We start from the raw sequence: 137,438 nt of genomic DNA on the forward strand, positions 1-137,438 counted from the left end.
TATAGTTAGTTGCGCAACTGAAGCCACAATTAATCAATCTTACCCAGCCTCCTGATGTTAACTTACATTTCTCCTCAGTCCTCATCATGCATTCACATCCAAGAGGACACAATGACTAATATGATAACTTATCCTGTCCGATCCGAAAGCTAAGCACGTCCTACTTACTGTCCCTTCAGTAACAAATAAGTAGTGTTTGGGACATCGGGGCGTCATCAATACACTACTTCGGTCATAAATTTATAGTATAAAATGTATGTGTAAAATATAGCAAAGTTACAATAGGATAACTACTTTTCAAGATAAATCTTTTTATACCAATTATAAGTGTTTAATCCTGATATTAAAAAGATATTGGTGCTCAAAGTTTAAACATCACTTGCTACGACTGATGGAAATATTTCACCCGTCTGCATGTTCACTATACTTGAGTTCTTTCAGCCTATCATGAAAGCTATAAACTGAAGTGAATTATTTCTGGACCTGGATTTATTCCTACTAAGTAGGAGTGACAAGGCCCCTCAAACTCTTCTTGTCGGCCCTCGTGTTATCTATCTGAGTGACCCAGGGTGACTCCTTCACCCGCCGTACCCCACCTCATCGGTCTGCTCGATGCATCCACTGCCACCAGCGATGGCGGTGGCGGTGGCGGCGCCAAACGACAGCCGTCGCGAGTCCCTCCTCCCTCTTCCTCCTACCCTCCCCCTCCTTTTCTTTTGCAGCTTGGGATCCTGAGGTCGCCGGGTGTCGTCGTGCCTCTACCGATCGGATCCGGCCGCTCTTGGCCCGGATCTGGCCTCGTCCGGCGGTCTTAGCAGCCTTCGAGGCCGGTTTCGTGATGGGCGCCGCGCTGCACAGAACCAGGTGCCGGCATTGGGGCGCACATAAGATGGCCTCTTCTCTGCGTCGGTTCCCATCGATGCTGGTGTAGTGCGCGTGGTTTGTGCCCGGCGGTCAGTCTACACTTCTGGCTTGTGTTGCTTGGTTACAGACCTATGTGATTGCGCTCAGCATGGGTTTTTGTTGTCGTTGTGCCTGCTACAATAGGCCCTACTATTGAAGCCCGTCGCCGCCATGTTCCAATCGTGTTGTGTTGTTGCTGCTGCTGTCGTGTGAAGCCGGCTGATGATGTGCTCTCGCCATCGGTCTGTTGCTATCGTGTTCACCTTCGGCCACCCCTCTGTTGCGTTAGTTGCTTGCTAAACGATCGACGGCGAATCTGCTATGGTTATTGGGCCTCTCCACCCTTGTTGTCGCCTCCTAGCCCCCCATCATTTTATGTGCTCCTTCCCTTATCGGATCTATCTACTCTCCCCCCAGATCTAGCCCGCGGGAAGCTCGATGGCATGATGGTGGCCCGGGGTGGCGTGCATGTAAAGGGGGTGGCTGCTTTTGTTGATCTGTCGCGGTGTCTGCCTGCGGCTTGTCGGTTGGGGTGTGCAGGACATGGGCAAAATCCCTGCTCGGCTTCTTGCCGATGTCAACAATGGTGACGCTTAAGGCGCCACTACCCTTCTTGAAGGCGTTGTCGTGTTGCTCCCCACCTCCAGGATGGGGACTCTTTGGATGCAAACTGAGCTCCGTGTGTTCAGACAGGCGATGGCAGCGTCTACGGACGTCGTTCCCTCCTTGGAGGCATCGCAATAGAGGTCCCTTCCTGGGTCCGTGTGGCTGCAGGCTTAGGTGCGGGCGTGGATCTTTCGGCGACAACTTCGACCACTCTGAACCTTTTGTTCTTTGGACATTTTCTTTTTTATTTGCCTTAGTGGATAGAGGCAGTAATTGCGGATCGCTTTAGAAAGTTGGAGCTGTAGTCGTGCTTGGCAACGATAACCTACCGCGGATTTCATAAGTTGTAGTGTCCAAATGATCGTCGGTGCGCTATGTGTAGTTGTTTGATTTTCGAACCAAATTTTTCTCGTAAACTAAATCAACTTTTTTTTCTAATAAAAAATCGACAGAGGTCTTACTGTCGGTTCGGAAAAAAAATAGGAGTGACAAGCTGGCTCTGTGTCTATCCATTTATGAATCTGACATATAACATATACGGATTTGAGTAGCAGTTTAATTTCACTAAATAACCATCCTAGCTAGCTAGCATGGCTTTTGACATGTATAAGCGTGTCGCGTTAAGGAGCAAACCTTAGTCTAAGAGATTCCCCTGCCCAAGTTAAACAAGTAAGCCGGGCCGGGCAGGGCAGGGCCGGGTAGTTGGGTAAAGTTCACTCAAAAAAAATACTCCAGTTAGGTTAAGACTAAGTGAGAGAGACGTGATTAGAGTAGTAGTACTACTTTGCAACTTGTGGCTAAGCAGCCTAGGCAGCTAGGGTACTATACGTAGCTAGGACCACCATTATATTAGCCAAATGCATGGAATCTCATCACTAGCTTTTGTATTAAGCGGAAAGTAAAGTTAGCTACTTGAGAGTAGCTAATTGCTCCGTCGCGTCGTGTCGTGTGAGACATGAGCTCTCTCTCCTCCACCTCATGCGGATGGGTCACCTGTCTAGTCGATGTCTATGATCTCGAGTTTTGTGCACTCATGTTTGCTTCCTTCAAACACCCCCGCCTCCTCTGTTAATTATATCATGGTACCAAATCTAGCCCAAAAATAGATGTTGCTTTACCTGTACACGTTACTGATTCATTGCTTAATTAGCATGAACGTCCACAACCGGCACACAACTTTATTTCACAAATAAACGTCCAAGTGGCTAAATTACTGGATAATTGAAAGTTCACGTGGTTAGTCAGCTGAAAGTTTTTCTTGTGTTTGTACTAGATATACTACTTATGGTAATATCTACATATGAACAAGTTATACAATGTGTCATTTAGAACTTTCCATTACAAAGAAGCTTATGTCATATCAAATAAGAAAATCTTTCTACAACTTTCAACAACATTGCACATCAGAATTTACATGTATATAGTCTCCAGATTTACTACTGAATAAGTCAGTACCCTTACATTTCTGTTAATTGCATGCCCGTCGTGCTAATAATTATATAAAGAGCCAATAAGCACTTAATGAAAAATGTTGCCTAAAATAAATTTGCAAACCAGAAAACTCGCTAAATGATTTCTATTTTGGACGGAAGTGTAATTATACTCATCAATATCTACACTTGAAAAAAGTTCTAGCATCCATATAGTAGATTCAATGTTACACCAAGCAAAAGAGGATGTTTTTTTTTAGTTCAGTGTACACATACAAATTTGGTATGGAACAGGTACAACCACAATGTACCCATCAGTAACCTCACCCTCCTAATTAATATATCCATCCTAGCTAGCTTGTAACTCTCCTCTTCTCTAGTTCTCTTCTAGCTCTCCCTCGATCCCCCAACATGCATACATATCACACGCGCACGGTCTACTCTCAGCAAGCAAAGAGGAGCAAAAAAGGTCACCAAGCTAGCTAGGAGACCAAGAGGATCGGAGGAGCTAGTCTTCGTTGCTTCATCACCTCTCTCGATCTCGCGCGCGCGGTTGATTGGATCACCCCTTGGGCTACCTACCTGAAAGTCAAATCGATCTGCAGTATCACACCGCTGAGCTCATATATAGGTATGAATTCTCCTAGCTTTTTCCAGATCGAATTTATGCCCGGCCTCCCCTTTCTTCCGTTCAATTTTCCATTAGAATCAAGCACTAATACCATGCTGGATCCATCTGCCTTACAATTTTTCTTGGCATGAAACTTGCTTTTGTTTCTGTGCACGGACTATATACGAAGGTGTAGGGCAAGAAGCAACTAAGATCCAGATCGATAGGGTAGAGTAACACGGAGGAGGGGCTAGACACTGTGATCTGCGGCTACCCGGGCACTAGCCAGCGGCAAAGAACAAGTTATTTGGAGGAGGAAGAAGAAGCAGCAAGCAAGAATTAAACAGTAGGTTCTAGCTACAAGGGAAGGTTAAGCTGGCGAACCGGTGGTGGCACGAGGGGCGGCTGGGCCTCCCGGTGACCACGGAGGCGCCGCCACTAGGCTCCTCGGGCCTCAACAATAAGAACTCGCCGGGAAGCCAAGACATGGTGGCGCCCTGCAAGGACTGGGAGCACAGCCAGAGCGGCGCAAGTGACCCCGACGATGACCGCGAGAACGGCAACGGCGAGCCCAACAAGGGCGCGGTGGTGGCCGCCAATCGGCGTCCGCGCGGCCGGCCCCCGGGGTCCAAGAACAAGCCCAAGCCGCCCATTTTCGTCACACGGGACAGCCCCAACGCGCTGCGCAGCCACGTCATGGAGGTCGCTAGCGGCGCCGACATCGCGGAATCCATCGCCCACTTCGCACGCCGCAGGCAGCGCGGCGTCTGCGTGCTCAGCGGCGCGGGGACCGTGGCCGACGTCGCCCTGCGCCAGCCAGCCACGCCCGGCGCTGTCGTGGCTCTCCGCGGCCGCTTCGAGATACTGTCCCTGACCGGCACATTCCTCCCGGGCCCCGCCCCACCGGGCACCACAGGCCTAACCGTTTACCTAGCCGGCGGGCAGGGGCAAGTGGTCGGAGGCATCGTGGTCGGCGCGCTCACAGCGGCGGGGCCTGTCATGGTGATCGCGTCCACATTTTCGAACGCGACGTACGAGAGGCTGCCGCTCGACGAGGCTGAGGAGGACACGGAAGCCTGGCCCGGTGGCGTCCCTCCGATGGTGGGCAGGCTGCCCGATCCGTCGGCGATGGCAATGTATGGCGGCGTGCCACCCAACCTCATTCCCGGAGGCCGGCAGCTTGGCCATGGCCGCCGTACTAGCACAAGCAATCGAGATCCATGTATGATCGATGCATGGCAACCTTCAAGTTAGTGATACATGCATGTCCTTGCTCCCAAGCATCGTCGACATAAGCTAACTGCTAGGATCTGATCGAGTTCATATCGCAATAAGGCCGGCCACGCATCATGCATGTTTCAATTAATGCATCATATATTTTCCAAAGGGTTATTAAGATCTTGCACGGTGTGTTTGTGTGTTGCGGTTTCAGGAGAGTACGTTTGCTTATACTCATGTTTGAAGAATTGCCTAGCTAATTGTATTGTACGTATGTAAACACCTCCATCCTCTAGATATATTTGTGACTCTTTTATCTCTTGCTGATTGAATGCGTCCTTTTTCACAAAGTTCAACTTTCGTTGGTATTCAGCTTTGTGAGGAGTGGCTAATAATAATAATCTTGATTCAATGATAGATGATGTTTCTAATTATCCCTCCATCTATATAAGATAAATAGTATATTACTCGGTGTAAAAATAAATTGGTGGTGCTTTTAGTTTTGCCGGTTCGTCCCCATCGATTTGTGAATGCCTGCTTAGTTTTTCAATTAATGTTCTTTCTGGTTCGAAATAAAAGTTATTAGTAGTACTTTTGTTAATATTAACTAATTAATTAGACCGTTTATCTGGTTTTCTGGCTGGAAAAAAGTGCATCAAATATATTATAATGTTATGAAGTTTTACACACAGTTAATAATTTTTTTTGGTAAGTTTGACACAAACGGACAGCATGTGTATTGGCACAGTGCTCGTCTTGTCTAGATCGAGTAAGCTTTGTCCTCAGGAGATCTGCATGCCAAGGTCATATACTCATATAGTATAATGGAACTAAACACGCTTATATGTATTATTCAGCCTGTGGATTGTATGCGTGTTGTTTATTTCTCTAAGTAAGGGATCAGAACACATGAAATATTCAAATGGAAAACAGCGCATCGTCTAACTGTATGCATGAAGTAATTTAAGTCCTCTTCCCAAGAATTGAACAGCACCATGCATATTTGTGCATGTCATCAGTCATATATGCAACTTCTAGCAAATCAGTAGCCAACTGACTTCCAAATGAATTGAGATCAGTACGAAGAATATAATATACATATTTATGCATCAATCCTCTACAGATTTGTCTCGATTTTTCACTGAGATTTTTATAGATTTAACATGTGGCATGTGTTGTGAGCTTTAAGATGATTGCATACGACCGAATTTCTTCGTTAGATCTATGTACACATGTCCGCAGCGTAGAAGAATTAATTAATACAATATTGCTTAGAATCAATAACATCAACCAGTACATAAAATTGTTTTTCAGTAATAACTGAACTGTACAAACCTCTTCGTATATGAATTTAATTTTGGAGGAGGCAAAAGACGATGGCTTCCACTAAATATTTCTTTTCGAAAAACTACAGATGCTTCGAGTAGTCCTACCCAGTGTTATATATCGAAACTCCTTTTCACATATCGCAAAGAAAGAGAGACACATCTCTAGTTAAGTAGGAGTGCATTCACTATAAATATATATAGAGAGAGCATCTATCTCACTATATATATCCAAGATGCTTCATGCATGCAATGGGTCAAGATATATAATTACAAGGTATATTTTATTATGGTTTGGTTTTCAAAATTAAACTTTGATCATTGTTTACTCACAAAATCAATATACACTACTACATAAATATTTATTAGTGCCGACTAAAAAACGCTTTCAATGATGATTTTTAACCGACATTAATAATGAGTATCAGTATCCATGGTTACCAGCCGGCTCTAAAAAGTACCCAAAAGCAAAAAATTAAACGAGCTGCCACGGCTACCGCCACTATTCCAATCCGATGATCAGACAATAGAAGGTGGCATCATCTTGCAAAGGTGCATGTTTTCTTGGATGTTTCTCCTAAGTAATTTTTACGCTGCAGTGGGAAAACGGTTTTTCGACGAACACATCCTCCAGCTGGAACAACATGAGATGATTTCCACAAAAACAGCATGAGATGATTTCCACAAAAATAGCATGAGACGATTACTCGAGACAAAGTAACAAATGACAGATCCTAGAGGCACAGCTTAAGACAAAGCACGACATTAAAAAATCAATACCATCCAAATCCAAACGCCCATGGCTGCATCCAAGATTTGCCGAGCGGACGAACACCGTATCTTGAGCCAAATCAACGAACCAGTCACAAATCTTAACTCGGAATGACGAAAGGAACTTGCTCAGAGAAGGGCAGGAGAAAAAGGTCTAACCTTGGAGGACTTGCCTCTGGACTTCGACCTCCGTAACGCACCGGAGTCAGCAGTGGCCGTCGCCGTCGGCGTGTTCGGCGCCAACGCGAGAGCTGCCGACTCATCCAGGGAGAGCACATCCAAGCCACAGCGCTCGGTGGCACCGTCCTCCCGGTCGTCGGCGATGGCGGCGAGGTGCGCGCACAGGTCGACGCCCAGTGTCTTCTTGGCCTTCCTCTACACCCCCTCCATTGCTTGCTTCTCACACACACTCCCGCCGCAGATTCGTCTCTTTGGGTAGTAAATCAATGGGATACGCCCCTTCCTTCGCTTGCGAACTGCAACTACTACTAGAGGACTTTTGGGAGGGGGAGGGAAAGGAGGCGGTTTTGAATGGGAGGGAAAAAGGGAAAGGGAGACGCTATTGAACTGCGCTCGCTAAAGAGATGGAGGGAGTAACTGAAGAGATAAGGGAGAGAGAGGAATCGTACGGAAGAGATAAGGGAGAAAGATCGATAGAGTCGGACCTCAATACATGAGTCAAAATCAGAGTGAATTTAAATTTTGGTCTGATCTAATATTTAATGCCGACTTGTAACATGAATCGATACTAATAAAAAATATCAGTACCGGTTCGTGGTTACCGACTGTCACTAAACTATCAGTATCAATTCATGTCAAAAGCCGGCACTAATACTGAGTATTAGTGTCGGTTCACCCTAGCTCAATCATTGATCGAGCGCGGGATGTTACGAATCGATACTGATACTTCATCAATTTTGATCCTGGCTGTCAAGACTGGTTTAAGAAACAAATCAATCTCTTCTATGTGCTTAGCCTAGGAATTAATATCAACACATAGTGACTTCATTGATGATAATCATTATAATATTCATACCTTAATCGACAAAAAATCTTACAAAAGACCTTCAAGGGTCAAAGAAACATTAACTCTGCAGCGGATCCTAAGCGTAGTCTTCATCTTTACCGATAACCCCACATGAAAATTCGACGGAGAACACATCCCAAGATTTCACCTTTTTGAAGTCTTCTAATTCTTTAATAAGAAAATAGCCCTCGACGTGTATATATATATATGTGTGTATATGTGTGTATATATATATGTATATATATATATATATGTATACGTATATATATATATACACATATATATAACACACATACTCACATATATGTCTATATGGATAAAGGTACACATACACACTTAGGGTTTTATTTGGTTTTTAAAAAATTCTTTTTATTTTCTTTACAAAAGTTTTTAATTTTCTTGGTTTTAAGAATTTGGGCTGTTACAAAAACTACCCCCTTAAAGGAATCTTGTCCCCGAGATTCAGGCTCATCTCCAAACTGGTGAGGATACTCTGCCTTTAGCTCTTCTTCTGGTTCCCATGTTGCTTTATCTTCGGTATGGTGACTCCATACGCATGACCTTTGTCGAGACTGGTTTATGAAACAAATCAATCTCTTCTATGTGCTGAGCCCAGAAATTAATCTCAACACATAGTGATTTCATTGATGATAATCATTGCAATATCCATACCTTAATCGATAAAACATCTTACAAAAGACCTTCAAGGGTCAAAGAACCATTAACTCTGCAGCGGATCTGAAGTGCCCCGGGTTATCCTCAATGCTTAGAATCATTATTATACCAGTCCCTGTATCAGTCGCCGGTAAATAAAAGTCTTACAACAGGTAATATCAATACCATACAACTCGAGGGGCGGTGAGCATAATCCACCATCCTAATAAAACATACAGCACCAAGCTCAAATGCATTATTATAAGGGTCCACGACAACAGAGTACACAACAGAGGCAACATGAAGAACACGCCACCCCACAGGCAACTCAGGTGCGGATGCGACCCAGCCTACTCGTCTGCCTCGATGAAGTCCAGGTCGTCCTCTGAAAGTACAAGCAAGGGTGAGTACAAGAGTACTCAACAAGTCTCAACCTTTGCCCTACGACAAGGGTACAAATACATGCATAAGTGGATGATAAGGATAAGCTGTAAGATTAAATTTTGCAGAAAGCTAAGTTTTACACATGCATAGTTCGTTTTACAAAAAACAGTTTATGAAAACGACATCAGTAATAAAAAGGGGTTGTCCAGGTTTTATTGTTACTGGACACCCCGTCCACGGCAACCCACGGCACCTGGCTGGACCTATATTCCAAAATAGGGCATACCTTGCCCACTCACTCACAAGGAGAATACACGCAACCCATGCTAGTTGCTGCGATAGAACCATAGTTCGTTGATAACCGTGGACACGGCTATTCGAATAGTTTTACCTCTGCAGAGTTGTACACTTTACCCACAAGCTGAGTTCGACAACATTCCACCGCCATGGAAGCGCGACTCAACATAGCCATTACCCACCGCAGCATCATTACACTAACCGCCTACGGGAGCTAACCAGGGGTCATGATCTTTAGCTAGGCCTCCAACCGGGTCGCCAACCCTGCACTGCCTGCACCTGCTCCATGGTTCCCCGCTGCACACCTGCCTCCAGACGATAGTATACTAACTTGGGAGATTTAGGCTAAGCCTTGCCCGTACAGGGTCAAGTGGTTGTACTATATAGACTAGGTAGGATGTCACATCAACTTGGTCATTAAACGAGTCAAGAAAAATATCTCCATATGGAGCCTGCCACACGGGCAGCACTCCTCCCGAAGCTTGTCTCACCGACAGCGCTCCAACTCCCTAGGCATTCACGAAGGAACCCTGTTTTTGCCCGAGCTCTAACCCCATCTCAGAAATTAACCTTATCATCCAACAAGGTTTTACTCGACCATAACCCCCACAACACCAACACCAAGTTTTACACCTTTGAAAAGCTAGATATGATTAAGATTATCATTCCTAAGCATACTAGTACACGGTAATCGCCTAGGCATAAGTAAATTAGCTACGGCGAGATCCTAGGTTTACCAAGATTAAGCATACAGGATAACACAAATGGCTGGCTAAGACTACATTAGGTTATAACTAGATCAATAGTTTAAAATATGCCAACCAGTAATATCGTATGCATTATATCGAAATAAAACGACTGCTATGGGATGTGTTGTTAAAACTGTGTTCAATATGGTCAAAGGAAAATGGATTGAGACTTGCCTTCATTGAAGTGCTCGAGGGGTCATGTTCAAACTCCTGGATTCCTGGCACCTCCTCCTGCTCCTCAACAAATTCTTCGGTGTCTAGTCGCAACAAACAACAAGACAACACACAAATAAATACAAATAAATTTTAAATAGTTATGAAAATGGTATGAATAGATAGAGCACGAATTTAGAAGAATATCTGTGGAAGAATCGTCGAAATCGGAGTTGAAACGGAGGAATTATAGGCTTTTGAAGTTTGTCGGTAGATTAATTGAGAAAAAGGGAAGGGGGAATATTCATGGAATATTCCTTGGAAATCCTGTTTTCAGGGGAAAAGGAAAAATATACTATTCATGCGGGCCGGCCGGTCGGTCGTGGGCTGAGTTATCGGGCTGCTCCTAGGCCGAGATGGCCCGTTTGGCCCAAGGTGGGGATAACGGCGTTGGGTGACGGCATCAAACGGCCGGGCCCACACGTCAGATTAAGGCAAGGAGAGAGGTAATAGAGGGGAGACGACGGGGAAACGTTGGCTCGGAGGGGTGGCGCAGGATGGCGGCTGTTGGTGACATAGAAACCAGGGGTCCTCGAGTCCCGAGGCCAGGATAACAGAATGCCACGTGACGTCTTCCCTCGGGGACTATCTCCCCGAGGGCCGAGAAGAGCCAGTTCCGGGAGGGATGCTCGGGGCCATGAATAGTGGTCTCCGAGTACACAGAGTTCCCCGACGACCCGAGAAGAAGCAGTTCCGGGAGGGATGCTCTGGGCCATGAACAGTGGTCCCCGAGGACCCGAGAAGAGCCAGTTCCGGGAGGGGTGCTCAGGGCCATGAACAGTGGTCCCCGAGTACCCGGAGTTCCCCGAGGACCCGAGAAGAGACATCTCTGGGAGAGGGCACTTGGGGCTATGAACAGTAGTCCCCGAGCACCCAGAGTTCCCCGAGAACCTGAGAAGCCCCTTACCGGTGGACCCCACAAGGGTTCAACGGTGAGGTGTCAATTGGTGAGAGGCCCGATGCTGCATTTAAGAGGGAGTGTGGCCTATCACTTCCAACCACTCCCCCCACGCCTGTCGTACTGAGTACGTCAGTCCCTACCATCGCCTGGTAGGAAGGCATGGAGACATTTAATACGATGGATCTCATCGCGCGTCACTCTGCGGGGCCCATAAAGGAAACGGCTTGGAGATATCATCGCTAGGCTCGAGGCATATCGCCTGCCCCCTTGCTGTGTCAAACCTGCTCTGACCGAGAGGGCATACGGGGCAGTTCGGTGGCTGCCTGTGGGGACCCTTGCACCTACTAAAGTTGGGCGTAATGGGCAACAAGATCGGCCGAAGGCGCATTTTCAACCCCCTGTAACATCAAACTGCAGCCCCATGATAGTTGCTTTCCATTTATGGCTTGGGAACTCATGCCCCCCTTTTCTGGGCACGCCAAGCCTCCTCTAACAGGATAAAAGGGGGGTGCACTTCGCAGAGGACAAGGTCTAAAGCTCGAGGGACTTAAGTCTTAGAAGTCTGAGAAGCTTTCCGAGAAGTCAAGCCGGAAGCAAGGAACAAAACCGAAGCTCTAGACTTAGACAAAAAAACCTTGTAACAAGAGATCCAGAGAGATGCATTTCAATAGCATTAATAGCATACACACAGGAGTAGCGTGTTACGCTCTGTGCGGCCTGAATCTGTCTAAAATCCCTTGAACATTTACTCTCACTAGCCGAATATCATCCGTCCCGCCTAGATCTCACATATTCGCATTAAATCCACGTACGAGGTTGTCGGAGGATTAACTCCAGTCGCAGGGATCTCGAGAGACCCCCTTTTAGAGATTCGGCCGGAGGGATGATCCTGAGTATGTTCGTCGGAGAAATAAATGGAAATGAATGCAACTGCCGGTGGTGGTGGAATGACCTAGTGCAAGGAGATGTAAATGCACCGGAATTTAGACAGGTTCGGGCCGCAAGGGGGCGTAACACCCTACCCCTGTATGGATACTATAAATGCCCTGGGGAAGTCCCTCAAGGATATTGCTAGTTACAAGAATGTTGGTCTATCTTAGAGCCTGGGACTCTAAGTTCTTCGGTCTGTCTCGTACTGCTCACTTCTCAGCCGTTGTTTCTCTTGTGCTGTGTTCTTGGCTATGCTTGTGTGTCCTCTCTTTTTTCTATACCTATTCCGGGATTTCTTTTCTTCGATCTCGGATTTCCCCATCTTTCCTTCTGTCCCGCCGGCTGCTTTAAATACCCGCCGGCAATAACATGCCCCGAACGGAAGGGGGGCACGAGTTCCGAGACACCATGAATGGAAAGGGCGTTATCATTTCCTCTGGGTGAAGTGACCGGGGGTGGAAAATGCGTCGCACGCCTGGTCATCCGTCACAATAAATATCCTGGCAACGGGCGCCGTGGAGAGGGCCCACCGGGCAGCCGCAGAGCGGCCCGGCGTGCCCGCCCTGTCTTGTTCCCCTACCACAGCAGCGCGGCAGACGGAACGCCTCGGCCCTTACGACACTATCCTGAGACGGGCCGGATGGCACGGGACGGGACCTGTGCAATTAATAACCCCACGCCTCTCTGCCAGAACGTGGCAAGAACTGACCCTGAGCGCGGCGGGAGCAGTTGGAGGGGACAGGCCACGCATGCTCTTTAAATGCGGCCTCGGGCCTTTGACTGGCTGACACCTCACCGGTGGGCCCCTCGGGGGCCTCTCTGGGTCGTCGGGGTACCGAGTGCTCGGGGATACTGTTCACCTCCCCGAGCACTCTCTCCCGAGAATGCCCCTTCTCGTCCTTGAAAGTGCATCTAGCTCATATGTGTGGTTTTGGTAATTAATGACAATACCTATGGACTAACAATGGTGTTGAGTTTGTTAGTAGGTTGTTCCATAGGTGATGCATGGATAAGAAATATGCATGAGCTTTAAGTGAATGGGGAGAATGAAAATGCATCAAGATGAATGAGCTCTAGGTGATGCTCGGGTAAGTGATGACAATGCTTATGGACTAACAATCATATTGAGAATTGCTATTAGGTTATTCCATAGGAGATGCATAAATGATGAAGTATGGATTCTTTAAGAAATATCATGCGTTCAAAGAATTGCATCAAAAGTCATTAAGACTTTAGTGATGCTCATAAGAAGAAGAAGAAGTTCAATAAGATTAGCAATAAGCTTGAAGGCTAAGTTACTTGTGGAGATCAAGTAACTAAAGGTATGACTTGTCAATAGAGTTTTATGGACTAACCCGTGTGCTATATGTTTAAGAATGAGTGGGGTTAAGTTCTATATGAAGATTGACAATATGCATGAAGGCTAATAAGTTACTTGTGGAGATCAAGTAACTTAAGGTATAAATGTTGTCATTTATGTTTTATGGACTAACCCATGTGCTTTGTGCTTAAGAGTGAGTTGGGGTTAGGATCTATAAGAAGGCATAAGTTGAATCGAAATCACATATGCTAAGAGTGAATAACAAGAGTGGACTCCATATATGAAAAAATGAATTCCTTGAAGATGTCGAATACAAAATAGTTTTCTATGGTAAGACGGTGAAGGGCAAGCAAGACTCGGCTGCGATGGACCATCCGTGGTGAAGGGCAAGCAAATGGCTTGACGCCGAAGGACCAAGGCGGTGGTGAAGAGCGAGTGAAGGCTTTGCGTCGGTGGACCATGCGAGGCCACGGGAAGCTATGGATGATTCACATCAATCATATGAAGAATCAAGAAGAGATGGAGTGAAGAATATATTAAAGTTGGCAACCCTCAAGGTTTGAAAGAAAGAAGCGGTATTTGAAAGTTTTCAAATGCTCAAAGTGGTTCAAACGAGTTTTATCTTTGAATTTGAGTATAGGTATGCCGCACTATTAAGAGGGATGCAACGTTAGCTAATTGTCGCGTCTCAGTGCTCAAGAGTTCCCAACCAAACCTAAAGTGAGAGTTTGTTGTTAAGAGTCCGGAGCGAAAAGTGGGAAAGTGTCCAAAATAGGTTTTAGAGTGTTTCTAATTTGATCCTATGTGTTTTAGGTCATGAATTCAGTTGGGATGTGTAACCCTCTGAATAAGCTTTCCATAGAGTCCAAAATCGTCAAAATCGGACTCCGGGATCAAAAGTTATCGCCGTTTTTCGGAGGTCAGCTGTGCTGTGGCCGGAGACTCCGGTGAAGTCCGGATACTCCGGTACCTGGAAAGGCTGGAGACTCCGGTGAAGTCCAGATACTCAGGTACCTGGAGTGGCCGGAGACTCCGGGAAGTCTCCGGGGCTGTTTTCTGGGTTAAGTGCCGACCGGAGACTCCGGTGTAGGCCGGATACTCCAATAAAAGTCCAGAAAAGAGCCTAACGGCTAGTTCTGACACATTCTGTGACCGTTCTGACGCCGTATTTGGATTTAGGGCCGGATACTCCGGTGTTCACCGGATACTCCGGTCAGTTCTGACAAAAACAGTAACGGCTAGTTCTTTGGAGTGGGCTATTTATACCCCACTCACCCCATTCTTTGGGGCTGCTGAAAGGGCACGAAAAGAACACATTTCTAGAGCCAAAGAAACCTCTCCCACTCCATTCTAGTGTGTGATTTGAGAAGAAAAGTGAATTAGGTTGAGAGATTGGAAGATTGAGTGCAAGTGAGCTAAAATCCAATCTTGAGCACTTGAGTTCTTGACAAGAAGTTCTCGAAGCGTTTGTTACTCTTGGAGGTGAAGCCTCCTAGACGGCTAGGTGTCGCCAGTGAGCTCCCGTGCTTGTGGTGAGCCGCGGAAAGTTTGTGAAGGTCGATCTCGCCTCCGGAAGGAAAGAGATTAAGTTAGTGGAAACTGAGCTCAAGTGTGACCGAGCTTGGAGAGGAAAGCGGTTGAAAGAGACCCGGCTCGTTGGAGCTTCCTCAACGGAGACGTAGGATTCACGGTGGTGAATCCGAACTTCGGGAAACAAATTTTTGCGTCTCCTCTCTTGTTTCCTTACTTTTAAGTTCTTGCTCAAATCTTTGTGCATATTGCTCGACATACTTGTTTGTGTGTATTTGAGTGTAGGTTCTCCGTGGATCTACTTGGAATCATCTCCAGGAACACACGATATCACTTGGTTTGAGCTAGAACTCTCTACTCATCCTTTATATTCAGTTTCGGGCTCAGTTCTGTACAGAACCCGGAGAATCTGGCCTTTACCGGAGTTTCCGGACCTGTACACACCGGAGTATCCGGACTACACCGGATACTCCGGACGAACAGTGTTTTAATGCATATGAACAGTATTTTCGGCCTTTTTCAATTTAAGTTTTATTGCATATCTCTTGCTAGAATTGAATAATTTTAGTCACCTTAGGATTGTAATTTCCACACTTATTTAGGGTGATTGTGCACTAGTTGAGCCTAGCATATTTAGGTTTTTCGTTTGTGAAAAACCCGTTAGTTTATATTCCGCTGCAAGTTTAGACCAACGGTAAAAGGGGACGAATTTTTGTAAAAATGCCTATTCACCCCCCTCTAGGCGACATCATTGTCCTTTCAGTCCTCGGGGAACCGAATGCTCGGGGGTACTGTTCACCTCCCCGAGCACTCTCTCCCGGGCACTCTTGTACGGATCCTCGGGGAACCGAGTGCTCGGGGGCTGCTGCCCGCAGTCCCGAGCACTCTCTCCCGGAACTTCCTTCGGTGGGTCCTCGGGATACTTGGGTGCCCAGGGGCCGCCGCTAGCGGCCCCGGGCACGTTTCTCCTGACACTTAGCTCTCCTGGTCGTCGGGGGACTAGTGTGCTCGGGGATCGCCGTACACCTTCCCTAGCACTTTTCTTCTCGGTACTTAGATTTCATGGATCATCGGGGAACTGGGGTACTCGGGGGGCCACCGACTGTGGCCCCGAGCGCCTCCTCCCGGGACTCGATCTTTCTCACCTTGCGGGAGAGACTCCGCAGGATGGCGCCATATGGCGGATGGCTGGCATGGCCTCGGGATTCGGGGACCCTCGGTTCCTGATACACCGACAGAGGTAGATCCAGAATTAGCCCCCCGGCCGAATCTCAAAGGGGGTCCCTCAAGATCCCCGCTTGCGGTGTTCACCCACCGATAGCAGCGGGGAGGCTTCCGCGGTGGAGCATCGCCGGAAAGCTCGCTGGACGACCCTTTCGGCCGCCGTTCTCGACGGTGAATGTACCGGAAGAGAGAGGGAGGTGTGGGGAATCCATTTTTGTGATGAACCGAGCGAGGGGAGGGATAGGATGGGCTGGCTTCTTGTGGCTACAGCGGCGGCTCAGGGAACTCGGTGTGGAGCTCGGTGAGGGCTAGGGAAAGGGAAATGAGTGCGGGAGAGGGTGAAGGTGCTTGGTGCGGTGCTGTGTGGCCGGAAATGGTGGCGATTGAAGCTCAGTCAGGGGAGATCGACGGTGGGGGTGAGCTCAGAGGAGAGAGGGAATTAGGGAGCAGTGAGAGAGAGAGAGAGAGAGAGAGAGAGAGTAGGAGGGAGATGAGGCTTGCCTTAATGTATTCGGGTGTTCGCGGTGAATAGGAAGGTGCTCGGTGGGTTATTTATGGGCGGGGAGGAGAGGCAGAGCTTAGGTGGCTAGGACGGCAGCGAGAGCGCACTCGCCGAGCTTGGTACAAGCGGTGTAAATGCGGCCGTAGCCGAGCTACTTGGCTCTGGTTACTCCGTACACGTGTGTGCGGATGTGTTGGCGTGGAGGGAAAATGGGTCGGGGCGAGCAGACGACATGACGATGTCCGGCAGCCGGGTTTCCCGAACGTGGTCATCGTTGGTTGGCGTATTTGTAAATCTAGCACTCGTATTCGGTAACTCAAAATCCAAAATTTGGATTTCGGTAACTAAAATTCCGAAAATAACCCGGGCCCACTGTATTCGGCAACTGAGGTGCCGAATATAGCCCACAGTGCCGTATTCGGCACCTCAGTTGCCGAATACACCCGGCCACCCATCGCATCAATAAAATTTTGCCGAAATCAGTGCATTGTCACGTCACATCGTGTCGATGCTTTCGGTGTGTGCGTGCTAGCGGGGGTTGAAGCTGCTTTTGCGCTTAATAAAATGCCCTGGCTCGCAGAAGAGAGAAGGAAGAAGGGAGAAGAGAGCAGCAGAGAAGAGAAGGGAGAAGAGAGAAGAGAGCAGCAGAGAAGAGAAGGGAGAAGAGAAGAGAGCAGCAGAGAAGAGAAGGGAGAAGAGAAGAGAGCAGCAGTGGAGAGAAGAGAGCAGCAGCGAAGCAACGCTAGGAGAAGCAGCTCGAGCAGAGGGGGCAGCCGGAGAGGATCAACGCGAGCAGCAGCCGCGCTCAATTTCCTTAAGGTAAGTTCTTAGATTACGTAGTTAATTAGTAATTGTAATTAGATTTTTCTTAGTCCGTTCAGAAGTATATTAGTCATTTCGTCAGTATATTGTTAAATTCATTCAAGTACATTTGATTAATTATATTATTTTGATAAATTAGAGTATTTAAATTATTTATTTAGTTGGATTATATGAATTTTATTAGTAAGTGTGATTAGATTCTTTACTTAATATAGTAACATGAATTTACGTGATTTAATCTAGGTAATTAGTTTTATTCAAGTAATATAATTAATCAATTAACTTGATTAATTAGTTTAATCACTTAGGTTTGGTACAACCGTAGAAGATAGTGTCCGGTAGCAACAAAGATGCATGTTAGTTGTATATTGCACTATTTCATTAGTATTATTTTTGTACTTATTATTTATTACATGTACATTTATTTAGGAGATACGGTATGATTTTCCATATTTATTATGGAGAACGTCCCACAGTTTTGCACGGAAGACTCGTAACAATTCAGAACTGCCAGCACATAGAGAGTTCGGTTGAGGTACCTATTGATCTAGATGGCCTGAAATCACATGTTATGCCCCTTTTGCGTGTGAACCAGCAGTCCCATACTGTTGTCCTAGAGGGTGTACGGCCGTGGCTTGTTCCAAATAGCTCGGTCGTTGTCCATACGTTGTTCGAGATGAGTAGAAACAACACATGGGCTTTGTACTCACGCAAGGCATTAGAGGAGAACTTTGATATGGCGGTGTATGTAAACATAGTGTCACGACTGGTGCAAGGTGATGCAGTGACCACTGTGGAAGGCTCAGGCCAACAGGTGATGCATGAAGAGGATGGAGGGCATGTCGGGGAGGGCAGTTCCAGTAGAGAGTGAGCTAGAGTGGACCCTTGTGAGGTCGATGCAGAATGCATGGATAATGAAGCCGGTGGTAGCGGGGATGAAGAAGCTGCTGACAATGATGACCCGGTCCCGGCGATCCAGTACTTCGTGGAACTGGGCTCCTGGATTGTGTCGTCGTTGAGTATAACACCTTATCTAACTGGGGATACCAGAATAGCGACATTCAGGTCGGGCAACAGTTTCGTAACAGAGGGGAGGTCATCCACTTTATTAGCAACTATGCTGTAATAACAAGAAGGGACCACAAGTGTGCCCGGTCTAACCCTACGGAGTATGAGGTAAGGTGTACCAAGCACCCGAATTGCCCTTACTTCGTACGAGCACATCAGCCAAAATATGAGAACTATTTTGTGATCAGTAGACACACCCCACATACATGCAGCGAAGAGGCTATTAGGAATGTGAGTCACGCCGTTGATGCGAGGTTCGTAGCCCAACTCCTCATCACGCTTATTGGCACGGAAATTTGTTTGTCGCCAAAATCGATTATGGGGGAGGTGCACACTAAGACTGGCATGCTTATCAATTACCACACCGCGTGGCGAGCGAAGCAGAAGGCGTTGAAGATGCTGTTTGGAAGCTTCGAAGAGTCATACAACAATGCTCCGAGGCTGCTGCAGAAGATTGCCATGACGAATCCAGGGACTCAGTGGGCCATGGCGGATGAGCCGATTAGGCTAGATGATGGGTCATATAGCACCACTGACCGATATCTCATTAGGTTATTCTGGTCCTTAGGACAATGCATCAAAGCATTCAGGCATTGCAGGCCGGTTGTATGCGTGGATGCCACATTTCTGAGCGGCAAGTTCCATGGTACCCTTATGACAGCAATGGCGGCGGATGCAAATAATCAGATCATTCCTCTCGTCTTTGCAATGGTTGAGAGTGAAAACAATGATAGTTGGCTGTGGTTCCTCACCTTGGTGAGGACACGTGTCGTGGGAAATAGGGAACGAGTTTGCGTCATCTCAGACCGCAACAAGGGCCTTCTGCATGCGTTGGACGTGCTGCATGATAGCACAAACTGCTCCATTGCATGACCTGATGTGGAGAGAAGATGGTGCATGCGACACTTGGACGTGAACCTGTACACAAGGTACCACAGCAAGTCGCTTGTAAAGAGATTCAAAGGGCTATGTCTTCAGAACCAGCAGGCGAAGTTCAACGAGATATGGAGAGAGTTAAATGAGACCACTCACAAGAGGATGGCAGACCAGCAAGCACGGGAGGATCAACTGCGGGCGCAAATGGTTGGGGGCCAAACTATCATTAGTCGTTCACGTGGTACATTTAGCCAGTGGATAGCAGGGAAGCCGGCGGAGCGTTGGGCCCTTATCCATGACACTCATGGTGCCAGGTTAGCGCATAGAATTGTAATGATCATATTGTACCGATTCTTATGCAAATAGCCATTCTAAAATTACTGTATCCCATGTTAGGTACACCATCATGACAACGAACATAGCGGAGGCGTTCAACAATGTCCTAAAGGGAGTACGGGGCCTCCCGTTGTGTGCCATTATTGAGCTCACATTCTACAAAATGGCGGACTACTTTCGAGACCGTGGTAATGCTGCTATGAAGTGCAGCACACGGTTTGCACCTAAGGTGGAGCAAATCATATCAAGAAGGAGGAGCAAGGCACATTTTCATCGGTCGAGGATCTACAACCTGGCCAACAATGACTTTGAGGTCATGTGCCACCATAGGTATGCTTCAGGGTATAGCGCCGGGGACACCGTGCAGCAATGTCAACTTGGGCCTAACGAGGTGAAGTGCACATGCAATAAGCCAAAACTGCACCATATCCCGTGCTCGCATGTCTTAGCCGCTTGCAGGGACATAGGTGGCAATGACGGATCACAGTACGTATCACCGTACTTCATGATCGATGCATTGAGGAGCACATGGCTTCCAAAGATGCGGTCCTTTAACATCGGAACCAACTACAAATCGATCGAGGGGCCTAAGTGGGTACCTTATCCACGAGCACGACGCACAGATCCTGGAAGGCCTAGATCTACGAGGCTGCAAGGTGACATGGATGAAGCAGATGCTGTTGATGGCCTACGCAGGTGCAAACTTTGCAAACAACCTGGCCATGATAGGAGGACTTGCCCGACCCGTCAGTAAACTATCAGCCCACTATCGAACTGAACTGTCTTAGAGACTTTGCATTTTATTTTGTTCTTAGAAGCTATTCGCAGAAATGGTTTGTATTGTAAAATGTTATTCACCTGTTAGTTGTACTACTTATTTTGCATTATGTGGTTTGCACTGTACCCCTTTAGACAAGAAGTGACCACACGGCTCTGCTTGAACTATGAAATGACAACACCTCTAGCAACAACCATTGTATTGTAAATGTAATTTTATTTATTTATTTCCTGTTTCTTAAATATTCATGGATCCGTGTTTTGATACAGAGACAGAGCGTTATAGTCAGTGAGCAATAAATCTATGGCGGGATCCTCTAGTACAGGCTTTCCATGGACACCGTCAACGATCGCTATAGCACTTAATGCCTCCTTATAGGTTGTGCGTGAAGGAAATGATGATCCCTTAAAGGAGAACAACATAATCCAAGCCGTGGCAAAATTGCATGCAAGACCCATATGTTCTAGGTTAACCGCGCCACTCCAATGTGTAACTACCGAGGACCTTAGGGCCCTCTTGTATCATTGGCGTCAAATGTATCTGAGGGTCCGCGAATTGGTTGACCATCCTTCTGTGATAGGTTTCTCTAGGAAGCACAGAACGATAGTAATGTCGTCGGACCAGTATGCATCCCATATTCAGGTATGTCATATAAACATTTGGTCACCTTACTTATCTTATTTCCATTGATTCGAGCCTCTTCTGTGTCAGGCTTTCCCGGAAGATGAACAGTTGATCAACAAAGAAATCTCACACTTCTTGACGATGTATATGCTCTTCGACGGGGGTGTGATGCCTGGTTCGCGTAGAAGACGATGACAGCCAGCGAACCAAAGGGGTACAGAGGCGACCTCTAAGAATCATCCAGATAATGACGAGGACGAAGACGATGATGATTTCATGCCCCCCATGCCTAGACGTTCCAACAGAAATACAGGAGAAGGTTCTAGGAACACTGCAAGAGGACGTTCACGCACAACATCGAGATGCCATACAACCGATAGGAAAATAGGACGTGGTACCACCTCAGAGAAACCTCAAGATGATGACGACGACGACGATTTCATGCCACAACGACCCCGCCCTCCGAGGCTTCCATCTCCGGAGGACACCGATGACCCTAAAAATGATGATAGATTTTCTCGTACTCATTTTTACAACTTCCCAGAACCACCTCGGAGACGACAACCATCTTACCCGGATAGCTTTGACCATCACACCTGGTATTCTTACGCTAATTTGCGTCGCCACTTTCCTTCCCCCTAAGCATCTATTGTAACCCTGTATATTATATTTCCTTAAGGCATGTTATTATGTTCTTTAGGCGTATCGTACATGCTAATGTTTGTTGTTGTCCGCTCTTTATGTGTAACCTCTGTACCGGGTTCCATACTACTTATGCTTTACAACTACTATTGTTTCCTCTGTACTGAGAATTTCTTACATTAACAATACAGTGAAAAATACATAATAGGGATGACCTCGACATTAAAATCAATAATACATGTGTCATGACAAATTGCACTGGCTACTCAACGACGACGATGCCTCACACAATCCCCAGGAGTGTAAGCGTCTCGCGGGTGCGTGGCTCTCATCCCAGCAGCCTGCGCAAGCCCCTGCCTTGCGTGCCCTTGGTCGTCTTCATCATCATCTGCCTGCCCTGTGGGAACCCCACCGAACGTGTATCCCGCCCCGCTAACTCGGCCCTGCATGTACCATGCCGAAGGATCCTCGTGCGGAAGTGTGGACGGCCCTAGAACGTGCTCAGATGGAGTCCAGTGTGCCGAAGGCTCGCTATGCTGGCACCAATGTGACCTTCCAGGTTCATCGCCATCTTGGGAGAACTGTCCGCCGAGTAGATCAGTGAAGGTGGCGGACGCTTGCATTGCAGCATCCTAGTCAAAAGCATTAGTGTCGCTCCAGCAAGGGGTCTGCTGCGTGCAGTCAACGACGTCCTCCTGATGAGTAGATGCAGCAGCCGAAGGTGTCATCGTAGCTAGAGGTGCTAGTGAACCCAGTGTAAACTGCTCAGGCGCAGGAGGCTGCGTGCACTCCTCGGCCTCATCACCGGAACATGACACATGACGCGCCGAAGCTGAAGATCTATGTCGTGAATGTGACCGGACAGGTTCATCACGGGCACTAGATGAGCGCCTGCTGTGGGAGGCACGGGACGGGTCCATGGCAGGTTGGTCGTACCCCCTCCATTGCGGGGCACACCCACCTAGACCACGTATAGCGTTTAGGAGGCGGGATCCTCTAGTCCTCATGTACTCTCGGAGAGGGTTACGATCCCTCTGCGATGATGACCCGGTTGGTTCCCCACAGGCTTGATCCGCTTGCGTATGCATCACATACGCCTCTTTAGTCTGTATAAGATGACAGACATGTCAGTAATACAGAGATTTTCCAAATAAAATCATTATAAGTAACGTATCACTTACCACGACATGAAGTAGGCGGGCACGATCCTCGGGGAAGGGTCTGGGGCCTGGCTGTACAGGTCCGCTTAGTAAAGTGGCACGCGTGCGGGGACGGTACCAAGCAAGGTAGTCCCAGTACGTGGCCTCGTCGTATTGTCCAGTGGTAACGATGACATCAACCGCAGCTGACTCCGTCCACCTCCGTATGTACTCAGCATTCTTGGATGCCCAGTCTTGCGTGCTGCCGCCCCCCTGTGAGCTCCTCCTGTACGTGACATAAACAGTTATAATTTGTTAACATGGATAACCAATTTACTAAGGCAACATAAAATAACACACTTACTCGTGCGCCCGTCCGGCTTCTCGTGGTGCTGGAACTAGCACCACCTGTCGGTACCCGAACTGCCTCTGTACATGTTCTGGAGAATATACTTCCACGCAGTTCATGTACAACAAGAAGCATGTGGTCAACCATAAGTCTGCGTCACGGCTACAAGAGGATGCCAGGAGTCCACCATCTGCAATTTCTTTTACTCGTGCCATACGCCATGGATCCCAATCCACTAGATCAGCGCTGAGGACGTCCAGGTCACTTATCACCCTGGAGTAGTTACCATGGTCTTGCTGCTGACTCCATCTTAGTCTGGCATGAATCCACCGATACCCCATCGTTGGCCTTATGTCATCTGCAATACCATCAGAGATGTGGACTGGGTAGTAGCACATGAGCACCCAAGGTCTGGAAACCGGGAGGTACTCCCAACTCCATAGCTGTAAGAGATGTAAGCACCCTGTAATAGTTGCCTTCCTCTTTGTTCGCTGGGTTGCATCACACAATCCTCTGTAGGTTGCAGCCAACACTGCTGATCCCCAACTGTAAGATGTAGGCTCATAAGGATGTGACGTGAGGTGAGCTGCTAACCATACAATATGTGAGACGACATAATCGCCTGCCGTGTTGTAGAACATGATGCCTCCAAGCAGGACGTATAAGTACACCTCATAGTGTTGCATAAGTGTAGTCTCATCCGCATCCAGTGGGCATGGACCGAACTGTATGAGCCCATGAACCCAGGACATGGAGAGGCCAGCATCTTTCCCGTCGTATTGCACACCAAACCTATAAGATGCAGATGGTCAATGACGCTTTAATAGCACTGTAATATTTGAAGTACATTACATAACAAATACTTACCTATCCGCAACATAACCATTCCACTGCTCCCTTGCAGGTCGCGAAACTATTAACGGGGCACCTCTGATTGGCAGCCCGGTCAGCATGGCCACGTCCCTCAGTGTTACTGCCATCTCACCAAAAGGAAAGTGGAAAGTATGCGTCTCCGGATGCCAGCGGTCGACGAGACCTGTGAGCAGTGCCTCATCAATTGCCGGCAGAGGTGTCCTACCACCGCCCTCCATGGGAGCTCCGACCATCATGAGAGCAAAAGGTAGTAGTCCCGCCCGTGCAAGTGGCTCGTGAAATCGAGGGTCCAACTCCTTAATCTTGTGCACACTCCGAGCTCACAACGGACCCAACTGCAGGAGTTATTCAATACATGTACAGCGTCAGTTCAAATTTATCGTAGCAATGAAATAGCACATATAAATGTGGTACCTACTGTCCCGTGAATATCATCCTTCCCCTATAGTTCTCGTCGTACCGCTGCTGAAGCAGCTCGGGAAGACCACCATGAGCCATGATAATGATTTAAGGTTTCATGGTTTAACAAATAGGTGAACAACAGATTAGAATAATCTAATAATCTAATATAATTAAATAAATGTAATTGAACGGATTAAACAATCTACTTCCGAAAGAACTAATCTACTTCAAAACGGACTAACCAAATAAGCTAATTATTCTAAATACTATTACTAACCTAAGTATTAAATAGGTAATCTAATAACTAACCGGTACGAAAGTGAGTGCTCTCGAAGTATTAAACTGCCGCTGCTGCTGCTCGCGTTGCTCCTCTTCTGCTGCTTTCTATACTCGAGCTGCTGCTCCTCTGCCGCTCCTCGCATTCCTCCTCTGCTGCTCCCTTCTCTGCTCTGCTGCTACTCTCTTCTCCTCTAGCGACCTCCATTTATTGATCTCTCCGCGGGCCGTGCCAAAATATGCATGCATCAATAATTCACCGGCCAAACGTATCACGGGATGGAAAAAAGAATGACGTGATGTGAAAATAATTGATGTGACGTGAAAATGAATGATATGACGCGGCAAAAAGGAGGATGCGATGGGTGGCCGGGTGTATTCGGCAACTGAGGTGCCGAATACGGCACTGTGGGCCGTATTCGGCACCTCACAGTGCCGTATTTGGCACCTCAATTGCCGAATACAGTGGGCCCGGGTTGTTTTCGGAATTTTAGTTACCGAAATCCAAATTTCGGATTTTGAGTTACCGAATACGAGTGCTAGATTTACAAATACGCCAACATGTTGTCTAATTTCACAAATATGATCGCGTATATTATCTAAATTCCCAAATTTGCCTAAACCAATCACCTTGTACATAAGACAGAGAGGGATCTTCAGTCTACGTTGGGCTAGCTAGTAATTAACAAGGTTGACGTGGCGGTCCGATAAAACATAAGTACCTGCCAGCTATGATGAATATCTATCTGGTCCCTGTATATGAAGCTGACGAGCAACAGGCCGGCCCACCCTCCTCCTTCTTCTTCTTAAGTTGGTCTTCTTCTTAGTTCACGGGTCGCTGGCAGAGATTATTATTTTAATTTAGGTTCAATATATAGATGGCGAATAAAAATGTTAGAGCAAGCAAGAAGGAATTGAAGATGAAAACGTCCTGGATCGGTGGTCGAGTTTGATTATTAATTGGTTGCTTCTTCGATTCCACACATACCATCCATCTCTTGCTTAATTTTGTGACGGACCGGATGCTATATATGCTACTACTAGTGACTGCATTTTCTTTTCTTTGTGACTATATATATACAATTCAGTTGAGCAGGCTAGCTGGTGTGTGTAAACATCATATAGTATATATATTTGGAACTAGATAGCCGCCGTGCAGGCCTGGTCACAGATACTATACTAGGAGCACATGGATGTTCAACGCTCCAGGTTGCTACTTCCTCCAACCTAAAATACTATATTATACTAATTATACAGTTAACTGTTTCAAATTTTAGTTAAAATTATTTTTATATATTAAGTTTAGATGCTTAAAAACAATATAAATAGATTTATCTAAAAAATACTTTTATAATAATATTTTTATGGTTTGTCAATATATTATAAAAATAATAACTAAAGATCGTGTTGATATTTAAAATAATATTTATTTTAAGCAGGAGAGAGTACATGCTACTGTCTGTTGTAGTCTCGCTGCATGGTGCATGCCCAGCTCTACCTACCCCAGTTCTCGGTTCCTTCTTCCTTAATAGCTAAGCCAATAAGAACGAAAACGTAGACCAAATTAAGTTGTAATGCAATCCATGGATCGGAGCTGGGGAAGAAGAAGAAGAGTCGTCGTCGTCGTCGTCCTAGTAGAAATCCATCAGTCCAATCCATGGAGCCAGTCAGTCAAACATGCCAACCTCACCGCGTGGGCCCCAACCCCACCCACTCCCCTTCTTCCTTGCTTCCTTCGCCAGCTCCCCTTCTTCCTTGCTTCCTTCGCCAGCTCCCCTTCGTCCTTGCTTCCTTCGCCAGCAACTGACTCGAGGCAACTGCGGAATTCAGGCCTTCAAGGCGTCACCCTCCCCTCCCCTCTCCTCCCCTCCCGTGCTAGCTATTTATACATGCCACCTTCCTCCCCGTGTTAACGCCTCGCCTCACCCACCAAGCTCTCTCTCTCTCTCTCTCTCTCTCTCTCTCTCTCTCTCTCTCTCTCTCCCCAGATTACAAGCACAAGCTTCTTCCTTTCCTATCCTCTGATCCTCTCCGGCCTGCCTTTTGTCTGTCCATCCCATCCCATCCCATTCCATGGGTTCCCGCTACGAGGTGGAGGTCACGGTGGCCTCCGCTCGCGACCTCAAGAACGTCAACTGGCGCTACGGCGACCTCAAGCCCTACGCCGTTGTCTGGGTCGACTCCGGCGCCAAGAGCTCCACCCGCGTCGATCTTGACAACGGCGAGACCCCCAACTGGGACGAGAAGCTCGTCGTCCCGCTCCCTCCCGCCTCCCGCATCGATGACGCCGTCCTCTACATCGACGTCGTCCACGCCAACGCCGCCGAGGGGGTCAAGCCGCTCGTCGGCTCCGCGCGCCTCCCTCTCCGCGACGTCCTCGACGACGCAGGACTCGGGGGACGAGCATCGCGCAACCTCCGCCTCAAACGCCCCTCCGGCCGCCCCCACGGACGCCTCGACGTCCGCGTCGCCGTCAAGGAGCCATCGCGCTACTACGACCCAAGCCCCTACCCGGCCCCGGCCTACTCCTCCTCCCAGTCCCGTGACCCCTACGGCTCAGGCGGCGGCTACGGCTCAGGTGGCGGCTACGGCTCAGGCGGCGGCTACGGCTCTGCCGGCGGCTACGGTGCCGGCGGTGGGTACGGCTACGGCGCCGCTCAGCCGTACACCGCCGCGCCTCCGGCGGGGTACCCGTCCACCTACGGCTCCGCGCCACCGCCTCCTCAGCCGGCGTACGGCGCTCCTCCAGCACCTGCGTACGGCGCTGCTCCTGCTCAGCAGGCGGCGTACGGTGCTGCACCTGCGGTTCAGGACCCGAATAAGAAGAACAGCAAGATGGGGATGGGGACGGGGCTGGCTGTTGGCGCGGCGGCGGGCGTGCTGGGAGGGCTGGCGCTGGCGGGCGGGGCGAGCTTCCTGGAGAACAAGATGGAGGAGCACGTGGCGGATAGGGTGGAGGACAACCTCGAGCGGGAGAACTCCTACGGCGGCGGTTACGGCGGCGGATACGACGACGACGACGGCGACTATTGATTGACGCCGGTCGGCCATTTGTACGTTTGGATCGAGAATTTGAGAGCCTCCATCTGTCGCGATTAAATTAAGCTAGCTTCTCGGTGGATCTGTTTTAATTTCCTCGATCTGCTTGTTGGTGTTGTTCTTAAGTTAATTGTGACTTGATTATGAGACTACATGAGGCACTACTTAAATTTATCGTCATCAAGATGCATGATTATTGGAGATGGAATAAGCGAAGCGTCCAAGTCGTCGTCTTGTTCTTAGCTTGCTGCAGATTAAATACAGTAGTATCGATTGTTGACTGCTCGTCTCTTGTTTCTTTCTTTGCTCGTCAATGAGATGAGAGTGACCAAAGCATTATATTGGATCTCGATCCATCACCATATGAGTAGGAGTATTTGCTTCTCCACCCTCCATATCCAAACTGCAACTTGCATCTGAAAAGAAGGGAAATTGCAACTTGCGCTTCCTGCCTTCCTTTCGTTTCGTTTCGTCCAACCAGACAGAGACTTGACGATCCACAAGGAGATTTTACAGATTCACAATGAGATGACAGCTGACAGCTCGTCTTTTCACGATGACATCCATTCGCAATTCCTATATAGTCGTTTTAGTTTTTCCAACTATTTTTTAAATATAAATTATTTTCGAATTTCTATATATTTATTTTTCTTTTTTTACCATCTTATCTTTTTTAATAAATACTATCACTCTCATAAATAGATGAGTTATATTTTCAATACAAAATAAATAAAGAGCAACAACATCATTTGATCTACTTTCTTAATCCTTATGCACAAGTCTAAAACGATCTACTTTTACAATCGGAAGAAGTACTCCATATCTTCTCTCGATGATGATAATACAAGGGGTCAAAATTACTGAGGTCGAAAAAATTCCCCTCTTCCTCCTCCCTGACTCCATTTCTCTTCTCTTGATGACAGCGGTGGCACTCAGGTGATCCCTCCCACATCTCACTTCCTTCCTAATAATACTAATCTCTTCCTCCCCCTACTTCATCCTAACCCACCTTTTTATCTTCTTCCATTGGATTGGATTGCGCTGGGAGAAATAATATTGGATGGCAAATAGTCAATTATATATCTCATAATACTGCGTGTAAATTGCTCACTCCCATCTTACACGGGACCCAATCTACACTCTCGACACACTCCAGGAGAAGGGGAAAAAAGACATTTTTTCAGTGGGTTTTGATCTGTTCATTAGTGGGAGTTCGTCTTACTGCATCAACCTATGCTGCTGCTCCTGGTCCAATTCTACCACTGCCTGACACCGACAAGAGGGAGGTTCCATACTTTGACCAGATATCGGACTCGCTTGCCACAACGTTCATGTCTCGGCACTTGAGTTTCCCAACCAAAGGAGACGTCCATGCTCTCTTTTTCTGAAAGAAATGGGTGAATGAAGGACAAGCTGTAAATAAAGTAGCATGTGACTAAAGAAGAAGAAATAGCTTCTGCCGATGTTCCACGCATGCCATCATTGTATTGTAGCGATGAGAAAACTGTATTAATCTAATAGTCCAATAGTCTAGTTTTGAGATGATTTTATACTAAAGTTGTCTGTAATTATAGAATAATATAGATAGCTTTAATATAAATCTATCTGTAAAAATAATTTGTGTAGACAGTTTATAAACCATCCGTAAAAATAATTTATGTAGACAGTTCATAAAACATCCGTACAAAATTGATTCTGTAGCAGTGATTGTTGGTGGTGCTGGTCCTCCTCTTCCGCGGGAACAAGCGTCTGGTGATGCCCGTCGTCGTTGTTGGCAGCAGGGGGTGCGACCGAGTGGAGAGAAGCAGGAAGGTATAATAATCTGGCCGATGCCCATAACACCAACGGCTTGGCAGTAGCACTAGCAGCAGCGTCGGCGATGGCTCGTTTGGGGTACAAGAAAGGAATGCATTACTCTTGAAGAAGAGCTAGCAAATGGGATCGATGCTTTGCTGCGTTGCGTGGTCATGATGAAAATGTGACTGCAAAGCAAAGCGATTTTGAGTGCACTAGCTAGCTTGTTCAGATCGATCGATAGAGGATGTCGAGGCCGTTCAGTTCGGCATTGCAATCATCGGCAACGTACCATAAGATTGTCTACTATCTCCATTCTTTCACGGTCTCCAAGTCCAATACAGATGTTTTAACATTAGTTTCTATAATTATTTCTTAGTAAAATTTGTAAGCATATAATCATATGAAAGTATTCTTCATGATGAATCCACATATACTATTTGCATGTGTCGAATCCTAGTAATTTTATGTATATTAATGGTCAAATTTTTTAAAATTTGACTACATATATTCTTAAACGATATCTATTTAAGAATAGAGGTAATAGAAGATTAATTATATAGCACACTTGCTCGCTCAAGTTGAGTCACAAATAATGCAAGATTGGTACTGCAGTAGGCATCCAAGAGAGATACATACTTTCATTTCAGAACAGGAGAAGACAGTTTAAAAAGAAGAGGAAGTTCGCATACTCTGTTTTGCTGTGGTTAGTAAAAATAAGTATATGTCTTGTTTGATATATATATTAGGTGCATGCCCTTCGTTTCCCTCGCAGGCACACCACACCTGCCTCTAATTCCAATCTGTGTAATCTGTAATGCAATCTGTATCGTGCATTGACGCACGGCACAATATGGAGTATAATGTATGTAGCAGTAGCACCTTAGCACTACTGCTCCCCTGGAAGCATTGTATCCTCTGGAACATCGCAGAATTCATCACCCTGCATGCATTCAGCCAGCCACACAACACAACACGAAGCAAATCAAATTAAACTTCTTCTATGAATAATTAATTGAAGACAACAAAATCAGGTCTCTATATTCTGACTGTCATCGAGTCTTTCCTATATATCACCTTTTTCATTTTCCCTACTAGCTACAACACGTTGGAGGAGTGCACGTCTTCTTTTTTTTTCCTCTTTTGTTAAGGTAGGCACAAATAATTAATAAAATCGATACGTGCAGCATTATTTAGTTTTCTACTGCAGTCTTACCTCTCCTGTAAGATGGGCAACACATCTCTTTTCAGCTAGCAATTCATCTTCACTCTGCAAACAAAAATAGGGCATGCAGTTCAAGTTTCGTAATTGAAATCCACAGTCCATTGTCAAATGTGATTTCTAACAAATTTAAGCCAACCTTTTTTATCCGTTCCCAGAGGAATTCGTCTATCTTGACATCCTTAACTAGTTCGTAGTCGCCGTCGCCCTGAATGAACAATGCTAGCTACTTGTTAAATACAATGGCATCATGTTCTTAGGACGAAGAGAGTTAATAAAGTTGCCTTTTTCTAAAAGAAAAATCATGTTCATAGGACACAGTAATATGCCTTTAACAGTAGTTCAATTTTGACATGATAATACCTTTGATCTACATGGCATACTGAACACAATGTCCTCTGCTATGCCATAAGGATTCCCATTCGTGTAAACCTGACAGTTTTTCAGAGCAGCACATACATTTTTAAAAAGGTAAAACTTCTTACAACGACTAAATGTTCAGATAAACATTTTGCAGGAGAACCATGTAAACCAAAATATTACCCCTGAGGAGAACCAATCGCCTTCCGGGGTTGGGGTTACGAGTGACCTAATGGCATCGACTATAGAAACAGCTGTAGATGCAGCTGAAGACCTGCCCCACTTTTGGATGAGCACACCTCCACGCTGTTTATCCACAGGAATTTTGTCAGCGTTAGCTTACATTTTACTCATTATACTCCGTAGATGCACTCTCGAATTGTCGCACCTTCTGAATTGTTTTCGTGAATTCTTCTTCCAACCATTTAGTGTCCCTAATAACTTCTTTTGCTGGCTTGCCGTCAATTCTTGCGTTCAAGAAATCTGGAACCTAATCAATGAATACAGTCAAATAATCGGCAACGACTTGCGAGAATGATTAGCTGCAAGGGAAGAGATGCCTAAACTAGAGCAATATAGAAACCAATACATCTGAATTGTATTTCACCTGAGTTGTTGAATGGTTCCCCCAAATAGTCATGTTTGATATTTTGTCGTAAAATACACCAGCTTTTAGTGCTAGCTACAGAAGGAAAATAATACATGAAGCTCATTCGGTTAGTTGGCTAAAGTAGAAGAACATAATAACAGAAATTAAGATTCTAGCAACACTAAAAATACACTGCAAAGCACCTGGCACTTGGCCCTATTTTCATCCAACCTTGTCAGCGCATGGAAATTTTCCGCTGGTATGTCAGGGGCATTCTTCAAACAAATCAAAGCGCTGCAAGTAGCAAAGCATCATGCTCGACACAATAGCAATGCGAATGGATATAATTCAGCAAACAGAAGAGATTCATACTTGGTGTTGCATGGGTTGCCCACCACAAGAACTTTCACATTCCTAGATGCTACAGCATTAAGTGCCTTTCCCTTTTCAGAGTATAAGCAAGAAGTGAAAAAACACCTTAGTGTAAGATAACTGAGAAATAAATATAGGTCGATGTACAAAGTACAGTTTTAGCATGGGCTATGTATGATGAAGAATATCACTAACATATGTCTAAGAAGGGGAGTTTCATGATTCATGATAACAGCATGCACACAATGAGTAAGGAATTCCCGATGAGCGACCGTAGATACCTGTTGAGCAAAAATTTGGCCATTGATATCGAGTAAGTCAGCTCGCTCCATTCCAGGGCCTCGGGGCTTCGCGCCAATTAGAAGAGCCCATTCTACATCTTGAAATACCTCGTAAGGATCTATGCCAATGCTAACTTCCCTTAGGAGGGGATACAGGGAATCCTCCAGTTCCATAGCGACACCTGCACTTGGAATTTTCAGAGGTATATACGTTCAGAAAAAAGAAAAAAAAAGAGCACATGAAAAACCATCTTCATCAGTAGTTTCTCTCTACATGGGAGTATAAACTTGCAAAAGGATCAAGTGGCATGCTTGTACCTTCCAACGCTTGGAATGATCTTTCGGATCCCAGTAATTTAAGGGCTATTGGTTGGTCTGGCCCGAACACCTCGCCGGATGCAAGCTGCAGATCATTGCAAAGACACATACGTAAATTCTAGGCCCACCTGAATTGCCATTGCTGCAATAGACGAAATGAAAGTCCTACATACAGGCAATACCCCGAATAAAGCTGATGTTACTTGCAACAGAACTGAAATGTATGGTACTCTAGCTATAAAGGAGGGATTTCTTTCAGCTTTATAACTTACTTTGAAAAGGAGATGATTCGATATCATTCCGGCTGCACCTGACACAGCAACGTTTACTAGTTTCTTCCATGATTTGGTCTCTTCATCCTACATTCCATTTGGCGAGAAGATGAATAGATTTAAGAGGGGGCATTATTTGATATAAAATTTGAGCATACTCAGCTTGCTAAAAAATCTACTGATCATGAATGCAGCAATGAAGGTTACTAGTCTACTATTGATGTGGAATTTGCTGCTAGTTGTTGAGAGTATTAGACACAGCATCGATATGTGAAGCATTTTCTGCACTACTGGGCATACATACTCTCCCTCAACTGGACGTTTAAAAAGAAGTATGTATATTTTAAAAAGTAGTATACATATACATATATATATATATATTCACACACACATGAGGACGTTATTCTACACTTGGTCCCCTCTATGTATCATCAGTGGCAAACCCAAGAAATTACTAGGTTGATTTTATTCGGCTGCCCAAAGAATTAATTCTTAATTGCGATGGGATTGGGAGGCCACTGACCGCCCTGAGATCGTAGGTGGTGCAGAAGACTCCGAAGCAGTCCGTGCGGCCCGCCGCGGCATCCACCGCCGGCAATTCCTGCACCGCCTGCCTGCGGCACAGCGGGACTAGGTTGTGGCGCGGGCGCGGGCGGAGGAGCAGCGCTGACGATGAGCGGCGGGCGAGGGGGCTTGTTTGGGGTTTCTGCAGGAAGGTGGAGGCGGCTGAAGAAGAAGAAGGGGCCATGAATGCCGTTGAACTGAACTAGCTAGTACTCGTATTCAACGAGCGAGAGGAGGAGGAGGAGGAGGATAGATGCACAGGCAGGCAGCTCAGCTCAGCTCAGCTCAGCTTGGCAAGTGGAAGGAGACGGCAAGCGAGTGAAGCAGAGCAGAGCAGAGTTGCTATGGGTCTAGAGGCTGCCGCTGAAGCACGACAGCGAGCTCCAAGCCACCTGGATTCTTTCCCTCCCTCCCATCCCATGATTCGTCTTGCGTTTGGATTCTGATGCACAATTTTTATTTTTATTTTGGTGGTTGTAGCACACTGAGCATTTCAGCCCACCGTGCATTTCTCTAGCAGAAACATGGCAATCACACAAGAAAAAATATCTTATGCTCTAGATGCGTTCTAACATGATCCTATTTTTATGTGCATGTTTGCAACCTTACATATTTTTATGTGCATGATCCTATTTCTTTGAGAGGTATATTCAGGATGTACCTTACACGTACGCACATTTTACATACATTAGAGGGAGATTTGGACCCTAAACCTTAGTACGTGTAATATGTAACTGCAAACTGTCCAAAATCTAATTCTAAATAAAAAATTGTGAAAATAAATTACAAAAGATGAGGACCTGTATGGAGTAAAATATTTAATTTTTTATCACTCTATCAGAGTCTCACTTTCTTATCGAGAATAATAAATGGGTTCTTCTGAATATATGACCATCTTATATTTACTAATTGGAGGCTCCTTTTCTACGAAAATTATAAAAATTCTTATAAAAAAGCAAAACATCCAACCATCGAATTGATTGATTGAGTAACTGTAACCGTGGATCAACAACCAGACGAAACAACATAGAAGATTAAAAACAAATCATAGAGTCCAACTCTAAAACTACTTCTTACTTTGCCTTTCTTTTTCTATTTTTATAGATACCCTTTATCCAAAAAGGTTACGTTAGCAAATTTCAACTTAGTTACGTTAGCAATCAACATATTTTTCCAAATTAATTAAAATATATCAATTAAATATGCATGTAATCAAACATTACAAAATTAACAACAGAACATAAACATATTACGGATTATCATAGAAAAATAATATCAAAAAAATTATAATGTATTTAAAAAATAATACGAGATATGGTGATATTATTATTATTATTATTATTATTATTATTATTATTATTTAAAAAATCAAGAAACAAATAAAAATCAATTTGCATAGCACATAAAAATGAAAATTATAAATTAGATCTATTCACAAATAATAAACATGATTCCAATATTATGAAAAAAATTATATTTATATTTTACATTCTAATATTTAAATATAAATAGCTAATATATATTAACGTACCATCATTATTAACACAAATATCTACAATTTAACTGTAAACTAAATTTCTAATATGTTCAGTTGCACGAGTTGATGCGCTAGTTAATCAATAACAAACTTATTACTGACCAGATCGTAGGTCAATGGTCAATGGAGCTATCCAGCCCATCCGCGTGGTGAGTGATGAACGGGCGGGGGCCGAGCCCGACCTCAACCTAACCAACCAGACCGGACCAGACCTCCTCCTCGTCCCCGTCGCCGGCGCCGCGCATGGACCCGAGCCGCCCGCTGCTAGGGCGCGGCGCCCTCCTTTCCTCCTCCTTCCACGCCGCCGCGGGGTTCCTCGTTGTCGTCCTCCTCCTCCTCACGCTGCTCCGCTTCCCCCTCTCCATCTCCCCACACGCCGTCTCCACCGTCAGCGACCAGAAGCTGTCTCAGCGTATCTGCGATCCCACCTCCCCCCTGGACTGCGCCGATCCGCAGCTATTCCACCTCATGATGCGCAGCGCCATCGACACCTTCCACGCCGTCCACTTCTCCCGCTTTGGCCGCCCCGTCCCCGGCGACCCCCCCTCCGCCTCCTGCGACATGGCCTGGCGCGCCCGCTCTGATTCCGACTCCCCCTCCAAGGCCACCACCAAGGACTACCGCCGCTTCGCCATCGCCCGCCACCCCGTCACCTGCGCCTACTCCGTCCTCTCCATCGGCGACTACCACTCCGGCCCCAACGCCCGCAAGCCCCGCCGCGTCGCCACCAACGCCACCATCGCCCCTCCGCCCCCGCCCGCCCTCTCCCGCTCTCAGTTTGCCCAGGGCGCCTACCTCGCCTACCTCGGCGGCGGCGACCGATGCAAGCCCATGCCGCACTACCTGCGCAGCCTCCTCTGCGCCCTCACCGAAGCACGCTACCTCAACCGCACCCTAGTCCTCGATCTCACACTCTGCCTCGCCGCCTCCTACGCCGCGCCGGGGACAGGGGGGATGCCAGAGGAGGGCAAGCGCCTCGCCTTCTACGTCGACGTCGACCACCTCCACTCTCAGTTCGCCATCATCGAGGGGACCAAGTTCTGGGCGGATTGGGATAAGTGGGGAGTGCAGGGCCAGCTCGGGGCCCGCCTCATCGAGGATACCAGGCTCGCGCCTATCAAGTTCTCCAAGGCCAGGGATACCCTCATCGTCAGGAAATTTGGGGACGTCGAGCCAGGGAACTATTGGTACAATGTCTGCGAGGGTGAAGCGAAGCGTGTGCTCCGCCCGCTGCGCCCGGCAATACGCTGGGCGCCGAGCTTGATGCACATTGTCAATAATATCATCTCAAGGATGCAAGCAGACTTTGATTCGGTCCATACCGGTGGCAACGTTGATGACCTCAGTCAGAGGATCCAGGAAGGTGTTGATGGAGGGCGGCAGGTGTATGTCGCAGGGATAGGGGTCAACAGTGCATTGGTGGAGGCGCTTAAGGCGAAGTATCGCGTGCATTACCTGGATGAGTTTGAGGACCTGTGGGGGACAGACAGCAAGTGGTTCTTGGAGATGAGGAGGCTCAATGGTGGGGTTCCTGTAGAGTTTGATGGGTACATGCGCGAGGTCGTCGATAGGGAGGTCTTCCTCAAAGGGAAGAAGAAGGTGGAGGTGCTCCAGTGATTCCCCCCCCCCCCCCCCCTCCCTCCCTCTCCCAGATAAGATGTTCAACAAGGCATGCCTTTTTGCCTAGCGAGTCTTGTAAAGATCATCATGTTTGAATTTCGTTGACTCCTCTGTAGATGATTTAGCTAGCCACTTCCAAGGAATTACTTAGCTACCCAATATCACTTCCAAGGAAATTTTGGTAACCATCAATGTATATATAGCTCGGTGCTCCTGGCAGCATCGGTTCCGTTCAGTTGATCAGTTTCTTAGTGCTACTCACTCCTCGTTTCTGTAAGAAGGATTTGTGCTACTTTTCATTATCATGTCCATTCTACTATTTAGTTCATTTCACCATCTCTATCCTTTGTGTTTTTCCAGTACGCTTGAACATATGGTTATCATGATTGGTTCATTTGCATGCATGTTCTGGGCATCTATTCTTTGAATGATGCACAGGCAGAAGTACAATTACGAGACCTGTTTGTGGCAACAAATTTCATGCTATATATGTGGAATTGGTATCTCCTTCGGAGCATTTGCTTGCTAGCTAAAGTGATATATGCTGACTTCCTTGCATTACATAAGGGCTGTGGAAATTGAAACATATCATTGGGACAAGCTGGAGTTGATCTGCCTGTGAAAGTATTTTAGTTCCTGCAGGCATGCTGCTGTCTGCTTTACCTGCAGTCGTGAATGCTGATAAGTCTTTTGCAATAGCTCAAGGCCATCTCTTTTGTTGTTTCTTTTTGGGCTACAAATATGGGCAGGCCACAGATTCTGTGGAACATTCTCTGCTCAAGATTTATTTTCCAATTGTCTTTACATGTACGAGGTATGTCACACTATAACTATCTTATTTTATTTTTATTCTACTATCAGTTATTTATCTGATAGAGTAAATAAGGTAGGGAGGAGGGGATTCCAGCAGAGCATATATTCAGAGGCTATACTTGTTTGTTTTGATATAGACTTATAGACAATGGTTCTTCAAAATTGATTGGCCATCTTTGCTGCCAGACTAATTATCTCCCTTCTTTTTATTGACCATCTTTTTGCTTGAAAACTGAGCTTAACTGAATGATACACTGAACTTACTGGTGTACTATTCATTTTTTTAAGTTTATGATTAATCCTTCCTAGTTTGATCACAACACATTTATAGGTTGTGCTATTGCATTGCTTTTGACAGGAGCTTGTTTCTCTGTATCAGAATTCATTCATCAAGGCGCTGTGATTAATCTGTTTTATGCTGTTGCAACTTGCACGGCCCTGAAGAAAAGAAAAGGACCTTCTCCTAAAACCAGACGAGCTTTGTATATCTAGAGGATGCTCTTGTATTGCTCCTTCAGACTTTAGTCGGGACACATCTTGTTCGTCTGATACTGACAGGGAGTTGGAGTAACGAAGCGGCAAACATGCAACAACCCCTGTGGCGGGAGGCTCCATCCTCTGCTACAGTAAGGTAGTTAAGATGAATTCAGTGAGATGGAGGAGTGCAGACAAGATTGATCGATCAAGACGCACACGAATGGAGCAGTTAATCATGCTGGTACTCCATTTACTACTCGAGACTTGAGGGCATGCAGATCTGAAAACAAGCATGCACGTACCAGCAGAGAGCAGGTATGAGTAAAGCACACACGGCTGCAGATTGAAAGCACCCACAAGTATCAGTACCATAATACGAGAGGAATTGAATTGCAGCACAGTAGCACACGCAAACCATTAATCAGTCTGTAACACACCAGACTGTAGTCTGTATGATAGTAGGTTCTCCATCAAACCTAGAGCCACTGCCAAGGATCCAATTTCTGCCCCGTACAGTAAGCAGCCTTGAAAAGGAGGGACAGTAATGTCAAGGGCAGGCAATGCAAATCGTCAGTGCTGTACCGTTTGTTTCCCTTCTTTTGCTGTCCCAACTCTTTCCTTCCTATTAAGCGCCTGATGAATAAAAAAGCCTTGCCTTCATCCTAAGAAGAGATCATATATGATATGGTTTCCATCTCCATTCCGCCACCCCCAAGACCTTGTTCATCGGGGCGTGATCAGTTTCAGCTCAGTTGGACAATGTGGTTTAAGGTTTGAAACCTTTTCAGCCCGCGGCAAGTTGAGGGTGTTCAGCATGCGTGGAAACTAGCAATGCTAGCTTTTCCTTTGCTCAAGGCTACAATTAAGGCTTACACAAAGCGAGCAGACAATTCCTACAGAAACAGGATGAAGAAAGGGAAACTGAAACACTGCTGGTAAGTACTGGTGCTGCGTAAATAGTAAAACTCATCTGAGATTACAATGTAATGGTGACAATATACATTGATCACAGTGATAATCCTTCTGAAAGGCACTTAGGGACAGACACTCGAACAGCTAATTATTACATCGGGGAGACAAATTCAATACAACTGCAGCTAATTATTTCAACTGCTGGCCACGATTACTGAATTCTGAGGGAAGAAAAGAAAATGAAAGGAGAGGAAATATGGGGGCAGTCGCCCCAGTTACATTGCTGTGGCACTGATGTAACTGTCTTTGAGTAAGGGTGCACACTGGATTATGACACGAGCTCCAGAAGCAAGCCTGCCATGGTTAAAACAAGGTTCACTCCACCTCGCATGCATCAAAGAAAATAAACTAGAAATAGCGAGACAGACTATTACTCACCTTTCTTCAATCTTGACCACTTTCTCCTTTTCATCATGGAATGATACTACTCTTGGAGAAGGTATTTTCCCTGACGTTGGATGGGTCATCCTTTTGCTCGTACCTGTTGATAAGGTCTTGAGCGAAGGCCCACTGCTAGAGTCATGTTCACCACTGAGATCTGTGGTTATCGATATCAGTGTCGTGCGGCTCCTGGATTGCTCACATGATGACATCTTGATTGTTTGTGGGGTACATTTGCTTGAGCTCTCCAAACTAACTAATTCCCTTACGGTGCCTTCTTTTTCAGAAACTCTGCAAAATATTCTTCCTGCAGTTATAAGCTCCGCAAATGCTGTGTAGGTGCAGAAAATCAATTTGTGGAGATAAATAATAGCCCGGGACCGAGAAGGGAAGAAATCGAAGTGTCGTGGTGGGCATGAAGGAAATTTGTTGATCTGTAAGTAGAGTAAAATTGAGCTAGACACCAGGCCTGAATATCAGCTAGTACAGAAGAAGTTGTGCATAGGTTCACACTGTGATCAGATATGCCAGCACATCCTAGGTAGTGTTCTATCAGGCGCCACAAGGAGTCGGGAGCATACCCGTCGTGTTTGCAAGACGAAGAGGTGGGCATCCCTTTGGCTGACTCATCCCCATTGCCTGCAGCTGCAGCAGTTTGACGGAAGCTCCCTCTGCAATGGCCGCAGCAATCTCCTCCTGATTCTGAGACTCTGTCTCCAACAGTTTGAGGAGGACGCATGATGAGTGCGCCGAGGGGAGACAAGACTGGAGATGACGGCGGCAGATCAACATGAACATGGTGGGGCTTGTGCATGAGGCCACAGGCAGGGTGGTGCCTCGCGGACATGGTCCACCCACAAGCCACCAGCCGCATCAGCAGGTTGGCTGGCTTCAGCTTCGCGCCCAGCGACTGCACTGCTTCCTTGTCCTCCTCCTCCTCCTCCTCTAGTAGGATCCTCTTTGTAGCTGCACCTCTCCTGCCAAGAGCCTCGGCCCTTATCAGGGTCTCCAAGGTCCCGCTCCTACCGCCGGTGCCGGAGGAGGAAGATCCTCCTCGATGGCCGTCTTCGGTAGGCGCGGCCGCCATGCCCGACATGCTACTAGTGTCCTTCTGAACCTCCCTCCTAGCTGGTGGTATTCCATCGGTTTGCGTCGCTGCATCATGCCCTGCAACGGAGTTGTGCCCGGGCTTGTGCTTGTTGTAAGGCGTGAGTCTAGGTGGAGAACCAGGAGAGCTTGCGCCACCTGAGGAGCAAGGCGTGCTTCCACTTGAGCCTCTGGTTGGATTATCAGGAGACGATGAGTTGCCTGAAGAGCTTGAATGAGCTGCCTCCTCGTCCCCGTCCCCGGTGATGGAAGAAAATGATGACCGCACTGGCTGTGGCTGTGGCTGTGGCTGTTGCTGTTGCTGCAGGAGCGCAGGTGGCGCCTCGACCATGGGAGCGGGAGCGGGAGCAGGAGCAGGAGGAGATGGCGGCCACGATGAAGTAGTAGTCCAGCAGCCTTCCTGTGAGAGTGGCGACTCTTGTTCAGGAGTAGGAGAAGTTGGCTTGACACACTGGACCTTTGGAGTAATGGTTGTGTCGACATTCTTCTTCTGCTGCTGCTGCTCTGAAACATCCAATAACAAGAGTATTGAGACATGCATAAGTGGTTCATGCGAGGGCAGCGATGGGCGAATGAGTACCTGGTGGTGGCGGCGGAGGTGCAAGTGCAGGTGGTGGCGAGTGGTGGAGGAGGGAGCCCTTGAGGACGTACTCGCTGCCCTGCGCAGGCAGCAGCACATCATCCTCCGACACATCGTGCCAGACGAATCCGGTCTTGTACCTCCTGCATTGCATTGCATCAGTTGAGTTTTTTTAGCACAAGGAAGCAGGCAAGCAGATGATATACTACTTGTATGTAGATGAGTCGATGGGTAATTGGCTTGGGTACCTTTTGCAGGACCAGGAGTAGATGGCGGCCATGCCCTTCCCTCTCACCGCGTCCAGCCGGCTCAACACATCTGCATGGATAATATACACAGCATTGGTTTGGTTGAGGCGGCAGCTGGTAGCTAGCTAGGATTCAGAATGACCGACCTCGGAGGTAGAGGCGGGGGGAGGCGAGGAGCAGCTCCATCAAGTGCGGGTGCTCCAGGTGGCGGCCGTTGCGACACAGGTAGTACACCACCGTCACCCTCGTCCCTGATGAGCCTGGGCTGCCACGGCCCGTCGGCCTCCCCTCCATTGTTGCCTGAACCCTTGTTGCTTCCTCCGACGAGGACGACATGGCAAGATACAGGGCACAGCAGCAGCAGCGAATGTCGACTAGGCTTACAACAACAACCAAGTATCAAAAGGTGAAGGCATCACCACCTATAAGCTGCCCGATGAGCAAAAGGAGAAGAAGGTGGCAGTGGTGTTGGTGTGCCGGATGAGCAAACATGGCGGAGGGGGAAGATATATAAACACCCGGACCGGACCACCACTTGGGCATCTTGTCTTGGATTCCTATTTGTTGGGCAAATGCAAATCTAAATCCTTTTGCCTTGGCTTCTATTTTTCCCATGGTGTAAGTGTATTGTTATCTTGGTTCGTTTTCTCGGCCTAGCTAGCTGCATATCGCCCGGACCGACCGACTGGTACAGCACGTGCTTGAGGAGGTACTCGAAGATCATTTCATCTCATTTCATTTGGCAAAGCAGCGCAGCAGAGCCGAGCAAACATGTGTTGCTGTTGTGTTGCTACCCACACTCACATGCCTCCCCCCTGTGTGTGTCACAACAAACAAGAGGAGCACAGTAGAGTACCGTACATACGGTTAGGAGCCAGGCTAGCTGCACTGAGATTTGGTAAGTTGCAGGTTTAATGTACTCCCTTTAATTTTAGACAATTTACCCCATCCGGTCCAGTACAGGGAGCTTTTCCATCTCCTGCTTACTTTGCCTTTGCATCACCTCTCCGGCCTTTTTTTTCACATGCAGACATGCAGCCTAGGCCCTTTTTGTGTGAAGTGGAGGCCATCTGCTTTTGACTTATTCTCCAGTCCTCCTGCATGCAATTGTAACTGACACGATCGAGTAACTAAATTCCATCGCAGGAATGATAGATTTACAGCGGGGGGATGGAGACATGGAGTGCAGTTCAGTACAGTGATTAGGTCATCTCATATATTTTAAAAATTAATCCTCTATAATAATATTACAACATCTTCTATTTTTTTATCTTCAACATCTATTACATTTCTTACCTTTTATTACTCTCGTCCTTTCAAATCCACATATCACTCTCTGTAAACAATGATAAGAGGATGAGAGAGTGCTCAAATTTAAGTACGTCTCTCCTCCCTGTCACTGTAGTAGTAGGAAACAGCACCTATTAGAGACGTTTACCGGCTACATTGATCGGCAAAAGTAGCGACATAGTGATGGGGTTCTTTTTACGTAGCTACTGGAGTCGCCCTTACTAAGGCTATGTTTGGCAGTGATTTAGATTTTAGATTTTTTGAAGCTGCTCATATCCAGCTCTAAGAAATTCAGATCTGAAACTGTGGATCGATTGAGAATATTTGGTTAAGTTATTTATATTTATTTTAAATAAAAAATAAATATTTAAATCACTTTATTTTATTATATAAACTTCATATTTAACATGAATTTCGGATCTAAAATTGTATCAAACAGACCCTAAGCCAGGGAAAGGTGGTGCTGAAGGTAGGAAGAGAAGAAACAAGCAAGCGTTGTCTGTTGCGCTGGTGCGACCCACCCCGATCGAGATCAATTTTTTTATCGGATCGAGACCAATTTTTGTGTAGGAATGACCATGAGTTATTTCTTTTGAGCAGGTTAGTTAAAAAATTATTTTGACCAGCCCCTGATCTTGTTCAGGACCTCACTTGCTGGCTGCAGATGGGGAAGGTCACATGGCCGTGATGAGCAGATCATGAATTATCGAGGTCACATGCATGAGTAGTGTCTATCATGCCGTGCAAGGCGAGACACTGCATCACCAACCGTCACCGTGTGCATCATGTCCACCTCTACTTGACTCGTACGCTTCTACTCCTTTCCCTCAATATCTATTATATTATTATCTGATGAGAAAAAGAAATCATCATGTTTACTCTAAAAGTAAAAAAAAAAAATGATCTAGATCATTTATTATTATAAACATCTAACAGTCTAGATTAAAAAAGAATTTATATCAAATACGATTAATAAATAGCTAAATTCGGAAACCAAATAGTCCATATTAAATATGATTAAAAATATCTAAATTCGAAATTAAAAATTATAGAAAAATAGCAGTCTGACTTCCATAAAATTTGGGAAGCAAAATATATAAATAAAAAAATCCAAATAAAATAAAATAAATAATAATTAAAATGGGGTACAATCTTTTCAAGTTGACATCAAGAGCAAGCATTGTCATCGTCTATCAGTAGCATGCGTCGCTCTTCTTCTATGTAGCAATCCAATCGTTAGTCGATACGTGAGGTTAGATCATAGTACTCGAGAACCTTGTTTTCTGCCCGGCGGCGGCCAGCGTTCCATGGCTGTGTTTTTCTGTTGACGTGGTGTAGTGATTTTTGGAAACCCCTTTTGGCGAGGATATGAAGCAGCAAGGAAAGAATGAGCAAGGAAAGGAACAGTTGTATCACAGTACAGTGCATACCTGTTACCTGTAGAAAGAGGCATCAGAGCACGCACACGTATGACCTGTCTTTTTGTGCTGTGTTTGTGATTGGAAAGCGTGGTCCAACTCACGAGGCGCTTTATCGAAACTGCAGGATTAGGCGACGGTCGCATGCGGGTTTAGTGGTTCAATAAACGTGAGATCTGGCTCAACCAATGGTCCATCATCTTTGAGAATACCCACACGGCCAGACACTGAACCTAGTCTCATGGAAATGCAAGTGTTAAGTTACATAGACCTAGCAGCGAGTATTATTGCTCATGATCAGTTGTTGATGGTAATTACAGAGAGACAAAATAGAGCAACAAGAGACAGAGAGAGGAGAGATGTTGACGACACAAGGGGCAGGCACAAACCCCAAATATGAAATATCCAAGTGACAAAACGAAGAGACTCGTTTCATTTCAAGGCTTCTGAAGTCTAGCATGGCGGTCCTGAGCCCCAGGAAGTTGCAGTCCGCGCTCTTGGGGAGCCCCAGGCTGCAGCTGAAGCAGAGGCCGGCCTCCCTCTTCACCGGCTTCCCCTGGCCCCAGTCGGCGGGGTTCTGCAGGTTGCAGCTGATCGCCATGGCCTTCGGCTCCTCTAGCCGGAACAACGATGCCCTCCTCCTCCCGCGCCGCCGCCGCCTCCAACGATATGCTGATGTTGGAGGCGTGCAGATAATATGTTACATAATATCATACAGCAGCTCATGTATTGTTCTTTTTCTTTATGGTTCAAAAATTGCGACGATATGGACAAGACAGTCTCTAATATACTCCACTATAGCTGTCGGCAACAATCTAAAACTGCATAATTCTGGAGAGATGGACTAGTAGTACTTGGTAGGTACTTGGTGTTTAATTAGTGTGAGCTGTGCGTGCTGCTGGACCTTTAGAAGATGCATGGCATATATGTGAGCTGCAGCTGCATGGTACTGCAAATGTAAGACCTTTTCCTTTATTCCCCGTGAAGACGATGTGACGAGGAGAGCTAGCCGCTGATGGATCTGGATCCATTGCACGGCCGGCCGGACGGGACGGGACGGCTAGCTACCTAAGCAGACTGTCCTCCTCCTCCTCCTCCTTGTCCTTGTTGCTTGCTCCGGTGTCTCATGATCCCATTAATTTAATTATCCAGTTTTTTATCTCCTCATTCTCTCCGGACGCAACGAGATTTTTTCGCTTTAATTTTGACAACAACAATGGAGTTATGTTAATTAGGTTGATCGTAGGTACGTACAAATGTCGTTCATCTTAATTGTTACTCTTCCTATTTCACAATATTTATCCATGATCTCGGAAGTATCTGTTTCAAATTGTTTGTCTATTATTGTAACCAAGAATGTTTTATGTCCATTTTACTGCTATACCCTTGAGTGCATGCATATATTTACTCCAACACTGGTGAGTTACTTACTCTCATTCTTACATTGATTAGGGGTAGTATAGTCATCTCAGTGCATTTTTTCACTCGATTTCAGTATTTCTTGGTTTGTACGTAATGGTGGACGTGGACAAATATTGTGAAATGGAGGGAGTTGTTTGTACAATGATTTTTACAATGAGAAATAGAAAATACAAATTTTAAGGTGTATAAGTAATTATTTGAGTTGAAATTTTTTTAGAGAGCTAAGATGATAGCATCTTCTATATCACATAATTTTTTCAGAATTTTTATGACTATTTTGATAGTGTTTTGAATTTTAAAGTATTGGAATGTAATATTTTTTATTTTTAAACCTATCATCGGTTGTGAGGGTGCGTTACTACTGTAATTTTTCACAACAGACATATATATTTATAATTTTTTATTTGAAATAAAATAATAAAAAGTTCCTCCTTATCCATCAACTTGCCACTGAATGCTTACTCCTTGTCCAAGATTTTATTGCTTTCGACCATATCATTTATGGAATACATACAGATACAGGCTTAAGAGTGAGTACTATTCCAATGGGAAGGGAACATAAATTACTCAACATTAATCCGGTTTGAGTAAAGGAACAGACAGGGCGTACCCCTCGGCATCACCTCCATGGGCAACACAAGGGGTGACATAGCCTTCGGCTCAACCACCCTGTCGCGTGTCCACGGCCCCCTCCCTCCCCTTGTTTCCTCCCTTCTTTCTCCTTCCTCTACCTAGATCTATGACGACAGTCTTTGACGTTGGTGGGCAGCGAGCTCGCATGATGTGGCCTTGAGTTGACGCCGCTAGGCTTCCTCGGTCGAATTCGGCCTTCCACGGCCTGAATCTGGCCCGTGGTACATAGCGGGCGTCGCTGTGACTTCGTGATGCTATTGGCTGCCGATTGTGATGCACAACTTGGGGTGAGCCGAGACACGACGCGGGCAGGACGAGATCTGGTTCTCCCACCGTTGGAGGCCGTTGGTGGCGCTGGTCGCCGCTAGTGGTGCTCGGTAGCTCCAGCGTTGGTTGGTGTGGTGGCTCGTGCCACGGTTGGGATGTATAGCCATGCATGAATGTCGACAGCCCCTGCCTTGGTGGATCCAACCTTCGTTGACTTAGATCTATCCATGAAGGAACAACCCAGGGGATGTGGCTCTCAGGAGCACCTTGGTGGCTGTGGTGGTGATAATTGGCGTGCTTCAATGGTCATGGTGGTGCTATTCGCCATGGGTGTCAGCTAGTGAGCCCCCAATAGGGTTCAACCCTCATGTTGTGCTCACTAGTCTCCTTCTCATGGCATTCCCCCTCGTCCTTGCCTCTCTGCTGCTGCACACGCTCCTCCTCTTTAAAGATATGTCTCTTTCCCCATATCTAGACCACGAGGAGCCCTGCAACTCAGTGGTGGCTATGTGGGTGGCGTTGTGCCCAATGAGTCGGTGACCGTGTCGCAATGCGTGTATGGTTTGGCCTTGTTGGGCTCTCTTCTGCATGGGTGGGTGCGGGAGCACCAGGAGAAAGCCTTGTCTGGCTTTATGCCAGTGCCGACAATGGCGAAGCCCTAGGACACCGCTTCCCTCCTTTTGAGGCATTGTCATGGTGCTTCGTGTCTATCCTAGGAGGTTCTCTGAGTGAAAATCTAATTCTGGCTTGCCGGATGGGCGACGATGGCGTCTTTCTCACCATGTTCTCCTTGGAGGTCCTTTCCACGCGGCTAGGTGGTTGTCGGTTTAGAACTGGCGTCAGTCAGATCAGTGATGGACCATAGTAGACCTAGTTTAGCTAGGTAGTTGGTCAGGTGTCGCGGTGTTTCGGGCCTAGTTTAGCTATGTAGTTTGCCTGTTTTGTTTGTGGGTTTAGCCTGCTTTTTTCTTATTAATCAAGCATTGCTGGGTGTGGCCTCGTTTCCCTTAATACAAGGCATCTTCTTTTTATATGAAATGTGCAGTGCTCCTATCTTTATTTAGAAAAATCCGGTCCGAGTAGAAATTAGATTAGGTTAGGCATGTTAGGTTAAAAACGTGGAGGAGGTTAAGTTAGCAAACATAGCGGAGCAAAGTGGAAAAGAAAGCAAGCAAGTTGCATGGCTCATTGGTAAATGGCTTTTAAGCTCTTGAATGAGGACATGTGTGGCAAACACTACTCATGAATAAATATTTAGGAAGTAAATCACTCACACAGGTAGAAGGAAACAAGAAGATTCTCATTTCTGATTAGGACTCATGAAAGTAAAAAGTGAATCCCTTAAGTAGGAAATATTCGAGATACATGATGGCTCCCATATAAAATTTTAGAATGACACTGGTTGAATAATACCACACTTAGTGAGTAATACCCGATACTTTATAATGTGGTGAGGAGACAAAATGCCACTATTGTGGAAGTAATTATATCACTACCTCTAAATATCTCCTTCTGTAGACTAATCATTGGAGATAAACTAACAGTTTGACAAAATCTAGTGTCTAAGTTAGTTGATATCAATATATCTCAAGAAAGAGATACATTTGTATGGAAGATTGCATGGTAATGGACAAATCACAATTCATTCCATGTATTGATAAATGATGAATTACTCTGTTACATTTCCGAACAAGTGGTTATGGTGACTTAAGCTTCCTCTTAAAATATCTATTTTGTATGGTATCTAGAATGAGGAGTTATTCAACTAAAGATAACTTGGTCAAAAGAAATTGGAATGGAAGTCTAAATGCAGTTTTTACAACCTCAATAAAAAAATATGCTAGTAGAATGGTCCAAACACTTAGGAGGCTAGTGTAGAGAGAATGGAATAGGCTAACAACTTGGGAAGAGTCTCATATGCATAATCGACCTAACCATGTACAATATCACATTTTATAATTTTGATATCCCACCAATAGTAAGAGGGGATTAACCCCTCTCCTCACTACTATATATATGAGACCTCAAGGGGATAAGCACTAGAGCTCACTCGTTTACTCCACTTTCTCTCTCTTTCTTAAGTCCACCAACATTACTATACATCTTTTTTTATTGTCACTTTGCCAAATCAATACGGAAAATTGTTCCAAATCACTTTAGATATAAACAAACCTCACCAGCCATATGATGTGTGGATGACTAGGTAACATAGGGGTAAGCAAAAAATAAAATAATTTTAGTGGGTTTAGCAGCTATATGTTGGGCTATTTGATTTTTCTATTATCTTTGACAAAAAAAAACAATAATATCATTCATGCAAACACTTGTTAAGATATATATTGGCTAAAATTTTAGAGATGGTTACAGAAGGAGGAATAAATAGAGAAGTGGTGGCTATGAACTTTTTCACTAAAAATATGTGATGGTTTAGTAATAAGTTACATAGTCTATGAATTTATTTTTATTTATTCCACCTTTCAGCTATAGGCTAAAATAATATAATAAATAATAATATGTATGTATATCACAATGTAAAAAGTGGGAACAAATTTCTTTTCCAAAAAAGTTGCATGTCTCATGCACAAAACCGACCAACCAATCCTAACATGCTATAGTAGCAATTAACATACTCTCTCGTACGAAACTAGCTCCTCTAACTTTAACGAGAGAAGTCACGGAGCTATAATATCTATAACTTTCTCCCTCCCTCAGCCCTTGAATCTAAACAGATGGGCAGGATTCATCGCCACATCATGCTACAATATTACTACAATAAGCTCGCTACAGTAAAATTAGTACAGTGCCTTGTGAACAGTATTGTGCTGCAGTAAAATATTGCAGACAACTGCTCATTCTCTCACATAATACTGTTCATCTTATTGTACATTTGTAACTTTCGTCTCCAAAGTCAAGAGGAGCCGGTTCCCACTCACACGTCACTTTATACTTGTTTCTATAATAGTTTCTTCCCCCAAATTTGTCTGTGTTTTTTCCCTCTCCCCAGAGGAAGGGCTCCGATTTCTCTTCTCTGTGCTCGGCTCTGGTAAGGGAATCTATTCGCCAAGATTCCTCATCTCGTTTCCTTCCGGACTGTCCCCGCGGCAGCCCAACAACCGGAGGTCAGGAGAGGAGGGATCCTTTCGTCCCATCTTCCCTTTCGAAGCAGCATCAAGCTTTACTTTCTGCTTCCTCTCGATAATCTACACATCCACGCGGGGAGCAATTCCAATTTGTTCTTGCTACTGACCAGAAATTAAAGAATCTCTTCTCTGCTCCTAGGGCGGGAGTGAGGCGCCCCCCACAAAGATTGCTGCCATCTCTTTTTCGGCTATTCAGGACTGCAAGCAGCGCAAGAGGTTACACAGACAAGATCGATGGGGATACCGAGCGACGAGGTGGTGCAAATCCGGCACGCCGACGTCGCCGGCGAGCCCACCGTCGTCACGGTTAGCTGCCCCGACAAGACGGGCCTCGGCTGCGACCTCTGCCGGGTCGTCCTCCTCTTCGGCCTCAACATCGTCAAGGGAGGTCCGTCCGCCCCCTTACTATTTAATTTTGACCACCTCATCGTACTCGTACATACACTCCCCTCCCCTCCTCTCCTTGATTGCGTTAGTGCTCTATTTTTTGTCGAACTCAAGGGTTAGTGCTCAATCATTATCCAAATGTTCAAAATTCCAATTTTTAAAACCCTAATTTCGTTGCTGTTCATTTCTTCATCACAATTTTTTTTTCTTTATGTTCGTTTCTACCTCAATGGCAGAACTTTGATATGCTCGCTTCCAGTTCCATGCTACATACTGTTTCGGTGAAAAAGAATCGTTCTTTAGTCGTATTTGCATAAAAAAATCGACCTCGGTTGCGTTTGTTACTCTTTTTCCAGAACTGGAGCTATAATTCCCTGAAGCTGTAGTCTATCTTGTCTCGCAGACATGAGCACGGATGGGAAGTGGTGCTACATCGTGTTGTGGGTGGTGCCAAGGCGGGGCCGACCCATGGCATGGCACCTTCTCAAGAACAGGTTATCTGAGCTCTGCCCCGTCACGGCGCCATTTTGCTTCGACACCGCCTACCTCGCAGCTGCTTGCCTCCAGGATGATGTTGTGCCTCGCGTCTTCTTGCTCAAGCTTTATTGCTACGACCGGATGGGCCTCTTGCATGGTATTGACATCCTTCCTCAATAGCCTAATTCAGTATCCTACCCGATTGTTCTTGTGATGATGAGGTTTCACCAAAAGTGATGTCCTGCATTACTGGAGTGGGGAAAATGTTCCCCTTTCAATAGTGTTTATGTTTTTTGCCATTTGATTATTGAATAAACAGTTCAGAGTCACAACGGTCGGGATGCACATGTATTTGTAGGAACTCTTTTTTCTTCAGTTTTAATTTTGCAATAATATCTAGTGATTTTGATATTGAATGTTACCAAGGACAGATAGTCCTGAAAAGGAGTTTTCATTGCAGATACATGTAGAAAAGGCCTAATTTGGACCTTCTTTCTGGGAATTCTGTGTTTCACAGATGTGACACGCGTGTTGTGCGAGCTAGAGCTCACGATCCGGAGGGTGAAGGTCTCCACCACGCCTGATGGAAGTGTGCTGGACCTTTTCTTCATCACAGATGTTAGGTGTGTTCCTCATCTCTTAACACATCCTTTTCGGTGCCTTATAATGATTTTTTATTTTCTTTAGTTGAGAAATTATTACTCTGGGATAATATGACGAAAGTGTACACAGATTAAGAGTTGTCGATTCATTCTTTTTCTATCATAGCTTATACCACTAGCACCCATTTTGTGATTTATATTGGAAGGGAAATGAACAAATTCATGGTGCAAGTGATAACTTGAGGCATCTGGAATGATTTCAGGGAGCTTCTGCACACAAAGAGCAGAAGGGAAGAAGCTTATGACAAACTTGAGAGTGTCTTAGGCGACTCCTTGACAAGTTGCAAAATAGATCCTGCCAGTGATGACATGTGTTCTTGCCTCCAACCTTCTGCTTCGTTGACGCCTGCTGTCATGGAACAGATGTTTAGCACAGATGTTATAGAGGAGCAAGCCAGCGGCGCAAGGTGTAATGGTAGTACCATATCTGTGACAATGGACAACTCTCTTAGCTCTGTCCACACTCTTATTCAGATTCAGTGTGGTGACCATAAGGGCCTCCTATATGACATCATGAGGACACTCAAGGACTGCAACATTCAGGTATTAACAATTAGTAGAAGCCTAAATCTAGCCTACCATATAATTTTCTTTTCGAATATGAAGCAGTGGAATTTCTTTCCTGCCAGATTTCGTATGGGCGATTCTATGCCAGACAAAATGGTAGCTGCGAGGTAGATTTATTCGTGGTGCAATCAGATGGGAAGAAGATCCTTGATCAGCAAAAGCAAAGAGCGCTGTGTTCGCTCCTGAGGATGGAGCTATATCGACCACTGCGAGTGGCATGGGTGAACCGGGGTCCTGACACGGAGCTGCTGGTCGCAAACCCTGTTGAGGTGTCTGGCAAGGGCAGGCCTCTGGTGTTCTACGATATCACCCTTGCTCTCAAGAATCTTCATAAGCGAATATTCTTGGTATGTTACTGTTCATACTTGGGCATGTTTAGGAATAACAAGCACATATGAATATTTGCTGAAGCATCTGCAGTTAGCAACTGATGGATCATTGTGATGTTTGTAGGCAGAGATTGGGAGGCATGTCGTGGAAGATAGGGAGTGGGAAGTCTACAGAGTGCACTTTGGTGAGGAGCATGAGCTCTCTTCTTCACTGCGGAGGCAGATTGTGGATGGAGTCACCAACATGCTGATGGGGTGGGACTGATTTTCTTTTCTTTTTTTGCCTCTGACAAAGGCACAAAGGTCAAAACAGCATTGTCCTGGCTGCAAAACCCAACTAATTTCATGTAATTAGAGATTTACGGTTAGTCTTTGTGTAAGTAAAATGCCGTAGTTGAGCAAATGCAAGCTATAGTAATCAAATCATTGCTATCGTTCTCGGCCTCAATTCTGTGGCTACCTAAGGTGTTAGCTTTGCCCCCATACATCGAAGCATAATTAACAATGTTAATACGGTCATGCTACCTAAGGTGTTAGCTTTGCTCTTATCTATCTACAGAAGTAACTTGCTGCATTTCTTAAAAAATATATGTTAGGGAACGCATGCAATTTGTTTCTGGGCCAGGAACTGACAAGTGTTTCCTGCATCTGATGTTATATAATAATCACATGGAGTACCAAAATCGTAACCAAATAGAGCTGTGAATGTGTCCCCTTATTTTAATTCTGCAGCACACGATATACCAGTAAAGCTAGTGGTGTATACTCTGCTCCTTCGTACTCATCCAGTACTTAGAAATTGTCGCTTTTGACTTTCTTATTGTAACTTTGAGCACTAACTTTTAGCAAATGCATATAAAAACAACTGTAAGTGTCTAACATGTTCAAAGTACACTAAATCTATTGATGTTGGTTGCACTTTACTTAACTAGATATTTTAAGAAATATGGTTAGCCAAAATTTAAACAGTAAAATCAAAAGTGCATTGACCAAGAGAAGCAGCAGGAGTTAAAGTAGATTTGAAGTGCATTGCAGCTAGCAGGCGAGATAGATTTGAAGGCTGCTCTGCTCTGCTCTTATCCTGTCGTCCACGACACGACACGACACGACCGTGCAATTGCGTCTTCTCACGGACTGTCCCGCGAGCTGGGGAAGATGGCGACAAGGCCGTCTCCAACTACATGTCCGCCTAGCGCCCAGCTAGTGTTGTAGCCTGCTGCCTGTACTCTACTACTTCTTCCATCCGATTTTAGATTTAGTATTTAAAATTAGATTTTAACTAAATTTTTCTCACAAATATATCATTTATAGCTACAAAATCTATATAGTATAAAATTATTTTAAATTATGAATCTAATTGTATAATTTTTAGACACTAGATATTCGTATAATTTAATTAAATATTAGTTAAAGTATATGAAATTTAACTTTTACAATAAAATACGTCTACTATTTCTGAACTAACGGAGTCCTTGTATTTGTAGCAACTAATTGAGGCTTCCTTAGCTTTTTAAAGCTTGTTCTATATGTGTACTGGACGTAGGGTATACGTACCACACATGTATGGGTCTGTTATCTATAGGCCGCTTGCACGCACGGCACAACGAGCAGAGTCATCAAAAAACATGGATGCACTTGCATGCATTAATTGCAGTATAAGAATCTCTAACTAGACTTGTTTTATTGGTTTTAGCTTTGACACAACACGAATGCATAGATAAAATATTTCTCTGAATTCATAATTTTGAGCTTTCAACATACATGTATAGCTTAGCTTCAATGAGCTACATACAATTAGGGTGAGTTTGATTATCTATATATGGTCTAGTTTGATTTGGTTTGTGAGATACATGGAGAAACTGTTTGGTTACTTATATGCACTTCTAGTCTTAGCTCACGGGATTAAAAATGGCTTCTCAGCCTGACAATGTGGAAACACAGAAAGAGTCAGACTCACGGTATGGAGATATGCGATTAACTAATGATGGTATTAGCATATGATTAGTGAGTATTAAATTATATTAGTATATTTCAAATTAGATTAAGATATAATACGATAAATTAAGTACTACAGAGTGTATTTATGCAAAATAAACTTTATATTAACACTTACTTTTTCATTTCAATATATACTTATACGGACAGCTAAATATAATCTCCTCTCAACCAGACGCCTAAGCAAGTGCAACCGACGAAACAAAATGAAGCTGCGCTAGACTCAAATAAACCTGACTCACTAATATGAGCCAGATTACTGCGATGCTGACAACCAAACGGACTCATATGCAAATGATCGATGCAAGCACCAACCCACGGTTGGGGTTCCATCCAACGGCTGCCCGTTTGACCAGTGAGCTCGATCAACCGTACGTGTTGACTTTTCCCTCCCTAGCAATATATAGAGAGAGAGAGAGAGATTGCCGAGAGTGAACGCGTGGATGGACGGATGGGATCGATCTGCAGCTGCTAGCTAGGTTGATAGACGTTGAGGATGATGGATCCTCCTGGACTGGAGGAAGGACTTGTGCTTGCCCTCGGCGGAGGCCAGGAAGTCGAGGAAGGTGGCGAAGTCCGTGTCCATGTACCTCCGTGGGTTCTTCTCCTCGTTCACCAGCTCCGCCGCCGGCCCGATCACCCTCTCCGGCGGCAGGCTGTGCAGCGACGCCACCGAGATGCGCGACCGAGCCGAGTTCACGCGCACCCGGTGAAGCACGCTCTTGTAACGACCGTTGCTGTAGATCTGCACACAAGGCATGCATGAGATCATCATCAGATACATAGATCTGCACACAAGGCAGGCAGGTATATATATATGAAAGAATAGAAATTGGTATTCCTGGAACTGAAACTTGCAATAATATTGTCTACATACCTCCAAGTGGTCTCCGATGTTGACGACGAGGCATCCGGGCAGGGGGTCGACGAGGACCCACCTGTCGGCGTGCCTGACCTCGAGGCCGTTCACCTGATCCTGGAGGAGGATGGTGAGGAAGCCGTAGTCGGAGTGGGGCGGCATCCCCAGCGTCAGATCCGGCTCCGGGCACGCAGGGAAGCAGTTGACGATCAGCATCTGCGACCCGGCGTCGCAATCGTTCAAGATGGCCTCGCCTCCTTCATGGCGGATGCCCAGCGCCCGGAGCACCGCCTCCATGAGCTCCTTGAACAGCCGCTGGCTCGCCCGCGCGTACGACGACACCACCTCCCTGAATGCATGCATCAATGTATGTACGTATTCAGTCTTCAGGTGGTTCATGCATGCATGAATCTCGCTCATACTCCTAGGTTTAATCTTGTACGCATGCATGCATCTTGAATTAAACGATCGATCTGATGACTCAACTGTCGAGGGGCCCCCATGCATTGTCTGGGATGCTGCCCAGCCCACAACTATTCTACGAGATATGATGAGAGCTGCTGAAAGCGAAATATAATTGGAAATACCTGTCCGTCTGATATTTTTCTTCTCCTATGCGTGTTCCCACCGTCGAGTGACTGAAGGATTCTGATTTTTTTTCAGGCGTCTAAAACACTAGGAGGAGGTGTGCATAAGTAATGGTCGACGTACGTGTATATATTGGAGACTAGCTAGGATTATATATACGAACGTGTATCTTAATTCGTTCTAAAAAAAATGGATGCATGCATATCAGTGGCTCAAACAATTTAAAGGTACTCGCATGCATGCAGCTCTTCTGTCTTTGTCGTGGAGGGAATGGGATGCGTATCCATGGTCATGGAAGGGATCGATACGCATACGCTTGCATTGGTAGCTGCAAAGGCTGCGCAGATTTTTATTATTTATTTTGCGGCAGCCGCAAAGGTACAAGTCGATGGATGGACGGATGTTGATTGATGAGGCAAGGAGGGAGCACATCCTGGCTGCCTTTAGTAGAGAGAGAGAGAGAGAGAGAGAGATATGTCCTCTGCTCTGCTCTGCTCTGCTCTACTCAACGCAGGGGCGGCGGGCCTTTGCAATTTCACCAAAAATATCTAAATCAACTAAAATTCAAAAAGAATTTGAAGTTGAAGGACAGTATGTTTAATAATCTCGCTTTCCTATATTGATATGCATATGCATAACAGGACGACATCAATTATCATGTGGACAGTGAAAGTGAGGAAAATAAATAAGGATTGCGGCCAACACAACCCGCACGCCATTGGTGCACTGAGATTGCATTGCACGTATTGAATTGATCCATCGATCGATCGATTAAAAAGCTAACTGAAGTGATGCATGATTACGTACGTACCTGAGGTCGAGGGGCGCGTCTGGCCACGACGGGGCGACGTCGGCGAGGTTGTTGCAGACGAGCTTGAGGAAGTCCCGCCAGCAGAGGACGCCGTCGTTGAGCTGGTTGAAGCTGGTGCCGTAGCGCACCGGGCAGCGGATGTCGGAGGACATGTAGCGCGCGCGGTCCGCGAAGGGTAGCTCGAAGAAGCGGCGCGCCACGTCCAGCATCCTCCGCACGGTGTCCTCGTCCACGCCGTGGTTGACGATCTGGAAGAAGCCGTAGTCCCTGCAGGCCGCGTCCAGCTCGGCCAGGGCGGCGCCGCGCTCTGCGGGAGAGCGGAGGCGGGCGAGGTCGATGACGGGGAGGCTGGTGAGGTTAGTGTCTGGGAGGGACGAAGCTGCTGCTGCTGCTGCTGGGCGGTCGGAGGGTTGGAGGACGTAGCGGGCGGGCAGCCTCGTAATGGTGCCGCGCTCGCACAGGTGGCGCACGCCCTTGAGCAGCACGCGCTCGTCGTCGTCGTCGTCGTCGTCGTCGCTGGGCTTGGCTTGACGGAGGCATTGCTGCTGCTGCGGATGAGCTTCCGCGTGAGGAGGAGGAGGAGGTTTCGTGACGGGCAGGTGGAGGTCGAGAATTGCCATGGATGCGATGGATCAATACAGTAGAGTAGCAAGGTAGCAATTAGCTAGGCTCGAATCGATAGATCTCTTGGGCAGTGCGGATGAATGGGGGGAGGGGGGTATTTATATTGCGGGAAGAGGCGGTGGGAATGCATGGGCGGCCGGAGGATGCAACGCACGAGCCCTCCACTCGCTGTCTCTTGTGTTGCTTTTGCTCCCCTGTTCTCTTCTCCCCTGCTCTGCTCTGCTCTGCTCTGCTTCAGCTGCTGCAGCACTCATATTAATGTGCTTTCTCTACTTACTATTTAGCTCAATTAGCTACAATCAGATTGTTGGTTATTGGCATCGGGTACATGTAATACATGTTTGTACATTGCATTTGAACAACGCCCGTTGACCCAGGGGCTCGCTGGCTAGCTTCACGTAGGATCCAGAGACTATTAGAGGGATAAATAGGTGTCTCAATAAATTTTTTTTAAAATAAATAATTTTCTCTTATTTAATTATTTAACGCATCTTTATAAGTTAATCACAATAAAGAGCAAAACAAACGAGCAACGAAAACTCAGAATCAACCCAGAAAATTCGGAGAGTCCGGAGAAATGAGAGAAGAGTCCAGAGTTTTAGCAGAACATCGATCGAAAAGTGAGTCTCTTGATTAAAATTGAACATGGTTCTACAGTGATCCAATCCATAACTTATCCCCTATAAAAGGCTGAAACTTGCAAAGAAAATCTAAAGATCCCCCATAAACTCTCTAGTCATTTCGGTGTTTTGAAATCAAACCGCCAAACCTTAGCACGCTTTTCAAAGCGTGATTAGTCGCCACTTGCTTTGCCTCAAGCAACCACTCCGATGTTGATACGTATCCTCCATCTTGCGATCCTGACCGCCGGTAAGTATCTCCTGTTTCCGATCCCTCGAGCCGCCTTGTCACTTGCACCAGCATATCTTTCGCTTGACTTTGTTAACGTGCTATCTTCATTCATCTTTCATACTTTGCTTGACCCCCACGTGTACTATTAGGATCACCTTTGACTCCGCTCGACCTCTTTAATCATCCAGCACCAAGCACCTAACTTACCCCTGATCACCCGTCATCGACCGCTAAGTTGCATCTATTACCTGCACACCATGAAACAAGTAAATACATATCTCTAACTCCATCTACAGTTAGTCTATAATCAAAATGTTCAATTGAAAACTCAAATAAACTCAAAGCACATTCCAATCAAAATTCAAATTCTGCTCAACTGTGGACTCTCCAAAGAAAAAAGCGAACACTCTGTAAAAATATGTGGACACTTTGTAAATCTCAGTAAACTCTAAATCTTCGGACTATCTGAACAAAAGTACGGACCCTCTGCATAACCTAGACAATCCGAAACTCGACAAACAAAATCGACAATCTTATCGATCACTCGTCACATATAAACAAAGATATATTTTAACTTGGTTTCTCAAACAAATCTATGTATAGCCTAAACATTGAGCGGGCTTATTAGTGATCGAGTCTTCACAACTTAAAAAAAACTTAAGTCTACTAAAATCTATTAAAAAATTAAGAATTTGAGCGGCGGCATGTGCCCTTGCTGGTTTCGTCCATGAATCCCTGTCCACGTCAGACAAGGCCCTGCCTACAATTGACTTTTCTTTGTTATTATTTCCTATTATTTCTCGCGCGCGCAATTTCAATTATTCTTTACTGCATTTTCTTATGGCTGGATGAAGGGGTCCCTAATTTCCGTTGCTTCCGTCTCACTTCTTCAGAGTTGAGAGTGATTACGGAGATGGAGCGATCCTGCTAGCTAGATTTAGTCTATTTCTCGATCTTTAGGTATATTGCCAAGGGCAAGTGCATACCGACGGTGATAATCGGTCATTTATTATGGTAGTGCCTGTTGTTACGGCCGGCATCAATACATGTATATAGGTCAGATTCATGTTGAAAGATCTATAAGCTATCTAGGCAGGTAGCTTTGATCGAGTGCTATATGCGCACAACATGCATCAAGTGCTAGAGATATATCAAAGTGATTCTCCAACAAAAAAGAAAGAAAGAAACTTTAGCGGTTTTATGTTGTTGCCTATATATATAGTTCATGGTTTCCTGACCACTACTCCATTTATTCTCCACTAAAGAATCGATCATATATTGTGCATGTCGTCACTCAGGATTAATCTGTGTTGATGAAACTAGACATGCATATAGCTATCTAGCTAGCTACAGACGATGTGTAACTTCTTTCCAAAAAAAAAAAAATTACTATATGATCCGGTTATGTGCTAGCAGGTATAGTTATTTCCAGAAGTGGAAAAGGTATACCATTATTCCAAGACATAAAGCAGTCTAGAATCAGTACATGTCGCCATGTTATGCTGACTTGTGAAAAAGAAGGGGACAAAAAGGAAACCCTTCTCACATAGCCTATCTTTCAATATAATTCATTTGTGTGTTGCATATACGTACGTAAGGGAAGTAAGATATTCTCAATCTTTTTAATGTCGGCCGGCCTAGTAGCTCGATCTTATTCTGTTTTGATTTGACTAGCAAATTAGGACGTGACTAGATCGACCAGCTCGTGTGCAACGAACGGCAGCATAAACCGTAGCTAGCGAAGATGCCTATATATTCCACGCTAGCTACGACGTTTAACCAAAACAACTGGATCGAGTAGATTTTTATCGATGGATGGAGCTCGGTCGATCGACAGTGCAATAAAAGAAAAATATTACTCGATCGATGGAGAGATAAACAGGAAAACCAATATTTTTCTACTTACATATGAGCGCGGCCATGCATGCAGGCAGGAGATGGACCGAAGAAGCTGTCTGCTGGTCCATGGTCTTGGTCGTGTTCAATTCAATTGTAAGCTGCGCATGCGTTCATGATCGATCACGCAGCTGAGGAGAATTCTAGAAATGACCATGCATGGCACGTGCCGCGGTCGGTCAAAAGTCCACGGACTCGATGCACGCCCGCAGGAAATTCATGAAGGAAATGCATGCACGATCAAGATGGAGCTAGCACTCATGCCTGCAAAGACCAAAGGTGTACATAATCGTGCGTGCGTTCAAACGTAGCTAGCTTACCTTAATTCGTTTCTGCCTTCAGCTCTCAGGAGAGGATCGATCGACAGCATGCACATCGATATTTCAGTGACTGACTGACTGACGTATATATTATATATCCGTAAAATCCACTATCTTCGTTCTGTGAAACTCACCTCATATATAGCAATAAACAGAGAGCAAACAAAGACATCTAATCTATAAAGGCTCGTCTAAAATTGTTACTACTATGAGAATTAATCTCCTGTGGTTAATTTTTCAAGGAGAAGAAACAGCAGCAGCAGCTGTTTAATTTGGCAGGCAGATGTCATTCTTAATTTCTCTCTGCACCGTAGCTAGCTTTGCAATTCTGGAAATAAACCGTTTTTAAATCCATGAGCAGGTGCAGGTCCGGGCGATGCGAAAGCAGGTGAAGTGTTTCCCCAGATTACCTACACCTCAACGAATATCATCCTGTCGCTCGCACGCTTTCACCTCATTCGTCATGACGCCACCATTGCGATCGAGCACACAAAGGCACTGCATGGATGATATACCATCGAATCACAGTCGCTCGTTAACTGATAAGAAAAACTTGGACCAAATTAGTCAACTCACTTGCGTCCCTAATATAAAACCATTTATTTATTCCTCTTTCAAGCAAGCAGATTTGTCAGACACCAAATCCATGACGGATCTCATCTCCTGATTTGGACAACACAGGGATGCAGTGCTGATGCAAAGTGCAAGCACCAGTGACCAAACACTAGATATTCTCCAGGTCATTTGCATAGGTGCAAGTCCTGGTAGCATCTCACCCTAGTTTACTACCTGGTGGTTAACTACCACATCTGATCAAAAAGAGAGAGTTCAGGCGTCGATAACTCGAGGTCTCAAGCTCGTAATCCAATCCAACTGATTAACAAGGAAACCAATTGTTTGCGTGCCTTGTTGATACTAATATACCAGCAAGCGGAGCAGAGGCTGCAACTGATCCAAACAGTCGGCCAATCAGGCAGAGTAACTATGGGGCACCATAGCTCAGCCACTGTATGTGTATGATGATGACATAGCGTAAAAGGAGGGTTAAAGGGCTGCTAGGAGTTGACAAAGTACTTGCCAGCAAATGATACTAACTCCACAAGTGTCCACAGACAAGTAACCCAATGGACCTCTGGCCTTTATGATAACAACCTAAAAGAAGTAATGCTTATACTGTTGTACAACCTTGTCACAGGTTTTCCTTTTCCAAGTGAATTCCTAACAGCTAAGCTCAGCCCTTGCATCTTTAAGAAGGTGCCAAGACCAGATGCGATACTTGAGCAAACCACCAGCCAGGATAGCTTGCGACATATAGGTTCCAAAAGATTTCAGCAAAACATACTTTAGCCTAAGATCAGCTCACATAGCCCAGATGACAATGGTGTCCATCGTTACAGTTTCCTGTCAATTTATTACACCTTTGGTACATAACTCTTGCATCTGAAACTTTAGCACAAAAATCTGCTAGCAACCGCCAAGCTGCATTTCTAGGCCGCAGCTGTAGTCTACTGAAGTTCGGAGGTGTACTCTGCAAAATCCTATTTCCATTGTGCCGGAGCTGCTGAGCTCCATTATATGAGTGGAACAAATTACCGACAGATTTGTCGGTATGGCATTGGAAATTGACGTTGCTGCAGTTGTTGAATCCCATTATTCAAGGGAATTAAATTACTTGGGGGCGGCCCCAGTATTCCCTTGCCAATGTGAGGAGAAACTGGCAGCTGAAGTGATAGCCCATAGCCAAAACCAGAGGGGATAATACGAGGCCACGGAATATGCACAATCTGAGTACTAGATAGAGTGGGGTGTTCATATAGAATGGGAGGCATGACTTTAGCAGGAGCAGGAATGGGTAAACCAGTAGCAGGTTTAGCATTAGCATGTGAGTGTGGTTCCACATGGTGTACAGCATGCTTTGCTCTCTTTTGGAGCCCAGATCTGCACCCCGTGCTAAATTTCAGCTGCCGTTTTCTCTCGGCACGATTGATGCGAGGTTTGCTGACTAGCTCATTTGGGTTAAGTTGCCCAAACAAGAGGGACTTCAGCTTTGATGTGTCTATTTTACCCCTCATGAAATCAAACAAATTTAAAGCACAACCTCTAAGGCATTTGCAAATCTTCTGCATCTGCACTTTCCCTACAGACCTTGCGAAATTTTGTGACCGGTCCAAGAAATCCTCAACCTGCATGAAAAGGAGTAGTGAAAATAATGTTCTATTTCAGGGTAGGTGTCTAACCTTTTGTTACTCTGTAGTACTCAATGCACAGAATACCTACACTTAAATTACCAACTCCTTTCTTCCAGAACTTAGAAATCCATGATGCTTCAAAATTGCTAGCGCAGAGTCCATGCTCCCATAAACTCTCTGCTGATAGTAGCTGCAGGACAAGGCAAAAATTGGCACTTACTAACAAGCACAATCAGCTATAACACATTGATAATTAAAAACCAAAGTTGATACAGTGTAAAACAAGCACAAACTAATATAAACAACAGGTCACTACATATTTGTAAACTCACAGGCTTACCATGGATAAATGCAGTACTAATAAAGAGGGGGAAACAGACTAACCAAAGTTGAGAGGAATGGCATAATGTCTTCTATATGTCAATGCAATACAAGGTTACCATGTCGTAGCTAAAAAGTGAAATTGGACCAAACATAATGCTAGCAAGTAGCAGGGGTAGATTATAAAATTTTATGCATATATATGTCTATGTTCGAGCTTGGCAGTCTCCAATTTGTTCTACTTCCTGAAATAACCTAAGTACAGTACTAAATGTGTGGGTTGAAGAGCTGATTGAACCTACCAAGTAACAAACATAAGACAAGTTCTCATTGATCCAAATATGAAAACTAACATGCACCACAAACATAAGTAGAAGGTGAACCTTAAAATTACTCACTTTACTAATCAAAGATACAAACAGTTCAGCGACAGATTCTTTATTTCTGCTTCCAAATCCCTTAAACAGCAAGATGTTCCTCTCAACACTTGCACAATCTAAACCATCTGCAATGGCAAGAAATTAGTTATCATTGGTTCAAGCATGAGATATTTAGCCGAATGAAGCTAGTGAAAAGAAAAAAAAGGAGCAAGTATGATAGAAGATAACCTTTCAAAAAGGCAGAGAACGCAGGTAATATTGGAGGATGCCGGGTCTGCGCTGCACATTGCACAAAGATTCAATTTCACTTTATTCATATAAAGAAAGCAAAGGAGTATTAAATGCTGATGCCTATCTGCTTACCCATGCATCTAATGAGCAACTACTCAAAATACCCACTATAAGACAGTTGAATGGCCCAAAATCCAGTTTCAGGTATGCAGCGTGCAGTAGCATGAAGTTGAACATCCAACTCCATCGGCCAAAAAATAGACAGTGGGAAAGTGCAGCAAAAGGATTTCTGCCATCTCCTCTAACTGAGCATACATCCTAGCCAGCATATTTTGATGATAAAGGATATTATAAGCTCCTTAATGAATATCACCTTGCTTTCTAGAGAAATGAAGCCAAATGTTGTGCCTTTTAGCATATAGATCGATAAGTAATAGCGAACCAAAACAAAAGGTGTGGGGGAGAGGGGGGATACTCGTAGTTTAGTAAGCAAACAAAAAAATAATAACCCGTGTGTACCTGCAAATGGAAAGCAACTAATGAAATAATTGACATCGAGCTCATTGTTAGTTCTCTTGGGCTATTCAGGTCATGTACCTTAGCCCAGAACTTCACCTGCAGAATAAATGAAAAAGAAAAACGATATTGTTATGACGTTATTTTAACTCAATTACATGGCTTTGTTATGTCATATCCAGGGTGAAAGAACAAGGACTCATACTAATCAGGAAGACAAAGAACATTACATTACCAAGTAACTTAGTATCTGAAACCTTTCATCAAGTGAAGAAACAAATTTGAATATCATTGACCTTGTCATGCCATCTTTGTTTTCAACCGAAATATCACACTCAACCCCAGTACCACGATCAATAACCTTCAGAATAGGCACCCTAGCACTTACAATAGGTAAAACTCCACAGCAAATTCCATCCCCTGAAATTTATTAAGTTATTGCAGAAGACAGATGGGCCAAGAAAAGAATGCATACAGATGATTCACTAAATTGTAAGAAAACTAAATTTTGCAGTGCAAATTTCTTTTTTAATCACAATATGTGTTATCCTGACGTTTGTGAAGTTAGACAAACCAACAAGTTGAGAAAGAATTTGAAATTAACTAAAAAAATATAAAGGGGCATGCACAAGACTTGTGAATCCGTGAACATATTCTGCTTAGGCAATGCTTACTCTGATGAGAATATAGAACTTTGGCAAATTTCCTAATAACGGAAATCTTTTTCTTGCGATTACATTGATCCTCAGTATTAGCACTAAAATTGACAGAGAGGTCCAGGTCACTACGAGGAGTAAATAAATCCATGGTGAATGATCCAAATGCTTCCACGACTGGAAACCCGTAGTTGTTACCTGAAATGTTATGCTAAAAAAGGTCAAATCAACATGGAAGAGGCAAAAGTTCAACCAGTAATCATAATATCACTTGCTAAAATATCCCCGTTAGCATGTGACAGATCTGTGATGTCCCGGACATATACAAGAGTCTAATAACAATTGTTTGCTCATTGCTCAGTGAGTTTTACCCCCATGAAGTTCTAAACTTTTGTAGCAGATTAGCAACAGACTGATGTGACATCTTCATGTTTCCTAATAATTATGAAAGAAGTACATGGTGAAACATGATACTGTCGCTACATTACATGGTGATCTTATTCAGTTATCCGAGAATGTATAATGTTGGTCCTGCACTGCAGAATTTGCCTGTAGTATAGCAGCATTTTGTGGCAACCGATAAGTGAAAGAAAAATATTTCCAACAGGGAGATAAGTTAATGATATTCAATAATCACAGCTGCAAGAAATGGAAAATAGAGTCTCTTACCAAATATTTGATTTGTCATCTCCTTGAAGACATCAACCAAGGTCCTCCGTTGCTCATAGTCAGCTGGCTTGGGGCGCAGAATGGCATACACCTCCAGAAGTAAATCATTGAGAGTTGGAAGAAGGCTAGGATCGACTGAGATTGATGTCAACTCCTCTAACTCGAGACATTCTGCATGCCTGCATAAGACTGCAAAGGAAAAGACAGGAAAAGACTGTCAAATCCACAGGATATGACACAGAGAGTGAGAAAATCTCATTTTTACTGGAACAACCAGAGGAGATGAAAAATACAAAATCATGCTATGTAAAATGGAGAGGAAACAGATAAAGACTAGTCGATAAAAGGAATGTTAAAAAGAAGTTGGAAAGCAAAGACGGACCTATGAATTTTTTAACACACACACACACACACACACACACAAGCATCAGCAGCATAGATTCGATCATGTCAGAATGCACCTGGCAATAATCAATTATATTCCAATCCCCACTGTCCCTCTCACTAAAGCTATTTGAGGCCCGAGTTGTACATCAGAGAAAATAAAAGTGAGAAGACCTAATTTCGTTAATTTCTCAAGCGCACGGTTCATCCATTAGTTGCAGCAGAAACTGCGTATGGGACCAAAATCAGATACCGCAGTGCATGTTGAAAGTAGAAGAGAAGTGAGGGAAGTGGGAGGAGCAAAGCAAGTGGAGGAGTACCTTGGGGTTCCCACGCGCTTGCCTCACTGCACCTGCAACATGCCAAGGACGAGAGAAATCAATCACATCACTACAAGAAGAGCAACAGCGCTGGCCGCATTGGGGCAACAGCAACAGCGGGATTGGTTTGAAAAACAGCAACAGCGCGACCCATAGTTTCCCCCAAATGGAAGCCACCCAAAACGTTTCGTCGCCTATCGATCAAATTAAAATTTTGGGAATCGGAGGGGAGAGAGAGAGAGAGAGAGAGAGAGACGAACTGAGAGGAGTCGTCGTCGTCGGAAGTAGATGAGGACACGGAGCCGCTGGCCGTCGCCGCCGGAGAGGGCTGGGCCGCCGCCATGCCTGCCGGGGGAATCGCTCGGGGGGGTGTTTCCTCGCTTGCCTTGTTTTGCTTCCTCGTGTCAAACATCTCTCACCGACAGGGTGGGCCCGCGGAGTCTTGCTCGTCCCCGGGCTACCTTAAGATTTCAATCTCAGCAGGAATAATGATTCGAGAGAATTTTTTACATTTTAATAAGCGAGGCCTTAACGAATCATTTCTTTTATTTTCTTGAGAAACAAGCATTTGCAATCTTCTTTTTTTGAGAAACAAACATTTGCAACCCTGCATACGTACGTACTTGGTCTAAAGAAAAAAAAAACTTGCATGCATAGGTAAGGTAAATTTTAGGGATGAAAACGGACGGGAACGGTCGGGAAAACCCTCTAACCATTTTCGTTTTCACATTTTCTCAACCGGACGAAAACGAAAACGGGATAGACGGGAACGGAAACGGTCGGGACATAATCGGATGGTCGAAAACGAACTAATCCGATAGGGAAAATGGCGGTATCGGTCGGGATTCGAAAAACACAACGAAAACAAAAACCCACAAAACCATCAAGATGTGTCAACATGTATAAGTTTAACATGACTACAATAAATACATCATCCATGCTTAGTGATATAACATAACGATGACATGTATATATTTAACCACACAAACAATAAGTCTCAAACAAATAAATAAGTGAACGATAGTACAAATATCCATACAACCACACAAAGTCTTAACATAATAACATCGAACCACTAGTCCACCACAACGTCAACATATGACAATAATAGGACAACAAAACATGAACATAAACATTCTTCAATCACACTCGGCCTATAGCTGCTCATAATCATTCATCACATCTGGATCACTTGCTATTTCTTCTTCTTTCTCCTGTAATTTTACAATGCATGAAAAAAGGACATGTTAGTCAGGATGTACATGAAAAACAAAAAAAAAGAGCATAGCTAGTGAGCGAGTGTGTGATCAGCTTCGGACATCCATGCATCAAAATGACCAAGAGATTCTATGCACCTCCAGCCTTGTACCATGAGAGGATAGCATAAGTACGGTAAGTACCTCATGCATCAGTTTATTGGAAATGGTCTCTAGAACCTCGAGATCATCCACAATGGAAGAAAAATTCTTGGAATCTAAAAAATCAAACAAAGACACATACATCAGTCAAAGAAAATAACCAATTATTGCATGATTATAAATGGCAAACTATTTAAATTATCACCTTTTCTTCTTGCAGCTACCCAATCTTTGGTGCAAATTAATGCTTGTACCATCTCAGGATCAAGACGGCTGCGATAAGGATCAATGACACGGCCACCAGCACTAAAGGCAGACTCTGAAGCAACCGTTGACACTTGTATGGCCATCATATCACGGGCAATTTGTGAAAGAATAGGGTAATCTTCTGTATGGTTCTTCCAATATGCTAAAATATCAAATTGGCTCTGCTTCAAAAGTGGCTCTGCCATGTATTTCTCCAACTCACTTATGCCATCTCTATCAGGGCCACAATCATCATATAAGAAGCTTTCTAGTTCATCATTTCTATTTCCCATGAGCTCATCTACTGGGTTTGTAGGTTCATTCACATTACTCTTTGCCTTTGAAGATATAGGTGCAGAACTAGCATAAAATTGATACACCTTCTTTACAAGACTAACAAACTCTTCAAGGTGAACTTGATACAAACCACCATAGAACTTTCTCATGTAAAATTCTACAAGCTTTTTCTTGTACCTAGAATCAAGAAAGCATGCCACTGCAAGAGCAGTACTAGACTTGTTCCAATATTTCTCAAACTTTGTATCCATAGCAGTTGCCATTTCACTAATAATAAAACTTTCACTAACTTTCCATTTACCAAGCAATTCTTTTATCTCACAGAATCCTTTATAAAACATATTTGCAGTTGGATATAAAGTACCAGAGAGAAGTTCAGTAAGATCATAGAATTTCATCAAGCACTGAAAAATAGTTATAGCCATATTCCATTCATCAGAAGATGGAGAAATTTTCTCGTACCTACGGCGATCCGAGGACTTAAGCCTCACAAAAGCAGGCTTGTAGTACAAGGCATCCCTCAGCATCAAATAGGTTGAATTCCACCTAGTTGAAACATCAAGTGAGAGACCCTTTGTTGTATCCAATCCACACTCAGTGGCACACTTTATGAGTTCCTCCCACTGCAACGGAGAGCCCTTTACAGCTAGTACAAGTGCTTTAATCTTCTCAATTGTTTTTGCAATTACACTTAGACCATCTCTAGCAACCAAATTGAGTATGTGGCAGGCACATCTCACATGAAAAAATATACCATCACAAACTAAAGAAGCATGAACATCTTTGAGATCAGTAATTATGTCGTTAACTGCCACTTCATTTGCACTAGCATTGTCCAAAGTTAATGCAAACAATTTCTTCTCAATGTACCACTTGACCATAAGTTCAGAGAAGGTCTGTGCCAACTTCTTACCAGTATGTCGTCCTTCTACATGAAAGAAACCCGCAATTCTCTTCTGAATATGCCAATCATCATCTATCCAATGAATGGTGACACACATGTATGATTTGTTTTGACATGATGTCCACATGTCCATGGTTGCACTAAAGCGGCAATGAACATTTTTAAATTGTGCATACAATTTATCCTTTTCTTCCAAATATATGTCCATGATTTCCTTTCTAGCAGTAACACGAGACTTGATTGGAAAATTAGGGCGCAATGATTTAATAAACTCAACAAAGTAATCATGCTCAACTATATTGAAAGGATACTCATGCATGATTATTGCCAAATACAATTTCTTAAGACTAGCTTCCTGATCATACCTGTAAGGCTCAACAACAGTAATGTCTTTTCCATGATCCTTTTCCACTTTGAGTTGTTGCTGCCCTTTTACTATACTATGAGCTGACTTCAAATGATTCCGAAATCCGGATGTTCCATGATAGCTCTCAGCCCTATATTTGGACTTGCAATTTGGAAAGTTGCAATATCCCCAGCACTGCTCATACTTCTTCCCATTCACCTCTACTATATCTGTTTTCTTGGTAAAGTACTGCCAGACATCAGATGTGCACTTCTTCAGCCGCTTTGTAGTTGTCTGAGATTCTGCTCTATCATCAACAATAACAACATTAGAATTTGGAGCTACATCATCACCCTGCTCCTGTGTATGTGTGCCACTGCCATCGGTGCCAATAGAAACCCTCTCAACTGCAGGTGTTGTAGATGATGCTAACACACCAAGATGTACACTCGAGCTAACACTTTGAACTTCGTTTGCCTTTCTCTTTGGTCCTGACAAGAATCAATAATACAAGAATCAATAAAAGGTTTTTACAATTGATGACACAACAAATTCTTAGATACAAATAAATTGGATACAAATAAATGAACAAAGGACATTATATCATTATCATGGGGAATGATATAAAATGTGAACCTATGTGCTTGGCCTCATATGACACCATTACTACATGAAAAAAATTAACAAGCGTGCAGCAAATTCACACCAATGCCGAGCTAAATTCGAATGAACACTTCTTAAAGTCATCATTTCATTTTCATCACACTGACTAGAACACTTTGTAACACTGAACACTTCCTAACACTTCGTCACAAGTCATCTTCTATCCACGAGCAATATAATCAATTCTACAAATATATATTGCTAGGATTGATGGTACCTGCAGTAGAGTTGTCCGTCTTGCCATCGACTGTAGGCGGCGGCGGCGGCGCCTCTAGGAGCAAACGGCCCAAACCCGGGTACGTCTCCGGTGGCCTCGAGCCAGATGGAACTTCTCCAGTTGGTAGCATTCTGCAGGGGTCAGGAGGGTGTCAGCAGTCAGCACTTGGGCAGTTCGGCCCTCAGCAAGTCAGCAAGACAGCAACCAACTTGACTCCTGCCGGCTGCCGGCTGTTGCTCTGGAGGAGTGGAGCCGTGGAGATTGGAGCAGGAGCACGAGAGGCCGGCCAGCGGTGTGCACAGAGCGGCGTTCGGCGGAGCAGGAGCACGAATCGACCAGAGAGGCGTTCGGCGGGCGGCGACCGGCCAGCGGTGTGCACAGAGCGGCTTTTTCGGCGGACTTCCAGGTGGGTGGCAGCCGGTTGGTGGTGTGCGCGGAGCAGCGGTCGGCGCCTCGGCCGAGATCCAGGCGGGCGGCGGCCGGCGACCGGCTACTGCCTACTGGTGTGCGCGGAGCAGCGGTCGGCGCCTCGGCCGAGATCCAGGCGGGCGGCGGGCGGCGGGCAGCGACCAGCTATTGCCTACTGGCTTGCGTGGAGCAGCGGAGCTCCAGGCTGCCAGTGGCCGGCTGCTGGTGCTGTGCGAAGAAACGGCGCTCGACGCCTCGGCCGAGCTCCAGTCAGGCAACCGGCTACTGCCCTTCTCGATTGCGCGTTGCTCCAGCCTCCAGCGGAACGGCGTGTGCGGAGCAATGAAAATCCAGGCGGGCGACGGCTGGCTGCAGCCTGCAGGAGTGCGCTGCGCGGCGGAAGGCCTGGCGGCTGGCGGTGGCGGGTGGTGGCGTGCGCGACTGCGTGGAACACTGGAACGGAGGGCCTGGCGAGCGGCGGCTGGACGGGCAGGACTGAGCAGCAGAGGCGCAGAGGGCACATGGGCCTTAGTGGGCTAGGGTTGCAGTATTCAACCATTCAGGCCTTATCCCGCGAAAGAAAAACAGGAGAAAAACGGGAATATTCCGCATAAATACGGAAAAATAACAAAACGGACGAAAATTTCTCAAACCGTTTTCGGTACCGTTTTCGCCAAACCTATACCGTTTTCGTCCCGTTTTCGGATAAGAACCGAAAATACGAAAACGAGCGTGTTAATACGGGATACGGCACCGGGACGGGACGGGATTTTCCCGTTCCGTTTTCAACCCTAGTAAATTTGCAGCAGAACCAGGTGTGTCAAGTGACCCTCGAAATTAAAGACGGCATTGCACATTAAACAACTTGCCGAGCAAGCTGCATTGCATTGTGAGTAGAAAAGAAAGCGTCAGATCCAGTGAATTGTTGCTCTTCTCCATTCTCTGAGGTGTTCAACCCATCACATCAGCTGTTAAACAAATTAGTGACTACCCAATCAGAACACTTGTGCCACCCAAAACCATATATTACACCAGGGCAGGCCACAAAGCACTAAAAAAATTAGAGACACCTCAATACCCAAAAATTGAATACAATAATGCACCCGCTAACAACAACTGCAACTTTCAGCCAAAAAAGGACATGTTTCCTGTATCGTCTTCCTTCCTTTCTCGTATCTACATGATGAAGTATGCTCGGATCACCTCAATTATGGGCGCTCGGCACAGCGGGCATTTGCCTCCACCCCGAACCAGTTCATTCGCGCATTTTGAGCATGTGCACATGTGCCCGCATCTGATAGTTGACAACACAAAAATTAATCATAATCAGCACAACTGCAAGACTTCTAGAGTTGAATCATTAACCACTTTCATCCAATAACAGAGCAGCGCAGGTCAAACCTGTACAGAAGGGAGTCGATTGGAGTTTCACAGCATATACAACAGGTCCCTTTTCTCACATTAATCCATTTTGAACCATCGTCAATAATTTCTTTACTTTCCCCTGAAATATCAAATGCATAACTTAAGCGCGAGTTTGACAAGGTACATTTCTACCGAAACACAAAGCTAAGCATTAGGAACTCAATTAGTTTCCCTTCAACCATTAATAATCATAAACAAATACCGACATCAGTATGACACAGTTACATGACTGATGAGCTTAAGTAGTACATTCCTTGCTTTGTTGTAAGGAGGCAACACAAGCGCTACGGAAAATCACAAACAAGCATCGTGCAAGGCAATGGAATGCAGATATAGGTAGTAGTGCATTGAGGAACCTTATTATCCTCCCTATATGACGTAATCTGATAGATAAGATGTATAACATCCTCAAAACTGTGACTGGTAAGCACAAGACAGGCCAGTAACTATAGTTAGTAACATCAAAGCCTAAAACGCTACATCAGGATTCAAGAGGTTCGCCAGCAGTTTTCAAAGGTGAGGTTACAGGAGCATGCTGAGCTACTAACCTTGCTCCCCAATGAAACGATTCAAGGCCGCGGAAACTTCCTGCCTTACAGAACGCTGTAGCTCTAGCTGCATATCCATGCAAGCTTCCAACATCCTTTGCATATGACTCATCCCTTGCTGAAGTCTAGCCATATCAGCCCTTAAATCATTAATAGCCTCCCATTCCTGGACAAGCAAACCAAAAGAGATGAGCCTTTAACCCACCTAATATATAAGTAACTGTGCATTGCACATGAAAAAATATCCCAAAAGTCACCTAAAAAGAAGGGTTGAATGCAGCAAATTACAAAAAGTACAGTTGTCTAACAAATAGGGTTTATCAATTCACAGTACAAACCAACGCACTGTAAGTACCAAAAAGATGAATAAAGCAAAGTAAAAAATGTCTGTATGTGTAGTAAAAATATCATAGATAAAAGCTCACAATATCTGAAGAAGAACGATGAATGTTCTGTCTGATCCAATTATTACGATGCAATTCTGAATGCCAAAGTGGTTGACGAGGAGGGATAGGTGGAGGTGGTATCACTAAAGGTGGCCTATCCACGGTACGATGCAGTTCCTGGTCTTCATCATCTCTTTGCTGCTCCCGACTTTGTTCTGGTGAGTTAGGGGCAGGAGTTGTTTCTTCTGGATCCCAAGTGAGAGGGCCATGACCCTGCCGTTCAACATATGACCGGATAAGTTGGTCTAAATTTTCACGAAAAGCACTGTGAAGAAGATTAGAAACGCTCCTTCTGCATAAAGAAAACTATTTCAGTATTTAGACTAAACACCAAACAAATCTTTAAGTGAGAAACAATAACCTGCTTAGAAGTTCCCTCAGTTCTGTGCTGTACACATTATCATCATCTCCAGGGACGAACGTATTAGCTCTTCTAATAAGAGCAGGATCATGGTCAATTGGTTGATCAGAATTATTATCATGCCAATTATCTGCAGTATCATTAGACTCGTCATCCTCATGCCACTCTTCATTTACATCAGGGAGATGATCATCACTGTGCCACTCTTCGTATGCTTCTATAGGAAGATTGTTTCCACTCCACCTTCCATGTGATTCCTGAAGGTGATTATTGTCATGCAGCTCCTCAAGCACGGCAGGAAGCTGATTACCATCATGCTGCTCTACGTGTGTTCCAGGAACATTATCATCACTGGTTAACACTCCATGCGCTTCAGGAAGATTATCATCACTGGTTGACTCTTCATGTACTTCTGGAAGACGATCATCTTGGCCATCACCAATGTCTGTCCCCTCACGAGATGAGCCGTTATCTGCATTTTCAGGCCAATTTCTTTCAGATTCCTCTCCAATCACAATATGGGAAAACTGTTGCCAATCTCTTCTATTCTGTTCCAAATCTTCCTGCCAACTTCCTGATTGACTATGAGGTCCATACAAGCCTTCAGCAATGCTAGGGATGTTACTTTCAAATCCTGATGCTGTTTCTGTACCTTCAATTTGCTGGAGCTCGATATTCTCACTTGCTTGTTGATGTCTCTCCTGAGTATCTTCAGAAGTAGTTGGGCTTGATTCAGAATGATCATTTGAAGACAGTTCAACATTGTGAGCTGAAGAAGCATCCGATTGGCTAACTGCTTGACCCCGGACAAGGTTCTCCAATCTGAAGCGGAACTCTTCTCTAGTTATTAAAATTAATGAGTATTATTATTTTACTTAGCATATGATGAAACTTAGTAACATCGTAAATGTCCATTTTAACGGCACTATCTAAACTCATCCAAAAAGGAAGTGAAGGCACCAGTTTAAAATTACCAAATGTGATAGGAGGAAGAGAGTGAAGAAGTACATAACACAAGTAATCAATTGCAAGTCGATATATCTACGTGATAAGTAAAAGCTCAGCAACGTACCAGAAAGATGTATTCATATCTTCAAACTACCAAAAACAAATAACCATGCTGGAATCATCACAAAACTCATCATGTAAATGTTTGTACGTTGTATGTTTCTACTTTACAAGTGTATGTGTCTCGCCCTAAAATGGCCCCAAGTGTCAAATATGGCGAGCAGGTAAAAAAATGATAGAACAAAATGCCTGGATAGCTTTCAACTTTCAAACATTTACAAGTGAATTTCTACTGTCCTTTTAAACAAAGATAAAAATCAGAGTCCTCATTTATATTATGGTTTTACATTTTATTTTCAGCATTGACACAACAGACAATCAAAGTTAGGCATGGGAAAATTGCCATGCATGTATGGCATGATGATTAGGACTTGGGAGCGAACAATGTGAGCAACATTGATCTATAACCGAGCATCAATTGCTTGGTTAATAAAAAATACATCACTAAAAACACACAACTTTCATCCTTTATCTGCGTCATATGGCCATCTTTCTGTGCGGAGCAGAACGTTTACGAATCAACAGCATGTAGCAATAGCAGAAGCAATATTAAGCATTATGAACTCCTTATAAGATGTAACCCTTCCAACCGCAGCAGCAGAACGTTCTGACAATGACCCATTGGTCCAGCATACAGTTGCATTTATTCGAACGAAAAGCCCCCCTAAATTATCCATTAAGCAGCAGTAGCAGCAGACTCAACATGAGTGTTACATACCTCAAACCAGAGACAGGATGACGTTGCCGCAGCTGGCCGAGCTCCCTTGCGGCAACGGACGGCGGCCTCCTCTCCTGTGGCAAGCCGCCGTTCCGCAGAAACCTCCCCCGGAGCAGCGCCTATGGTAGGATGGAAATTCTGATCGCATCAGATATCCGAAACGAAAAGCAAAGCAAGACAGTGAAGTGAAGTAAGCAAGTAACGGAACAGTGGGTTGGAATGAAGAAGAAGCACCGACGTGGATGCGGTTGCGGTGGGAGAAGTCGGAGACGGCGCGGTGCAGGGAGAGGCGCTGTAGCTCGGCGTGGCGGTCGGCGGCCATGCGCATGACGAGCTCGAGGCGCGCCTGGCGGCCGCGGATCCGGGGGACGTCCCTGCGCGCGTGGTCAACGGGGGAAGGCGGGGGACCGGTGTCGTCGTCGCGGTCGCGGGCGGCCATGTGGACCCACTCCCGGACGAGTCGGACGCGGTCGCGCTCGATCTCGCCCAGCCAGGAGCCGGCGTCGGCGGCGCGCGAGATCTGAGCGGCGGGGTCGCGGTAGCGGCGCGCGGGTGCGGGTGCGGGTGCGGCGCGTCGAAGGAGGTCGGGGGAGCCCTCGCGGCTGGATCCGGCGTCCCAATCGCTGTCGCTGCGGGGCTCAGAGGGCTCGCGGCGGCGGCGAGGGGTCATGTCGATGTCGCGGAGGACTGGGAGCGGGACGTCGCCCATCGCCGGCGGCGGCGATGAGGCATGGGGCGGAGGGGGAGACCCCTGCTGGACTTTGGGCGAAGGCTGGAATTAAATAGGGAGGAGAGGAGGAGGAGGAGGACGGAAACGAGAAGATGGAGGGAGGTGGAGTCGAAGCAAGTCCACTTTTTCTTTTCTTTAAACCCAAAAAAATTGATAAGGAAATCTGGAGGGAAACTACAAATGTTTTTTGATTATTTTTGCCTAAAATTATTACATAATATTCTATCTAGGAACAAATTAGTCCCGGTGTCCTAATCAATTTTTTAAATCTCCACTCCAGCTATCCAAAGCTACATTTCAAAGATCAGCCAAAAATTCTCAGCATGAAGACTACTGGTTATGATGTCATTACTTATAGCAGACTGTTTCAACATATAGAGCAACACAATTTCTTTTTCTTTTTTCTTTTTCAAATCAAATAGCTTTCTTGGTTAACACAGTCATCCTCTCTTAATAACCAAGGAAGTATTGAAACAATCCTAAAATAAAATTAGTATAAACACATTTAACATATAGTTAGTGGGACTCGAACAATGCCACATTGCTAGTCACCGGCAGGGTTCAAAAAACCGTCGGTAACCGCTCAAAAATCGCGGTTACCGACCTTCCCGGTCCGGTCCGATTTCAAAAACCGCTCGGTAACCGAAATTTGAATTCAAAAAATTCGAAAAAATAAAAAAAATCAAAACAAATCTTAAAAAAAACTAGACACAATTCTAAGAACTTCTGTGAAATTTTTTTTCAAAAATAATGTCGTTTGCATCATATTCTATAGGGAGAAAGTTTGAAAAAAATGAAAAAAATTGAAGCGTGCGGCTCAATTATTAACTCACGTTAAGGAAAAGTGTAACATGCAAACACATATTTTTCTTGTATAAAACGTATTTTAAGAGAACCTTTAAAATTGATTTCACTTTATTTAGAGTTTTATTAAATTCTCTATGATTTTTACAAAGTTCACAAGCATAAAGTGAATATGTTAAGAAAAATCACTGTAATTAATTTTTTCATGTCTACTATTATTTTTTCTACGTAAATCATAATATAAATAAGCTAATGAAAGTGGTTTCACTAATTTTTAAGGTGTGATGGGTCAGTTATGAATTAATCTAGTCGCAACACATTTACACAATCATGCATGTTACAATAACTAATTCATGAGTTCATATATTTTTAAAAGATATAGGATCATGTAAGAAGACTAACAAAATTAGTTTCATGATTTTTGGATTAGCAAAGAGTAAACTATGCATTTACCTTGGTTTAACAAATAAAATTTCTCACAGAAAATTTTGAACTTTTTTATGAGTATAAATACTTTTATCATGTAGATCATGTTACAAGGAATCCAACAAAATTTGTTTCACTTGATTTGAAGCTCGGATGAATTAGTTATTGATTTTACAAGATTGAACCCTTTTTTAGATTTTTTGTTGAACTGCGCTGAAATTCGATAAAACCGCTCGATAAATCGAGAAAACCGAGCGGTTACCGAGCCAAACCGCTCGGTAACCGACCGAATCGAAAATGCGAGAAAATCGCTCGGTAACCGACCCAAACCGCTCGGTAACCGACCCAAACCGCTCGGTTACCGAGAGGGCAAAAACATGATTTTTTCGCAAAAATTTAAAATTTGCCGAATGAATTTTCTCCGAATTTTTTTGAATTTTTGACCGGTAATCGCGGTTACCGCGGTTTTTCGGTTACCGCCGGAGGTCGGTAACCGACCTCCGGTCGGTAACGCGAACCTTGGTCACCGGTTGGCAGCATAGAAGACTTCTCTTACCTTCTATTGATAAAAGATCATTTTCGTACCATTTTTCTTTGCTTGATGGTAGGCACAAAATCGTCACCTGCAATGCTGATAGCAGTACTCAACGTTTGCAAATATTTTTCATCTAATGGTCCAAAAAAGAAAGATACTTTTCATCCCATTTCCTTAATGATTCGTACATCAAAGATTTGACTTATCATACAACAGTGTGCAAGGTCATTTCATTTTCCTACCAAACATTTTGTTTATTAAGTTTGTATTTAAGGTACAATGGCACTATCTTAGAAATACCTACTCAATCACTCGCTACAAAAATAAACCCCTCAAAATTTACTAGTTTTAACCAAAGGATTTGTAACTGAAGATTCCTCAAATTCACAATCTTACTGGCACTAAATGCCAAAAAATCGCACAAAAATGAGAAGTTTTACGTGCTTGGGAGGTACTCCCTTCAAAAAATATGGTACCGGCTCACAACTTATTCTTTTAATTAGTATCAGGTGTACCGCTTTATGGTGCCTACTTACAACTGAAGTACCTCTCAATAGGTACTCTTTGGATTTAAACAAATGAACGGCCATTGTGATTCCGTAACACATCTTCGCATAAATAGATGTTTAAGATATCTAAAGCGAATGCATGCAAGATTTTCGTGGAAAAAAGCTTGCATACTATCACATGTAATACCCGAAAATGTGAATTCATTTGTTGACATTGGGACCCGTGAGGAGGTATGAATTTTGACCTTTTAAACTATTGCTTAGATGGACAATCGGATACCGCAGATGCGTAGATCTTATTGAGATGATCCTGTTTTGCTATTTAACATCATGTTTAGGCACTCAATGAGTATGTGGTGAGTCCAATAAATCTAGGTTATTGGATAAAATGGTAGAAAAAGATAAGGCTCGGATGGACGCCCAGACACCATCGTCGCCTCCCGCCACCGCAATCCCGGCTGCAACGCTGCTTGGCCGGTGGAAGGGGGTGTGGGGGAGGCGTGGGAGGGGGTGTGGGGGTGTTGCGAGGGACAACCGGCGAGGAAGAGAAGAGGAAAGAAGAAAGAGGGAAGAAGAAGGAGAAAGAGGAAGGGGAGGAAAGAGGAAGAAGAAGGGAGGAAAAGGTCTTCTACGAGTTCACCAGTTTCCTTTACCGATTCGGGATTCTGCTCCAAAGGTGATTTCTTCGTAGTCCTTAGCTACTCGTAGGTAGTTGAGATCGGTTGTCCACGTCGTTACAAGCTTTTAATTCTGTATTTATTTTGTATTCTAGCTTGTTTGATTACTTGCTTGTTCTTATAGTTACATTTCTTTTCATCTAGACTAGGGTTGCTACTTATTTTAGAATTTGGTAGAATTAGTTTTTAATTAGAGCTCAATTCATCTCTCCTCTTGGATCATTCGATCCTTTAAAGAGACAGAATTGGACAGAGAAGTTCATTTCTTTCTTTATAGGAGTTTATAACAGACTCATAGCTAGCCATATGGGCCCACACTCATCACACCTAACCCATGGATCCTAAACACGCTAGCATACAACTAGAACACGCACACCTACAACTCACACACTCTCAGACATCACGTAGCTCGCCCAACTACATTTGCCGAACGACAACAACAGATGATTCTGTCAGAGCCCTCGTCAGACTTCAGACGTCTAATTCTCCGGCTATAATAGATAACCCACTACTCTTCCATACCAATCTTAGCTCCAAGCGATAACCAAAGTACGATACCTCTCTTCCCCTCGCTCCGGAGCCGAGAGAGGGAGGAGACTAGCTAAGGGGAGAAGGCCACATGGATAACCTCTTGCTGCTGCTTGCATCACCCCCCTTTGGATGTGGCTTCGTTCGTTCTTTTTATTAAAAAAAAAAATTGAGGGGTGCGGCTTCGTTCGTTGCCTACCTTCTTCTCATTACAAAAGCGTGAAAAGTCAAAGACCTAGCTGAAAGTTTTACGGTTGTACATGAGCAACCTAAGTCGCGTGCAACCGAGCGAGGAGTCCACAGAACTCACGAGTAACCAGTGACTCACGTAACAGCTCAAACCGTAACCTAAAGAAAACTTTTTTGGATAACTTTTCTAAAAAACTTTTTTCGGTAACGTTTTCTCACAAACTTTTTCTTGATAAACAGACTCGATGGCAGATTTCACACCATCCTCAATTCCTCATGAACTAACAATACTGTATCACTCAAAGCATGCCATGTCGGCCCCTTGTAAGGCCACCAAGCAAACGTAATACACTATTCAATTGTAGTGTCAAGCAACGTGCTTTACATTCCATCCATTGATCCATGTATAACAAGGTGAGGTGAGCTAATGATGCGTCAGGTGATGAGCTCGATGCTGAAATCCCAGAGCCTCTTGGCCAGGTTCATGTCCTTGGCCTTCTCGCTCGGCTCGTACAGGTTGCTGTCGCAAAAATACTTCCCCGAGACGCCCTTCACCTGCGGGTGCAGAGCGACATAGCATGTGGTGGCCGCACCCTGTTTAATTTTGACACAAACCCGAGGCTCGTGTATTAGATTTGAGCACCAAGGTACAAGGAGTGCAACACCTGTTATGGCCAACACATTATTACATGCAGCCTTGACATTAATAAATTACTCGGGGAGATCTAGATTTGCATTCGCTACCGCATAGTTAAATCTTGCAGATAACACACATCCTAAGCTTACAGCATACTCAACTTTACGAACCAGGGGAATAGTAACGTAGGCTGTTAAGTAACGCCACCCGGTCAGATTACAATATGGAAATTGGAAATAAGACAATTCTTTACCTATTCTAGTTTAACATAATGGAATATCGGTAATCGCACCTTTATTGTTTCATCAGATGCAATGTAACAACTCTACACACTACACAGAAACTTATTCTTATGTCCCAAGCACTACCAGCAAATAGTGAATTCGCAAAATGTCATGTAGGTTCCGGACTCATGAGATAACTACGTAAACAAAGTTTAAAATGTGGTGGGGGAGGGGGAGGGGGGTGGGGGTGGGGGGATACCCCAAAGATTAAACACACTGACAGAATTTACCTGCTGAGCATTTTTCAGAACCAATTTACCAAGTGTCCGATGGAGAACTGCAAGTGATACAAATTTAATGTAATCAGTGGTGCATCCTTACAACTTCATTGGAAGTCCTTAACCATAAATACAAAACTTTAACTCATCAGGCCATTACTGCAATCAAGAAACATAGCTCATTTCCCAATCAGTGATTCTTTAAGTGTCCCTTTTATGACCCTTTAAGTGCCATGATTTGTTCATATCAATAAGAAACATGACCTGACATAATTTCAGTAATTCCCTTGAAACAAAAGAATTCTAGGAATTTGGCTTACAAGATCAGGAGCACTAAATGTTTCCCACAAAAGAGAAAACGCCAATTGTCCTTACCATCTAGGATACTGTGGTGGCGAAGAAGGTTCGTGATAATAGAGCCTGGATGTAGAGAATTTGCAGTTATGTTGATGCCCTCTTCCTGTTAGACCAAATATTGTGTCATGATTTGCCACAGATGGGCTGAAACAAAGCTATAAAACATTGTAACAAATTTTAAAATGAATGAATCTGTATTATAAAGTAGTTAGCAGAAATCTGACACATTATAATTCTATGAACTGGATGTCGATTGTTATCTAAATATAATTTATTAGACCGATTAAGGGCCTGCTTGTTTCAGTTGTGGATTGTGAAAAGCAGCTTATAAATTGTGGATTGTAAAAAGCTGGATTGTAATAGTCTGTTTCAGCTTGCATATTGTGAAACAAACAGGCCCTAACTCTAAGAATCCAATAAATGAACTCCCACTTCGTCCACGATGAAACAACTTGTTGTTCAATGATTTCTATTTAAACAAATGGTGCAATTATCAAAGTTTAGATGCAATCACCTCAGTGAAAGAATGCAAGTGATGTTGCCCATTAACACAAGAACCTATGTACCATATGCTCACTGCTAAATCAAGTAAATGCCCCCATGTTGGATGGAACGAGACGTACCTTGAATCTCCTAGCAAGTTCATTAGCATGCAAGATGGTCGCAAGCTTTGACTGCCCATATGCTCCAATGCTGTTATACCTGCACAGCGCAAGCTTGATCAGCAAGTGACTAGATTTGCCTCGAAACAAAGTAGACTAGGCCATAAAACATAATAACAGCACAACAATGACATACACTGGCTCATCATTTATCTTTTCGAAACGGATGCCTTCTCGATATGCATATCTGTGCCCCTCTGATGAAACATTCACAATTCTTCCTTCCACATTTGATTCATGAAAGGTCTTCTTCATGGTGTCCAACAGAAGATGTGTCAGCAGAAAATGGCCTGAAGATTATGAAATTAGAGCAGCACTTTAACAGAGGTCTCTAACCACCATGATGAATCAAAAGTCAAAACTTTTGATTGTTAGGTGAGGTAGAAAATTGCAATGGGATGTTGAGCTAGACTTGAACATGTTGTACATCACTATATGATTCAAAGCAGCAAACATACATGCATACACAATGGGTTCATCAAGTAGTCAAGTGCATGGAATTCATACCGACATGGTTAGTTGCAAACTGCATCTCAATGCCATCCTTTGAAAGTGCAAAAGGTATTGCCATTACTCCTGCATTGTTGCTGCCAGCAAAAGCACCAAGTAATCAATTAAATGCCATGAGCTATTGAAGTAACACTTTCAACAAATGTGCAACGGAACCGAGATTGAAATAACAGCCTTATCAATATACAAAGTCAGGTTGTTCCATCAGTCATACGAAGATACCACAAACAAGATTACCCGGCATGAGAAAATATCAAACAAAAGAATAATGAAAGTTAAATGCATAATCCCTGCCCTTGTTCTCCTGTCTTCTCCCTGATTCTTCACGTGTACTAGCTAAAACAAACAAATGTGCAATCAACATGTCCCCCCAGCTATTTCATGTAATGGACAGCCAAACACAGACTTCAAAACAAGGAGGTACTTCGTAGCATTCAGGCACATCTTACACAATGAACTACCCAATTACCCATCAAATCAATCACCCCTACTCCATGAAGACACCCATTTCTATCACATCCCTAGGAAATCTGGAAGATCATCCAAACATTCACATTAATGACCACAGCATGTTTCCTCTCTGCATACACGAGTAACTAGATATGTTTGTACACATCATTTGTTGCAAAAGAAGAACAAAGGTGTATAGGCAAATAAACGATTGAAGAAGATTCATGATTCAACTGACCAGGAAAGGACTGACCAGGAGTACTGTGGCAGCGTTTACCTACATCAGTACATCTAGCCTACGAGTTGTACACCAACTGATAAAGTCATCCCATTCTTATGGTAGAGATTCATGATTCAATCAGAACATATCATGGCAATGCCCTTTTTGAAGCAAAAGGTAGGGCATTCTCTAATCATGGCAATACCCTGAAGCTCGCATCTTATATCATGCTGTAGTTGTAGGAGAGATCCAGAATTTAACCAATTCAATGAAGTGAGTTGCTGCTATGCAAGATTGCATTAAATCAACTAGTACTCTTTATTGAAGTCGAAGGATTCACCAGTAGCAGTAGGACTAGTTGACAAACTCATCCAAGGTAAGGTCGCTCTCTACTGATGTACTAACACCTTGGGACACATCTTGGGTTGGTACTTGGTAGTGAATAACCGTGATGAGACTAATCTTGAAGGTAGGCGGCGAGGCAGAATACGTACATGAGGATGTTAAGGGGGAGTCCCCTGGCGACGAAGTCGGAGGCGAAGGTGCGCACGGAGGCCATGGATGAGAGGTCGAGCTCCATGACGTCGAGCTTGGCCTGGGGCGCCTGGGCAAGGACGTCGTCCCGCAGAGCCTGGGCGGCGGCGACGCTCCTTACGGCCATGACGACGTGGGCCCCGCGCAGCGCCAGCGTCCGCGCCGTCTCGGCGCCGATGCCGCTGGACGCCCCTGGATTGGATTGGGTCAAGAGTTAAAGGTGGGGTTTTGGGCGGATGAGAAGAAAAGGTTGGGGGAGTGATAGGAGGGATGCTACCGACCGGTGACGATGGCGGTGAGTCCGGAGGCGGAGATGCCGGCGGTGACCTCCTCGGCGGTGGAGCTCCAGGAAAAGCCCGAGGGGCCCCTCCGGCCGAGCAACCACGAGGTCATCATCTTGTCTCGACTCTCCAATGGAGAGAACCTGCCTGATTGCCTGCCAACCAATCAACCCCGCCGGCCGAGGCCTCTCTGAGTCGTCCCAGGCGAGGGGAGGGGGGGGGGGGGTGGATCTGCCTTGTTTGTGCCGACAGGGAGAGAGGGAGGGTGGAGGGGTGCTTCTTGAAAGGTAGAAAGAGGAAGCAAGAGGGAAATTTCAGCGGATTTGTCAATTTTCACCTCTTAACTGCATTATTATTTTACTATTTTTTGGTTCATTTAAAACACGAAATGTCTGAATTGCCCATCTTCTTCTTCCTCTCGTATCAGCCCTTTTCTCCTATTTCTTCTTGGAGCTCCCACCTCCCGGACGCCGACGACAGGAGTGCTACGCGACGAGGTGCAGGGCTAAGAGCGTGTCGCATTCAACCCACGCTGAGCTCCTCTACGCGGCCCTGAGCTTGCCGGAATGGATGGAGGGGTGGAGGGGCCTGGACTGGTAGTCCCTCTCCTGGCGCTCCCTCTCGAGACGTGCTGGCTCTTGATACGTCTAAAATATATACCCACAATAACTATGTTTTTAATATAAATACTTTCATATGTCTTTTTACTAAATACATTTTTATAATATATATTGTGTAAATCTCGGTCAACACATTTAACCTCCTAAGTATCGCATATTTTATTATTTATTATTGGATCACGAAAACATACCTCAAACAGCATACGACGAGAGCTTACTTGTAATAGCAAGCTCAAGCTTGAAGATAAATAATGAGCCAGGAGGAGAGAGCGAGAGAGACGGAGAGCTGTGTATCGGTAGAAGTTTTAGTAATGGGAAAAATCTCCGGATCCTTCCGCTTCAGCCCTTTAAGGGTTTATTTATAGAGAGAAATAGCAGGTTAAATTACTAGCACACCCTTAAGATATTATGTTACAGTCATATGTATAGAGTGGTATCTTGGGTATTTCATCTCTTATATACCATGTGATGGTTGAAACACTATAATAGCTTTAGTAATACCATAGTTCATCGTATAAATATCTTCAAACTAGAGCGTTCTCCCAACATTTATCATCTTTGAATAAATTCCTACTTATTTTTATGCAAAACAAAAGTGTTTTGAACTCATATGAATAAACTACCGTAAAAAGACTAAAGTTAGAGCTGGTCTAAAGGAGTTACAGGTATCATTGTGCACCTCCCATACTGCTACCGCTACCGTTTCTGATCGTCGTCTTCACCACATCTCCACGTCCACATTGATCTCTATTATCATTTCCACTACTAGCGAGTCTTCTTATAACTTAGGGAGTTCTCTGTCAATATTTGTGTTTGTATCTACTAATTCATCTATTATGTCTTGTGTCAGTCTAATATATTGTACGACTCTTTGTGCAACCTATGTGTTTATGTGTTGTATCCTTAATTTTATTATATATTGCATTAATCCTTTAATGAATGAATAATCAGTTTGGGGCTAAGGAGATGTAAAGGATTGGGGAATAGTGTTGAAACGATTAAGTATTTTATTTCTATATTGTGATACATCGGCTAACTTCAATTGTCGATTACACATGTTGAGTCTAATGTCTGTTGTCCCCATAAGGATTCCAAACAACTTGATAATAATAATAATAATAACAATCACTTATTATCGATGAGCCAGAAGAGCTATTGAGTGATAGGCCCAGGTAATGATGGTGATTCTTTATGTTTTGAGGAACAATATATTGTCACAAAGCTTAATGCGACAATCTGACTAATGTCTTAATACTCGTTTGCTCGTCTGAATCGTGAGAGTGAGAGGTAGACGGCAGAGCCATGACAATACTGGCAAAGGGGCGGAGTAGTGCTTAAGGATAGCATGCCTACAATTATGCGACCATTTACACTAATTCGAATTATCTACATTTACCCATAATCTAAAATTTTCATAGCTCTACTTTATTATTATTGCATCATCACCTTTATTTTTAGTATTTATTTAATTGGAATTGTTTCTACTTGTTTCTCTTGTAAATCTTTAGATAGCCTAAAGCCACCTACTACGCTAACAACACAGTTTCAATCATTTTTTTGCAATTATCTTTATTATTATTTTACACTGCATTCCTATGCTATGACTCGAAGCGCGATTCATTACATAGCAAACTCCTTGTGGATTCGATTTAAACCTATGAATACTTCCGGAGAAAAGTGCTACATAGATCTTATGCACTTGCGAGACATCAACACTCCTTCTCTCGCCTCTCGCTCCTGCTCCTCGCACCGCTGCGGCTTGAGCTCCTTGCTTAGCTTGGCCTCCCTGGCCCGCTGAAGTTTTCCTTGTGGTAGTCCTCGTAGTCGATGGTCCTAGTGGGGTTGTACTCCTCCAGCATGGTGGACTAGACGACAACAAACGTATGATGGAAGGGGGGGGGGTTCAATGAGGGGAGCTGAGGTGGTCTTAGGAGGGCGCACGTGCTAGTTCCGAAGAAGAGACAAGTGAGGAGAGAAGGTAGTGGATAGCTTGCAGAGGGTAGGCTATGTCATCATGGTGACGCTGGACCACACAACGGCAGGGGACGACGGGTACATGGCGGTGGCATGGTGTAGCAAGATGTGGCCTGCCATGGCAGCAGCCGTGAGAAGAAAGAGGTGGCCAGATATGGTGGGTGCGGCAAGGAGCAACTTGGGGATGAGGGAGAGAGGAAAAAGGAGAAGGAAGAGCAAAATGACCTTGCTACCCTTGATTAAGTGGTGAAGTGGTGCAGGTCCTAAAGTTATTGTAGGGTCAAGTGGCAAATATCAAAGAGCAATCGAGGAGTGGCAATTGGATTAAAGCCATTCAGTGGCAAAAGCTCAAATTTCCCGAATGAAGGATAGCAACAGTTTATTTCATTTTATTGGAGAAATCAATGGGAAATGAGCGAAATACTGACTCATGTGACACTAGCTAAACCGAGCAAGCATGATGGAATCTCTCTCTTGTGTGTGTGTGCGGGGTGGGGGGGGGGTGTGGAGTCACTCACAAATGGCACTAGAGAGTACATGCACTACACTATAGGCTATCTTCGACTCATTGGTACAGCTGGGCGCATTCACAGGGCAAGGCAAGGCTTGTAGAATGAATGAAGGTGAAATATGTGCATCACGAACAAGCCCGTTAGTCAGTCATGTGACGATGCACGCCCCTTGGTCATGAGGGGATGGCCCACATGTTGGTGTTGCAGTACGCGCGGCAAGAAAGGGAGGTTTATTGGTTGGTTAATCCCACCTCGGTGAGGCAAGCAAGCACACCAGCAGGCACTGCTATAAACCAGGGAGGTTTATTGGTTGGTTAATCCCACGCATGTAGGTGCGCGGTGAGCTCAAAGCCAATTACTCTTTCATCTTTTACTAAAGAATATCGTGTGTGCACCTAGTAGCATATGCCTATTTTTGGAGGGTGCCTTTTCCTTACCGGGAAGGGTCCCAACAATATCAACGAAATACAAGTTTCTCTACTATATGGGTATGATTATTTATAAGGAAGACATGTGAATTTGTTTATGAAACTTTTATTTATGTTAGGTAAGAATATGTTACTATTTAATATTGATGAATTGTATATTTTCATATTATTATCTTCGGTATGCTCTTGTGGGTTAAGGGCCATCTTGCCAAACTTGATTCTAAGACAAGAAAGCTTCTCCAACCTTTACATGCCATCAAATCACATTCAGGTCAAGCTAATTCGGATTACAATCCATGTTCTATTCGGATTCGGAATCCAAATCAAATTCGAAGTATGTTGATAGGCCTACATAAAAGTATTAATAATTTTTTCATCTGAAATCCAATAGAGACATGTGAGCACAAACCGGAAAGATGACTCCATCTATGTTCCAATGGATTTGGTCTCACCTCAAAATTCATTTGAAAAGTAGAAATAAGTATTGGAAGATTCTAGCTCAGCCTAATAATTTGATTCGGATTCAAACAAACAACAATATGACAATCAGATCATATCTCTTTCATATCGAGTCCTACGGTGGTGTTTTAATATAGACTGGAAAGATTATGATACGGTCTTTCCAACAGATCTGGCCCTACTGCAAAATTTGTTTTTTTTGCACGCCGCAATCGCCCAAGAGAGGCGCTATGTTATCATGTATATATAGTTAGCCATAGGCACTCAGAACAATCCGGGTTTTGCTTAGATTATTTTGTTTTAGACAGTTTCGTCGAATATCAGTACGTGAAACCTCAACCTCGAGTTCTTCATTGATAATTAATAATATTCAGATTGCATCTTACATGTTCTTACTTGTGTTCTTAATTTGTTTGTAGGAAAAGTCTTCTTGGCGATGTCAGACGTGTTCGACGTGGTTGATAATAATGGAGTAGTGGTTTGGTGGTTGTGAGTGTTCTCAATCTGTTCTGGTCGGAGACTTTAGATCATCAACATCAAAATTCTATCAAATCGACTTATCATATTACTTTTCTAAAAATTGGGTAACAAATAGAAAAAGATGACTCGGATTTGCTTGCACACAATCAGAAGAAAGAGAAGGTCTCCCCACAAGAACAGAAGGAACTCTAGAACAATGAGACCCATCCAAGCAAGCTAGGTACAACTGCATCAATGATATTTCTGCATGTTGCAAGGGATCCTGATGATGTCAGATGTTGGTGCACGCTCCAAAAAATAGACGTGCACAATTATCTTAAGTTGCTCTATCTAGCACTTGCATGTTCTGGTTACAATACTCCATCCATTGTTTGTACTCTACTCTAGTGCACATTAATTCTTGGATGATGCTTGCGTAATCACAAGAGAATTACGTACTAGCTAGCTACTACTACTACTACTACTCCTATATGGTGTAGTGGAGTATATTTTTGGTCAGTTGGCATTTGCAACAGGGTAGTCCACTAAACTAGGCGCGGGTGCAATTAAGTACAGTGGCGCCTGCTGCACATTAATTACAGTAAGTAAATTGAGCTAGCATGGGAACCCCATTTCCGTGATTTATTAGGTGGCGTTGCCATGGCCCGTAGGATGTGGAGCGATCTCCACTCGGCGTCGGACGTGATGGCCGGCCGCCGCTTCCTCTCCAGGCTGCAGCACCTCAGCGCCAGCTTGAGCAGGCGCTCGGCCTGCACCTCCGGCCAGCACCCCGCGGACGCGTCCAGCACGCTGTGCACGGCGCCCATCTTGACCGCCTCGCGCGCCTGCTCGGCGATGTCGAGGTCGAGCAGCCCCGTGAGCAGCTGCAGGATCACCACGCCAAACGCGTACACGTCCGACTCCGTGGTCAGCTCGCCGGTCATGAAGAACACGGGGTCCATATACCCCGTCGTGCCCATCGGGTTCGTGCGCCGGCTGATGGTCTCCTCCTCCAGCGGCTTCACGTGCACCACCCGCGCCGTCCCGAAGTCACCGAGCCGGCTTACGTTGCCGGCGTCCAGGAGAATGTTGGTCAGTTTCAGGTCGGCGTGGATGATGGCGTGAGGACGGCTGGAGTGGAGGTACGCCAGCGCGGACCGCTGCTCGGCGAGGATCCTGACGCGGTCCTTCCACAGGAGCCCCTTGGAGAGCCTGTCCAGGAGGGTGCCGTTGGGGAGGTGCTCGTACACGAGGCTGCACGACTCCGGGCACACGCCGATGATCCTCACGATGTGCGGGTGCTTCAATCTGCTCAGCACCACCACCTGCACATCCGAATTATTCCAAACACATTGTTAACTTCCTCCGGTTATGGTATGCCGTGTGGACATCTTCAGCCTGGCAAAATTCAAGTACATGTTTCTTTCTTCAACTAGCAAGGTATGTGACTGACTTGACTACACATGAACATAGTATTGAGATGTACCTCAGAAATGCTACTACAATTCAAATGCAATCTTACTCTCTAATGAATTATTCTAATTCTAATGACAGTACCTGCATCTTATTCTCTGAATGATTATTTGCTATACTTGTTATTATGGCAATGGGATTGACATCTGAGTCAGAATGCCTTTGGGTGCAATAAGCTATGTTCTGTGCATATTTGCATGCAGTTAAAGGAAAGAGAAGATATAATTATTACACTTAGGTTACCTCCTGCTGATACTCTGGGAAACCTTGTCTACCATGAGGCCTCAACAACTTGATAGCCACTGGCACGCCACCCAAATTTCCTTTATACACTGGGCCGTATCCACCTTCTCCTATGAGATTTCTTGAGTGGAAGTTATTGGTCGCTTTCCCGATCTGCGACATCGAGAATTGTTCAATGTGCTCTGGAATTTGAAGCTCTGGGTATCTTTGTTTTGATAAGGTCTTCTCCTTCAATGAAGCAGCCAACTGTCTATGTGACAGGCTACTTTCTTCATGATTATGGCCCTCTCCTTGCAGCTCTTTCAGTTTCTTTTGGAGTTTATCTATTTGCTCCTGTCCAGAAGCAATATGGAGTGTTGAACATCAAAACTTACATGAAGCAATAAGGGGATTAAGTACTGTACTCTTGTTTTGTGATATACATTTTATTTTCTCTTATGATTTTTATCGCCTATTTTTCTGATCCTGTCTCATGATGTTTTTGATCTGTTTTTAGGAGTAGGATCTACTGAGTGTTGTATCGTGTAACTTTTACCATGATTTTTTCAGCCTTTTCAGTAGTATTTCTGAAACTCTGTATCTCATCAGATTGATCAGCACCCTCTTCGGCAAAGATTTCCACCTCCTCATAAGCAATTGATTCCTCTGTACCATGTTCAGTCAATGTTTCAGCTTCCTGCACATCATGGAAGAAGTAAGTCATCAATCTATTGTATATACACAAACTGCAGCTTTCAGGTATCACAGCCATCACGGTGGATTATTACTGCTTGATTAGAATAATCCATTTCAATGACCTCCTCATCCATGATTTCATCTACCTGAAATAAATCAATTTGAGCATAAACAATAAATTAGGACTGACTTCGAACTATGGTCATAGACTGGTTGGTAGAAGCTTGTTAATTGTTTGCGTAATGGCAATCTTCACTGGAAAATTTACTTACAAAATCACTAGGTTGTGTTGTGTAGCCATCAGATTCGTCATCTAGCTCATGTATAGATGCTAAAGTATCTGAGCTCCCTCCATATCCAATGCTTCCAGTGTGCTCCAGATGATCATTGCTGCATTGAAGAATGATTTTATCCATCACGTCATTTCCAGATTTGATCCAGATGTTACTAAAAGTAGGTCATGTGCAGTCTCCGACTTAGTAGAATATCTCGATCATACCTAGTGGAGATGTGTTTGCCATTGAGGACCACCCAAACCTGACAGCATTGACGAACCACCGCTTGCTTTGATATGTTCCTGCATATTTTGGTTTAGTTTTACATGCTAAGATAGATGTGTACAGGTTGTAAATAGAGCAGCATATGTCAAGAGATGCTTGGTTCTGTGAATGAGTTGTCTGATGTGTAAATTCAGCTCTGACCTTGAACCGATGACAATTCTCTTAATGTTGAGCTTCTTTATCAGGTTCACAACACCGGCAATAATATCATCATGTGTAAGGTAATGTGCGCTAACCTGCAATAGCACGTACTGTTTGAAAAACATGGTCTCTGCCAAATAGCTATCTTGTTATCCTCAGTTTTCAGGAGCCTGTAATAATAATAATAATAATTTGATTCTCTCTCTACGTGGTTTGTTTGCTTAACTATTAGTATCAGTTAAATAAAATACTATTCACTTTATGGCACTGGTAGCCGAAATCATTTACAATGCATACGAGTTTAAATAGTAGAACAAAGATGAAGTTCTAGTGTTTACAGGTGCAGCTCTTTTTTTCCTCCATTGTAGGAAGAAGGGCCACTGACATGCTTACATACTAGTATTAGCATACCAACTTGGCATGAAGAAATCAGAAGGTTTCAAGGCAAAAAATCTCGTTTCTAAATACCAAATAAGTAGAATTCGTTTCCAAAAAAAAAAAAAAAAACCTTACATAAGCACTTTCTAACCTCTATGAATCCAGACTAAAATATACGGATAAATCAGCATTACCTTTCTTGTACCACACAGACTTTTGTACCGTGACAACATCTTGACCATTGCTTCCGTTTCTCTGGCTCTATGCATTTCCTTCTCCTTTTCGTCAGCAAACTTGTATAACACTTTGCCACCCACTGCAGTTTTTGGATTAGAGAAAAACAATTAATTATACAGCTCGTGACAATAGGATTAACATCTGCCCTGTTGATATGCATGTTCATAGAGCATAGTCATTGTATTGCTGGTATTCATGCCTTTAGTCCTGCACACCATATTTGCACCCACTCAGCTGTTCTGTGTACATTTCAAGTCGCAATTCTTCTACTCACCAGGTTGAGATTTTTGGAAGCTAGGATGGTTATCAATCATCTTCTCATATAAACAATTTTGTAGTCCTACCCTTCAAAAACAATTTTGTAGTCCTTTACAGTATTGGACGGCATATTACTTTCTATTCAGCCCAGTAAAAATAGTACAATGAATTGCAGATACACGGGTGACCCTTAGAGCTGTGCAAAGGATGGAAAAGATTCGGCTGAAGAAGTATAGAGATCTTACTGAAGGGCATCCACTTGGAGGGCCAGTGGACATGGACAAGAACTATGGTTGCCCTTGGGAAATTTGCAGCGGCCCATAGTATGTTAGCCTTCTCCTTTCTGAAGTTCTTCCCGACTGCGATATGAATTTCTTCCTCATCCATCTTTCTTGTTCCCTGCATGTACCAGCAAACATCAAGAATTTTAGCATCAAATCAAGAATAATCTGCTTTTGCTATCTTCTTCACCGGGAGCACGGCCTGAATAAGGGAAGGTGAAGTATCTCTGAAAGTAAAGTTACCTTTTGGTGCTGCACCACTTCACATCAACCGTATGGTATTGGTATCAGCGTCACCCTCGTCCCTTTTGCACCTTATTATTCTTAGGAACCGTCAGTGCAGAGAATAACCAAATGAAGCGTGGCCTTCGATTTGGTTGTGATGCTATAATATACAGCATCATCCAACGCGTCAGGTCAGTATCTGGCTGCGGGACCCAAGTATAATCCAATGAGAAAAAAGTCTCAATTTCAATATAGGAAACATAAATAGTTTCAGTAGCCATTCCAAAATTAAAGTAGCCCACACTAATAATTATTTGTGCTTTGTGGTGTTCTGTTTCGATAATCCTATTTCGGAGTAAAATCATCATTTTTAAATGTGATTTACAGTATGAAATGCTTTTTTAAAACGGGCTTCATCGCCTTCTGCTCATTTATGAAGTGGTACCTATGAAATATCTACATCATATGAAAATCGGTTGGAAACAATCTTATCAGGTATGGCCTATGGGTTCTTTCATGAAATTTTTACTACAATCCAAGAAGCTGATGTGCATGCCTGTCCTTGACGACTGACTTATGATGCTTAGCAATGAAGTCGTCCCGTTAGATGATGATTATCACAGTTAATCGCATCTCCCTGGTCGGCAAGTTACTTTCACGTTGCAGAAGAAAAGTTCAGGATAGATCTATCTGGTGAGGAAGCTTTGAATTCTGGTGCCACTGGTGAATGGTGATTGGACATTTGGACCCTGCTCTTTCTTCGGAGGTGCCTTTCACAGCATTCTTGGTCTCAAGCTGTCAATATAGTATTGCACATCGAGACATCTCCTCCTAGTTTTATTTACACGAACTGAAGACTGAAGAGCATATACCAGTATTATCCTTTGCTGGAATACTTGAAGATTGAGGCCAAAACTTCTGTGCATTGGAAGCTCCAGAAGAGACTGCACATGAGTATAGTCCTGATACGTTGGAAGATAAAATATATCATCTTGCAAGAACTCAGGCTCCATATGCCTTGTGCGCAATTTTGGGTCGAATTTCTGATCAGATAGATAGACTGCAAATGCAAGGTACCACGAATTGGTCCTGATTACTGGCTTCAGATTTTCAGAGGATCCCAGTTGCTTTCGTTATGCACAATTCCTTTTTGTAAGTTTCTAAGCAGATTGCTACTGGCAGTTTGGTCAGTCGTTTGAAACAGTGACATCGTACCTCAGGCACCAGTCGAAATTTCCTGTGGTTTGCACAGGGATGAGACTTTGACAAACTTGGGCACTGGACACGTCTTTCAACGGAAGATCTTTTGTTTATCTCGATGACCTTCGGTCGTTAACAAATGGACAAAAGAAGCAAAGCTTATCATACCGACGGCAGGTCATTATGATGTCGTTATTACCTCAGGTACTTTTGAACCTTTTCTTTTTTTTCCAAACTTTCAGATCAGATTTGATATCAATGTGATGATAAATGTGTTCGGAATGGCTGTAAGTTTTTTTTTCTGAAGGAACCATGGCAGGTGTTCTGCCTTTTCATTCAAGAAGAGATGAACGGTTGTAAGCTATAACATGCCCACATTTCAACATTAGTATATATGGCTGTAAAAGGTGACATTATGAAACTGATAGTTCACTCAGATAGGCATTGCACTTCCATTTACCAACCATCAAAATTCTGAGGCCACTGTACTGAATGTTCACTCGAGCTGTATGCATGGCCACTGCTCAGAACTATCTGAGCACCAAAACAGTTTTCACTCTATAAATCTCTGTGCAGCATTAAGCATGCCACTGATGAAGGACAGTTGGCTCCAAGTATATTACATTTTACGTACAAGTCTTGCTCCAAAAACATAGACATGTGTGTATGGCTCTAGTCTGTCTTTTCGAAGATACAGGAAAGTATTTTGTTTCTTTTGTCTGTGTTTGTTCTTGTGCTAGTGCCTATTAATCTGCTGTAACACAGAAACTCGTGGGCACATAATAATCCTCTTTCTAAGTTCCATAATGAGAAGGCAGACATATTATTCTGCATTTGTCTGCAGCCATTCTTGAATTGCAGAACGGAGGGCATGGTTTGGCAAAAGATCACGGTGGGGTAGCTCAAGGTTTGTCATGGGTGACGTACGGTGGCCACTGTCCAGCCATTCCCTTATAGCCTCGGCTTCATATGTAAAACCATCTGCAGCAATTAGAGGGTCCCTCATGACATCCTGCAACACATCAAGGCAAAGGTGAAACAAGGTAGAATGATACTAAAACCGCAAATTCTGTATATACAAGAAATCAACTGATGTCCCTCCCTTCCTGTTCTCCTAAAAAAGAAATCAAAACGATTTCTGATTTTGTCTAAAATGATTAAGAATAATAGATAGAAAATAAAAGTTCAACAACGACAAAGCTTGTCACAAGCAAGTTGGGGTAGCTAGAGATGAAACCCAACGAGAGTCTGGACAAAGAAATTTTCAAGAGGAATTTAAGGCTAATCAAACGTTACGCTCCAGATGTTTATGGGAAAAAAGGGAAATGGATGTGTTTCCATATCTTAATATACCAATCGCCAAACATCATAAGGAGGAAATCACGGAAGGAAAATTATATTCGCTAAGTAAAATGTATGACTCGCCTGAAGTATCGGACATATGAAGTAGGATGGCACACCACCAAGGTCTTCTGATACTGATTTAAATGACAATGAACATAGCGTCACAGAAGCAGATTTCAACATTGGTTCTAGTACAGTCCAAACCTCCGTTTGCAGGTCAGGACGGTTTTTTCTTCTGATTTCACAACATCTCAAACCCACCTGAGCCAACTGCTCGGCATATATAGCAGGCCATTCCCTGGCGGATGGATCCAATATTGCTTGCAAACAACCCTTTTCCACTGCCCGTTGCACATCTTTCAATAGACCAAATCCTGATCTTCCAGTCAAAAGGCGCAGGAGTACAATGCCAAAAGAATATACATCAGATCGGGGGGTCAGATCACCAGAGATAAGGTATTCAGGATCAATGTACACAAAGGAGCCCTTTGGGTGGGTATGACGATATAGAGTGGTTGTGGTCTTAAACTCATCAGTTAGCATTCGGCATACACCGAAACCACTGAGTTTAGCTACATTATTTCCATCGAGAAGAATGTTAGATGCTTTCAGGTCACTGTGAACAACGCTATGGGGTTTGTTGGAATGGAGGAAAATGAGTGCAGAGCAAATATTAGAAGCGATGAGGGTACGCAACTGCCAACTAAGAGGCTTGGAATTATCTTTGCAAGCCAGGCGGTCATCCAAGTTTCCATTGGGCATGAACTCATAGACAAGAGCTTGAGCATCCTTGCATGTTCCCATGAGAGTTACAAGATTTGGATGCCGCACCCTGCTGAGAATCTCCACCTGTCAAGTAGCAGCAAGAACAACTTAACTTATCTGCAAGACAGTAATTTATTTGAACCAACAAAGTGTCAATTCATCCTTTCAAAAAACAAAAGTGTCAATTCAGTTTATAGTAAGGCAAGTAACTAGAATCAAGAATTCAACCTCTTGATTGAACTGCGACTGTGACTGTGTGCTTTCAGGATTCAACTTCTTTATAGCTACATTGGTGTGCCGAAGAAACCCCTTGTATACACCTCCATATGCACTTTCTCCTATCTTCAGTGAGCGGTCAAAGTTGTTAGTTGCTTCAGTAATCTCTGAGTAGGACAACTCTGTGATATGCATCGTCCCCTCTGCAGTTGCAGTATACTCTCTTTTCGTTGTGCGTAGTGTTTCTGCCTCTCTTAATGCTTTGTCGCGCTGCAACATTAAATCCTTAATGATGCGGTCAGAATGGGCACCTCGCTTCTCCATGGCCATTCTTTGCTCGCGTTCCTCTTGAAGTTTTGCACAAAGTTCATCAGTCCTTTTAATGAGACTCTCAACTTCTTCCATTGTCGTCATCAACTTTTCTATTAGTTCATTCTTTTGCTTCAGTTCTCGGAAGTACGAATTTTCGAAGGCTTGTGCCTGTTGGGGAAATCACATGTGATACTTAGAGAATTATGTTCAAATCTGTAGCTGGTAGTTATCCAAAACAATGTTTCCGAATTTCTTATTGCCTTCATGCTTTTTAAAGTGGTTCACATGTACAGTAAAATAATTCCTCCCAGATAGTGCTCCCACTATCATACAACAATGTAAGTAAATTAAGCTTCATGAGATATAGTGCACGTGATATGAGTGATAACTATAACTTTAGATACTCACTCTCTGGGAAGCCGCAAATAACTCTCTTTCTGCTTCCTCACGCCTGCATTTCTCTTCATAAGCTTCTCTTCTTACACTCTCTAACTCCCTGAGGATATGCTGGAAATTATCGTAAGACTCATTAGTTGCTTTAACATTTTCCTGCAGGAGACCAATTTCACACATCAAGTTTTCATTGAATATTTAACAATGTAATCAAGACATTGCTTCTGCATGAGACTGGGTAAGCCAGTGTTACACTGTAGTTCTAGGAGTCAGATTTGAAGATCAAGAGTGATGGACTACAAGCTCAAGTGGCAGATGATGTAAAGATCATCAAACTTATGCAATTGTCATGTAAAAACTGCATCATGGACCACATTTTTAAGTGTAGATTGCATCATCGACTGTTCCATCATGGAGCATAAGCTAGGAGCTATATGCATATTGATTACCGAAGAGCCCCAAAATCTTTCTTTAGAAGTTCATAGAAGTAGCTTCATTGTTTCTAGAAGAGTACCTAGTTGTTCTTGAGTTTACATAATTATGTTTACCTCTCCCCTATTGTCCGATAGGTCTGAAGTAGTCCTTTCAATCTGTGGTTCAATGATTGATTTGTGTAGCCATGTATTTGCAACACACCACATTTCTGACAAGCTTGCCGATCTCTCCGCTGAAGACAGTGTTAACCTGGAGCTTTGACTACCTTCCTGCATTTCTTCATGGCTAAGGGGAACAGCCTTCCTAGTGTATAGGAAACAAAAATCAAATCATATCATGGCACGAGAGGAACTATAACAAAATTCCTTTCCTCATTTCGCAGATACAAATGCACTGCAACCCAGAAACTGTGCGATGTATCTCTGAGCATAAAAGTGAAGTATATTCTCAGCTCACCATCCATAGTACCATACCTAGGGTAAACCAGTGTTCCTTTGCAAATAAACCAGATTTTGCAGAAAGGGTCTGCTTCCCTTTCTACAACTCGTGCTTTCTTGGACTTCAGGATCTTCATTTTCCTGAACTCTTGAAACCAGGAGTTAGGTTTTAGTGCATTAATAGGTACGATCCTATTATTCAGAGTTTTAAAGAAGAAGTAGAAACAAGGAAGCTTATTCCTAAGCAAAGCAAATATTTAATTATCTTGAGCAACTTGTTTAGCTGATAGACTAAAAACCAACACTTCTCTTGAACATATGTATGAATTCACAAGCGTTAAATCCATGGGTGCGCACTAACATTCACTATGATCCAAAAGTTTTTAACTGTAGTTATCGTACATACAAATGTTACAGCTGTATAAATATCACCGAGAGCTTTTTCACTTACTTTGTATACTTCTTATCAGCAGCTGCCCCCATGACAAGCACAGTAACATGATGCTCAGAAATGAGCTCCACTAGTCCCTGCGCAACATCATCCGATTCAACCACCAACTTCTCAGCTTGTACCTGTGAGTTACGTAGTGCAGAGCATTACCATGATGGATTAGTCAGCATGACATTGTGCTGTAAATGATTATTTGCATTGCATTCTCAGAGTTACACTTAGCATACAGTTGCATTTTATTTATCCAGTTCTAGAGTTGACAATGGGAGATATCAGGACTGTGACAAACAAGCAGACCTTTTCTTGCGCGCATAAGAGTAGGTACTGATCTAAACTGTCACTGACTCTTTGCAGCTCCTTTTCCTTGTATGCAATCAGCTCATGCTCCTCCACCTGGGCAGCAGGAATCCTGGCACCCACTGTACGCAAGATTGGAGCATAAACATGTGCATCAATATGCATGACATGGAGCCAAAATTCTAATCAAGAAACGGCAGGCTAAACAATAATCCCTAATGGAGACAAATTTAATATCATCATCCTGCTGATGCTGCAATACTACGCAAATTTTCTTGCTTTTGGGTTGAGTTTTTTTTCCCTTTTGTTTTAGGAATGGTTTGGGTTGAGTTTTTCTTTCTTTCTTATAGGAATGGTTTGTGTTGAGTTGGGCGATGTTGCACACATGGACAGGGGAACTCTAGTGCAATTAAATTCACATACAGGAAGCTATTGGATCACGCAAAAAAGAAAAATCTAATTTTGAGTCCTCTCTTTACAGAATCGAACTTATGAACTAACGAATTGAGCCCCTAAACCAATGACCCGCATGAGAAAGAAAACAATCAACTATATCATCACCTCCTGAAGAAAAGGAAAAACCTTTGCTTTCGCAGCGGGGAACAGGAAGAGGCAGTGGAAAAGGAGGAGGGAGACGTACGGACGGGGAGGAACTTGGGAGGCGAGTAAACATGGAGCAGCACAAAGGAGGAGGCGGCGCCTTGGTGGAACTTGTGCAGCGCCCAGAGCAGCGTGGCCCTGCACTCGGCCGCCTCCCTTCCCACCGCGACGTACACCTTCTCGCCGGAGAGGGTCAGCTCCGGCGAATCACTGGTGGGCGGCGAGGAGGAGCCCGTGGCCATGGTTCTTGGTTTCTCTTCCTTGCGCTTGGAGACGGAGTTGGGTGGCCGGCCACGGCGAGGCCCGCTGCTGTGGACTTTGGACTTGTCCAAAGCCGGCAGTTGCTTGCCGCTGCCTCTGTCTCTGCCTGCCGTTTCAGGACTCCGGAGTCCCTTCCCTTTTATAATGCACTATAGTACTTCTAGGCCCGGCCAACACGCCTGAAATTTTGCTTTGTTGGATTCATTCTACATTAGAAATCATTGTCTTTTTCTTTCGATTCTTGCTCATAAGTAAAAATTATTCTGATTTGCGTGCCTACGTCGCATCTGTTTTTATTTTGCTGTGTAGAGCACGATAAAAGAAAACTAAAAGATTAGATTCGCAAATTTTGTACATTTCAATGTTTATTTATGAAATTATTAATGTTAAACACATTCAATTAGTTATAGAGAAAACAATATTTCTTTATGCATGCACATAGTTTTAACATGTGGGTGGAAGTAATACTAACCAAAAAAAATTGTTCTTATTTTTTTTAAGTTTTAGATATTTTTCTTTGCATTTTAGATATTTTTACTCAATTTTTTAATGTAACTAATATTTATTTCGATATTTTTCTAGAATTTATCAAAAAAGAAAATTACATATATATGTATACGTATATGTATATATATGTTTGTATATACGTATACATGTATACCTATATGTATATATACATGTACATACACATAGCCCACTGCTACAGTAACAGGGCCATGAGCTAAAGTAGTTGATAACTGACTGCTTGAAATGTCGGACACGCAATATACATGGGTTGTTAACATTTTAGCATCAACTACTATATACTAAAATGCCTTCATGACCATGTTAATGTTCACGATGTTACAATCTAATAGCTTTAGAGTCTATTTGTTTTTATTATAATTCTAACAATCTAGATTTTAATTCTAATAATATAAAATCTAGATTATTAGAATCTAAATTATACAATTTAAATCAATAATACTAAATTATTAAAATCTCTCTCTCCTCACCCATGTTACACCCTGTCTTCCCTCCTCTTCCCCCTGCCGCATTCAGCCTTCCAGCAGTACTCTCCAAATCTCTCACCCCATCCCTCTCCTCTCCTCTCCTCCCCAATTCAGCCGGCCAGCAGCACCTCCACGTCGCCAGCTACTCGACTGTCTCGCGCCGTCGCCCCTCCACGCGCCACCCCCCGGCCCTCTCCCCTTCCCCGCACTGCTGCAACCTCAAAGCCCGCAGATCCAAGCTCCCTGACGCATCGTGCCGGCCAAGGAAGCCACGGGTGGGCAGCCAATGGCCAAGAGACGAGTGGCGGGCTGGGCAGCAGGGCTTGCCGTCGTCGAGTGCTACCATGCCAACCCACGCCGCGATGACGCCGAGCTCCCGCGACGATGGCTAGGTGCAGCAGTGGCGATCGTGATATCGCGAGCTGATCTGGTGCAGGGATGGTAAGGCTACCCCACGCATGTGGTACCGACGAGCGTTGAGCTCGTCCACCGATGCTGCTAACGCCGTGCCGTCGAGGGAGAGAGTAAAAGGAAAGAAAAAAGCAAAACATTATATTTGTAATAGTAATAGTGGGTAAATATGTGTCATAATTCATAATCCATAATCGAAAAATAGTCTTTCACTGGATTATGGATTATGGCATAATCTGCTTTCAGATTGTAGAATTTGGATTGTAGAATCGATCTGTTTATTTTCGATTTTGATTTTAAAATTAGAATCCTGAAATCATAATTAAAAACAAACAAACCCTTACTTTGATAGAAAAATATTTCATGTATAACCTATTTGTACGACCTTGTTACAATCATGTGTTTTGTGCTTTGGGTCTCTTGATTTATCGGTGAGTATATATATCCTGGTTACTATATATATAGTTTTCATATTGTTCAAGCGCAGTTCACAACGTAATTCCCACTATTTAATACAGTAAGTACACTAACATCGCCGCCGCTTGATGTGGACAATTAATCACGTAATGAGTTGCGTAAATACAATCACCGCGTTAATTACATACATAGCTAGCTAGGAGAGGGGCAATATACGATGTGGTCAGATCTAACAACAAGGTGTGGACGTAGAAAACATATATAAAGGCCATAGGAAATTTCCGTGGCACTACCACTAAGTACTCGCAAACACAAGTAACAATATATTAGTTCTGGTATAAATTTATGCGTGGTAGGGCAGATCGCGACATCATCAGGTTCCATTCGTGTCACTCATGTAAAGGCATATCATGATCGACGACTCCAAGTCGTAAAGTGATCGATTGTGTCATGGTAGCAGCATATCTGAATTTGTGAGTGCATTCATGGTGAATTGCATGCCAACTATATACTATATACACACACGAGCCAATAATGCAATTAAGGTTGACAAGTTTCTTTCAAGCTTATATAGTTGACGAGCCAAAAGGAGGCACGGTGGTCTAGTCCACTGTATATTAATTTATTATATTCACGGAAGAAATTTTCTGCTAAAAAAGAATCAAGGTAGAAAATAATTAAATGAGCAGGAAAGGATTACTAATTAGCTAGGTGACCAGTACTAACACTGTAGCTTAGCTTTGATAGAGACCTAGAGTAGAGTACGTAGCAGACAATAAGTAAAATTCATTAGCACTATTTGATCATGGCGCATCCATCCATGGAAGTTTCCCATCCATGGATCGATCGAGTAAGGTGCATGCAAGTTGATTCACATATAAACGTGTGGACTACTCTTCACAGACCGGTGGCCTCTTTCACGGAAATGGATCTCTGACTTCCTGAAGCAAAGATACGGAGAACAGTACCGTGATAGTAATATGCGAGATGGCTACAGTGATATACAGTAAACCCCTTATCGCGGATGCTGTTCACAGGACTGCTATAGGGAGTTTACTATAGATAAGGTACTGTATCATTGCTGTTTATTACTGTAGTACTAAGCCTGGATAATCTATTTTCAATCCACTGTTCACAGTAGGCTAGAATCATGGTACTGTTCCTCTGTGATAGACATCTTCGTTTTGTCTTATTGTGCCTGTCTTGTTTTAGATCTAGTTTATTCCCAAAATAGAGTTGCAATCATGCAACTATAACTACAAGTGCAAGAAAATGAATAATAGAATGAAAATATTACTTTCTTTTATCATAAATAAGTATTATTTTGGATTACATACAATCAACCATTTTAAACTTTGACAACATATTATTTTTTTATATATCGAGTCTGAATATTTAAAAATGATAGAAGTATATTTATCTTAAAAATAATTTTATAATAAAATATTTTTGCTATGTTTGATTAATATATTATAATAAAAAGTACTAGTTAAAGTTGTATTTTAAGGATTGTATCAATATCTAAAATAACATTTATTTGTAACCGAGAGAGTATTCGTACGCTATCATTTCAATTAATCATCATTTGGTGTTGCCAAGCATAGCCAAACAGGTAGGTAGCAGACGGTACCACATATGTTTTGCTTCCTGCGTATTACTCACCCTTGCTAAATCTCACTCTGGATAACATATATGAGATCAAGAAAGAACCTCAAGGTATATGTATATTCATCAACAACCTGCTTTTGAATTGTTCCATTACTACAGTTGCTGACCGGGCCAATGTTTTCCTTCCACCACCAAACTATCTCATTCTGTTCACTAGTTAATCTATCAACTTCTCTTCCTTAGGGTTTGTTTGCTTCGTATTGCCAAACTTAAGTTATGTATGTCGGACTCTTTTAACATGTATTTGATTACTTGCTACAGTTATGTCGCACCACACTTTGAGTGGCCCCTGTGTCCATGTACCACTTGTCAGCGTGCGGGGTTGGCCAAACGATGCGGTCTGCAATGCTTGAACCAGCCCGTTGACATCCTAAGAGGGTGCAAGATTGGAAGGAGGCATGACAGATGCTTGCTGGAGAGCGGAATACACCTATGCCAGTGAAGGAGCGGGTGAACGAGAGCCGAGGATGCTGGAGCCGGTGGTGGCAGTCTAGGGCGCCCGCTAGTATGCGCCCGCCAGTGGTCCCTAGAAGCCATTGTAGTAGTAGGGCGAGGGGGCTTGCTGCTGACCACGACCATCATTGGAATTAGACATGTCATGTTCGCTCTTGCCTCATCTGTAGCACCCCAGAGACCACCACAAGCATGGAGTGCTATTAAAATCAACCTACAAGAGCCGACGAACTTTAAAAAAAAATTGGCAACACCTTCCCTGTAAAAAGAGGTATAACTGACCAAACACCACAAGAGAGATAAATATATGTCATACTAACAGTATAAGCAACCTAGCAAACGAGAAATATGGCTCAATCATACATCCAAGCTACCACGAGCCAAAACATACATAACAGGGCTAGAAGTCATCAACTCACAACATAACAAGTTTAATCAAATGATAAATATGAAAGTGCAAACGACGTACAGTTACTCATCCCGCAAGCTCGCCACCATCTTAAGATACACCTAAAAAATTAGTAATGGTGAGATTAAAAAATCTCAGCAAGAGAATTGCTTACCTATTTAGCTACAGATGATTAAACATTCATCTTAACAAAGATAATAAGCTACACTTGTTAACAATATATGCAAAAAAAATATAACTAAGCCTGACAATATCACAACAACCACATGATATCATCCACTAGCTATGATTCACCGTAGTTGTACCATCCAAATTGGTATTACAAACTTCCTCGCAATATAAGAACATCATCGATGTAATTAAAGTAAAGACATCAACGTTGTCGGTGTATCAGGAACCGGGGGTCCCCGAATAGCGAGGCCAGGCCAGCCATCCGCCACATGGCGCCATCCCGCGAGGTCTCTCTTATGGGATGAGGAAAGGGCAAGTCCCGGGAGAAGGTGCTCGGGGCCATGGTCGGTGGCCCCCGAGTACCCCAGTACCCCGATGATCCACGGAATCCGAGTACCGGGAAGAAAGTGCTCGGGGAGGTGCCCGGTCACCCCTGAGCACCCTAGTCCCCCGACGATCAGAAGAGCTAAGTTTCGGGAGAGAATGCTCAGGGCTGCGTGCGACAGCCCCCGAGCGCTCGGTTCCCCGAAGATCCGTACAAGAGTGCTCGGGGCTGCACGTGGCAGCCCCCGAGCACTCGGTTCCCCGAGGGTTCGTGCAAGAGTGCTTGGGAGAGAGTGCTCGGGGAGGTGAACAGTACCTCCGAGCACCCGGCACCCCGAGGACAAGGATGGGCATTCTCGGGAGAGAGTGCTCAGGGATGTGAACAGTACCCCCGAGCACTCGGTACCTCGACGACTCAAAAAGGCCCCCGAGAGGCCTGCCGATGAGGTGTCAACCAGCCAGAGGTCCGATGTCGCATTTAATGAGCGTGCGTGGCCTGACACCTCCAACTGCTCCTGCCGCGCTCAGCGTCAGTTCCTGCCACGTTTTGGCAGAGAGGCGTGGGGTCATTAATTGCACATGTCCCGTCCCGTGCCATCCGGCTTGTCTCGGGATAACGTCGTGAGGATCAAGGCGTTCCGTCTGCTGCACTGCTGTGGCAGGGGAACAAGACAGGACGGGCACGCCGGGTTGCTCTGCGGCTCCCGGTGGGCCCTCTCCATGGCGCCCGTTGCCAGGACATTTATGGTGACGGGCGACCTGGCGTGCGACGCATTTTCTACCCCCGGTCACTTCACCCAGAAGAAATGATGACACCCTTTCCATTCATGGCGTCTCGGAACTCGAGCCCCCTCCTTTCCGTTTGGGGCATGTCGTGGCCGGCGAGTACTTAAAACAGCCGGCGGCACAGAAGCAAGGATCCATCCAAAGGAACAAAGAAGAACAACGAGAGACAACACCAACAGCGGCGAAAAACCCCAACCCCAAGACGAACCAGACCAGCGTAAGAGAGACACTGTGAGCAAGATTGAGCACAGTTCCAGTCAAAGAATAAGGAGTCTCAAGCTCATAGTTAGGCCAACATCCCTGTAACCAGCAACATCCTTGAGGGACTTCTTCAGGACAGTTATAGCATCCATACAGGAGTAGGGTATTACGCCCCCGTGCGGCCCGAACTTATCTAAATTCCGGTGCATTTACTTCTTCTTGCATTAGGTCGTCACCCCCACCACCGGCCGTTGCATTCATTCCCATTTATTTCTCCAACGAACTTATTCAGGATCATCCCTCCGGTCGAATCTCTAAAAAGGGATCTCTCGGGATCCCTGCGACATGAGTTAATCCTCCGACAAACGTGCATGCTCGTATCCCTCCACAGGCAACATATGGTGCTATACTAGTACGATCACAGCTATAAGACGATGACAAAACTTCCAATACATGATATGCATATGCATATCATACTTGATGCATCTTTAATAACATAATTTCCCAAGATATGTATAATACTTCAAGAATTTCATAATATGATAAAGAACAACTGCAAAGCGACGTATCTCGTTTACTTCACTTCTTAATTCAAGATTCAAGTAAACTTCAGAAAAGTAAATAGTAAAGCAACAAGCTCATCCATAATCGAAAGACATAACTTTCAATATAAATATATACCTAATGCTACACATACGAGGAATATGAGCAACTGCAAAAAATAAGATATATCTCACTTTCTTTACCTCATAATTCAGGAAAAATATCAAACCTTTAGAAGGCAGAAAGTAAGTAACATTCTCACATTTCATTTGATAAATTATTAGTGAGTGAGGCAATTAAAAGATGGAGGTAACTAAATAACAAGCTAAAGCGTAGCTATCCACTATATTCACTTGCCCTCACCGGTGATGAAGGCGAAAACTAGTTGTGTCCCGAAGCGACACCACCTGACAAGTGCAAAAATTAGCATCAAAATATCGCAACAATAAAAGCAAAAGGAGACACACTCCTACACCCGAAAACCCCGCATAGAAGGCGATAACGAAAAAGACGGAGAAGCATCTAGCGCTTGACTAGCGCAACGATGGGTGGGATCCTCCTTTAGATCGGGCGAAGACCGAAGAACAAGACACAACGCACGGGCTAGTCCTTGGTGGACAACAATACCAATTAGCCAAAGGCGCCTAAACCGCTTACCCAAAAAGAACGCCAACGCCAAAGGAAAGATTATGACAAAAACTACAACTTCCAATTTAACCATACAATCAAAATCGACACTGATTAAGCCTCAAATTGAATTGACGTGCTACTCACTAACCGGACTAACAACACACTCAATTGATGATGTGGATGACCAATTTCAACCTCCTACAAGCATCTAAGGACTACGAGAAAGTCACCTTTAGAGCAGAACCACAAAATAGCGAAGAAAATCGGTGAACTCGTGGAAGTCCTCCTCCTCCCTTTTTCCCCTTTCCTCCCTTCTTCTTCTTCCTTCTTCCTTCTTCTTTCTTTCCTTTCTTTCTCTTTCTTATTTCTTTCTTGTTTTCACCTTCCTGGTCGACTGGCCCTCCCAGCTCCCTCCCACAGCCCCCTCTGCACCCCCTGCAACCCACTGGCCGGCGACTGACAACGGCCGAGGGCAAAGGTCGGGGGCGGCAGCTAGGCGGCGAGAGTGACGGCCAACGGGTAGGGTTATAGGAGGCGTAGGGAGTCAGGCGGACTGGAGGCAGTTAAGCGAACGGGAGGCGAGATCGGGTGGAAGACCCGATCCCACCAGAGCCTTATCCTCTCTTTTTTAACCAATAGTCTAGATTCATTAAGCTTGTCACGGACTCACCGAGTGCCGAAACACGACATTAGATAGCAAAACAGATTCGTCTCGATGAGATCTTATGCACCCGCGGTCTCTGATAGTCCATCCGAGCAACGGTTCAAAAGGTCAAAAATTCTCACTCCTCGTGGGTCCCAACATTTGAGTTTTCGCATTTTCTGGTATTACATCATCCACTGCCCCGTCCGTGGTGACCGTGGCCATGATCAGAGGTAGGGCCAGAACATTCAAAACATGGAGCGGAAGAGTCGGTGGAGCTTTGGTTGCCGCCGGTGGTGATATGCGTGGAGTAGGGCATCATGGTGGAGGAGTTGGACTGAGAGAGTTCCTCCATGGTGAGGTGATCACGCTCCTGCTGGAAGGTAGGAAGTTGGGCAGGGCGGGCAGGAGTTGTCGGAGGACCTGGAATTTAGGGTTCAACCCACGAATGAGCTGATGTACAAGAGCTATGTTAGAGACCGGCTGGTCACAGTCGGCAAGGGCAGTAGCAAGGGATTAGAGTTCATGGTAGTAGGTAGCGATGGAAAGATCACCTTGGCTAAACCCACATAGCTCGACTTCAAGGTGAACTACATGGCTGGGTTTATTCCTAGAGAATATGAAGTGAAGATGAATCCAGACGCCGTAAGCAGTCGCGGATTGTTTTATGACCAAATCCAGGAGTTCCTCGGAGATATTAGCATAAATTCACATCAAGACAGTGAGGTTTCCGCGAACCCAGTCAGGGACATGGTGAATGGCTCGACGTTGGTGACATGGGATTGCAGGGAGTAGTGCCCGATAATAATGAGGAAAAGAGTGCGCCACCTGTGGTAGTTGTTGGCCTGGATGTCCAAGGTGAAGTGAAAGGCAGCAGACTTGATGTTAATTGTGTGGATGGCGTGTGAAATTAAAGAGACTGGGTGTTTGGTGGCGAGGAAGACAGGGATGGCGCAGTGGCAGCGGAGGTGGCGTTGCAGAACTCATAGGGAAGAGATTACGGCTCCAGCATGGGGGCTATTGATACCATAAAAGAGTGAAGGATCCGGCCGTATTGTATTCATTGATTACACACGCATATATAGGTGTTACTGATGAGCGCCTTGGCGCTAGGTGCAACAGTCAGGTTGTTGGAGATCCTGCATGCACGAGATGGGTTCAGGAGATGTGCACCACGCCGTGCCGAGAAGGCTGGAGAGCCAGGTCGTGACACTTGAGGAAGAATCAGTCTTGAGTGCATGCTACTTAACACCTAACTCATGGCGAGTAATTTTCCTCATCACAAGAAGCACGGCAAGACACATCCTCTTGTAAACTGTTAATGGAAAATTTAAGTACGCATACCATTTCTCCTATGTAAAGCACAAAGCATTACTACTCCAACTCCTAGGCGTCATGGGATCGCAGTTGAGAAAACGCGCCCATCCTTCTCTCGGCCGACGGAGACATTAATTGTAAATGATCGCAGTTTCTTTCAGTTGGGTTGATGAGGATCTGGTCCAACATTCCAAATGATAGCATCAACGCAATCAATCTTCTTCTCATCTGGGCCGCGTTCTTCGTGTTCCACACACACCATGGCGAACATGAACGTGCTGCAGCGCTTAAGGAGTATTCTTCGTGTTCCGTGATTCCAGCCCAAGGCCCCAAAGGCGCACAGTTGAATGCGCTTAACATTACTCTGTCTGGGACGTGACGTGCTCTTCCTCCACGCTTTCCCATCGTCTTCAGTTCAGACTCGATCTGTACTCGCGTAGAGGTAGAGAGAGAGACCCATGCATTGGAGGCGGCAACGCTGGAAGAGGAAGAGATGAGAAGAAGTCTGCCTGCTGCGGAAGTGCCTGGAAAAGAACAAGGACGACCGCACATTGACGCCTTCCGATCCTCCTGCCCCCTCCCTCAACCCCTCCGCCTCCAGCTCCAAGCCGCAGTCTTAGAGGACCGCCGGAATCTTCGACGTCGTTCGTCGCCCCGCTGTACGACCTCTCGCTTCTTCAGACTAACCAATCAAAACGTCTTCTTTTTGTTCCTGCAGCAGTGATGTTTTCCCCCTTTTCTTTGGTACCTTACCTTTCTTTGAATAAATTTATTCAATGCCTCTGTACTCCACCATTAGCAGTTCAACATAGCTGATGAAAGAAATGCAGTTCCATAAAACAACACATGAGGAGTTAGTTCGTCACTGTAGTATCTCCTTTCTAGACATGATATTCTGTTATAGCTTTATATTATTATGATCCATTTTCCAGTTGAGTTTGTGAGATTTGCCATAAAATCAATTCTGAGATTGCAACGTTATGAAATGACATCTGCATAGAGTAGATAATTTTTATTGCTTACAATTTAGGACAGCATGCATGTGGCCATGTGGATACTGGAGAGTATGGTGGTCATACCCTTTGCTTTACTTGCCAAGAGTGACCCCAATCTAGAACTGGCATAGTGGCATCACCGACATTTTCTCGTTGCATTCGAAGGCTTGATCTATCACTCTCTTGACATGATATTTTAGAGTGGGCGAGATAGCAAGCAGGGTGGAGCTTTGGCCGGAAGACAATAACAACAGGATGATGAGGAAGCAACCGAGACAACAACAGTATCAATTTTGATGCAATGCGTGTAGGACATCTTATCGTTTTGGTAGTTTCGTTTGCTTGCGCTAGGGTACAGTTTCCTACGACGGGTTCTGTGTGGCGAGCTGTTATTTTTGCTTATTATGTTTACTGCTTTTGAACATGGTGTAAAAGACCTCTAAATTTCTGGTTTTGTTAATCAAAATAGGGGGCTCATCCCCGTATCTAAAAAAGAGTGTGCCCGGCCAGCGATTGCATTCAGTCTGCCAGATCCCTTTTGTATCTCTAAGTTTCGTTGGTTTGATCCCGATGTTCTATTGGAAATAAGTTGAGCAAACATTCTGCTTCTGCACACAATCTGTTATTCTATTTCTCATCTCCTATGCTATCTGCATTTCTAAATTGGTCAACACTTTCTAGTCAGAAAGTCATGAGGAGGAGATCACACTCGATCCCCTTTCCTGGAAAGCAACTTATTTTGTACTGTACACAGTCAAGCAAAATCCTGACTCTTGAATGCAGAAATAATTTCATGATAGCGTGGCATTTTTTTATTCTCTTTCTTTCTCTTGAATGCAGAAATACAGTGTATCAAATAACATCAGCAATTCTAGATATAAAATCACAGAGTTGATAGTTAACTTCTGAAGTAGTAACACAATTAGAATTCATCCATCATGATTGCTATTTACCACCGAGCCACCGAAACTTTCAATTCATCTGATTGCTCGTTTGCTTTTTTTTCTCGAATACGCAGGAGAGCTGCGCATTTTTGAATTAAGGTAGAAATGAATATGCAAGTACAACAGCAGCTGGAACTTAGCCGCTACCCACATAGAAGGAGAGGAAATTGGAAATCTAGAACAAAGCAATTACAAGAAGTAGCAACAAAAATAGACTGATGTTCCGCCGAAGGCAAAAGCTCATTGCAAGGATTGCCGACTGTCTCTGAGGGCTGCCAGATGTCGTGCGCCTGCGTTGCACCAAAGCCTGATGTCTTCCTTAATGGAAACCACTAGAGCGTCCAGTGAGATTTGGCCGTTGTTGAACACCATGCGGTTCTGCGATAACCAAATCCTCCAGTAGACCAATAGCGTGAGAGAGCTGATGCCTTTTGTGCCAGAGCCTGCATCCATGGCGCAGAGGTGGTACCACCAGTCAAGGATGGACAAACCCGCATAAGGGGGCAAGATGCCCAACAGCCGCCACCAAACCTGTCTGGCAAACGAGCAGTGCAGAAATAGATGATCGATGGTCTCCGACTCTTGCAAGCAGTGTGCACATGCGTCGCTATTCTGTAAGCCATGTCGAAACCTTCTGACAGCGATCCAAAGCCTACCATGAAGGGCAAGCCACGCAAAGAACTTAACCTTAGCTGGAGCCCAAGCCTTCCGAATTAGTGTGGCACCCCCGAAGCGAATACATCCTTCAAACATTCTCCGATAAGCAGAGCGCGCAGTGTACAACCCCGAGGAGGAACATTTCCAGGTGATCCTATCCTTATCGTTGGTCAGACGAACGGGGTCAATGCACACCCATAACTGGAGGTACTGGCAAATGGCTGATATCGAAAGCGGGCCAATGATATCCCTAATCCACCTGTGATTGGGAAGGGCGTCCTGGACTGTTCTGGTATTTGAAACATTTTTAGCAATGCATTCAAATAGCTGAGGGGCGAGACGTTTGATGGAACGGCCATCCAACCAAGCATCAGTCCAGAAGCGGGTGAGCCGGCCATTGCCCACCTCAAAATAGGTCGAGGCGTCGAAGAGCAGAACAACTTCTTTCTCATGATCAATGTGCAACGACGCCCACGGCCTAGAGGGATCTGTGCGTTGGCACCAAAGCCATCGAGCACGCAGCGCCACGTCTGCACGATGAAGATCCTGGAGCCCCAGCCCACCAAATTCGGCTGGCCTGCATACAGTCGCCCAAGCCACAGAGCTGCGGCCACCAGACGAGGTTCTGTCCCCGGCCCAGAGAAACGCTCTTCTGATTTTGTCGATCTCCTTATGACCCAAGGCTGCACCTTGATAGATATTAGGCTGCACCCCGGCCCAGAGATTGCTCGTTTGCTGTCAATGAACTTCTAACTTTGCAAAAAGGAGAGAAGTGGGTACAGCAAGTGGATCCAGTCTACATCCAATTTGAACATTGATATGGATTGGTTTCTAGAGGGTAAACATCCGTCGGAGAGCGACGACTTGGGTGGTAGAACGACACTTACGAAGGAGAGTGTTGTAGGGAGGAGAGAATTTGGGGAGAGGAGTTGTGGACTGTGGAGATGGCTTAGTAGATTGGATCGGTATGGTAAATGGCGGCAGCATACTCTCCCTTTCGTAGAGTCTCTAAGCAGCCGATTACATGGAGGAACTTCCTTGTTTATTCATTGCTTACCGATTACAGGGTACGGCTCCTCCTTTAATAGGCATCTAATAACAAAGCCTAACAAACTAACAGCCGTGCGTGTGATAAGGCTTAACCAATGAACAGCTAGCTAGCTAACTAACGGATGATGCTAACAAGCTAAGAAACTAATTGCAAAACAAGTAGACTGCTGTGGACGTGCTGCTGTCGCCTCACCGCATGGAAGCCCAAGGCCCAGCCCATAACAAACATTGTATCTTCTTGGTAGTATTACATTACATAACATATTAGTTCATCCAAAATATATGAGCCTCACAGTAGGTACATCATGTGGTAAAGGCTCCCTAGAATTTATATACAGGCTTAGAACCATTTTGCTCACTTCAGAAACATGACACATTACAAACCAAAGAGAGTTTCAACAATTTGAAATCACTGCTGCTGTCTCATTTGCCATTCTTGTATTACGAAACGAAGGGCATTGTTGGGAATTAACTGATGGTGTGCGAAATTAAGGTAGGTCACGGGAGACATTTTGTGTCCCCTTTGGATCCAGTCTTTTATAGCCTCACCTTCATATGTGAATCCATCAGCAGCGATGTGTGGATCTCGCATGATCTCCTGAAACAATGCAAGATTATCTGGAATCAGAACTATCAACACAAATGAAGGTGGATACAATTATGATGTGAATCACCTACTTGAAAGCAAATACAACTTCATATAATATCTCACATGAGTTACTGTTGTTACTGAATTGTCATAATTGTATGCGATCAATCAGGTAAACACAAAATTATTGTCTGTATCACATAAGGCATTACATGATTCAGTTGCTTCTTTTCTCTGAATTTTTAACAATATTGATTTGGTGGAGATTTATTTCTCATCAACTCTACTTATGCTGAGCACTAGAGAAGTGGAGATTATTAAAGCCAGCACATAGAATACTGACCTGTGTCATTGGGCACATGAAATATGATGGTGTCTCGCATTTATCATCTGGACAAAGCAACGAAGAAGATGACGGTTCATTCATCATAGCTTGCAGGACACCCCAGGCCTCCTTTGCAAGATCAGGGCGCTCCTTCCTGTCATACCGGCAACATTTCAGAGCTAGGCTTGCCAAATCTTGAGCGTACTCAGGAGGCCATTCCCCTGCAGAGGCGTCAAGTATCTCGTGCAAGGCTCCATTGCTCAGCGCTGCCTCGACCTCGCTCTGAAGGCCTAGGGGGTTCTTGGCAGTTAGCAAACGCAGCAGCACGACTCCAAAGGAGTAGACATCATATTGCGCTGTGAGCTCCCCTGAAGCAATGTACCCTGGATCCATGTAACCCAAAGTGCCTTTTATTTGGTCCGTTCTGTGGTAAGGGGTGACAGTGGTGTTTGTCAGATTTAAGGAATGAGAAATCCCAAAGTCCCCCAGCTTGCCTACAAAGTTAGCGCCAAGGAGGACATTGTCAGGCTTCAAATCACCATGGGCGATGCTTTTTGGTTTGTTGGAGTGGAGGAAGATAAGTGCTGTGCAGATGTCCACAGCAATTCTGATGCGGATTCTCCATGGGAGTGGCTCCGTGTGGTGCTTGCATTGGAGTCGGTCCTCTAGGCTTCCGTTTGCCAAGAATTCATAAACCAGCACTTTTGGATCTCTGCACACTCCTATGAGAGTGACAAGGTTTGGATGTCTCATCCTACTTAGAACCTCGACCTGTAATGTTTTCACAAATAGCAGATTTAGATACATCTTTTCTCCCATGCCTTACATTTGACAGTGGTGAAAATTACCTCATCGTTGAACTCCCTCTCTCCTATTATTCCTTCTCGGTTAAATTTCTTTATGGCCACAGTGGTATGGCGGAGAAAGCCCTCATAGACACTTGCACATCCACCATGTCCAATCTCTTTGGAGTCATCAAAGTTGTTGGTTGCTTCTTTAATTTCACCGTAGCTAAACTCTGTCAAGGCAACATCACCAGCAGAACCAAAAACACTGTTGCCAATTAGTTTGCGCATCTCTTCAACTTCTCTTAGAGCGTCTTCTTTCTCACGCTGCAGATCTCCTTGCAGCTGTTGGAGCTCTTCCAACAGAGAGTTTGTCTGGAGAAGCTTATTCTCCAGTTCTGCCCTTTGCTCATTTGCCTTCTGCAGTTCATTGCATATCTGGAGGTTCTCGTTTTGAAGAATAGTTGTTTCTCCTGTCAGCCTTTCCTCTATCTCCCTTTTTTCTTTGCGGAGTGCATTCTCTCGTGCTTTGAACTGCAAGAAAAATATTTGAGTACCTGAATGGTCAATTGACCATTTAAGAAAAAATGCTTGTACTTACCTTGCTTGAACATAGAATTTTTCAAAAGAAAATTGCTTCTATTCAGAGAAAGGGTGAGTATGTAACAGAATAATTAAGCAAGAACAATAAGAAACAAAATAAATTTGGTGAAAAACTACAGTCATACCATCCTGGAAGCTTCAAACAGCTCCCTTTCAGCTTTCTGCCGGCCCTCAGATGCTTCCTTTCTTGAACGTTCCAGCTCATTGCGGACTTGTTGCAGCTGCTCAAACGCTTCATTATGCATGCTAGTTTCCACCTGTAAAATATTATGGCTTACTTTGAGTTCAATAAATATCAAAGCATTATCCAACTACAATGAGCATCTTTTTTGCAAATGTAGAGCAAAATCGAAGATCTTCACCGGTCAACAAATCTTCCTGGACCTTTGTAAATGGATGATAGAGGAGCAAAGCAACACATTTTTAGTTCTCAACAAAGGTGAGTGTTTGACGCAAGATCACACTGGTAATCATAACAAGGGAGTTCTCCCACATATCCACGTTGTGTTACAACCATGTAGACATCACTGCTACATGAATGTTAGCATTCCGAGTTTCCATTCCCAAAACTTCGAGTGGCTTTGTTCCCAGAACAAGTACAGGGAAAAAAATGAAACTAGAACTTTTTGTCATACTCAAGCGTTATCCCCTTGGCTTAACAGCATTATGTGACGATGGTGATTTGGGCGCACATCTTGCTACTGCTATATACTACATGTATACCTGTACATGTGTCATGGAAGATCCTTTGTAGATGATTGATCATCTGCCCATAGTTATAGTCATGTAGCTTAAGATATGAATCTCTATGGCTTGACGATCAGTTGGAAGTTTTACATGCAATTTCTAGATTCAAGAATAATTATTTGTGAATGTTGAATAGGTCAGCTGTTACAGTTGAGAACTTGTAATAATTGTTTATTTGAGATCCGTTGTGACGCCGAGGCACCTAGCTAATCGATTTTAAAAAAAACAAATAGTTGCTGTTTTCAACTTAAGTACGTAACACTGCTCCAGCTGTTCTTTCGTCAAGTTCCTTAGAGAACACTATTCAGTCCAGTATGACTTACCATGGAAATTTGTTGCTCTTCAGAGCTGACAATTGAAGCCGGTGCTGATGATCCATCCATAGTGTCCATATCCTTTAGACTTGATGAGGAGGATCCTGCATTGCTTGGGAGGCTGGAGTTCGGTGAGCAATTTCTTGGTGTCATACGAATCGAGTGCTGCGCTATAGGCGACATCCTCTCCGCGTTGTTTGCTATCAATCCTGACAAGGGGTAACTGACTGAGTTTGACCGTTGATGAAGGACTTGTTGATCAGGAGAGCTCATGTAACCAGGATGCCCTGGTGGCAGTGACACTGATCTTGCACGCAACTCGGATTCATCTGACAGAGTGCTTGCAGAACTGCTTCTAGGTGAATCTGCTTTTATTGAATCCAGATTGGCTTCCCTAAGAATGATGATGAACAACAAAGTTGTTTTATAGATTGCCTAAGAAATAGCAGTGGTTAGTTGCTTGAGTTGGCATGCATGAAAAGGGCTCATACCTAGTGCAAGCAAGAGACTCTTTGTAAATGAAGAAGATCTGGCAATACAGTTTGGCTTGTTGATGCACAATGGCTGCAACTTTTGACTTGGGTACCTGCCTCTTCCTGTTCATGAAATATTCATGGTCAACATAAAGAACTTAGTATTCTACGTTAAATGCAAGAGCTGACCTATAATTTGGCTTGGGTGATGATAACTACAAAATCATATTTCTCTTATTTGTAGTTTAATGGCATATACTGCTAACAAATATGCAAGAAGATTCATAAAAAATGAGAAATATGCAACAAACACAAGTGCTGAAATTTATTACAAAAGGGGTTGTTTTAGCCGGAGCCTGGAAGCATTGACTTGTTAGGTGTGAATGTTGTGAATCCTGATGCCTTTCTTGTACTCGTTAGCATGGCAAAGTGATAGATGCAGCAATTAACAAATTTACTTCTTAAAAGATGGTGTGTAATTACACAACTCAGATGGTGCTTTGATATCTAGAAACAATGCAGTTAAGAATAAATTATGTCTGATTTATGACGAGTATTCAAGCAATCTACGATTAGTTGCATCTCTACATACGTTAAAGAAGATGTTCCCATGACAAGCTTTGTGATGCGATGCTGAGTAATTAGCTCTAGAATGCCATTTGCAGCATTGTTCTTCTCAATGACCAGTGTTTCAGCTTGCACCTGTAAATTTAATGTTTTAGTGAGATGACATGTAACAGAAACACCTCCTGGTTAGTGAGAAAGTAAAAAATAGGAAATGCTGTATTAGCATTTTTCTTATGATTAGTTGATTGTATTATTTTTCAATGTACTTCACGTAAATTGTTTTTCAACAAAATCCAACTGGGCCTGGCACAAAAAAAAGTTGTGGTAAGTTAAAACTCTGTCCTTTTTCCTCAGAGATACCTCCAAGTTGACCAGAGACCAGAGCTATTAATTAAGGAATGCTGAGAAGTAAATCTTTACAAATGACCTAAGAAAACTGACCTTCAGATAGAGCCTGCAGTAATCCATGTACTGGTTAAGAAGTGTGGTCATCTCCTCCTGTTCAATCTTCCTGTATGCTTTGAGTTCATTTTCTTCTAGCTGGCTTGCAGGAACCTTGCAAAATCCTGCACATACGCCAACACTAGAGGTTAGAAAAGAGACCTGTATAGTAAGTTCATCTACATATAATCTTGTCACATATATGGCCTGCGTAGGTGAAACAACCAAGAGGAAAGATCAGGGAGACGTGGGTCAAATCGATTAAGCTTCCCATGGTGTAGATGATTTATCTCTGAACTGATTGCAAGGTTGACAGAAATAACAATTAGAGATTCGAAATAGTAACACATCCTTATCATCTTTGCGCAGCTGTTGATGAGATATTTGCAGATGACTCTCTGTTAACTATGCTATATAAAAGAGCAAGGGCCAAACAATAAAGTTGATGCTGCTTTACCGCTCATAATCCTTTCGGCAGGTTGGTGGACATGCAGCAGGATAAGGTTGAGATCACCCAGGAGGCTGAGGCTCCGAGCCGCGCTGAGGTTGGACTTGCCGTCCTTGAAGTCCTTCCCAACCGCCACATAGAGCTTCCCGCCACCATCGTCGACGACGGCAGCCTCCTCGTCGATCTCTCGGAGGCTGGCACTCCTGCTAGTTCCGGTTGAGCGGCCGCTCCCTCCACGCATGAAGAACATCCTCTCCCTGCGTCAGGCTGAGTTGTGACGCCGGCAATGAACCGCGCGCGGGCGCTGACCACTGCACAGCCATCCAGAGAAGAAGCAAGCTAATTAATTAAGCTATCTCTATATGAAGAAATATGATGCAGGAGGATATACTATACCCGTGTGGTTTCTTGCTGGTGGAGGCTAAGGCAACAACAGGCACGTAGAGGCAAGAATGATGCAACAAAAGGCCACTCCTGTCCTATCTGTGTGTCTGGCTGGGAGAGCTCCATGCTTTTCTCAGCCTGGCGTTTGGATTCATCGTACTGTCACAAAATCAAGAGCAAGCACTGCACTTTGGCCGTGGATTTCTCTTAAGCTACCTCCAGCGATAAACAAATTAATGGATCTCTGCATGCAGGCCCTTTCCGACACGAAGATATTATATGGGGAAGGAATTCGTGAGAATCGAAGACAGTTTCGGAGAAGTTTCCTGGTATATATATATTTATATATTTGAGTCTTATTGGCCTCTCGTCTCAATCAACAATATGGTACGACGACGTGGTTTGGTTTGGTTTGGTTTGGATCCATCTTGTTGCACAGCCGGACACTTGGAATATACCTTGCTCTGGTCATTCACTGATCTACTCGATCTCTCTCCTGGCTCTTGGGTGTCTTGTGCAGCTTTCAAATGATCTCATCCGATCCAGCCTTGACAAAAAGGAAACATGCATGCATCTCACGTTCTTGCCTTGGTGACCGCACGTCTTCCGAGGCCACTGGTAATAACAAAATGAAAGACTTAAGCCCTAGCCTGCGTGTTGCGCAAGGTCAACCTTTGAATCTCTAACCTTTGTAAAACTGCAAGGCAACGCCGCATTGGAATGCATATAAATATACGTGTTTTTATATGATGAAGCTAGGAACGCTTCTTTGTTAATAGTGTGTTGCAGTTGTTTAATGGTGTGGAGAAATGGTATATCCGATGACGATGCCATGCCTCTACACACAGGTGAGTACATATTGAAACCGAAGCATACATATTATTAGCTTTTGTTTCGTACACTAGGGCCCTATATCGCATACACTAAGGATACAGTTAGCATTTTCTATTTGTCTAGTTCTAGCTAGGGAGAACCAAGTACTGGTTTGGTAGTTGTATCCCCTATTTATTAGGGATTAAACTCTATGTTTGCTTCTTATATGTCTCATAAAAGTGAAGTTTTCTTTCAGTGTTAGATGATGTATCATCGATAATGAGATGCATGTGGTAACTTTGTTAATCTTCAAACTCAGCATCTCCATTCTTTAGTAGATATTGTGTGAGTATGAGTGTGCGTTTACGAATGATAGCTCCAATGCGTCAAAAGGAGAGGAGAGACATATATATTTTTTCACACAGGAGGCCCATATATATAGATGCTTGGCTTGTACTCCCTCCTATCCTAAATACGTTTTGATTAAGATCCAGTTAAACTTTTAAAATTTTAACTGTCAGTAGCTTTCAAAATATTTAGTTTGAAAACATAAAAATCATACAAGCAGATTTATCTTAAAAATACTTTCATAATATTATATTTTTCTTAAATATTATAATTATATTCTAATAGAAAATAGTAGTCAAAGTTATAGGTAAAAAAACCGTAAAAAATAAAAAATATTATATATTTTAACCGGATGGAGTAGATTATTGTCATGCATGCATCTTCCAGATGAAGCAACGGCGTCTTGCGTTTTGCCGACATTGCATATGACGTAGCCGACAAATTATATCATCTGACCGAAACGAGAATGGTCTGGCTTGAGCTGTTAGTCATCTGCAATATCTGCAGGCCAAGGAAACGACCAATCGATATAGATTTTACTCGAGAGTGATACATATAATATTGACCTGACGGCGGACGGGTATAGATCATGCATGCATTTCGATCGGTATACATCCTCTCGTCCCCTCCCCTCCCCTCCTTAGTTAATTCGGTCAGTCAGTTAGTCAGTCCTTGGCCTTCAAACTTCATCTAGAACAGAAATGACCTCATGCAAGGAAGTACTGTACCACACGACGACTTGACTGATAAAATTCGATCGCTAGCTGGTCGGTCGTCGTCTGCATACACGCACAATGTACTGTATGCCAAATATATTCTTCATCGGCAACTTAATTTGACTTCATCATTGTACTTACCGACGTGTCGTTGACTACATTTACTGTCCCGGTCCTTCACAGGATTACAGGAGTAGCAATTGCATTAATTGAGTGACGCCTACCGGTCACCCACGCCGCCGTCGGCGAGTTTCGCTTCGCCGTGTTTTCTTCAACTGATCGACCTTGCCTCTGATCAAAACCAAGTGAAATAGAATCCTACTGGAGAGCACGTCCTGTGCTTGTCTCGTCGCCAACGCCTTGCTCTCATGCTAAAGACTTCATTTGATTGGTTCGTATGAACCATCCTCGCTGGATTGCCGAAATTGTAGTGGCCCGTCACACGGCCGGTTTTATCGCCGCCTGCAAACTCCGTTTTGCCGCTGACATTTCCAAGCCATCGCCTCTCATCACCGGATGCCTTAATTTCTTCTGTTCCTCTTTTGTTTTGCTTAGTCGCTCCCAGCACCTCTGTACAATTTCCAGATCAACAAACTCTATAGTATGTCTGCTATAGAATTTGGTATAGTTCGTTTATATGTATTCATTTTCTTTTGTTATATAAAAGAGGAGGATCCTGTTTGTAAAAGGAGAGATTCTGTAACCAGTTAACATAGGACTATTATCTCACAGGAGATATAAACCTGAATAAATTCTCGTGTTCTCGTGTCCATCCAATCACACCATAAAGAAATACCGATCAATGCGTCCGTCGTCCGGTACACCTCGGATTCATTGTCAAAGATCATCCCCTGACAAGCTTGAATCAAGGTTAAGGAGAATTATAACCGGTATTGACTGTTTAGTGGTAAAACATGGACTTAGGGAGGAAAGAATAATGGACTTTTTTCTATTATATTTGACTGGTATTATCCTTTTTTTTTCAACCTCAACACCGGATATAAGTTGTAGTATTTAAGCTCACATCACACTCAATACATGTTCATACCTACATACATTTTAACCTACAATCTATACACACATGCTTTACCGAAGAGATAAGAAAGCCTCCAGCTCAGTAAACGATGGGCACGTTACGCTCCTATTACGATCCAATGACACTTTAAACTCTTTGAAAAAATTCCATCTAAAAATAAATCCCTTTCTTTATAAAAGGTACGAGAGGCCGATGTAGAACGCCCGACCCGACCGCTCACAACAAGAGGTGAAAGCTGGTTGGCGTGATAAGGTCCATTAGGAACGCAATAAAGCCATCTCCTCCATATCCATATCTATATGGGCTATTGGGCCAAACTGTCGGCCCATGAAAATTGGAGAAAGCCCAGTTACACTTAATGCACCCGGCCCATAAGGAAGGAAGGAAAAGGAAGGCAGGGTCGCTTCCCATCCGACTCCAAGAGGTAGATATCTCCACCCGAAGCCTCCGACTCCGCTCGCCGCGCCGCCGGCCAAGTGGGTCGATCAGAGCAGATGGGGACGTCGGTGCAGGTGACGCCGCTGAGCGGGGCCTACGGAGAGGGCCCCCTGTGCTACCTCCTCGCCGTCGACGGCTTCCGCTTCCTCCTCGACTGCGGCTGGACCGACCTCTGCGACCCCTCCCAGCTCCAACCCCTCGCCAAGTACGCTGTTACTTCCACCAATCGCGCCACGCTGCTTGCCTCAATTCTCTCGATGCTGGTGTGTTCGTGGGAGTGGTTGCCCAGCTGTGCCCCGGCGCCACCTCTCAGGTCATCCCTTCGACGAGGTGCCAGAGTAGACGCGCTGCGCTCAGATGGGCTTGCCCGACGCAATGCACACCACCTATTTGTTAAAAAAAGTTTCCTACATACGGAGAGTGGAAAAGGTGCTCACTGTTTGGTGCCTGCCAGTAGAGGGACGGTATCTGGTGGCTTCACGTCTTAGGGTTTTGTGTGCTGCAACGAACATGAGCTTGAGCTTGTTTGCGCAATTGACTGGATGGGAATGCATTCGTGGTTGTTTGTTTGTGGATGAATGTTCATCAACACATGTCCATTCGTACATACGTGCATCAAGGTGCAGGGGTGTGTGCATACCATCTATTGCTCAACGGCCTATTCTTTATGCATCATCTTATGCGCCTAAGGTGTAGTCTTGTATACTTGGTGTTTATGTGTCTGGTCGTTCCTATTGGTTTCTTGTAAGAGGATGCAAATATGTGTTTGATGATGTGACAAAGTATAACTTCCCCTGTGTAAACTTTGGCCTCCCTGTATTCTGCCGTGCCAATTGTCAGGGGATAGCACAGCCTACGATTTACATACTTATCTTTCATTTTCCTGGCAGAGAAATTGCTTCTGTTCATTTGCAATAATGACAGGGCAATGTTACATGAATTTTAGTAGCGATTATTTAATTCGTTTTCAGCAAACATTTCTTTTTCTATTGTTTTAAATGTCTAGAATTCATTTGTTATTCGTCTGTTTTACTTTATACATCTTACAAATGCAAGAATGCACTCCTCCACGTTTCTTTCCAAAATCTTCAAACAATAGTTGAGTAAAGGAAATACTTTCCATCTCTGCATAATGATATATGCTACTGCTGTCAATATGCATATTATCATCGAAGCAAATTGAATATTAGTTTTGAATTACATTCATAAGATCATTTTATGTCTTTCAGGGTTGCATCAACAATAGATGCGGTTCTTTTGTCACATCCTGATATCATGCATCTAGGAGCTTTGCCCTATGCTATGAAACATCTTGGACTCTCTGCACCAGTATATGCGACAGAACCTGTGTTTAGACTTGGCCTTTTGACCATGTATGATCATTTTCTATCTCGATGGGTAAGCTTCTTGGTGCCCATTATTTTCAAAATGTTCACTCTTCAACCAATTAAAAAGAAAGCTGGACTCCGTTTTGTAGTTTATATTTGTTCATAGACTCATAGTGGACCCTTACTACTTTTAATCTTCTTTGCAGCAAATCTCAGACTTTGATTTGTTTACTTTGGATGATGTTGATGCTGCATTCCAAAATGTTGTGAGATTAAAATACTCACAAAATTACCTTCTGAATGGTCAGTAGGATCATGCTGAAATAAATCATTTTAGCATGCTACACTGTCTCCGCTCACATACTATTTCTTGGCAGATAAAGGAGAAGGAATAGTTATTGCTCCACACGTGGCTGGGCATCTTTTGGGGGGCACAGTATGGAAGATAACAAAAGATGGGGAGGATGTTGTGTATGCTGTTGACTTCAACCATCGGAAAGAGAGGTTAGATCCTCTCGTGTTTTTCCAGTACAAATTTAGTGGTCTGTTTTGCATAAACAACTAAGATTATTGTATTTTTCCAGGCATTTGAATGGTACCGTTCTTGGATCTTTTGTGCGGCCAGCCGTTCTGATAACTGATGCTTACAATGCTTTGAACAATCAGGGCTACAAAAGGCAGCAGGATCAAGATTTCATTGGTACAACACTCAGCACTGGACTTGCTTTTATTATTCTGTTTCTTTAGATTTTTGCAGTTTCAATAGCATTCCTAAGTGCTAGCTTCTACCTTTTGTCATCTCATGATGAAGTCTCATGGTTAGATGTGTTTACCACCAAACTTGATATTGTTACCGTAATGATGTGTTATTTACCGTTTATTTTTTATATGTGATGCATCCTAGCCACTGGGTTGTCTAATTCCATCGTGTTTCATGCAGATTCATTAGTTAAAGTTCTAGCAGGTGGTGGAAGTGTGTTACTTCCTGTTGATACGGCTGGTAGAGTGTTGGAACTTCTTTTGATATTGGACAAGGTGAAATCTCTGATATTATTGTTGGACTCTGTATTCCTTATTTCAATAATGTGCTAACATCTTTTCTTGATATGTTGCAGTACTGGGATCAACGGCGTTTGGTGTACCCTATCTACTTTCTGACAAATGTTTCTACAAGTACTGTCGACTATGTCAAGAGTTTTCTTGAATGGATGGGCGATCAGATTTCAAAATCTTTTGAATACAATAGAGACAATGCCTTCTTGTTAAAGTATGACCTCACTATTTATGTTCAAAGATTAATCCTTTCCCTTACTTACATCTCATGTTGTCACAGTTTATTATGTCTCATTTGACTTGCTCTGTTATGAGAATTCTATCATTTGATCCATAATAAGTATCTTTTTTAATCAATGCCGCACTTCAGATGTTAGATATTTTATTTCAATTGAACAGTTTTTTTATAAGTAAGTTGAAGTCCATCTGATTCTATCATTTACAGCTGCTGATGTTTCTATGTTGTAGAAAGATCACACTGATAATTAACAAAGAAGAGCTTGAGAAATTGGGAGATGCTCCAAAGGTTAGGGTAACATATTTCTCTGTTCTCTACCATACTGTTGGAACCTTGAAGTTAACAATTATTTAGCAGGTGGTTCTGGCATCCATGGCAAGTTTGGAGGTTGGCTTTTCTCATGACATATTTGTTGACATGGCAAATGAAGCGAGGAATCTAGTGCTCTTTACTGAGAAGGGACAGGTACATTTCTGTGTGCAGCCTATAACACTATATAGATAAGTTACTCTTGTCATCAATCTTCACATGTTTTTAGTAGTTAGCAATCTGAAATGACTTGTTACAGGAACTATTTAAGTTTCTAAATTATGACTGCTAACAGGACTTGCCCACACTTATTTGGAAATTTCAGATATTAAAAAGATGAAGAATTTGCTCTTAAAGTGAAGAGAACATGAACTGAAGGAGCCAAGGGGTTATAACAAACTAGATGCTAAATAAAAAAAATTGTAAACTTGTGGAGCAAAATGTAAATGATTATCAAGCCTCGCTTCCATAAAATTACCAGTCTTCTTTATCTTAATGTTCTTTTCTCTTATAAGCATAATTGTTGCGTCATATATCTATCTTTCTACAACTATCTGACTAGAAAATATTTGCTCTCCAGTTTGGGACACTTGCTCGCATGCTTCAAGTGGACCCACCGCCTAAAGCTGTAAAGGTCACTATGAGCAAGCGAATTCCTTTGGTGGGTGATGAGCTAAAAGCTTATGAAGAGGAACAGGAACGGATAAAAAAGGAAGAAGCGCTAAAGGCTAGCCTTGTCAAAGAAGAGGAACTGAAGGCTTCTCATGGATCGAATGCAAAGGCTTCTGATCCAATGGTCATTGATTCAAGCTCATCTCGTAAATCGTCCAATGGTATGATACGGCTAAAGAATTTTTGTGAACTTTGCTGGTCAATCTCCTTTAGAACTTACCACACATGCAGTCTTAAATATGGCGATCTTCTGATAACCAGTTCTAGAGTATACTAGCTGTTTCTCTGACTCTGTTCTACTTTTTTCTGCATGCTTTATGCATTGACCTGATTAAGTTCAATATTCCTTTTTATGACTGTTATATATATCGAAGTAGCCAAGATGAGGCTTATGCTAACATATCTGTTGTTCCATTTAGTTACCCAAACTTGTTTTATACTGTAAGGTTTTTACTATCTGATGTGATATGTTATGCGTAGTTGACTATCCTTCTTTATTTTGTGGTACTACCAGCTGGTTCACATTTTGGTGGGAACATTGATATTCTCATTGATGGATTTGTCCCTCCATCAACCAGTGTTGCTCCAATGTTTCCCTTCTTTGAAAATACTGCTGAATGGGATGACTTCGGTGAGGTCATTAATCCTGATGATTATATGATGAAACAAGAAGAAATGGATAATACTCTGATGCTTGTAAGTTTGTTTATGCACCCTCTATTCCTCTTGAGTTTTGACTATTGAGCATTTGTAAATGACCTAGTCGTCATATATTGCTTTTGTTCATTACTTAAGTTGAATGCCTGGCTCAGGTGGTTCTGCTGAATTATACTTCAGTCGTTTCTTTGGAGCATATTAGCCAACTCTGTGCTTCCTTTGTGATAACTCAAAGATGCTTTAAATGATAACTGGAAATACATGAAACCATCGTTGCCATCTTCGGACTAAGACTAAACTCTGTTATTCATTCTAACTCTGTTATTCATTCTAGGTTCTTAAGTGCATGTTTTTTTCAGGGTCCTGGAGATGGTTTAGATGGTAAGATTGATGAGGGCTCAGCGCGCCTGCTCCTTGATTCATCACCCTCAAAAGTTATTTCCAATGAGATGACTGTAAGTTTTTCCCCTTTGTTTTCTTTCATTAGTCTCTCCATCAGTCGCAGAGCTAGCTGCATCTCTATATCCAGATTGAAATTTTACATGTGCTCTGGTATACTCAACAAAATTTCAGGTTCAAGTGAAATGCTCGTTGGTTTATATGGACTTTGAAGGTCGCTCTGATGGGCGTTCCGTAAAATCAGTTATTGCTCATGTGGCTCCACTGAAACTTGTATGTGACTTTAATTGGAAATATTCTTTAGCCTGCATGGTTTAGATTTTACAGTTTTGATAAAGAATGCTCCTTTTCCGGAGCTTATTCTTTTTGCGTGCATGCAGTTTATCCTTCCCCATAGTTAAATATCTTTTGGAGTTCTCCCCAAGCCCATGTACTGAAATATCTGTGGTACTGACACCAAAGATAGTAGATTATGTCAATCTAATATATTTCTATTCATTTTTGTTCGGGTTGACATGCCACTGCAGAACTTTATTTATTTAAATTGCAAGTGTCTGTTGCTTCTTGTATTGATATAGTTAGAACAAGATTTGAGTGACCTGCAATTGTTAAGCTTATGGACAGTGGTTGCGTTGCACATAGAAAGTTGTTATCTCGTACTGAAGTATGTACGACTTTGCAGGTTCTGGTGCATGGATCAGCGGAAGCTACTGAACATTTGAAAATGCATTGTGCGAAGAATTCAGACTTGCATGTGTATGCTCCTCAGATTGAGGAAACAATTGATGTAACATCAGATTTATGTGCTTATAAGGTTCGTATTTTAATTGCAAAACCTCTCTTAATGTACTAAGTTGAACTTTGCTTAGGAGGTCATGAAGGTCAGGCAACCTAATATATTAATGTGCTACTTCGGATCTGATGGGTGGAACAGATAGAGGCGAAACCGAATACCTGTCATTTACCAATCACTTAAATTCACTTAAGTTATGCACCATTATGATCTTTTTTCGGGCAGCAATACTAACCTTGTGCGTATGCCATTATTTGTTAATCTAGGAGCCCGAGTTCCTGACATAACTATGTCATTTACCATTTGTATATTGCATATTCGCACAACCTTCCACTTGTTAACTTGTAACATTTGTGCTATCATGTTACCTCAGGTACAACTTTCGGAGAAGTTAATGAGTAACATCATTTCTAAGAAGGTATGAGCAATATTTCCCTGAATTATTATATTTCATTCTTTCTTTCTATTGCTTTTAACAAATACCAATTCTTCAGAGATATTTAACAACAATATAATGGTCCAAGTTCTCGTTTTGTATAGTTTAGCCCCTAGACTAAGCCAGGCGTTCACAACCCATTCATATTCCATTAAAAGGCATATTTTATAGAGAAAATGCCCTTGCAAAATTGCGAGTTCTAAAAAAATGCACTGGAACTTTGCCTCCTAAAAGTGACGCTGTGAACTGTCGATATTCTAAAAAAATGCCACTCCCTTCCTTGTATGGTGTTTGTTTATTTTAGAGTGTTTCTTATATTGATTTCTTACTGTGCAGTCAGTTGCTAGCCGTAAATAATATTGAACCAGTTGAATCCATTAGTCTACTTTATAGGCCTTGCATGCGAAAAAGTTGTCCATTTACCGTAAGAACCCACCTAGATTCAGCCGGTACTTATAGATTTTTTTAGAAAAGTAACCACGTTTTTCATCCTTGAAACTTAAATGAAAACACTTTGCTTTGTTATACGTATTTACTTCACTATGAGCCATCTTTATGGAATCGCTAACATTAACATGGTCTGCAGTTGGGTGAGCATGAAATTGCTTGGGTAGATGCAGAAATTGGAAAAGAAGATGAGAAGCTTATTTTGCTTCCCCCGTCGTCAATACAACCACCCCACAAGTCAGTTCTTGTTGGCGATCTAAAATTGGCTGATTTTAAACAATTCCTGGCAGATAAAGGTTTGCAGGTAGGTTTATTTTTGTTGCTATGGTGCTGATCATATTGCATTCCTGAGTCTTCGATCGTTCACTGTACCTAGAAGGGCATTACCTGAGCTTCAGTGAACATGACGAATATTTTAGATGGCACTTGTTAGGAGCATTACCTTACGTAGGATTTTTGGGTGGCTAATGTTAAGTGGGCAGGGCTAACTAATCTCTGTCGATGTATTGTGAAGCCATCGACATTCATTGCTAAGAGAAGCCTTGGTGCAGGTTGAATTTGCTGGTGGTGCTTTACGGTGTGGCGAAAACATCACGGTGCGCAAGATTGGTGATTCTAGCCAAAAGGTAACTAGTGGGACTAGCATCCATCTAGGAGCATAGTTGCATGTAGAGAAGATCGGTTGGCCTGACGCATGACTTACACGGCTATACGCATACATGACGTTGCATTGCAGGGCGGCACGGGTTGTCAGCAGATCGTCATCGAGGGGCCGCTATGCGAGGACTATTACAAGATCCGCGAGCTTCTTTATTCCCAGTTCTACTTGCTGTGAGGTCAACCAACGGGCGGTGGTGCAATGCAAATGCAATCGTGTTGTACAACTGATGAGTTGATAAACTCATCTAGGGAATGCTGTGCGGATCCGAGAGCATCTTATAGAAGCGCAAGCGCTGATGAGAATATACTGTTAATGCCTTGGGCTCCCGTTGATTGTAGATTAGACACAAGAAGATGATCAGTTGTTTATGTGGCAATGCATTCGGTGTGAGAATACACCAATCTTTGTGGCGTATTATTCTGGTGAGTTGGCGTTCAATATTGGCATTTGTTTGTTCACTTGATCAGCTCAACGAGGCAAATGATGAGTGACGAGAGCAAATCCATGGACCAGAGTGATAAAATTAATTAAAATTGGATTTCGTATCTCCTTGCTGATCGCACCGCACAGTCAATCGAATCATCTCTCCGAGTGAATGGATTTTATCCATTCTTAATCTCATATAATCTGTCTTTATATTCTACAGATTACCTTAAATTTTACAGGAATAAATACTCGATTTTCTTCCCCTTCACCCGTTGGGCCCGCTTGCTTGATCCACGCCGTCGTCGTCGCCTCCTCCACTTTGGCAGGGAGGACGCCATCACCTCCGCTCGCTCCCATCTGCGGGACTGGTGTTGCTGCCTCCAGGAGTCCAGGTACTCTGCTCTGAGTCTCGCGCGCTCTCGTAACTTCACGCACCTCTCGCGTGGATCTCACGTGCTGTCACGTACTAGTTTAATTAAAAGAGGGAATCAAGGGAGAGCAGCGAGGCGATTCCTCGTCAACGGCCGCCCGGCGGTTGATTGTCGCATCCATTCCATTAATTCCTTCTCCACAGATCACCAACCAGTGGATTACCAACAGATTGATAGATAGATAGATCGATCGATCGATCGTTCGTTCGTCCGTTCGTTGAACAATTTCATTTTTTCATTTCATTTCTTTGGATTCCATTCCGTTCCATCCGCACACCACCTGCTCGACGCAATTCCCTCTCGACGAGGAGAGGACGATGGATGGATGATTGATTGCCGCCGCCGCCGCCGCCGCCTAGTGCTCCGCCGCCATGTCCCTGGCGTGCGGCCTGCCGCTGCTCGAGTGCGTCTACTGCCTCGCCTGCGCGCGCTGGGCCTGGAAGCGCTGCCTCCACAGCGGCGAGGTCGACAGCGCCACCTGGGGCCTCGCCTCCGCCGCCGACTTCGAACCCGTCCCCCGCATGTGCCGCCTCATCATGGCCAACTACGAGGACGACCTCGCCTCCCCGCTCTTCGCCCCGCCCGGTGGCTACGGCCTCGACCCCGCCTGCGTCCTCCGCCGCACCACCTATGCCGACACCCGCGGCCGCGTCACCCCCTACCTTATCTACCTCGACCACCACCACGCCGACATCGTCCTCGCGCTCCGCGGCCTCAACCTCATCAAGGAGTCCGACTACGCGCTCCTCCTCGACAACCGACTCGGCAAGAGGCGATTCGACGGCGGCTACGTCCACAACGGCCTCCTCAGGGCCGCGGGCTGGGTGCTCGACGCCGAGTGCGACCTCCTCAGGGAACTCCTCGAGAGCTACCCCGACTACACGCTCACCTTCACGGGACACTCCCTCGGGGCCGGCGTCGCCGCGATGCTCACAATGGTCGTTGTGCTCAACCTCGACAAGCTCGGCAATGTCGACAGGAGCCGCACACGGTGCTACGCCATGGCGCCTGCCAGGTGCATGTCGCTCAACCTCGCCGTCAGATACGCCGACGTCATCAACTCTGTCGTCCTACAGGTCAGTCATGCTTCTCACCTGCTCCTTGCCTTTGCTGCTTCCATTGTTCATGTATGGAACGTTAATAGGCTCAACATACTTCATATTTCTCAATGACAGGATGATTTTTTGCCTCGGACGGCTACTCCTTTGGAGGACATTTTCAAGTCAATCCTCTGGTACGACCATGGAATTAATGCTGTTGTTTTCTTTTCTTTTTCTTGAGGGAAAGAATGCTGTTGTTTTCTTGATTATGTAACTGACAAATGTGGTCTGCTTGTGTCTAGTGTTATACGGTTCTACTAGCGCACACCTTTCACATTGTCATATGATTCTAGTGGCTCATACTTTCACTCTTCCCCTTACATTGTCATGTGATTCTAGTATTCTGCTCTCTTTGTTTTCATTCCACAAACCATGGTTTCCTATTATGCACATTGGCCAATGTCTGCTTGAGTAACAACAACCTTAGACCACTAAACCGATGTTACAGCTTAATCTGATCTGTTGGGCATGCACTTGGGAGCTTATAAGCACTTAAGAATTATTGGCTAGTTGATTATTAATGGTATAAACTTCATGGCTATATGCAACTTTATTCAGAAGTATACATCTGCCTGTGCACCAATTGATTTCCGGTAGGAAAAGTATCTCATGGGCATCACAAATGCATTAGTAAATCGCATGCAAATCCTATCAGCCATGGCACGATAGCAAAGCATTTTTTTTTTATGTTGCTGAGGTGGACAATCTGATTTTCTTGTTTTTTTTCCTGTTTATGTTTACTGAACTGGGCTCCTAGCTATGTTTCACTTATGTTATGGAGTAGGTTAATGTATTGTGATTTCTCCTTCCTGGTTACTGGGCTCGAGCAAGTTTAAAATTAGGCCATCCTCTCTTCTTGAACAGCTTGCCATGCCTGCTATGTTTGAGATGTTTGAGGGACACATGTATTCCTGAAGACGCAATGTTAAAGGATCCAAGGAGGCTTTATGCACCAGGGCGGATATATCACATCGTGGAAAGAGAAATGTGCAGGTACCCCTTACCTCATTTGGTGTTCTAGTATGCAAGAAACATCTTGAGGCCCCTGAAACATAACAGTGTTGCATGGTGACAGTAAATAACAATCTTCTTAGGCACCGTGATATGCTAGTGACACAGAAACTTTCATTGCAAATTATGGAGATGTCCTCAGAACTGTCAGAAATAGAGAACAAGTTATGCTAGTAACTTTGAATATTCAACTCTATTGTTTTATTAAGAGAATCATAAACTGTCGCTTTGTAAGTACCTGTTCATGTTGTCAATATGTAGTTCAACTATTACATACACCACTGACTGTAAACCCACAGTGATACTGCTACGATATGATTCCAAATAATATTGAACTTGCTCTGTTGTTTTCTTCAGAGCTTTCCTATTTCTCTTGGTCAGATTACTGTTTGTTGCTAACGAAGGCTTCCAATATTTCCATAAACAAAATTAATTCCTTGAATACATGTGCAGGTGTGGAAGATATCCACCGGTAGTCAAAACAGCAGTTCCAGTGGACGGCAGATTTGAGCACATAGTTCTTTCCTGCAACGCCACAATGGACCATGCCATTATTTGGATCGAGAGGGAAGCCCAGAAGGCTTTGGATGTAAGTCTTGTGCTTGTACTTACTTGTGGTGTCCCGACTCCTGACCTGTAGTTTTATGGTTGGTAGATTCCACCTCGTAAGCACGCAAATCAGTTGTTGTATTTTACTGCAGTAGTTAGATTCTAGATGTGATGAATCTTGAAGCTAGAGGTGTAAAAGGAAATAGGAACTAACGTGTGTTTAAAATTCAGTGCACGTAGGTACAATGCAGTGCCGTCTGTACATTGTCCAGATGTCAAAGTCCAAAATTGTTGAATCATTAAGGTAGACTGGTAGAGATAGGATCGTTAGGTCAGCATACAGGTATCTGTTCTGTTAGTAATTTTAGCTTGAGGAAAAAAGAATGGAATAGTAACACGGTTATGCTGCGCGTGTACAGCTGATGCTGGAAGAGGAGGACAGGATGGAGGTGCCGTCGGAGCAGAGGATGGAGCGGAACGAGACCCTGCAGAGGGAGCACGTGGAGGAGCACAGGGCAGCGCTTCGCCGGGCCGTCACGCTGTCGGTGCCGGACGCACGGGCGCCGTCGCCGTACGGCACGTTCAGCGACAAGCAGCACCAGCCGGAGAGGAGCGAGAGCTTCCCGCCGGCGGGGGGCAGGCAGCGGATGAGCTGGAACGACCTGATCGAGCAGGTATTCGATAGGGACGAGGACGGCCAGATCGTGCTGCGCGGGTCTTCGTTTTCTCCCTGATGCACGCAGCCTCATCTGATGTAAATTCGTTTTGTTTTGTGCCTGCCGTCTGTCCCAGACTCCCAGCAGTAGCACTTGTTTCTTGTGTTATTGGTTGTTCAGTATCATCCATTCATTCACAGTGTCTTTGTTTTTGTGCGCGGCTCATATGACATGAGCTTGGTGCAGTCACTCAGCGTGAGCCAGGGTCAATTTGAGGGGAATTGCAGTGGATTAGGGAAAGGTGAGGAGAGGATTTGAGGTTCTAGGGTTTGTTCTTGAGGAGTGCGCAGTGGAGTTCGAGCAGACAGATAAGAGTTCGGTTTTAGCATGGGTAGTATAGTCTTTTCCTTATCCCTTCCAATTTTCTTTTTATTTTCCAATTATTTTTTTGCCTCAAACATTTGGATTGTAAACGAAACAAATAAGTAGTGGCAAATAAAGGGACAGAGTGCGGTTCTAATGACATATTTGCAGTTGGGGCTTTTATAATAGCAACTTCGCTGTTGGAGTTCGTGTTGGTGGCAAGTTTGCAATTCTCTCAAAAATAAAAGCCCAAACAGATTCCTTGCAGTATCAGAAGTTCGCAAGTCACAAACACAAATCATCCGCGAAGCCTTGGATATAAATTTAGTGATGCTATCAACCTCGAGTAGACTAAAAGCGTCAGGCATCAGCTGGAATATTTTTCACTTCAACAAATATTTACAGTAAGAAGGGCAACTCTTCAGCTGGAAACCAATCGTTCCTAATGACATAATCCACAGAGGTGCCCAAGTAGCACTCCATTCAACAGAGTAGAAGACTGTAACGAAGAGAAGAGGTAAAATCTGGAATTCAGATTTCACGATAGAAACTTTGCATTATACATCACTTCAAGAACTGCAGTTTAAATGTCCTGATTGTATATTCAGTCCCCAATTTCTTTCAGAGTATATATACAGTGTGTGAGATCTAAAGAACATTTACATAACACAGTTTAAGGATTAGAAGGATAAGCCCTTCCTGATCGTATGACAATTAATAATCATACATCTGTGCAGGAGAGGAATCAATCCAATGTACAATCTGGCTCCTTACCAGAACAAATCATCTACACCCACAGACGAAGATGGTGGGGATGTTTCTTCCTCCTCCTCCAACTCAGGTTCAGGCTCCATGCCAAACTCCGGGGACTCAATGTCAGCAAGGTTCTTCAAGTCAACCACAGACAGCTCGTTGAGTTGCTTCACCACAAGGTCTGCAGCGCTAAGCTCATAGATTTTGTGCTTGCTTGCGACCGCAACACACTTCATGCGGGCATCATGAGCAGCTTCCACCGCCGAGTTTGAGTTCCCAAACACAACGCACCTCTCCGGAATAAAACTCAGGAGCTGCGCAGCATAGAGAAACATTTCAGGATCAGGCTTCCCTCGATATACATCCTCCGCTGCCACAACAACATCAAAGAAGCTCCGAACGCCAACAGCTTCGATGGCTTCTTCAATAACCTTCCTTGGTCTCGTGGAGACCACAGCGAGAGGGATCTTGTAATTGGCGAGCGTGCTCATGAACTCTCTGGAACCGTTCCTCATCTGGTAGAACGCGCGACCTCGAAGGCTGCAGCGTATCTCTTCCTTTCGCGAGGCCAACCTCGTGAGCTCCGAGGGGACCCGAGACCAGCAGAGAACCTCAGAAATAGCCTGCTCGTTCTTCATCCCCTCGATTCTCTTCAACACAAATGCCAGAGGCGGTGACTTCCCCTCTTCCTGAGCCAGGGTCAACCATGCCTGCCTTTCCAACTCAGCATCATCCTCAACAATGACCCCCTCCCACTCAAAGATGACGCCGAGCCAGCCGCAGCCCATCTGCTGGAGCCGGAGCAACGGGTTGTGCAGCTTGGGATCATCGGCCCGGTTCCGTGGAGGCCAGGACGTGGCGGGGTTCATAGTCCCAATACCGTCCATGTCACCACCGTCCCCAGGGATCCCCCGGTACTCCCTCCGAGGGCTGGCCTCCTTGGTGACCCCCATAGCCAGCGCCTTGACCGGCCAGTCCGCGAGACGGTGCGGCGGCTGCCTGGTCACCCGGGCCACGAGCCTGCGGCCTGCGAACGCGGTGGCCAGGGGACGGCAGGCGACGACATGGAGCGTCCGGCGAAGGTGGTGGTGGGAGCCCCTGTACCTTTGGTCGACCAGGTGGGGTGCAATAATGGAGGTGCTCGCGCTGACCGTATCAACAACCATCATGGCCGGCGGATCCGACGAGCACCCACCTAGCAATCAATAATCAAGATCCCCAAGCTGAAGTCTCTCCAAAATTCTTGGGCAGACCGCTCCAATCGCCGCTTCCTTGATCGAATCAGCCTGCAAGAACAAGAACCGAATCGCTCAAATTCCAGTCCGAGACGAAATCGCAACAGATAAAAAGGAAGAAAAGGCAAGGAGCGAACAACAATAGCGACTAGTAGGGCAAGTACCAAACTAATTAAAGAAAGGAAACCAATCGGCAGTTGAAGCTTAAGCCGAATTGGTACGGATTTATAGCCGCTCAAACAGTGATTGGGTGGGGAAAGGAAGGAAGGAAGGAAGGGGAAGCGAGCAAGGAGAGGAAGAGGATAAGGGAGGAGGAGGAGGCGGCGGGCGGGGATCGGACGGCGGCAGACGCGTCGCGGAACGGGAGGTTTCTTGGGGAAGCTGCCTTCCTGCCTCCCTCCTCCTCCTCCTCTCGTCCGTGGTGTATTTCTTTTTTCGCGTGGAATCAGCAGCAGCAGTTGTCTCGCCCGCGGTGGAGGAAGGGGAGACGAATCTCAGCCGGATGCTCGACGCGTGGCGCTACCAGAGCCGTCGGATGAGGAAACGGGAGGAGGAGCCAGCCGGTTTCTTCTTCTTCTGCTGCTTATCTGGTTTTCCTTCATGCGGTGGCTGCTAAATTAATTATTTATTGCCGCAAAAAAAACTAATTAGTAATCTGTTTGCGTGTAAAATTCCGGGAGCGACGATTGGGTTCTGTGCAGTGGTGATGGCAGGAGTCTGGATTTCACAGTCACACATATATTGTCCTACAAATTTTCCTGAATACACTACCCCAACTATACCAACTATGAGGCCTGTTAGAGGTGAGAGATATCCATGCTTGCTACAGTACAATCCATATGGATTAGGCAGTTCAGCCACAGGAAATGGTATGGCCAGGGGTCAGGTTCAGCCATTAGGAATTCAGTTTGTAGATGAATTCCCAATGGCTGATGGTACGGCCAGGGTCCGTCATCGATGATGCGTTGCATATTGATGCACATCGACGACGGACGGTAGACTCTCACGGAGACAATTTACGAGATCAATTCCAATTTGAGTCAGTTATTTGGCATAAGCGAGCTGAGGAACAGTAGTTACTTGAGGGAGATGCAAAAACTGCATTCTTCCATAGTGCTGCTAATGGATGGCGCAGAAAATGCCATTTTTCTTCTTTGAACTAAATACTTACGAAACTTCTTTGGAACGATATAGAAATAGTGAAATTTTGTGGTTAAGGGCTACCATTATCAATTAGCAGAGTGTTAGGATGTAAACAATAAATTATTTTCAGAGTAACGACATGAACGTGGCAGAAATCATATTACAGATGGAAATCTCTCCATTTTTATTCAGTTCATTATGACTTGAACTTAGGAAAGCACGTACAACAGCAAGCAGCTAACATTTTGTTTTATGAAAACATGAAAAAACAAGCAGCCGACTGTTGATTAACTTATGAGGTTCTTATGAAAAAATATGATCTTTCTGCTCATGCCAAACGGTGTTCAACAGGGTCGAGCGTGGTTGGCGCGAACCCAGGATCTTTCAGTATGACTTTAAGATCTCCATCTGCTTCATCGAGCACGGCCTTCAAGAACGCGACCATGATCCCAGCAACGCTCCTCCTCATCATGTCCTTGCAGTTGTTCCCGTCCTTGCACATGCAGGTGATGAACTTTGGAGCATCGTCATCTAGCATGTCGAGATGCCCATAGTCCTTGGTCACAAAGTAGTAGCAAGGTGGCTTGCACTCGCTGTAGAACTCCCTGTGGTTGACATCTTTGGGAGCACAGGCAGGAAAGAGTATGTTCCTTTTCTCTTCACCCAACCCGGTGCCAATGACCAAGACTGGCATCGCTATGTCAAAAGAGGAGGGATCGTAGGTGAGGATCTTGGGTGAGATTTGCGAGGACTTGCCTGTTCCAGCAACGGGATCGAGACCGATGAGCGCAGAGAACTTGAGGTTGGTCTTGCCATGCCCCAGGACTAGAGAGAACGCTGTGTGGCCACCTCGGCTGTGGCCGGCCAAAGCAAGCTTGGAAAGGTTGGGCTCGACGCCTTTGGGGAGGACGGACGGTAGCCCCTCAGGGAGCCAATCTGTCACTTCGGCTGCTGCGGCTATGTCCTCGGTGTCACCTTTGCCCATCATGCTGATGTGGAACTGCCAATAGTATTACAGAGTTGCATGATTCATGTCAGCCAACAGACATGGGATGAACTAAATGAAACTGAAACATGTCAGTAAATTCTCATCGTAATTTGGCAGTTCCTTAATTTAGGCTACTGTGCTGCTGATCATCGTAGTTTATACGTTTCGGAATGGGTATGGACTATACATACATGTGAAGTGCATTAGCAGGTAGTAATAGTTAACCTGGGGTGCAACCATGATGAAGCCAAAAGAGGCAATGTGTTTTAGGACTTGTTCATAGAAGTGGTTCTGGAGGCAGAGGCCATGCAGGAGCATGGCCACCGGGTATGTTCCTGCATCCTTGGGAGCGGCAATCAAGATTGGGATCGGCGGTGTCAGGTCTGCATTGTGATCCACTGGGATCATGTCGACTGCAAGCTTCCCTGGCTGGAACACCGAGGTGACTGCGGCCTCAAGAACCTCGGTGCTGGGTTTCGCCATGGTCTCCACTGATGCTGCCATCTCTAGCTCTCGCTCACTGCAGATGCTCGCTAGTAAGAGCTTTGAGTTGGTTGTGATGAGAAGGGATGATCAAGGTGGCAAATTTATATGATGGAGGGTGGGCAAAGTTATTGTGAGTAGTTTGGTAAAGGAAAGTTTTGGGGATTTGCCACCTCACTGTCTCACTGCACAATCAATGTCTCATCAGCGGCAAATCCTCAGTGCCAATCTTCAGCTCGCTCGGGACCTCTTTATTGTGAAGAGCGTGCTACGTTGGATATGTGTTCAATAATTATATAGAATTAATTACGTATTGTACTTGTATTAACGGTACAGAGTGTAGTTAGAATAAGACTCTTGTAACATTGCCTTCTCGTAAATATGAGAGGAGAACCGATGTTGTAATCATGACGACACAGTGACAGGCTCACAGGAGCGGCGATGGTTCTATTGGGACCTTAGAGCAGCTGGTGTTGCAACTGTGTGGAGGAGTGTTCGTAGTCATACTCTAGGGATGTAAGCTTCGGTTGAACCTGATTAACAAACATCGTGTCTCTGGTGTCGTTTATGATCTTGCGTATATCATCTTGGTAGATCAATCCATTGCGTCTGTTTATGGCTAAATTTCCAAATATGGTAGGAAAAAAAAAGATAGTTTTCATAGTCCATTCTATGCATTATTGTATTCGTACTGCTGTTGCATCATCATAATATTGGTCTGGTCCAATCATCCACATGCTTGAATAAGATTGGTTATCATCTTGCATTTATGCCCCGCAGTGTATGCTAACCATACTGCTCTTGTTTCGCTTTCTCACAAAGTGTGTGGCTGGCTCCCCACTCCCCCCTCCGGTTGCACATTCGTTTCCACTATCCTAATGACTCGTATCTTTTAGTTGGGACAAAATAGTAGCTGAACAGTGTGTGCACGTACCTGTTTGGATTGTGAT

The 137,438-nt window shown here is 44.3% G+C and overlaps 16 protein-coding genes and 1 long non-coding RNA gene across 37 annotated transcripts; 6 read left to right on the forward strand and 11 right to left on the reverse strand.

Moving 5' to 3' along the window:
* The first annotated feature begins 3,281 nt into the window (after positions 1-3,281).
* On the forward strand, positions 3,282-5,066 carry LOC133901812 (AT-hook motif nuclear-localized protein 20-like). 2 transcript variants are annotated; one of them, XM_062343320.1, is made up of 2 exons: positions 3,282-3,570; positions 3,740-5,066. In XM_062343320.1, exon 2 carries the CDS (start codon positions 4,036-4,038, stop codon positions 4,801-4,803), a length of 768 nt encoding a protein of 255 aa, XP_062199304.1. In that variant the 5' UTR covers positions 3,282-3,570; positions 3,740-4,035; the 3' UTR covers positions 4,804-5,066. The 2 variants fall into 2 exon arrangements, with proteins under 2 accessions (XP_062199304.1, XP_062199305.1); XM_062343321.1 differs by having other exon boundaries at positions 3,746-5,066.
* Positions 5,067-6,745: 1,679 nt separating this feature from the next.
* On the reverse strand, positions 6,746-7,459 carry LOC133902154 (uncharacterized). The gene is made up of 2 exons (XR_009906837.1): positions 7,023-7,459; positions 6,746-6,932 (listed from the first exon to the last, which is right to left on the reverse strand). It is a non-coding gene; the product is annotated as an uncharacterized LOC133902154 (long non-coding RNA).
* A 19,253-nt stretch (positions 7,460-26,712) lies between these two features.
* Positions 26,713-27,971, forward strand: LOC133901718 (protein SRC2 homolog). 2 transcript variants are annotated; one of them, XM_062343176.1, is made up of 2 exons: positions 26,713-27,340; positions 27,377-27,971. In XM_062343176.1, exons 1-2 carry the CDS (start codon positions 26,854-26,856, stop codon positions 27,811-27,813), a joined length of 924 nt encoding a protein of 307 aa, XP_062199160.1. In that variant the 5' UTR covers positions 26,713-26,853; the 3' UTR covers positions 27,814-27,971. The 2 variants fall into 2 exon arrangements, with proteins under 2 accessions (XP_062199160.1, XP_062199159.1); XM_062343175.1 differs by having other exon boundaries at positions 26,714-27,971.
* Positions 27,972-30,230: 2,259 nt separating this feature from the next.
* On the reverse strand, positions 30,231-33,966 carry LOC133902510 (malate dehydrogenase [NADP] 1, chloroplastic-like). Of its 2 annotated transcripts, none has more exons than XM_062344123.1 (13): positions 33,551-33,962; positions 33,028-33,114; positions 32,756-32,840; positions 32,438-32,619; positions 32,157-32,227; positions 31,988-32,078; positions 31,803-31,877; positions 31,584-31,685; positions 31,379-31,501; positions 31,199-31,267; positions 30,975-31,043; positions 30,830-30,883; positions 30,231-30,556 (listed from the first exon to the last, which is right to left on the reverse strand). In XM_062344123.1, the coding sequence occupies exons 1-13, from the start codon at positions 33,773-33,775 to the stop codon at positions 30,503-30,505; spliced, it is 1,287 nt and encodes a 428-aa protein (XP_062200107.1). In that variant the 5' UTR covers positions 33,776-33,962; the 3' UTR covers positions 30,231-30,502. The 2 variants fall into 2 exon arrangements, with proteins under 2 accessions (XP_062200107.1, XP_062200109.1); XM_062344125.1 differs by having other exon boundaries at positions 30,496-30,727; positions 30,790-30,883; positions 33,551-33,966.
* A 1,307-nt stretch (positions 33,967-35,273) lies between these two features.
* LOC133902509 (uncharacterized) lies at positions 35,274-37,081 on the forward strand. The gene has a single exon (XM_062344122.1). It carries the CDS (start codon positions 35,372-35,374, stop codon positions 36,743-36,745), a length of 1,374 nt encoding a protein of 457 aa, XP_062200106.1. The 5' UTR covers positions 35,274-35,371; the 3' UTR covers positions 36,746-37,081.
* Positions 37,082-39,040: 1,959 nt separating this feature from the next.
* On the reverse strand, positions 39,041-42,157 carry LOC133902507 (protein SOSEKI 3-like). Of its 2 annotated transcripts, XM_062344120.1 has the most exons (6): positions 41,473-42,149; positions 41,327-41,396; positions 41,079-41,221; positions 39,973-41,002; positions 39,389-39,682; positions 39,041-39,304 (listed from the first exon to the last, which is right to left on the reverse strand). In XM_062344120.1, the coding sequence occupies exons 1-6, from the start codon at positions 41,660-41,662 to the stop codon at positions 39,226-39,228; spliced, it is 1,806 nt and encodes a 601-aa protein (XP_062200104.1). In that variant the 5' UTR covers positions 41,663-42,149; the 3' UTR covers positions 39,041-39,225. The 2 variants fall into 2 exon arrangements, with proteins under 2 accessions (XP_062200104.1, XP_062200105.1); XM_062344121.1 differs by lacking the exon at positions 39,041-39,304 and having other exon boundaries at positions 39,535-39,825; positions 41,473-42,157.
* A 7,113-nt stretch (positions 42,158-49,270) lies between these two features.
* LOC133902104 (ACT domain-containing protein ACR10) lies at positions 49,271-52,352 on the forward strand. 2 transcript variants are annotated; one of them, XM_062343687.1, is made up of 6 exons: positions 49,271-49,884; positions 50,287-50,517; positions 50,821-50,983; positions 51,226-51,565; positions 51,652-51,936; positions 52,043-52,352. In XM_062343687.1, exons 1-6 carry the CDS (start codon positions 49,731-49,733, stop codon positions 52,181-52,183), a joined length of 1,314 nt encoding a protein of 437 aa, XP_062199671.1. In that variant the 5' UTR covers positions 49,271-49,730; the 3' UTR covers positions 52,184-52,352. The 2 variants fall into 2 exon arrangements, with proteins under 2 accessions (XP_062199671.1, XP_062199672.1); XM_062343688.1 differs by having other exon boundaries at positions 49,272-49,884; positions 50,878-50,983.
* Positions 52,353-53,654: 1,302 nt separating this feature from the next.
* Positions 53,655-56,931, reverse strand: LOC133901249 (probable 2-oxoglutarate-dependent dioxygenase SLC1). The gene is made up of 3 exons (XM_062342547.1): positions 56,172-56,931; positions 54,791-55,121; positions 53,655-54,658 (listed from the first exon to the last, which is right to left on the reverse strand). The coding sequence occupies exons 1-3, from the start codon at positions 56,789-56,791 to the stop codon at positions 54,389-54,391; spliced, it is 1,221 nt and encodes a 406-aa protein (XP_062198531.1). The 5' UTR covers positions 56,792-56,931; the 3' UTR covers positions 53,655-54,388.
* Positions 56,932-60,980: 4,049 nt separating this feature from the next.
* LOC133902268 (uncharacterized) lies at positions 60,981-75,349 on the reverse strand. Its single transcript, XM_062343881.1, has 22 exons — positions 74,773-75,349; positions 74,535-74,653; positions 72,749-73,588; positions 72,367-72,679; positions 71,942-72,107; positions 71,370-71,472; positions 71,149-71,262; positions 69,561-69,691; positions 68,195-69,171; positions 67,093-68,095; positions 66,930-67,003; positions 65,790-65,941; positions 65,530-65,561; positions 64,826-65,014; positions 64,175-64,354; positions 63,736-63,920; positions 63,504-63,599; positions 63,117-63,302; positions 62,982-63,027; positions 62,772-62,878; positions 62,141-62,242; positions 60,981-62,046 (listed from the first exon to the last, which is right to left on the reverse strand). Exons 1-22 carry the CDS (start codon positions 75,241-75,243, stop codon positions 61,453-61,455), a joined length of 6,180 nt encoding a protein of 2,059 aa, XP_062199865.1. The 5' UTR covers positions 75,244-75,349; the 3' UTR covers positions 60,981-61,452.
* A 3,793-nt stretch (positions 75,350-79,142) lies between these two features.
* LOC133901841 (short-chain dehydrogenase TIC 32, chloroplastic-like) lies at positions 79,143-83,374 on the reverse strand. Of its 2 annotated transcripts, none has more exons than XM_062343357.1 (8): positions 83,086-83,369; positions 82,765-82,996; positions 81,598-81,677; positions 81,227-81,380; positions 81,052-81,130; positions 80,447-80,531; positions 80,084-80,130; positions 79,143-79,526 (listed from the first exon to the last, which is right to left on the reverse strand). In XM_062343357.1, exons 1-8 carry the CDS (start codon positions 83,198-83,200, stop codon positions 79,368-79,370), a joined length of 951 nt encoding a protein of 316 aa, XP_062199341.1. In that variant the 5' UTR covers positions 83,201-83,369; the 3' UTR covers positions 79,143-79,367. The 2 variants fall into 2 exon arrangements, with proteins under 2 accessions (XP_062199341.1, XP_062199342.1); XM_062343358.1 differs by having other exon boundaries at positions 79,473-79,597; positions 83,086-83,374.
* Positions 83,375-87,824: 4,450 nt separating this feature from the next.
* LOC133901844 (U-box domain-containing protein 33-like) lies at positions 87,825-92,172 on the reverse strand. 3 transcript variants are annotated; one of them, XM_062343375.1, is made up of 10 exons: positions 92,027-92,172; positions 91,748-91,901; positions 91,202-91,323; positions 90,630-90,724; positions 90,428-90,505; positions 90,201-90,318; positions 90,021-90,074; positions 89,789-89,929; positions 89,254-89,586; positions 87,825-88,862 (listed from the first exon to the last, which is right to left on the reverse strand). In XM_062343375.1, exons 2-10 carry the CDS (start codon positions 91,887-91,889, stop codon positions 88,134-88,136), a joined length of 1,812 nt encoding a protein of 603 aa, XP_062199359.1. In that variant the 5' UTR covers positions 91,890-91,901; positions 92,027-92,172; the 3' UTR covers positions 87,825-88,133. The 3 variants fall into 3 exon arrangements, with proteins under 3 accessions (XP_062199359.1, XP_062199358.1, XP_062199360.1); XM_062343374.1 differs by lacking the exon at positions 92,027-92,172 and having other exon boundaries at positions 91,748-92,019; XM_062343376.1 differs by lacking the exons at positions 91,748-91,901; positions 92,027-92,172 and having other exon boundaries at positions 90,630-90,799.
* Positions 92,173-93,718: 1,546 nt separating this feature from the next.
* Positions 93,719-98,838, reverse strand: LOC133901842 (U-box domain-containing protein 33-like). 13 transcript variants are annotated; one of them, XM_062343367.1, is made up of 11 exons: positions 98,499-98,838; positions 97,859-97,980; positions 97,562-97,683; positions 97,147-97,251; positions 96,787-96,976; positions 96,254-96,394; positions 95,546-96,013; positions 95,250-95,401; positions 94,814-94,926; positions 94,634-94,686; positions 93,719-94,220 (listed from the first exon to the last, which is right to left on the reverse strand). In XM_062343367.1, the coding sequence occupies exons 1-11, from the start codon at positions 98,698-98,700 to the stop codon at positions 94,032-94,034; spliced, it is 1,857 nt and encodes a 618-aa protein (XP_062199351.1). In that variant the 5' UTR covers positions 98,701-98,838; the 3' UTR covers positions 93,719-94,031. The 13 variants fall into 13 exon arrangements, with proteins under 13 accessions (XP_062199351.1, XP_062199347.1, XP_062199344.1 ...); XM_062343373.1 differs by having other exon boundaries at positions 94,073-94,220; positions 94,814-94,931; XM_062343363.1 differs by having other exon boundaries at positions 94,634-94,931.
* Positions 98,839-111,488: 12,650 nt separating this feature from the next.
* Positions 111,489-117,235, reverse strand: LOC133901845 (U-box domain-containing protein 33-like). Its single transcript, XM_062343377.1, has 10 exons — positions 117,019-117,235; positions 116,632-116,933; positions 116,175-116,299; positions 115,759-115,868; positions 115,185-115,289; positions 114,703-115,087; positions 113,758-113,889; positions 113,093-113,563; positions 112,263-113,015; positions 111,489-111,928 (listed from the first exon to the last, which is right to left on the reverse strand). The coding sequence occupies exons 2-10, from the start codon at positions 116,870-116,872 to the stop codon at positions 111,740-111,742; spliced, it is 2,511 nt and encodes an 836-aa protein (XP_062199361.1). The 5' UTR covers positions 116,873-116,933; positions 117,019-117,235; the 3' UTR covers positions 111,489-111,739.
* Positions 117,236-120,335: 3,100 nt separating this feature from the next.
* LOC133901675 (cleavage and polyadenylation specificity factor subunit 2) lies at positions 120,336-127,767 on the forward strand. Its single transcript, XM_062343112.1, has 18 exons — positions 120,336-120,562; positions 121,587-121,755; positions 121,892-121,988; positions 122,063-122,189; positions 122,270-122,385; positions 122,626-122,720; positions 122,801-122,952; positions 123,207-123,264; positions 123,334-123,441; positions 123,866-124,118; positions 124,472-124,653; positions 124,974-125,069; positions 125,188-125,286; positions 125,696-125,827; positions 126,180-126,224; positions 126,829-126,993; positions 127,241-127,315; positions 127,426-127,767. The coding sequence occupies exons 1-18, from the start codon at positions 120,414-120,416 to the stop codon at positions 127,522-127,524; spliced, it is 2,217 nt and encodes a 738-aa protein (XP_062199096.1). The 5' UTR covers positions 120,336-120,413; the 3' UTR covers positions 127,525-127,767.
* Positions 127,768-127,981: 214 nt separating this feature from the next.
* LOC133901676 (uncharacterized) lies at positions 127,982-131,716 on the forward strand. The gene is made up of 5 exons (XM_062343114.1): positions 127,982-129,283; positions 129,383-129,441; positions 130,172-130,300; positions 130,772-130,907; positions 131,287-131,716. Exons 1-5 carry the CDS (start codon positions 128,579-128,581, stop codon positions 131,599-131,601), a joined length of 1,344 nt encoding a protein of 447 aa, XP_062199098.1. The 5' UTR covers positions 127,982-128,578; the 3' UTR covers positions 131,602-131,716.
* A 747-nt stretch (positions 131,717-132,463) lies between these two features.
* LOC133901677 (5-amino-6-(5-phospho-D-ribitylamino)uracil phosphatase, chloroplastic-like) lies at positions 132,464-134,329 on the reverse strand. Its single transcript, XM_062343115.1, has 2 exons — positions 134,039-134,329; positions 132,464-133,925 (listed from the first exon to the last, which is right to left on the reverse strand). Exon 2 carries the CDS (start codon positions 133,806-133,808, stop codon positions 132,657-132,659), a length of 1,152 nt encoding a protein of 383 aa, XP_062199099.1. The 5' UTR covers positions 133,809-133,925; positions 134,039-134,329; the 3' UTR covers positions 132,464-132,656.
* An 869-nt stretch (positions 134,330-135,198) lies between these two features.
* Positions 135,199-136,731, reverse strand: LOC133902024 (chlorophyllase-1-like). The gene is made up of 2 exons (XM_062343594.1): positions 136,231-136,731; positions 135,199-136,017 (listed from the first exon to the last, which is right to left on the reverse strand). Exons 1-2 carry the CDS (start codon positions 136,507-136,509, stop codon positions 135,346-135,348), a joined length of 951 nt encoding a protein of 316 aa, XP_062199578.1. The 5' UTR covers positions 136,510-136,731; the 3' UTR covers positions 135,199-135,345.
* Positions 136,732-137,438: the final 707 nt, after the last annotated feature.

This window comes from Phragmites australis, chromosome 20 (assembly GCF_958298935.1).
Source record: "Phragmites australis chromosome 20, lpPhrAust1.1, whole genome shotgun sequence".
Lineage (NCBI taxonomy): Eukaryota > Viridiplantae > Streptophyta > Magnoliopsida > Poales > Poaceae > Phragmites > Phragmites australis.

Excerpts from the sequence above, each read along its gene's own strand:
- LOC133901677 (XM_062343115.1), bottom strand. The coding sequence starts at position 133,808 with ATGATGGTTGTTGATACGGTCAGCGCGAGCACCTCCATTATTGCACCC.
- LOC133902268 (XM_062343881.1), bottom strand. The coding sequence starts at position 75,243 with ATGGGCGACGTCCCGCTCCCAGTCCTCCGCGACATCGACATGACCCCT. Across the intron at positions 69,692-71,148 it reads ATCCGAGCATACTTCATCAT|AATGCTACCAACTGGAGAAG; the intron begins GTAGATACGAGA and ends TGACCCCTGCAG. Across the intron at positions 62,879-62,981 it reads GTTCTCTGCCTTTTTGAAAG|ATGGTTTAGATTGTGCAAGT; the intron begins GTTATCTTCTAT and ends TTGCCATTGCAG.
- LOC133902510 (XM_062344123.1), bottom strand. The coding sequence starts at position 33,775 with ATGGCCCCTTCTTCTTCTTCAGCCGCCTCCACCTTCCTGCAGAAACCC. Across the intron at positions 32,841-33,027 it reads CGAATCATCTCCTTTTCAAA|CTTGCATCCGGCGAGGTGTT; the intron begins GTAAGTTATAAA and ends AATGATCTGCAG. Across the intron at positions 31,686-31,802 it reads GGAACCATTCAACAACTCAG|GTTCCAGATTTCTTGAACGC; the intron begins GTGAAATACAAT and ends TTCATTGATTAG.
- LOC133901249 (XM_062342547.1), bottom strand. The coding sequence starts at position 56,791 with ATGGCAATTCTCGACCTCCACCTGCCCGTCACGAAACCTCCTCCTCCT. Across the intron at positions 55,122-56,171 it reads GACGCGCCCCTCGACCTCAG|GGAGGTGGTGTCGTCGTACG; the intron begins GTACGTACGTAA and ends GCATGCATTCAG. Across the intron at positions 54,659-54,790 it reads ACATCGGAGACCACTTGGAG|ATCTACAGCAACGGTCGTTA; the intron begins GTATGTAGACAA and ends CCTTGTGTGCAG.
- LOC133901676 (XM_062343114.1), top strand. The coding sequence starts at position 128,579 with ATGTCCCTGGCGTGCGGCCTGCCGCTGCTCGAGTGCGTCTACTGCCTC. Across the intron at positions 129,284-129,382 it reads TCAACTCTGTCGTCCTACAG|GATGATTTTTTGCCTCGGAC; the intron begins GTCAGTCATGCT and ends TCTCAATGACAG. Across the intron at positions 130,908-131,286 it reads AAGCCCAGAAGGCTTTGGAT|CTGATGCTGGAAGAGGAGGA; the intron begins GTAAGTCTTGTG and ends GCGCGTGTACAG.
- LOC133901812 (XM_062343320.1), top strand. The coding sequence starts at position 4,036 with ATGGTGGCGCCCTGCAAGGACTGGGAGCACAGCCAGAGCGGCGCAAGT.
- LOC133901675 (XM_062343112.1), top strand. The coding sequence starts at position 120,414 with ATGGGGACGTCGGTGCAGGTGACGCCGCTGAGCGGGGCCTACGGAGAG. Across the intron at positions 122,953-123,206 it reads GACAATGCCTTCTTGTTAAA|AAAGATCACACTGATAATTA; the intron begins GTATGACCTCAC and ends TCTATGTTGTAG. Across the intron at positions 124,119-124,471 it reads ATCTCGTAAATCGTCCAATG|CTGGTTCACATTTTGGTGGG; the intron begins GTATGATACGGC and ends TGGTACTACCAG.
- LOC133901844 (XM_062343374.1), bottom strand. The coding sequence starts at position 91,907 with ATGCAGGGAACAAGAAAGATGGATGAGGAAGAAATTCATATCGCAGTC. Across the intron at positions 90,506-90,629 it reads AGAATTGTCATCGGTTCAAG|GAACATATCAAAGCAAGCGG; the intron begins GTCAGAGCTGAA and ends CAAAATATGCAG. Across the intron at positions 89,930-90,020 it reads TGGATTATTCTAATCAAGCA|GAAGCTGAAACATTGACTGA; the intron begins GTAATAATCCAC and ends CATGATGTGCAG.
- LOC133902024 (XM_062343594.1), bottom strand. The coding sequence starts at position 136,509 with ATGGCAGCATCAGTGGAGACCATGGCGAAACCCAGCACCGAGGTTCTT. Across the intron at positions 136,018-136,230 it reads TCATCATGGTTGCACCCCAG|TTCCACATCAGCATGATGGG; the intron begins GTTAACTATTAC and ends TACTATTGGCAG.
- LOC133902507 (XM_062344120.1), bottom strand. The coding sequence starts at position 41,662 with ATGTCGTCCTCGTCGGAGGAAGCAACAAGGGTTCAGGCAACAATGGAG. Across the intron at positions 41,397-41,472 it reads CCCCCGCCTCTACCTCCGAG|ATGTGTTGAGCCGGCTGGAC; the intron begins GTCGGTCATTCT and ends TTATCCATGCAG. Across the intron at positions 39,683-39,972 it reads TCGTCTTGCAAACACGACGG|AGTTTCTGAAAAAGAAGGCA; the intron begins GTATGCTCCCGA and ends AATATTTTGCAG.
- LOC133901841 (XM_062343357.1), bottom strand. The coding sequence starts at position 83,200 with ATGATGACCTCGTGGTTGCTCGGCCGGAGGGGCCCCTCGGGCTTTTCC. Across the intron at positions 82,997-83,085 it reads ACTCACCGCCATCGTCACCG|GGGCGTCCAGCGGCATCGGC; the intron begins GTCGGTAGCATC and ends AATCCAATCCAG. Across the intron at positions 81,678-82,764 it reads CTCCCCCTTAACATCCTCAT|CAACAATGCAGGAGTAATGG; the intron begins GTACGTATTCTG and ends TTTTGCTGGCAG.
- LOC133902104 (XM_062343687.1), top strand. The coding sequence starts at position 49,731 with ATGGGGATACCGAGCGACGAGGTGGTGCAAATCCGGCACGCCGACGTC. Across the intron at positions 50,984-51,225 it reads TTCTTCATCACAGATGTTAG|GGAGCTTCTGCACACAAAGA; the intron begins GTGTGTTCCTCA and ends GAATGATTTCAG. Across the intron at positions 51,566-51,651 it reads TCAAGGACTGCAACATTCAG|ATTTCGTATGGGCGATTCTA; the intron begins GTATTAACAATT and ends CTTTCCTGCCAG.
- LOC133902509 (XM_062344122.1), top strand. The coding sequence starts at position 35,372 with ATGGACCCGAGCCGCCCGCTGCTAGGGCGCGGCGCCCTCCTTTCCTCC.
- LOC133901842 (XM_062343359.1), bottom strand. The coding sequence starts at position 98,700 with ATGGCCACGGGCTCCTCCTCGCCGCCCACCAGTGATTCGCCGGAGCTG. Across the intron at positions 96,395-96,786 it reads TATCGGACAATAGGGGAGAG|GAAAATGTTAAAGCAACTAA; the intron begins GTAAACATAATT and ends GGTCTCCTGCAG. Across the intron at positions 95,402-95,545 it reads AGTCGCAGTTCAATCAAGAG|GTGGAGATTCTCAGCAGGGT; the intron begins GTTGAATTCTTG and ends GCTACTTGACAG.
- LOC133901845 (XM_062343377.1), bottom strand. The coding sequence starts at position 116,872 with ATGTTCTTCATGCGTGGAGGGAGCGGCCGCTCAACCGGAACTAGCAGG. Across the intron at positions 113,890-114,702 it reads AAGAGCAACAAATTTCCATG|GTGGAAACTAGCATGCATAA; the intron begins GTAAGTCATACT and ends AATATTTTACAG. Across the intron at positions 113,016-113,092 it reads AGAGGGAGTTCAACGATGAG|GTCGAGGTTCTAAGTAGGAT; the intron begins GTAATTTTCACC and ends AAAACATTACAG.
- LOC133901718 (XM_062343175.1), top strand. The coding sequence starts at position 26,854 with ATGGGTTCCCGCTACGAGGTGGAGGTCACGGTGGCCTCCGCTCGCGAC.